The sequence below is a fragment of the Abrus precatorius genome, unplaced genomic scaffold (assembly GCF_003935025.1).
Source record: "Abrus precatorius isolate BTA unplaced genomic scaffold, Abrus_2018 Scaffold10, whole genome shotgun sequence".
Lineage (NCBI taxonomy): Eukaryota > Viridiplantae > Streptophyta > Magnoliopsida > Fabales > Fabaceae > Abrus > Abrus precatorius.
Window position 1 is genome coordinate 30,895,616 of NW_020874292.1, and position 141,174 is coordinate 31,036,789.

Below are 141,174 nucleotides of genomic sequence, written 5' to 3' on the forward strand. Positions count from 1 at the left end.
TTTTAGACTGATTGGGGAGAAGCTCAAGTAACAAGCTACATCATTAACTTAGGTGACGACATAGGTCAGCGGGAGCAAGGAATAAGCAGCTATTTAGGAAATACGTTATAATATAAGGTAATATGTATTGGTTACCCTTATCAATACTATCCTAGACTCTCTAGTTTAACCTTATTATTACTGACTAGTAAATTAATACTCATAGATTGATTCATATATTACTCGAACACACACTCTCAATTAAGAATTAACACATCCTTGAGAGGGAATTCCCTTGTTACAGTTCTAAACTTTTTCATTATCACTCCTATGTGACTTCAGCTTCCAACTATTTAAGGTAGTAGGATATAGAGGTGGAGCATTGTAGTAGGGGGAAAGAGCTATGACTCTTCTAACACATTTCATTAAATATATTAGCAGTTCTCTCAATAAATTAAAAGACTGAATTTTTACTTTAAATTAATTGTTCTTTATAGTTTATTATTTAAAACTCATGCAGTTAAAGTTTAAACCTTAATAACAAAAATTCAAATCATAGAAATAAAAAGATGAACAATTATTTTTTTACATAGAAAAAATAATTAAAAATTTTAATTCTGATGTAATTGTCAATGATGTTAAGCATTTCAAAGAACAAGAGTTATATCTTAGGTAAATATTATGTTTGTATTTAATTTTGTGTTACTGAACGTGTATAACTTTTTTTAACTATACTAATTAATTAATTATACTCTCTCAATATAATAAGTCAAACTGTGTTACTGATGAAATAGAAAGGTACACCTTACAGCATAAAAGAAAATAAAATGAGTTTCACAAGTCAAGGATGAAAATTTTATTTTACTGATTTGTGAAAAGTGGGACAACAACTTGCGATACAAGATGCATATGTGAAGCACCTTTCACCATTCAAAACAAAATTTTTATAATGTTAGCTAGCAGAACGCCATTATTTAGGGAAGCACTAAAAGAATGCTATGCTCAGCTCCATACACATTTCTCGCTTTTCTTTTCCCGTTGGACTCTCTTTCTCCTTTCATACCAAACCATCTATCATCAATGACAATGTCGTCTCTCATAAAGTCCATATAATCACCACATCAAACATCAACCTCATATGCCTAAGAGTTAAATTAACTTGAAACTTGGCACAAAATGGAACCTTACAGTTTGTGTTCTTCATTAGAAATGTTGACACAACACATCAACACCCTCATTGAGCTTATAATCTCACCTTACCATTGTTTGGCTATGTTTTTGGTTGCATGTCTATCAGTCCTTTACTTTGCATGCAGAAGAAAAGCACCCATTTATTTGATAGGCTTTACCTGCTACAGTCCACCCAGTTCTTATAGGCTACCAATGGCCATGTTTGAAGAGAATCAATTTTTTGATAACATGGATCCAGAAGCTGTTGCTTTCCAATGCAAGATCATGGCAAAATCTGGATTCAGTGATGAAACATCCATTTCTCCATCTCTTGCTCAGATGCCCAAAATAAAAGCTCTCTCCTTTGCACTTGAGGAGGCTGAAACAATAATGTGTTCAGTAATCACGGACCTGTTTCAGAAAAACAACATAAACCCAAAAGCCATTGACATACTCATAACTAATAGCAGTGTGTTCTGTCCCACCCCGTGTCTTAGTGCCATGGTGGTTAACAAATTCAGAATGAGGAGCAACATCATGAGCTTCAACCTATCAGGTATGGGATGCAGTGCTGGAATTATATCAATGAGTCTAGCTAAAGACTTGTTGAGGGTTCACAGGAACTCACTGGCTTTAATAGTAAGCACAGAGACACTGAGTCTAAATTGGTACACTGGAAAAGTACCATCTATGCTGCTATCTAATTGCCTATTCAGAATGGGTGGAGCAGCTATATTGATGTCTAGCAGGGCCCAAGATAAGCACAAGGCAAAGTATGAACTACAGCATATTGTTAGAACAATCACTGCACAGGATGATCAATCTCATGGTTGTGTCTACCAGGAGGTGGATCCAGAGAACAAAGAAGGTATATCAATATCAAAGAACATAGTTAATGTGTCTGGAGATGCACTGAAGAAAAATATAGCTTCACTGGGACCATTGGTTTTGCCATTAAGGGAGCAATTCCTGTATGTATTTTCCATTATTTGCCACAAACTGTGGAGTACAAGAAGAACAAGCATCTATACTCCAAATTTCAATAATGCTTTTGAGCATTTCTGCATACATTCAGGGGGAAGAGCCATTATACAAGCTGTTGAAAGAAATTTGAGGCTAAGGAAACAGGATGTGGAGCCATCAACCATGACTCTTTACAGATTTGGAAATACTTCATCTTCTTCAATTTGGTACGAGCTGAGCTACATAGAAGCAAAAGGGAGGATGAAATGTGGTGATAGGGTATGGCAAATTGCCTTTGGAAGTGGATTCAAGTGTAATAGTGCAGTGTGGAAATGTATATGCCACGTGAAGACAGACACTGCCACTGCATGGAGGGATACAATTCACTCATACCCTGTGGATATTGTCAGAACAAACTGAGGATACTCACTATTGTGTATTTGGGTCGTTGTACACATTCATCTTCGCCTGGCTTCAAATATCAACCTTCAACATCTTACATACCTTCTCAAAAGTGAAATTTAATTTGAAGAAAATGATTATATCCTTGCATTACGACAACCAATCTAGTCACTTTGTTAACCAATAACTAAGTCATCATAATGAATTGTTTTAAATGGTCTAAAATTGTGTGCATAGTCCTTTTCCCATCTACAGAAGCTATAAAATAGCACTAAAATTTAAGGGACAATGTATGCATAATGAATCGAGTGATAAGCTTAAAACTAATCAAGCATAAAATAAGATAAATTTAAAAACGGTTTCCCCTCACTTGGCAAAATAGATTCTCAATGAATATCATCTTCAGAGTGGAATATTGAATAAATTTCTCTAGTTTGAGATAATCAAAACTATTTAACACATTTGAAATGTTCAAAAATCATGAAAACTTAACAGATTAATAAGTTATATACATATGGTTAGCCAGGCAGTTTGAACTCATTTAAACACTTCAAACAGACAAATCTATTTTCATTAGTGTAATAAACATTTTATTAGTACAGAACTGGGAGATGTATTCTGGGAATAATGGTATACAGTTCCAAAACATATAAAACATTCTCCAACAACTACAATTTATTAATATTAATTAATATCCAGGTAAATCCACTGCCAAAAAAGCTCAAGTATAACCATTGGATTCACGCCCCATCTTGCTAAACTTTTAGTAATCGAGACGAAAAAAACACATAACATTAATGCTTGTTTTAGATGAATGACCAGAGTAAATACATAAATATGTCCGACAGATTTATTTTATTTTTTATTGAGTTGGTTTGCTTTAAAAAATAAAATATACAATTTAAATATAATATATATATATAATAAAATTTTATTATATTAAATATAATTACATTGAAAAAATTCATAAAATACTTTTTTATATATAATATTTTTTATAAATTCTATATTTTTTTTATTTTCTTCAAATTTGATGATCTCATATAACTATTCATCATTATAAATTAAAAAATAATTATAACAATAATTTATTAAATATAAAAAACAAAAACAGAATAAAACAATTTAAATCAATACTATTTAAATTTGAATAGAAATTGAAATAAAGATACAATTTTATTTTTAATTAAAAAATAACTCAAAAATTTCATTTGATTTTCGTAAAGATACTTTCTTACAATTTAATCAATATTCTTTTTTTCTATTTTTAATATTTGACAATAAATTTTTTATTATGTAAGTGTAATTTTTTAAAATTTAAAATACATTTTAGGGTTTAAAATATATATTTAAATATATAATATACTAAAATAATTAAAAAAATAATTTAAATTAATATCATTAAAATTTGAATATAATTTAAAATAAAAATATAATTTTATTTTCAATTAAAAAACAATTTAAAAAATTTATTAAATTTTCACAAAAATATTTTTGTATAATTTAATCAATATTTTTTTTTCTGTTTTCAACATTTGATAATGGTTTATTTTCAAATTTTTTCATATATAAAATTTTAATTATTATTTTTTATTAAATGTCATTTATAACAATTGTTATTATCATTTTTAACTTTGTATAACCATCAAATTCTAATAAACTTATTATAATAAATATAAATTATTTATAATTTTAATTTTTACATGAAAAATATTATAATTAATTTTAATTTAATACAATTTTTAATAAATGTGTTTATGTAATATATTTTATAGTAACTTTAAATATTATAAATTTTAATAATTATAGATTTTATTATAAATATATAAAATAATATATAAATTTATTATTTATATATAAAAATAATTCTAAATTCTGACTTTAAGAATAATAAATTTTTTTATAAATACATAGAACATGTACAACATATAAAAATATCTTTAAACTTTTCAAATTTTAGTAATTATAAATTTTATTAATATTAATATTCAGGTAAATCCACTAGCAAAGAAGCTCAAAGTACAACCAATGGATTCACGCCTGGTCTTGCTAACCTTTTAGTAATCAAGAAAAGAAAAAGTGATAACGTTAATGCTTGTTTTAGATGAATGACCAGAGCAGAATATTATGCATGTTCTGTCGCAGATGACAAACGTAAGAGGACCACACGTGGTTGGTAAGAAGCGGGTCTATTCAATCCAGAGAGGTCTTCATGAGTGCCTGCACGCAGCTGAATTGCACAGCTATTGAATGATACAAAAATGATGATAAATGAAATTATATTTGGCACAAACAACTCTGTTAGTGATTTTTTTTAAAATTTTATTTACAAAAAAATATCAATTTTAAATTATGTAGGATTTATAAATGTTAAAATTATAAAAGAGATGTACACAATTAATTTAATTCTATTATGTTTTAAGCAAATGTATTTATATGATGAGTAAATTTAAACGAGTATTTTTTTGTATTTTCTTTTTTGTCATATCATGTGTAATCTTTTATATTTAACATTTATATTTAGTAGTTAGGACATGTTTAGAATGATTGCTACCTATGATAAATATTCTGTTTTTTGGACTGATCTAAAGTATAACCTCATAAAGGTTTTAAAACTAATTTATTTATTAATTAAATAAATTCAGTTGATGTTTGTTCCATCTTAAATTGAATAAAAATTACAAAAAATATCTAAAAAATTACCAAAAACTATAATTATTTTTAAAAATGATGTTAAATTAAGTATGCATACGTCTATTTGAGCATTTGTTATTATATATAAAAACGTCTATCTATCTGGAATCCATTGTAAGTTATTTTACTTTATGAGAATAGCAATATGAGATATCTATAGCAGAAAATAGAAAATATAATATAAAAAATCCATACGCTTAATAAATATATTAAAACTAATTAATATAACATTTAATAATATTATTTAAATTAATTTCGTATTACATTTAATGAATATAACATTTAATACTAAAGGACAATAAATCTTACTTATATGGAACTTAATATATAATATTTTCTATGAATTTAGTATGAAAATCCATAAACTTAATATGTATTACCATTAATTATCATAATACTTAATAATAATTCATTCATATTAAATTTAATATCAAATACAGTCAATTTTACTTGAGCACATTTAGAATCGACGGATATCTTTAGGAGGCCTGAAGTTAAGGGGATTTGTTTCAGGAGTGGCAGTTTCATCTTCTTTCCACATTTTTATCGTCTTGTCAGCTTCACAGGTTATAAGCCTTGAACCAGTAACATCATAGGTTAAAGCATAAATACCAGCTTCACTGTCCAGTGAACCTGTAAGAGGGAGGTCGAGGGGAGAGGAAAGCAGATAGAGTAATTATACTCGTCAATCTTATATATAAGATAGAACAAACAAACATCATACTAAACATCCAACAGCAGCAAAACATGCGTACCAGGCTGTACAATTGTTTGCGCTTGCTGGAAATTGTGACCACTCTTCCAATCCCAGAACCACATACTGCCATTGTCACCTTCAACCAGGAAAAAAAAAAGGTGCTTAAATTAGAATGTGAAGGAAAATAGAAGTATATCCATGTCAATTCTTTTTCAGTAAAAATCAAAATTGGGGGACATCAACCCTAATCACATGATATGAAAAATTGGGCCATGGATTAATTCAATTTATTCCATCAAACTTTTTCCCTAGTAGTGTTTTACTTTGTTTCCATACCTCCAGTAACCATCACACCCTCCTCGTTGACAGCCATTGCGTTGATGATAGTTTTCTGTTGGGAGCTGGAGATAAAGAAGAATAATGAACAGACATCAATCATTAGCAAAATATCGTTCCCACATATCTTTCAAGTGTTATAATTTGAACTTGAATATTAAGTATATACAATTGATAAATAAACGATTCTTGTTTTTGTCTTTTATCCCACAGAAAACTATACTACTTTTCATTAATGATTCCCTATTCACATGATTTTGCAGACAAAAAAATTTTGAACTCACAGCATATTGTGCAAAAATTCTCCTTTTGGAAGGTTGAATTTTTTAATGTTGTCAGCTGATGCAGATGCAAAAGATTGCCTGGGGCCAACAAAAACCAGAGGGGGTGAGAGGCCAAAATGAAATATCAGATTTAACTAACAAACCATATTTTATCATTCCACAATAGTTAACTGATATAAAACACGTACTCTTTGGGATGTGGAGCCATTGCTCGAACAGATTTTTTATGGTTTGTAAGGGTTAACATTGTTTTACCTGAATGAATGAACCATGCGTCAGATTTATATAAAACACTCACAGGAATAAACTGAGTACATACAATCACAGCACAAACAGAGACAAATCATAAGATAAGAAAAGAAATAAAATCATAAATTACCACCATGTCTAAGGTCCCACATCTTGATGGTAGTGTCATGAGAACCAGTAACAACTTGGGGATCCTAAAAATTAAAAGAAATTAAAACATGTTTCAAAGCTGATATTAAATGATGAAGTCTGTTTTTGAATTTATCGTATCAAAGAACACAGGACTAAACCATTCTGATAATCTGCATACAAGTCTTACAGATATAGGTGTGTCAGAGGACAAAACTAGATATGCATGTATATTACTGACTATGCAATATTGTAAAACTACTGAATATCAAAAGCGAAAGTGATATAGACAACAGAAGAATGTGCATACCGTTGGCCGCGTAAACACGGAACAGACTGTATTCTCATGACCAGAAAGAGCATGAATTTGCATTTTACTACGTATATCCCAGACCTGAAAATTTGGTATCACCAAGGCATAAATATTTTAAAAATATACAAAACTGTTTACCAGAAAGGATTGCATCCATCTAGATATACCATAAAGTAACTGTATCAAAAGTCAATACCCGGCAGACAGAATCACGTCCTCCAGTTAGTAAAATGTCAATTGTGGGATGAAGAGCCAAGCAATAAACACCACTCAGATGACCATGATAAGACCTAATAACCTAAATACAATAACGTGTTTTAGTACCTTGTTATTCAAAAGAGTTCCAGTAATTGCTGAAATATTCAACCCAGAAAAATAAATATTGAAATGGGGATTTGACCTTATTCTGTTCAAGGTCCCAACATTTAACTTGTTTATCATCACCAGCAGAGAACATATAAGTATGTTTGTTGCTAATAGCAAGGCCTGTTTAAAAGCACACTGTTATAGTTAACCTGGTCAAATTGCTGCCACCACCAATAAATCCTTAGTATCTTACCTCTTATTTGCTCAATGTGGCCCGTTAATGTGAGCTTTAGTACTCCACTTGCCAAGTCCCATATCTGCCCAAATGAACATGGCAAAGAACCATCTAAAGTTTCAAATGGTGTAGAGAAAGATATATTATATGTTAGGCACAGGAAGTTCATACACTTCCAAAATTTTTAGCTTCAATTTGTAGAAAGTATGTGGTAATAACAAGTCACCACTCAACATTTATTAAACAGATAGATAATTAACACATTGTATAAAGATAACTCTAGGAAAAGAGCAACCTCACAAGATCAAAGTAATATTGCAAAGGCACTAAACATCCTATAATTACCAACAAATATGAAGCAGACAAAAAGTTGAATCTGGATTAAATACTTATAAAGGGGATATTTACAATAAATTATAAAGAAAAGTAACCCACAGAAGCAACAATCAACATGGACCACTATGTTTTCCTTCTTAACTACAAGCTTTTCACAAGAAGCAACTATGACAAGCATTTGGAGATCAAAATACCTTGATAGTTCGATCTGCAGAACCAGTACAAAACCATGTGTTACTGGGATCAACTGCGACAGATCTCACCCATCCCAAGTGACCACTGATGACCTACAGAAAATAACACAAGGTTGAAATGACTTAACTAAAACTATATCAAAAGGATTACAATTCAAAAGATTCTCTGTCAACTATGTAGGTCAGACCTGATTAGAACAAAAGAATCAAGACATTAACATATAACACAATATTAGATATTATGTCTGAGTTTGATTAGAAATACAAATTAAAATTGTATTCCTATTTACTAAAGATCTTTATTAGTTATGACTTAGGAGTTAATCAGGTAGACCAGAAAATGGCCTAACATGGAATCCTGCGCTTTAAATAGACTAAAGAAGTTATTTTTCTTTACTAAATAGTGCGTGCGAATCTGTATATGAACAATGAATCGCCTTAAGGGCAACCCACATTACAACAAATCACATCTCAATCTACAATGAATTGCAACGATAATTGGGTTAGGCACAACCCAAGCAAACTGAGCCTGGAGAATTCTCTCTCATCCCAAGCCACCATCAATGGATTTCACCTTGTGAATTCAGAGCAGTTAAGGAATATGCTTCAAACTCTAAAGAAAAATCGAGTGGTTCCTCCCCCTCCACACACAAAACAAAGTGATATATCTCTCATACAACTGATGAACTAATTACAATTCAGTCCCCAGATTCAACAGACCAGAAAGATATACACAAGGTAAGAAAGCAACCAAATCCAAAAAGTATACTCAGAAATCAAAAGTACTCCGAAAAATAGACTCTGCAAATTACTCTCATCCACAAGACTTAATACTTTTCTTAGAAAATGTTTTTTCAAATTTTAATTAAACTCAAGTGAGCACATTTATACCCATATTTCATTTACTAGGATAAGGACAATAAATAATCAAAGCACAGCAGCAGACAAGCTCTAAGATGCCTTCAAAATATTTGGTGCTATCCAACAGAACTTTTGTACAAACCAGAATTTTGTCCAAGGTATCCTTGCACTAGTTGTAAAAAAATTGGGGTAACATTATGATGGACAAAGCTAAGGTCCGCAGCTAAACTTACCAGCTAGTGCTCCAAACATGCCCAATTACATTTGTTTTGGTTCACAATTTGAGAATGAAAAATGACAAATACTAACGCAACTTATCCATCATCAACAACCAAGCCTTATCCACTTTTTCTTTACTTTTTTATCCATCATTAAATATAATTAAAAAGGAGGTAAAGTTCTCACCCTGTAGTTCTTCCATGGTGCATGCCATACAGGACGAGGCCATCTACTTGGCATTCTTTCCATCAAAGCAGATGTTGATAAGTTTCTGTAAAATAGAAATCATAAATCATAACAGTTTGTCAAAATGTTAATGCCAACATAATGTCAATCCTAAATATATAAATACAATCCCACATAGCCAAAATGCATTACAATATTGAGAAACAAGACAAAATAGTGTATAGAACCAACAAAATGGGCATCACACCTTTAGAAACATATAATGCAACAGTCACAGCTACAAATCACAAATCATCTTGGAAACACTTTAAACTATAAAAGGCATTGCTCGAACCTTTCAGATGAACCAGAGGCAGAAATAACTGCTGTACTTTTGCTCTGAAAGCCAATATCATTCCTGTAGAGTAACAAAAATATAAGAACCATCAGTCTTCAATAACTGGTATTCAAACAAAAGAACCAGAATGCTGTATCTGTCACAATTCATATTTCAATCTTGCAACCTATGGCTTCCCTTTCAACAATGGCAGGGAATTTAATGCACGAGATTTTAAGAAATTGGATTAAAATCTCTGATTACAAGCAAAAATCAGAACGCAAGACAAATGGAACAGTATATTTTCTAAGGCACAGAATCCATTTTTTCTTTTGAAAATAAAACGTTACAGATTAGCAAACTTCCATCATTTTTGACATTGTAAATAGTTTATTATATTGAAAAACAAATAGGATCTTCAAACATATTTTAAAATAGAAAATACTGAATGAATCATTACAAAATTTTGCAAGCAGTATATATGATTCAAATCTTAACTGTTATATAGGCTAATATGTCAGAGAATATAAGATCATAAATAGTAGGAAAAACCAAAAATAAACTGTTGAGCAAGAATCAAGCAGATTATTAGTGCGTAAAGAAATCTCATTATTGTAGATGCAAAAAATTTCAAGGAAAATGGAGGAAAATATACTTACGGAGCTGTGGATGGCATAGATGGACCAACAACCAAAGCATTTTGGGGTCCTCTTTGGGGATCCTTGGAATCTCCAGGACCTGTCATATGATAAGAAAAAATTCCAGATTCTCTTAATTTTTGTAGAATTATTACATGGAAAAAAAATGAGAAAAGATAGCACATTAAAATTCAAAAAGGGGGGGGGGGGGGGGCATTTTGGTTCAGGGCAGAGTTTTAAAGAGGACTAGGCAACCAAAAAATCTACAGGGAACAGCATAATAAGCAAGAGGGATATCAACTATTTACAGTTAAACACCTAACATGTATACATCATAAAATCAAAATACCACAGATGAGGAAAAGGAAAAGTGCATAGGTCCAAGATTCAAGAGTTATATAAAGGCATGTACAGCAAGAGTTGATATTCTGAAAATCTAAAGCTAAAAATTGTTTGTTGTCAGTAACAATTTCTAACAGTGAAGCCACGACATACAAATCATACAAGAAGGACATCAATTTCAAATCTGGAATATTATCTTCTACAGTTCTTGCCATGGAGGAATGAATTGTCATGACACGATACCTAAGCTCAGCATATGGCTATACATTTCACCCTCAAAAGCATACAGTAAAAGTTCAAAAAAGAGAAATATCAGGAACACACTCTCTAGAATACTCTTTCTAACACACTTTTAATTATTAGCTAAAATTTATTAAAAATTATAAAAACCAATTGAGTGTCAATCTTAATTTATTGATTTCCAATTTTGATTTAATTATTCTTTGTCATACTTTAAAAGTTTTTAATAAATTTTAACCAATAACTAAGCGTGTATTAAAAGGAGTAAGTCTCTGACACTCTTCTTTCGACCATATACATACATAAGTTACTCTTCTCTCCTAAAAAGCACGCAATGCAACAGCATTACAATCATACTGATACAATGAAGACAATGGCAATGAACAAGAAGCTATACGTTAACCACATAACATAGGACCAAGATAATAACTATAAGAGTCGTACCAGGAAGCGCAAGTGTGCTAGAGGGCCCTGCTTGTTGAGTGTGATCCTGTGTAGCAGAAACAACTTGACGAGGAGGTTGATTAGTGGTGCTTTTGATTCCACCATACTCCACGTTAACCTAATTTTCACTCCAGACCAAATAGCATAACTCAAAAAGAAACCTTGAATGTACTCGAAAAAAAATTCAAAGTACGTTTCAATCTTGTTGTTTGGGGTTTTAGTAGAAAAATTCAAAGGCAAAATGGTTACAAACCTCGTGATTAAGATTAATATGACTAAAGATTAACTAACCTTGTGGCTAATGCGTATTCTCTTGCTGCATTAGAAGAAGAAGAAGTAAGAGCCAAGTGATGCATGAATTAGAATGAGCTTTGGTATATGAGACGAAAAAAAAAGAGGGGGAAAAGAGGAACCTCTCAGCATCGGGAGGAGCGAGTTGTCGGTGAACGGGAGAGAAGAGATCGAGGGCACGCTTGATGGATTTGAAGCTTAGTTTCTTCAGGGACTGTGGCTCTGCGGGTTGAAGATCCATGTAGGGTTCGCTATCTTTGAACGAAATGGTAAATCAGGCAACAGAAAAAACCCCAACTGAAAAATACCAGAGTCACTCTTTCGAACATATAAAACACAAAGGTTGGACTTTTATTCGTAAACCAAAAAAAGAGTACCCTTTTTATAATAATTAATAAATATTATAATACATGTGTTTTATTTAATAATAAAATAATTTAAATTAATATTATTTAAATTTAAATAAAATATAAAATAAAAATATAAGTTTATTTTTAATTAAAAGATAATTTAGAATTTTTATTAGATTTTTATAAAAATACTTCTTTACACTTTAATTAATATATTTTTCTTATTTTTAACATTTGATAATAATTTTTTTTTATTTTTTATCATGTAAGTGTAGTTTTTTTAATTTAAAATACATTTTAAGATTTTAGATATATATTTAAATATATAATATATTAAAATAATTTAAATCAATATAATTTAAATTTAAAAAAATTAAACCAAAAATATAATTTTATTTTTAATTAAAAATAATTCAAGAATTTCATTAAATTTTTATAAAGATATTTTTTACAGTTTAATCAATATTTCTTTTTCTATTTACAATATTTGACAATGATTTTTTAAATTTTTTTATACATAAAATATTAATAATTTTTTTATTAAATATTATTTATAGTAATTTTGTTATTGTCATTTTTAATATTATTTAATCATCAAATTCTAATAAACTTACTTTAAATATATTTTAAAGATAATAAATATGAATCACTTATAATTTTAATTTTTATCTCATAAAAATTATTATAATTAATTCTAATTTAATACAATTTATAATAAATTTATTTATGTAATATATTTTATAGTGACTTTAAATATTTTAAATCTTAATAATTATAGATTTTGTTATAAATATATAAAATAATATATAAACTTATTATTTATATATAGAAGTGATTCTAAATTCTAACTTTTATACGTAGAAGTGATTATTAATCTTGACTTTTAAGAATAATAAATTTTGTTTTAAATATATAGAATATGTGCAAGTATAGAAATGAATTTAAACTTTCTAAATTTTAATAATTATAAATTTTGTTATAATTGTATGGAGTAATAAGTAGTTAATAATTATAAATTTTGTTATAGATACAAATAGGTGTAGTCAATTTTATATTATATACAAAATAAATATAAATAAATATAAAAAATAGATAGATATTCTATTTTTTAATAATATTACTCTTAGTTACTATATGCTTATCTTAAAGAAATGATAATTTGCTTTATATAATTTTGTATATATTTTTTTTACAATTATAGTTTTTTTTAAAATCCCAAACATACGTTTATTCTTTATTCTTAGCTAATAGCTACTAAGAGATATTTATTTGTAATTTATTAAATTATACATATTTTATTTTATATTTGATAAAACCTATGTAAGTGTGTTAAAAATTATTTTAAAAAAACTTTTCCATACTAAGTACATATATTAAGATTTAAAAATAAAAATATAAAATTACTTATTACATTTTTTTATTCTAAATTTTTAATTTAATGCATGGTAAAATAAAAAATATTATATTTCTTTATAATCTATATTCTTATTTTTAAAAATAATAGAGGACAAATTTTAAAATAAAAACAAGTTTTTAGATATATATTCAATAATTTTTTAAAAATTTATATTTCATTGTTAGATAGTAGGAGAGATTTAAACGCCGTCGTTGATTAATAATGATAAAAAAGTTAAAATTCATTTTTATAGACTTATAATACATGTATCTCATCTAAGAAATAAAATAATCTTATAGTTAAATTATATCATAATTTTTATTAAAATTTTAAATTGATTTGGTCTAATTTAACTCAAATCATGATTCAAGTAAGATGAGTAACTCAATCATAATGAATTATTATTTTCGAACTTAACACTGAATCATGTTGGCTTGTGAGTTATAGCTTTGTATATGTTTTATCTTTTCCATTTATAGTTTTTCCAATGTTCTTTTTACTTGCATAAACAAAAAAATAAAATAAAATAAAAACATGTAAATGCAATAGACTTACAAGGTCGTATATAATCTGTACATGATCAAATTTTTTTTATTTCTGATAATATATATTTGTGCAAAAAATATTGCTAGTCGTGTCCATATACCCCAAGTACCTGCATTATTGAAATGGATTTGTATTTTGTTATGTTGCGAAAATTGATTTCTGCTTCACCTAATTTTTTAGGTAAGGATCCATCTCACAACAGAGGAATGAGATTTGCTATATCCTTCTGGTTATGTTCTCGATAATCATTCAATTACTTTATAAAGTAACCATTAAATGAAATGTTCATGCATATATTATGTTAAAAACATAAAATATATTTTAATATCTTGCTATAAATTTGCAAAATCATGGTTGAAGGGAATAACACCTTGGTATTTGATATACAATATTTCCTGTACATTAAAGACAACGACTATTCACATTGGTTTTCACTCAAAATGTATATTTTTACATATGTACTATAGTAATTCTTGATGTAAAGTTTGTACTTAAGCCTTTGGCAGGTGAATTTATTGCAGCCTTTTGAGCCTTCACATTGAGGTTTGGCAATGGCATCACATGACTGCAAGACAGGCACTTTGTTGTACTAGTTGGCCAAAGTGTTGAACTTGAAAGGATATGTATGTACAAACAGCAAGTTGCTCTTCCTACAGAGGGATCCAACCCTGTTGATTATATAATTGAGAAATTAGGATGAGGTTAATGTCATAACTAGACATTGTTTTTATAGAAATAAATAAGTACAAAGAGATCAAATGAGTTGTGTTCACCTTGATTAGTCCCATTTCAGTACCACAAAAAATGATGTCATTGGCTGCGAGGATGCTTGTTATCTTGCTTCCAGCCGATATTCTTCCTAACTTTTTTGGTGCTCCTCTCAACCAGATCTGGTTTGGGAAGTTAGTTTCAAATTAAGCAGTTAATTTTCGTCCTTTTATTTAAAATTGGGTATGGGGTAAAGATTTTACTTTAATTTTGCAGCATAAAGATTCGCATGGGCTCAGTTTAGATATGGTATAAAAATGAAGGTGAAAAATTTAGGGATCAGTTTTGTTGGTAATATTGGATGAAAATTGATCCTGATTTTTTATCTCAATTTTTACCTGATACCAAATGACCCTTAATTGTCTGTCAGATTTTATTATTTTTTTCCATTTAATCATATTGGTGCAAATGGTTCAAAATAGTATATATTTGTGTACATGATTTGGTAATAGCAAATTTATCTTGTAGAGCCTGTCAGCTTTTTTGCACATCCATGATTTAAATTGATAGTTTTTCATGAAATCATTTAACTACCTGAATGTTATTCGGTGATGAGCTGGAGATTTGGTACAAGAAGTCTTCAACCACTTCCAAGGCCACCACGTTATCTCCTTTGTCAGTGAGGATTGAGACTTTGGGTTTCCTAGCTCTTTTCCACTCCTATATAATCCATCCATGTTAGGACAAAGGAAAGTTTTTTAAAGCTGAGTTATAATCCATCCATGTAATGACAAAGAAAGCTTTTTTAAGATGAGTTATAATTCTCACCTTGAATGTTGTGCCTTCAACATGCTTACTTGCACTATAGAGCCAGTCTCTATGTGCTACAACTGCATTGATGGGCTTACTTCGCTTCCTCCAACTCCTTGTAGGTGGTTTGATTTCTAGTTCACGGTTGTGTGTTGTGGAATACTCCTAAAACAAAGCATCATGTCATCCCCGCGTTTTACTGATACTAGAATATATGTCAAACAACAAAAAAACTAACCTGTATACTCGAATCTGTGCATCCAATATATAACTTTCCTTGAGCTATTGCCATGCACTTCACATGCTTACCTTTGAAGATATCTCTGATCACTCTCGATTCGTTAATTAGCTGCAAATGTTAAGGCCCCATTACCTTCTGTATAGCTGGTTTTAGAAAGGATTTGGTGGTGTAAGTGTGTGATTTTGTTTTTACAGTGCAACATGCAGAATTCATGGCAAGTTTTGAAGCATCACCTTTAGTCCCTGGCTTTCAGAAATTGCAAAAATTGTTTCACCATGTGCACGTAAATGATGAATTGGTTCCTTCAATACTATAACTTCAACACATTCCAGCTTTCTCTGGATCATTTTCCACACCTATTTTATGCATGTTATTGTAAGATAATCAGTTCATTTTTGTTACTAGAAATCTTGGTAGAGAATAGAAAGTAGTGGCCATGGAATAAGTTAAACCTTACCCTTATAGTTTTATCGGCGGATCCGCTTAAAAGGCTATCTGATGGTTCATTAAGTGAAAAGCATGTCACAGACTTCTTGTGCTCTTTAATGTCCCATACAAGACTGGCTGAGTGTCCCCTAATATCCCAAACCTTTTTGAATTCACCAACATACAGTAGTTTTACTTTTTCCAAACAGAAATTACACCTCAACTGACTAGTTAGTATTTCCAGCAAGACTTACTTTTTTTACGATTTAAAGCATGTATCAAGTATCAACATGATTTAGCCCCTAGTATATAGATTTTGAAAAAAAGTACATAACTACATCAATCAGCAATCATGTGTTCTTTACCTTTATTGATCCATCTGAATATCCACTGAACAGCAACCCCTTGAAGTATATGAGGGAGCAAACTGCTACGCTGAAGCTGCGACCTGCCTCAAGGATTTGTGTGTGAACACAAGAAATACGCTGCTCTTACCACCATGATGATTTGGGTGATGTCACAAAATAAATCAGTTAGTGCTAGTTATGCTAAATAAATAGGCAGCAAGATTGCAAGAACATCAAGAATAAGCTCCTAAGAGCAACATCATGAGTCATTTACTTATATGGTAGTCCTTTTCTAATCCTTGCTATGTTCATTTTGCCTCACAATAGCTATAATTTAACCTTCAGTCTATTCTCCATATCCACTGCCTGACCAATTTTTCTTAAATGCTGCATCCTTAAACTGTTCCCTTTATTGGCTTAAAAAGTCCTTATACTGCGAGTTAAAATTGAGCTGACCATGACAAATCCCCATGAAGTTGATCTTAGCCTGCTGGCATACATAGTTTTGACATCAAAGAAGTCCTAAAATTGTCTTGATATTCATGCAATGAATTAAAGCTCTTGGTTACTCATACTAGGATGGAGTTATGTAAAATTTACACAAGTTCTTAACTTATATAATATTGAAGCAAGTATCACAACTTAGTCATGAATGAGTACTCACTGATATGTTTGGCAGCAAGAAATCGGCTACTCTGTGTAATTCCTCAGCCATCCAAATTATACTTGAAAGGCGTCTCAATGATTCCTTTACTCCTTCTGAGAAATGCATTAGTTTTTGCTTTCCTGCATGAAAATTTTTTGTCTAACTTAGTTGATGAAATCGATATTCTTGATCATGAAGTACCCCATCATTCATTCATTCTTAAATTTCTTTGTTTTAAAACTATGGTGATCACAATACCTTTCCCAGAAGCATAATTAAACATGCACAGACATGCTAGAAGTCTTTCCTCCAACTCCACCCCAGGATGTAGAAATTGCTCAACTCCACTCAGTATACTCTCAGATGCAGAATAACTGAGGCTGTCAGGGTTTTTTGATACTTGACATCCAAGCCATGAAATGGTTACAAGACAGTCTCTAGAAACCATTTTCATCTTACTTCTTAGACCCCTCTCTAAAGCATGGAAGACAGAATCCCCAATGCTAATGATATATTTGGCAATTTTACTGCACCATAAATCTATGCTGGTATCCTGCATGTTATGAAATTTATTCATCTCCTTATGTGCATGCTGCACTGCTCATACATATACTTTGAACTTGCTGACATACAAACCTCTTTGGAAGCTTACCTGTAGACTCTGATCCAACCAGTTGAAGTTTCTTATCATATTCTGGTGGTAGTGTGAGGTCAAGCCTGTTTTTCTCAGCAACCATGCAGCTGTATATGGTTCCCCTGTCCAAGCATATGTACCAGCAAGATTTGATAGAATTGATGCAGATAATATCTGCTCTGAGCTTTCTTGAGATGCCATTGCCCTGAGAAGGATCTGCACTGCTTCTTCTCTGAACAAGCTTTTATCAGATGAGTTCTGCATGATAAATTTGTTTTGTTAGTATGTAATCATTTGGTCCAATTATATATATCCAAGTACAAGATTTTCATGACAAGAAAGTTTCTTAACTTTGAGTAGTTTCAATTTGAAGAACAAGATATTTTTTCGGCGGTGTTATGCCAAATGTATCAGTCAGTGACTTCATTTACAAAGTTTACAAACTTCTAATATGTTGGATTCACGTGATATCTTCTTTTGATAAATAATATTGTTGTTTATTATTAATAATGAACCTCATGTAAATTAACAAAATGGAATGGAATTTAGTATACTTACGTAATATCTTTGTTCTATTGGAGGTGTTTTATGATTGAAATTCATGACCTATATACTAATATTTTTCTGAATTTCAAAAATTACCATTGTGTCTAACTGAAGCAAAATGTTTACTGCTAAAAGCTGGTGATCAGGTTGTAATTGATAGGCACAATGCATTAGTATCTGCATAATATTTATGCTTTTTTCTTGCTGTATACGCTGCAGCAGATTAATAGCTGATGATCTGGAAAAAAAATGAAAAATGGTTACCCAACACTCCTTGGACAAGGATTACAACCAATATATGAACAAAGCATCAGATCCAATTTTTAAATACATATATACTAAAAATTCTACTCAATTATATTCAAATAAAATAAAAATAAAGATTTGGTTGCAGTGTTATATACCGTGGTATGCAAAGGATTTCATGAAAAAATTCAAGAGCCATGCATTTGGCACGGGTGTTTTCTGACTGCAGAAGGTGGATAAAGGGAGCAAGTGGAGTGAATTGTGACACATACTTTCTGCACTGTGCATCAAACTGTATGCATTTTATAAGAATGGTGGTCAAAGAGAAAAATTCGTCTAGATTATCATTTCTGGCAACTTCTAGAAGTCCACTGAGAACGTGAGGAGAACTGATTGTGGCCAAATGCATGTTATTTGTGGCATAGTCAAAAGAAGTTACTAGTTCTTCAATGATCATCAATGATGCGGCATGAGGTGTCAGAAGAAGTGACTCTGGCTTATTCTTGTAACTATTTGAAGTGCACACAATCTCCACTAATATTGGCAGAAGTTCCAATGTTTTTATATCTATAGGTGATGGATTTATTAAATATATTAGAATTGCAGCTTCATGGACATTTTGTTTAAGAGCACTTGCCAGATCACACAACCTCAAACCTTTCTTCTTGACATCTTCTATAATTGACTTGTTCCTTGAAATTATTGTAGTCAGAATAGATACTGAGGCCCTTATTTTTCTTTCCTCTTTAGAAGTAGAGATAACTATTAACAGTTCATCCAAAATCACATCCTTCAAGGAAGCATAAGTAGCACCTGATGAACTAATCAAACTCTCATAAATGGATGCAATGTCTACAGTATATTCTTCATCACATTTTCCTAATGCCTCTGAATATTGTAGTTCTTGAATTCTCCTTTCAGTCATTCCTGAACGGTCCTGCAGGGAATATCTTCTGGAATTTGAACAAACTTCATCAAAGTTTCCTAGGCTATACAATGATTTCATCTCAGAGCTTTCTTCATGATTTTTCTGGCTTGGTTTATGTTTGCAAGTAGATGTAAAGGTTACATGATCAAAGAGATGCAATTTTAGTGGCTGCCCTACTTCGTCAATGAATTCATCCTCTACATGACAATTTAAATAAGTATTTATTGTTTTATCTCTGTATTTTGAGATAGATAAAGTAACATCTTCTATGGACCTGTCAAATCTGCTAGAATCAATCTTAATTATGTTTCTCTTATCCAATGACTGTTCTTGCATTGGATAATGAGGAGCTTGAGTCAAACCAGAGTGTTGATGTAGTTTCCTGTGAAAGTCAGTAATATCAAGTTACCTAATGTAGGCTCATATTAGAGATAAAGCTGGAGAAAAACAAAGAAAATACGGGCATTAAGATTGTTAGGGGGACCAACCGGTCATATAATGGTGGTAAATCATCTGCTTTTGTTATTGTTGTTCTTATTGGAAAATTTCGGTCATCCACATTTTCCTAAATATGATCAGAAATGAGTTAGTAACATAGCATTCACTTTCAGAGTCCTATATAATATACTTGTCTTGCATATAAGAACAAATTTTGGCAACAAAATATTTTAAGTAGGTTATGTTAACAAGAAATATTTTGATAGTTTACCAGGTCCCTTTTGTCTCTAAAATCCTCATAGCATGCATCCAATAATGCTGGTGTTTTAGTGTGTGCTTCTTTCAACATATCCTCAAAGCATTTGATGCTTGAAATTGTTTGGTCCTCTATGCTACGATACTTAAATGAATTAAATTGTTTGAGGGCTTTCTTGTGATCATATTCAGCAACATCCATGAATTGTTTAGATTCTTGTTCCATTGTATGCCTCACATCTTGAGGATCAAGTGGATGAACCTTTTCATACTGCATCCTCATATCACAAAAATTTTAGGGAAAATAAAAGGGGAACAAAAAAGAGAAGTTGGTGATGCATCTATGATCTAACATTCTTAGTGACCAATAAATAATGTAAAAATTTGAAGTGTATAAATGAAATGAATTAGTTATGCCAGTAATAGAACATTATAAATAAAAATAAAGCTTACCATATTGCAAGTTGTTAATCTTGGTTCATGTTGAACTGAAGCTGAAGATACATAGCTGGTATTTGGTACATCCCTGTCCATATTGGTAAGTTGCTTTTAGATGATACAGTAATATTCCAAAATCTAATGTCTTGTCTTCAACAAATAATATCTTATATGTTTCTTGCCATTCATTTATCTTTATGTTCTTCTCTTATCAGTATTTTGTCATTACTTCTTAGAAAAACAACTATGGATTATGACTGAAATAATTTTATTATATTCACTAAATGTGCAACATATTTCAACATATTAAACCATTAAAATTTACTGCAATTTTTTTTCTCTTCAAACCTTACTATTTGTCTTTCGGGTAGTATTATTAGAACTTAGAAAGATGCTTTAGATGGAACTGTTTTATTAATTACCAAATGGCAAGTGGAATGAGATGGAATCGAATGAAGTGGTATAAAATTACCATTCAATTGTTTGGATATTTTTATGGTGGAATGGGAAAAATAAAAGGGTAGTTCCATTCATAACCTCCAAATAGTGGGGGAAGAAAAAGCAAGCTATTAGAATGGAACGGAATATGTTCTATTGTTCCATCATGTTCTACTCCATTTCATCTTGTTTTAAACAACTCAAACAATTGAACCTAATATCATTCCATTCCATCCTTTTCCATCAATCCAAGCATAACCCTCTGAGTATAGTTCTCAAAGTATTCAAGTCTTGGAACTTCATGTGGTTTACATTTTTACTGCATCCATTTTGAGAGTTTTAGTTGAGTTGAGGGTGAGAATCTATTTGTAGTTGGATGCCTGGACCCAAAATTCTTGTACTCATGATTGAGTTAACACAAGTCTTTGCCAGTATTACATAGTTTACAACCTTTGTCCATGTCAATAGAAACTGGAATTTTCCTAAATGTTCTAACAATTTTCTCTGTCACAGAAAATAACACTGCATTTTCAGGTTTTAGTTTCTAGTTTCTTCCTCAAACTAATGAACATCAGAACATCCTAGTTTCCCCTTATTGAGTATTGTTTCAATGTGAAGTTTTATGGAACAGAAAGGATTTAATCTTACATAGAACATTCTGATTGTTGTTTGCTGCAATAACTGCGCCACCATGGAGTCTCTCCATAAAGCATGACCTGGTAATAGACCAAACATTCCTTGTACCTCCTTGCCATCTCCCTAACTGCTTCATTGATTTCATCTTCAGAAGTCCTGGAAGAATCAAATTCCAAACTTCTATGGCCATTGTTTTCTTGCCTTTTGGGTATGTTTGATAGTGGGAAAAGACTCTCACAGAGTTCCGATGCAAATTCAGTCCAAACAAGTTTTGGAGAGACCAACACTGCTTGTAGAAAATGCAGTGCTGCTTGCCATTCATCACCCTGAAGTTTCCTCACCACTGAGAGATAAAAGTAGGAGCAGCACACCAAGTAACGGTTTGGAATTGTGGCTGTGACCTCTTCTTCATCAAGCATTGCTGGAACCTGAAGCATTTGTTCTGAATTCATTAGCCTAAAAGATCTTTCTTCCGGCTGTTGTGCTTGAATTGCAGCCTCAATGCTATCAACACCCCAGTAAAGATTAGACAACACTGATTGCTCAGAGAACTCAAAAAACTCCTGCTTTTGAATCCTTAACTTGGAGGTGCATCTCAATTTTAGAGCACTCCTTGTTTTTTCATTTTCCAAGGTGTCAAGAATGAACCTGTTGATTGAAACAAGCACCCACATGTATTTGAGGTCCATCATCTCATAGTCTTGAGATGATGTCAATTAGGAGGAAATGGGAGTCTTGTGATTATTATTGAGTTGAGTACTTTGGTGTTGAATAAGAGATAGGAGTTAATGCAAGTTCTCTATATGAGTAGAGGTTTTGCACCTTGTAGCTGTTTCCTCCCGTGACTGTTTTTCAGCAAGATTCCAAATTTAATTGGCCCCTTTAATCTTCTATTGCTTTCAGACAAAAAAGAGACCGTTGTCTTTCCTTGAGATGGAAAGGGTCTAATACACTAGCATTATAGTGCTCCACTTCACGTGTACCTTATCACTATGGCTTTTCTTTCTCTTTACGTTTCATTGCCGACCTCTCTTATAATGCTAAATGCTCATACATACTCTTGTTTATTAACGTAGTATATGTATAATCTATGATTAGCTTGTGTTTTATCATTTATGTGCTGTGCTGTGCTGTAGACAGACATCACAGGAAAGAAGTGAAATCTAGTACACGCCAAGAATATTGTATACAGAAAATTAGCTTTTCCTTTTAGGTATAATATTTGCTCCTCGCAGTGTTAATTATTTTGTTTAAATTATCAATATCTTCTAAATATTAAATAAAATTATTTATCAACAATGAAACTCTTTTTTAAAATATTTAATACTTATTAATATATGTATATTAAAGATTCAAACTTAAAATTACAAATTAAAAAAAATTAACATGAACATTGTGCGAGATAAAATGTTATACAAAATAAATTTTTATAAAAAATTATAACACTTAATATTATTAATATTTTATTTTATATTTTTTAATAAACATTTATCATATATAATTAAAAAATATAATTAAGTGGTAGACATTGGCTAGGTTTGGGGCGGTTGATTTGATTACCCACGTAACAAAACAAACTTGTGCTAGAAAAGTAAAATATTCAAATCACAATCAATGAACTTTGACATTGCTTGCAAAAGCGTAGATGGCACTGTTCTAAGATTGCCTTTGGACTTGTATAAATCACAGTATCTTTAGATAAAGTTTTCTGGAGTTTTATATGTGGACATTGAAATGTTAGGGAAAATCTGTAACAATGTCTATCTTAGAGGTAAATTAAGAGGGTCATGAGATTAATTTGGATCTAGGATTATGGTTAACAATTCAATATATTATTATACGAGAATTTATAATAAGAATTTGATTATAAAGTTTATCAAAAATAAAAAACTAAATAGATATTGACTCACTTTAAAATTGAGAATAAAGTGGAGGCACAGTAAACATTGAAACATTAGTAGTTGTTATGTCAATTTAGAAGTTGGAAGTATTGGAGTGAGTTCCCTCCCAAAGCTGGAACTGCCATAGACTTTGATTCTTTGACAACTGTGCGCTCGTGGCTCCACAGATACCACAATGTTGACCTGTCAGAACGAATTTCATCATTAGCTGAACAGTTGGACCATTTCCATCTCAATAATCATTCTTTGTTGCCATTCCTCTGCAACATTCTGCTTATTCACGAGTGAACATTTCTACAATACTCACACCTTTGTATTGTACCATTACAACTTGTAATTTTATTATTACATTAAATAAATAAACTTATATGATGTATTGTTAAAATGAAAAAGTATTTAGAACCTTTGTGTATATTTAAATTCATGTTTACAAAATTTTTAACATGTTTGTAAAAGCATACACTTTGTTTTCGGATAAGATTTTAGGATAATTAGCAGACATGGAGAGAAAGAATGTTGTGTATTCGTATTTTGTATTGTCTTGAAAAGGATATGACAGTTGGGAAGAGAAGAAAGGCATTCAATTGTTGGAATAACACTGTAAAGGAACTGTCTCTGTTTCACACCATTCATACTATTGGACCCCAAAACTTGGTTTCTTACCCATCTATATATCATGCTGCAAATTTAATTTATGTTTTAAAAACTACAAGTTTTTTTGCATTAAAGAAAATTCATTAATAATATTTTTTTCTTGGTAAAAAGAGTTGAGCAAGGCTAAAACAGGATTTAAAAATCTATTTTTGAATATTTAACAAAGTTATGTATACTATAATTTCAATTTAAGATGATAAATTATGCTCAAATAAATAATTGTTATATCTTTGCTGATAGTTTTCATAGTCGTTCACTTATGTTAATAAGTATTTAAAAATTATTCTTAAAAAATTATAATAACTTTATAAAGTAAGTATTAAGTAAAATATATATATTTATTATATTTGTTAATAATTTAAAGGATTTGTAGGTATAAAAGCAAAGATTTAAGATCTATTTAGAAGAGTTTCTAGATGATTTATATTTTTTGTAATTTATTTTTTTTATTTTAATAAAACTTTTAGTGTAACTTGTTAAAATAAGTTATTTTTAATTTAGCTTAACACGTACATTTAAGTCAATTAAATTAAAAAATTTAAACTTAATTTAACTTTAAAATTTTTAACTTTGATCTATAAAATTATTTTTTTATTAAGTTTGAATTAAGTAATTTTTTTAGAGAAAAATAAATAAATAAATAATAAAATTATAATTTTAAATATAAGACTCTCCTATAATGTGAAGAGGCTTAGATTTGTAAGAAGTGAAAATCAATGTTCGATATCACAGTAGGAAAAAAATTTCAATTTAATTAAAAATTTGCACATATTTTTACTTTCACACTAAGGTGTATTTGATATTAATTTGTCAGTTTTTTCTCAGTCATTTCTTTTATCTCAAATAAAATTAGTATATTTATAAAATAAATAAATAATTTTTATAACATTTGTTGCATTAGAATAACACAAAATGTCTTATATTTAAATTATAAATTATTTTTAACTTTATAACTATGAGTTTAACATAGGTATTGTTAGAAACATTGATAGATCCATAATTTTTTTCAAGTCAATTTTTATCATTATTTTTAATAAAAGTACTAAAATAAGTCCTTCTTAAACTCTTTTAAGCACTCCCGTCAAAATGTAAATGAATTGAGCAAAGTTTAAACCTATATTTTAAAGATTAAATAAAAATAGATACTCATAATAGAGTTCAAAATTTAATACAAATTTAATAATTCTTTTATCAACTTTAATAAAATAATTAATGCTTATCATTTTATGAATTTCAAGTCATTGGTGAAAATGTTTAAGGTTGAATAAGGTTGAATTAATGATTTAGTCATCAATTTTTTTATTTTAATTCAATTTAATTAATTAATTGTAATATGTTTTACCATCTCAATTAATAAATTATTAAATTAAATTCAGATAAAGAGATAAACAAATAAAATAAAAAATAGATGATTAAATCAAAATAAAAAATATAATTAAAATAGTAATTTGATCAATATTAAAATATTACTTTTATTATAACATCGAGGAAATTTTGGAGCTAGAGTTTGGACTTAGGTGTGGGATGTTTATCATAGAATAAATTAGGATCATTCTAAGATCAAGATGATTAAAAAATATATATGTCACTTCAACAAGCAGATGAGACAGATTTTAAGCTCAGAAGAAAACAAGCAGTAAAGAAAAAGAATATAAGTTGCAAAAGAAAACCTAAAAGTGTTAAACAATTTTTTAAAATATATTTCCAAATATCTGAACACGCCATGTACTTTTTCTGTCACACTGCCATATACTTTATTTTGTATTAATAAAAAAAATCATTTAAAATTCTTGAAGACTTTAATTAATATCCTAAAAACACCAATTAGCATTAATCAATCTTATTTTATTTATGATAAAGTTTAATGAGATATCAATGATTAATTTTCTCTAACTAGGAATATGATAGCAGAGAGTGGCAACTTACGTGTATGATTATACAACTCTTGGGTTGTTTTCATGAATATGGAAAATCATGATTAAATGAGACATTCTATATATTCACGAGCGTTCTTTCTATTACAATTCGCGATCCCATTAGTAATTATTGATTCAATTATTGGGTAAATCCAAAGTTCAATTTGGCATCACTCAAATAATCAAATTGGAACCTTAGCATAAATATTAAAGAACTGTTAGAAAATGCAATTTTATTTTATTTGGCTATTGAGCATTGAGAAGTTCCAACAGGAGAAATGTATACACGCTAGGCTAGGCAGTAGGGAGATAATTAATTAATCATAAATTGTAGTTAACTCAGCATAGACATAATTAAATGGTCTTAAAAGAAACATAATTAATTAAATCATATTTGACTTAATAGTAAGACATAAAATATTAATTTAAAAATAAAAAAAAGTAAAACTTACATCATTTTTATAATTTTTTATAAATTTTAATGAATAATATATTCTGTAGTACTTTTAAAAGTAAGAACTATGATATTGTGTTAGCATTTAATCAAGAGTAATATTAACAATATATTTTTTAATATTTTATCCTAATACATTATTGGTGTGTGTAGTAGTACTTTGAAATTTTTTTATGAATATCATATTAAAAAATTATATTAATAAAAAAGAAATATGTGATAAGATATAAAAAATATATATTATTATATTTATTATTTAAACATGTGTCTAAGTATTATTGATTGAAAATTTTTCCTATATAATATTCTAAAAAATTTTAAGAGTAGTAAAATAAATATGTCCCCTAACCTAAACCACGTAAACTATCTTAAAATGTAACTTGGACTAGAACTTACTTTGTTTATTTCTACGTATAAATGTGTGGTAAGATAATTTTTAACTACTACGAATTTTTTATTAAAAATTAATGTTCAAAACGGTCATCAATTTATTAGAATAAAGAAGTTATTACTTATATTAATTTCATTATTTTTTTCAAAAGTTATATTAGCTGAATAATTTTGAAAGAAGATTACCTTTTTACTGAAAAATAAAAATAAAAACAAAAACCATTTATTGCACTCTTTCCACATGTTTGTTTGTGACATGGTACAAAAATTCAAATGCTTAACTTAAAGAGTACTAATACATGTGACACAAATATAATATAATGGACATGAACATATAATAAATTTTAAAATTTATAGAAAATGACGCGACTATAATTAGTATATAAGATTAATTTAAGTTAATATAAGATTAAAAGTATTTTTTTAGTGAATAAGAATAAGTCACTATAAACATAATAAAATAGTTTATTTATTTAATTATTATGATATTCTGATTTATATTAGTATTCAAGTAAAAAAATTACAAAATTTAATTAAAAATATTTAAAATATGCATATAATACTCGACACGAAACATGTCTTAGTACATACTTACAATATGTCATAACTATATTTACAAGTATTGATCTTTTATTAATATATATATATATATATATATATATATATATATATATATATATATTCTAAATACTTATAGTATTTAAAGATATTTGTCTTCTAGTTGTGAATTGTGATAGAGAAAATTACTCAGTAAAAGAAAAGGTTTGGCTCAATGGTTGTTAACTGATAACTGTTAGCTGAAGATCAAGAATTTGGTAGCTGGTCACTTCAATCCTTCACTTGTATAAAAGGAAGAAAACAAGAGTCTAGTTAAAGGCCAAATGGATCTACCATTTGATTTTGTCATTAATTATAAATGTATATAATAACATTCACATGTATTAAAATGGACATGAATAATAAATACAGTATATATTTATTGATTGATTCAGTGATAAATATATATGCCATAACAGAAGTTAACAAAAAAACTCAAATAACTATGTTATCATACACTAAATGGTTCATCATATTTTTACAGTTGTATATATATTTTCAGTCTTAATTATCAAATAGTTTCTGTCAAATAAAGTGCATTGTTTGCATGTCTTCATTGACCAATGCACAGATCAACTACTTATTATTATTTCGACTGAAAAATATGATAAGATCGAGTGGGTATTAATGTAACCAGTAGTTAATTTTGACTCCAACATAATCAATTATGAAGAGAGATACTAGTACATGCATACACTTCTGCCTAGCAATATCAATCATTAATGCTTTAATTGTAATAATTAATCTATTATGGCTAAGCTTTAACAAATATTTATAAGAATAAAAAATTAAATAATAAATCATATTATATTTATAAATTAAAATTAACTTATATATATATTTTAAAAATGTTTCACTTTAAAATTTTAAAAATATATTTTTATATTAACTTTTCTTAAATACTCAGTTAAAAATTTATCCAAATCAAACTTATTTAACCTGTGTGTTGTGTGTCTGAATTTGAAGCCGCGGGAACCAAATTCTCGATATTGTTGCAGAGCCATGTTTCCTTCTGCACTCATTTTGAGGAGATTGAGAATTTGAGACCACGCCATAAAAGTGATTGAAATACAACTTTATTTTTTCTCCTATTTGTTTCTTTTTGTTTTTTATATTCCTTGTCACTTTACAGAACATAGAAATGCAATATAAGTCTATTCTATGATAAATTTAATATCGTAAACTCAATTAGAATTTTAAATGTGTAGATTAAGAAATTAGAATAAAAAATTATTGACATAATGTTATAATATTTTTTTATTTTTTAATTACTATAGTTAGACCTAATTACTATTTTCATTTTATTTTTTTTGTTTCAAATTAATTATCTAACAGTTTCTTGTTTCGTTATAATTTTTTAGTTTATTTTTTATTTTAATAAAAAATATAGATTAATAATTGAGATTACTGATTGCAATATAAAAAGATGTAGATCCGTTAATTATATTCGATCATCATTTTTTTATTTGACTGACGAAATTAGATATAATCAGTAAAAAGTATTTTTGATTAATATTTAAAAATTTAAATAAAATAAAAAGGTTAAAAGATCATATCAAAATAAAAAAGTTAAAAGAAAAAAATTAAAATTAAAGGAACAAAATATTTAGTTTATCATATTTTCATTCCACACAAATCACAGTTAAAAGAAAGATTGAAAGAGTTTTGTTATATATATTTTTTTATTTTATAAAGTAAATATTAAATAAAACATATTTCATTATTTTTAAACATAAAAAATAATAAATTTCATTAAATAATTAGAAAGACAGGCAAGAACAAAAAGTAAAGTTTAGAATTATTCCAATTAAAATATTCTTTAAATAACCAATTTTATTTATAAACATTCTAATATGATTATTTTCTAAAAATATTTATAATATACTTTTCATTTTTAGGTAAAAATTATTTATAATTATAAAATTATAATTGTAACTCACTAAATTAGAGTAAAATTTTCATAATTTTATATTTTTAATCAATTTTAACTAATGATAAACATTAAAAAAAGCATGTGACCTCTCATTTCATAGTTTTTATTTATTTATTTTATCACTTTACAATACTTGTAACATTTATCATTGATCTCCTCTTTTCTTTTTTTCTCTCTCTACGGCTGTGTGGGGTGGATATTGAACATTTTCCTTCCACGAGACAGTGATAGAGCACAAAATGGACACAACACAACACGTTCATTAGTGTACATGGTACAACCCAATTAAACCCTTGCTTACAAAATCACACACCAACACAATTCCATCTTCAACATCAATCTAATCCAAAGATGATAGAAGAAAGACAGCAACAGGGTGGTGGAGGTGCACCGCATGGGATCCTTGTAGCAATAGTGGTAAGCATAGTGGTAATAGGACCTTTCCTTGTTGGAGAAGCCATCACAGAAACAATCTCTGAGCTGCTGAGCCCAATGGGTCTCCTTCTTCTTCCCATTGCACTTCTTCTCACCATTCAGTTTCTCTCCTCAGAACGTGGTTCATTCGTCTCTGCCATGTTCTCTACCGGTGAACCCAACACCATCCACCGCCTCAGCGGGTCACCGGTGGGTGTGGCCCTCTTACTCATCATCATTTTGATCCTTTTGTACAACAGGGTTTCCATCTTCCACCACGTTGATTCCGCTGATTGAGTTCTCAACAACGTTCTTCGATCTCCCTACTTCACATGCAATGCCAATTAATGTCTTGATTTATTGTTGTTACATGTAACTTAATGTAATATATGTATGTGTTATTTCTTTGTTTTAAGAGTATATATATATATAGTTTGAGAGTACTTTGGAATGTTACACGGGTTTGAGTAGATAGTTGCTGGTTTGTAAAATTATTTACTTTAATTTTGACAAGTTTATCTCAGGAAAGCTGTGGATTTGGCAATGGATTTATACATCGATGAGTTAAAAAAAAATGAGAAGGTTTCAAAAGGGACAAATTGTAGAAAAAAAATGCTAATAAGATGATTTTAATACATTCTTCTTTTTACATTCTTTTAGATTTAAGTGAGATTTATGAAATCATAAATGAAATTCATTCAATAAAAATGTAACTCATACCTTTTCATCTTAATAACAAATAATGTGTTAAAAACATTCATCTTGTATATTTACTATTATTATAGTACTTGCTCGCACAAACCTCTTAGTTTTGAAATTCAATATATAGAAGAAATATATTATTTATATAACATTTTTATTATAATGTGATTTATTTTATTGTATAAAACATTGTACTGATATAATTTCTCCACCTAAAATATCTATCTGGCTATCGCCAGATGCTAGTTAGAGGCCATGGTGCCGGTTGAGAAAACGGAAAACTCTTTTTTTAATCAAGTTAGATCAAATTTAAAATAAAATACTAAAAAAGTATTACAAAAAGTATTTATGATGCATGTGACAAACCACCTTACTAGAGAGCTGAGATAAAATAGCTGAATTACCGTAATTAACGAGCGAAAAAATATTGTCTTACCATTTGAAAAACAAAAGTGAATTGGATATATCTTTCAACAGTGGAGAATGAAAGATGCGTTTGGGTGAATACATGGGAAAAAGTAAAGGGGGGGTGTTTAATATCTTGCCAGGCCTGAGTATGTGTCGGTGCATGGTGGTGCGGTGGCCGTGGCTTTCTCAAACTTTTTTGTTTGTTTTCTTTCTTTTATGACGCTTTGTTTGTTGTGTGCATTCCCTAGACTTACACTTTACAGTGGACCCTTCCTTCCTTTGCAAAATGAAACAAAGTCATTTAAAAACATGTATTTTTTTTTTTAATAAAAAGTGAAACTGGAAGCATAGAGCAAGCGTCAAATGGAAGGAAGATGACCTAACGAAGAAAGAAAACTTTTTTTTTTTCATACGTTGCATTGCGAAATTATTTTTGTACAATAAAGGTTGTGTAGTTTTACTTTCCAATTATGACAGATAATAAACAGGTAAAAATATGAAATAAGATAGATGATGCGATGAATGAAAAAGACAGAAAAAAAAATTATAAACAATATGGTATATATTTATTATAAAAATAAAATATCGCTGTTGCAGTTAATTTGATGATTGAAATTTTTTCGTATTTATTTATCTACATTCTTTGTCCGACTCTACCAAGACAAATTCTGACCTTCCCCATTATCAACCGAAAAATAAAATCCTACCGGTCCCTGAACTACAGCACAAATTTGACAAATGACGTTCGAGTTTGACTTTAAATACTCTCTAATTTCTCCTAGCTTATTACATATTAACTAGAATAGTATCTTGAAAATAAAACTCGACGGATAAAAAAAAATCATTCAGTTCACCAAAACTTATTTGCACATTTTTTGTTTATCTGGCAGCGAGAACATACCAGCAGGTATTACACCCTTCCTCTGGGTGTATCACTTTTAGATTGATTGCTGATTACTGCTATGGCATTACACATTATGGTATGCGACTCTGCGGTTGTGTTGCGCAATTCTCATCTGAAGTCACGCGTTATGCAAAATCATCCACTAGAGTTAATGAATCTTCTTCACACAAAAGACGTTGTACCAACAGACAGGCTCCCCCACCCCAACTCTTCCAAAGTTAGAAAAAAGAAAAAAAAGATGCAATTAGCCTATTATCTATTTATCTTGTGCTTTCCTCAAGCAAACACTACCCATGTGCTTCCCAATAACTTTTACTGGAGGATTCTAACAGAGACCAGGTAAAAGACGAAAGTCTACTCGTACTAAAAATTCCAAAAAACACGTCTACTGTTAACCTAGCCCTCAGGAAACAAACATCAAGAAACACCAGGTAAAAACGTTTTAATCCAACTAGAAACCAACCCCCCCCCCCCCCCCCCCCCCCACAAAAAAAAAAAAAAAGACTCCAATGTGTCATCTGTTCGAAATAATCCACATGTATGATTTGTACGGATGTACGTTAAGAAGGAATTAAGTAACTGTAAAATGTATTTGATCTCAACCCTCAACCCAAGTCCCACAAATCCCGCCTGATGAAAGCTAGAAGAATATATACAAGGATTCGAGTCCTAAATCTTAAAAATTCCCAAATCCCTTCCCCCTCCTCCAGTTCCCCTCCCCCAAAGGCCAAAAAAAAAAAAAAAGGGTTAAAGATCGAATGGGTTAAAAGGAGAGGGGAATAAAATCCAAAGCCATCCTATTTTTCATTTTTCACATCCCAAGCATTCAAGAGTTTCATATATTGAAAATTGATCCAGAAAAGGGCATCACAGATGATTGAAACTTTACCAGTGAGCAAGAATAGAATACCTAAACTCTCCCTTTTTGGCAATTTTTGACAGTGGAATGGTGTTTCCAGATGCCAAAATATGATCACCAATCACACGCAAAGTAATACTCCTACCAGACAGGAAAGGAAAACTCAAACCTACATCGAAAATCAAATTCTGTCGGATGATCACATGGCTTCCTTAACTGACGTAATAATATTCACTCACTAGAAATGAAGCGATAGTTTGTTTTCCTTTGTCAAGTAACATGCCTACTTCAACCGAATATAAGTTGCTACCCTCGAGTAATTTAGAAAACTCGGATCATGAGCTTGTATTCAAATGCCCCACTGCTGATACTTAGGACCTTTTGTGTAATTATTTGCTGCCACGTTCTGCATCATTAATGATTGTGCATAACATAATAGATAATCCCATCAAAATATACCTCCGACAATAATAATAAACACATTTCTAAGCATATTTATCAAAAACTTCTCACAGCAAGAGCACAGCACTAAACTGGCAGCTGCTCCCATGGATATATTAGATATCCTGAAGAATAAAACGTGCACAAAAGCTCAGCAACTGATGCAAGACTTCCTTAAGCCAAGTAAAAATTACTCCAGCTAGCCACTTTTGCTGCAAGGTAAGGACAGGACAGAAAAAGAACTGTGAAAAAGTACAGCATAAAGTGCTAAAAGAAATAAAAGTGATCCTGCACTATGCATCAAAAACTCTTATCTAATAATATATTGTTTTCTGAGGACTTTTATTCACTCTCTTTTACTTTTGATGAGAGGAGGCATGGTTGAGAATTTGCAATTGGCACGCCCTGTCAAGGAACCATAAACAGAAGTTCCAAAAATAAAAAACATAGGACAGGGACAAAGTAGATTTGGAATGACAAGTTGGCAACGTAACATAATCAGGGAGAAACTAAGAATTATAAAATATCCAATGGGTAACGGCAAATCAGGGACCATACAACTTACAAAAAAGGGAAAAGGGATGGGGTTTACAGAACATTTGACATCAGAGGTTAGAGAACAGAAGGGATGCAACCAATGAATCCGAAGAGAATGTCCCACAACAGCCCAACCCACACGAACTTGGATGGAATGATTTGCTTTCTAGTAGTGGGCACTTTCACTTCAGATTTACCCTTCAATGTTATCATAAATATATCACTATTTAAACATATATCGACATACTAACAAAAGAACCAAAATGTAAAGAAGAACCAAAGTCCAATCCAATTTTAGTTTGCTTACCACCAAACCAATCAATTCATAAGGAAGACCCACAAGCCTGGAAGAGCCAAAAATGTCATTTAGGAAAATGGGTTTTTCAGTTTCATCTAACCGGCCTAGTGAATTGCAAGATTTAGTGGATTTTAAGTGTAAATGTGACAATATTTTGCAATCTCACCGGATTGCATTCCAGAGCACGAGGCTATTAAAAATTGTAGAATAATTGATGTACATGCAAGATCGCAATTTTGACTATCATGGATCTTCAGTTCGTGCTATGATTCCAAAAATATACAATTTTAACTATTTCCTAATCCTAGGTAGAATTGTGATTTTAACTATCTTGATATCAAACAATTCGCTTCTTTCTCTTGTAATTTTTCCACTTAAGCAGCTCCTTTCTTTTTCCTTCTACTTGAAACCAAATAAAGCATTGCTAAATACAAAGGAAAACAAAAGGAAAGTGATGCGACAAAAACTTTTTGAGAAAAATTGTGTACTAGATCTATTTACATTATCAATCTATGTTAGTTGTCAAGTACTAGTTTTATTTATTACAGTTTGAAAAACCCAGTTCATTAAGACTATAAGCATTATAAGACTCTTGAAATGAGTAAATATTAATATAACATTGCCCCTTAATGATTTAACCTAAACATACTACATTTACAGCTAGTAACAGAAAAGCACCTTTTACTGTAAAGGGTGCAATAAACAACAAGGAAGAAGATAACTAAGAAAAATGAAGCTTTCTATACATTATACTACAGAGACAACACAGCAAAACGATGGCTACAATGATGCACAACCAGAGGAGTAATACATGGCTGAAATGATATTTAACCATATGAGTAGTAGACTGCTAGAATGATAAAAATCGAAGCTGGTTTAACTCATTAACTTTATCACAGCTTCTGGCTGGAAGAAAACACAGCAATCAAACAAGGTCACAAGCAGTGCCTGATGCAGAAATAGGAAAAACACAGCATTAACATAGGCACCCCGCAACCAAGGAGACACGAAGAGTTTAACAGAGATGACCAGAGAAACTCATGTAGGAGCAAGCCCAAACAAAAAAGGAACAAAGCCAAACAAGGGTTGTGGTGGAGAGACAGTCAAGCAGTTCCAAGGATGCCAGAGGAGTGGCTGAAACTGGAACTGAGGTCAGTACCTGACCAGAAACATCAGACATAAGGTGTCCCTGTTCATCACCCATGAAAAGAGAGGCCTTGCTCCTGCATCCTCCATGTGCCAGAGCATGGCCAAAGGCAACCAGACAAGGGAGATGGCTAAGATTTTCTGCTGAGACTTCTGTGCCAATAGGTCACTGCTCTCTGTTTCCATTGATAAGATTAATGTATCTTGTGGAGACCAACTGGGAAGGTGAAGAATCAAAGACAGAAACCACTAGCAAAGGAAAAACATGCTGGAGAAAAGCTAACAGTCACTACTGTTGGGCATAGCCAACAGGAAGGAGAGTCATGAATATTCTTTGCACCGTGTTGAAAGTTGAGACAATGTATTTGAGAGAAATTGTGCACAAAATGCATTAGATACAAACCACTAACACCTTTTGTATACTTATATTCCACCAGGTCATGTGTGAATGTAGGAAAATAGGATTGCTAACATTGTGAGAACCCTAAAACATAATGGTATGTTTGGATAGAAGAGATATAAGGGGAAATGTGGAGAGGGATAATTTTCATTTCTAAATTGAATGAATTTCAAAATGATTGTAGAAAATTAGAAATGAATATCGAATGATTGAAAGGTTATAGAATAATATTTTTATAATAAGATCTCATTTTTTCCCTCCCATTCAAAAAGAAAAAAGAAAAATCCTCGCATAAGGAGAATGTTTACTCAATTTAAAAAATGCCCTACACTGCCTCCACCTCCATTCAAACAATAGCCCCCGAGTTCCTAATATTTTAACAGAAAGCAAACTAAAGGCACAGGACATTGATCTTGTTATCTAATTTTAAAATAACCAAACTAGACCTGGTTGAAGAATACCATAATTGCAGACAATATGAAAAATCATTTGAATAATGCACCTAAACAAATCATGATTATCTAATGACTCCACACTTTACAGTAAATTTGATGACCATTTTCACCGGTATAAGCTAATTTGAAATTTTAAACATTTAGAGGGATAAAATAGTCATGTCAACAAGCAACAAAGCTCACCACATTCCAGAAAGTGTAAAATAATGCTGGAAGTCAGGGACAGCACGCATCGAAACTATTTCTCTTCTCTTATCCTCAGAAAACTTCCCTCATACAGCTAATTAAGTTATCAAGCAAGGATATAACATGTGGGAAAGTTTGTATTAAAACTGCATTTAGGTTCAAAGGTATAAGAGAAGAAAAATAGTTAACTTATCAAGCAATAGTATACATGGGGGGGAAGGTTGTATTAAAAATTTTATTGTGTTCAAAGGTATAAGAATCCAATAAAGAACAATTAAAAGAAAACTTATTTCAATCCATTAAAAAAACTAAATCAATTCTAGCAACATTTATACACATCCTAGACCAAAATAAAGAGAATAAATAAAAATACCTTCAGGCTACAACTGCAAAGTTTTGCAGCTTATCACAATGAGGAACAGGCAGATTCCTATTCCAACTCCGTCTCTGAATCTCCACCTGGCAATAACGCCGCAGCATATTTTTGTAATCCTTTATGACATTGTCCTCAATAGCCTCCCGATCAGGACTTCCCTTCGGATAGTTATCCTCAAACGCCTGCGATTTCACGAAAAACTGAACTCCATGCTGCTCAGTGGTCTTTGGAATCTGGTACGAGAAATTCTTCTGCAACGAATAATCCGGCTCCGAAAATGGTAAGTAGGCAAGCAGCAAAATGATCAAAAACGGCAAGAGCTGAATCAACAGCATAATATTATTATTCCCTCCTCCAGTTCCAGCCTGAAACTCATGCCTATGATGATTCCCCATCCCTCGAGTCCTATAAATATGAGTTCTCCCAAACACATCAGATTGTCCAAAGAATGCCCTAAATATCTCATCAGGATCAAATTCATCTTCGAAAATATCGTGCCCCATAGTACTCCTCCGCCTCCGGCGCCGGAAACTGTTCTGCTGGTTAAATTCATACTCATCAACCATTCCCGTTTGATCATACTGTCTCCTCGAACCATCATCACTCAAACACTTAAAAGCCTTTGAAACCTTCTTAAACGCATCTTCAGAACCCGGTGCCTTGTTCTTATCAGGATGAACTTTCAACGACAGTTTCCTATAAGCTCTTCTAATCTCTTCAACAGAACAACTCTTCTCTAATCCCAAGATGGCATAGTAATCGCTCTTATTCTTAATTTCCCTAACCAACTGAACATTCTCTTCCGTGTAATTCCTCTCTCCGTTAAAACGCTCGTCGTTTCGGGAAGTACGGTTCGCCGTTTTGCCTCTGGCGGAGGAAGAGGTTCCGTCGGAGGACGAGGCTGACGACTGAGAATCGAGGCGTTCGCACATGGCGAGCAAGGGTTCGAGGGGCAAATCGCGGTTGAGGCGTTGCGCGATTTTGATGAATTTGAGGGCACGGTCTTTGTTCCCTGACGCAATCGCGTCCTCGGCGATGCGAACGCAGCGCAACGCTTCGTCCTTGTTACCTTCCATGGCGCGAAAGAGAATCGCTCAATTAACTCAGAATATGAGTTATTGACTCGTGCAGTAACGCATTTGAGTGAGGTTCGAAACTCAGAAACCTAACGTGAGTTCAAACACACACGTTGACCTATAAACGTAGATTCAACTGCGAAGCTATAATTAATAACATCAAAGTAAACATAAATTCGTAAATAATTAAATGAGAATTAAGAATCCAAACAGGCTCTTCATTGGGAAAGTATTGCCAAGTGTTTTTTGGTGGAAGGAAATTAGGGATTGGAAGGAAGAAGGAAAGGGAGGGATTAATAGGAATATTTAGTAAGAGACACGAGGCAGTGACTAGTGAGCATTAAATAGGATTGGTGTGTGTGAGAGAGAGGGAACCAGCAACTTGTAGCAAATGCGCTTACACACTTCCAATCAATTTCAGAGCTCTCGTTGCCATTCTTGTATCGGAAGTATCAATTTAATTCAATGGTTTTTCTACGCACTGTTAATCTGGATTCGATGTAGGAAATAGGAATGCAAACATCTATCTAAAAGTATTAAATATTTTAAATTATTATTAAACTTAGGTCTAATGTTATTCGATGTTTTTGAGTTGAGAATATTCGTCAATTGGATGTTTAATGTTAACATTTTAAAATTAAAATTTTTATTTAATAATGTATATTAATCTTTATTGCTTGAATTACTAAACTAAAAGATCAATTTTAATTAAAAAAATCTTCAAAAATACTTATAATATATTATTCAAATAGAATGATAAGATATTACTATTAATCAAGTATTATTTGTGATTTAATTTTCGCAAAAAATTTAAAAAATATATAATAGTTGTCAATTTACTTTAGACAAAAAAAAAAATATTAACATTATGTGCCTCCCTAAAATTTCAGCGAAGTGCCCCACACTTGTCTGAAAAGACTAGTCTTTCATGCTCCAAGAGTGCATGGAACAAGGAAATCTAAAATTCAAAATACATTTTGGTGTTAATTTTCTTCATCAGAATCAAAAGACTGTCTTTTCCTTAAAGATTGTATGACATCCATGCACTTAACATCTCTGGAATTGGACACAACATTACGAGACTTGACCTTAGGAACACTCAAAGAACTAAGCAAAGGTGTCCCAGTCCCCTTGTTTATTTCCCTGAGCACAGAACGAGCTGTTGCTGCAGCTGCTGCATCTGCCAATGCTGAAGCGAATCTTGAGTCGCTTGGAAACTCGTTATTGTCACCTTGTCCTACCATTTGTCCTTGTGTCTTGGTCAAATTATTAGAAGCATCAAGTGATTGATTTGCATCTGATTTTGCCTTGGTGCCTACAGCCTCAGCAACTGCTGCTTTAGCTTTTGCTGCTTCATATTTATGAATATCATAAATAAGCTCTTTCTGTAGCTGCTTATCAGCAACCAATATGTCATCAATCTCATTCTTGTAATCCTTGAGAAGGATGCGGAGGCACTCCATGAGAGAACCTATGAGGGGACTATTCTTGGTTTCCAATAGTCGTTTCAACTCTATGAAGATGGGGACTGTATTTTGGATAAGGCCTTTCTTAACTGCCTGGGTTATAGCCTTTCCTCTAGCTGCAGATCCATTTTCTCCCCCTTCTTCCTCTCTGTCTGCTGACTCAGATGATGATGAACGAGCAGATGGGGCACGTATCTCTTTACAGCCAAGAATTTGAAATGCATCCTGATCACAACATTAATTTAACAATTTAAACATTAATTAAAAATGAAATAAGACGATAGCGAAGGCATTGCTGTCTCCATATTCAGATGCACTTGCATTATAAATTGCATATGTATGTATGCAGTATACTTGGAAGAATTAACGACAACCTGGTGAACATTGCTAGTACAGATTAATACCTGGAGAACAGACTGTCCAGTTGCATCTTCTATATTAAGCATACCATCAGAAGCAGCAGCTAGAATTTCTGCACATAACTTGGCAAAGATTGCTAGAAGATGCTCAGGAGCCATTTGTTTTAGTAAAGAAACATAAATGTGCATTCTTTTAGACCTTGACTTTTCATCACCACCCCTGCAAAGAACAATGCAGAGTTGCAGACTAGATGTAAGCACATCTCAAATAAATAACTGTCATACCAATTGCTAATATGGGCCCCTTTTACCTGATGGAAAAGGGTTGGTTTTCCATTTGTGAACCATGGGATTCACGATGTCCATTATGGGCATGACAACCATTCAGAACAAAAACAGCCTCAACAAAACTATTATATGCTAAAAGAGGAGACTTTACTGCTGACAAAAACACAATAGTTCAGTCCAACAACAAACATATTCAACTTATATAAATGTATGATTATCGAGGGAAAGCTTCAAACCTTTCAAAATATTTCCAAAGAGAAAATCAGCTAACTGCCTAATCTTTTCTGATTCATCAACAAGTGACAACAGAAACCGAAGAAAGAGCACTCCTCTCCATTTCACATAGTCCCTCTAGAAAAAAAAGTTATATTTTAGCAAATGATATCCCTCCTCTTTAACAGAAATAAATGAAAACAACCGTGAAATAGAAGGTAAGTCATCAAAGCAAAAGAAAAAAAAAATACCTGCAACAATCTGGAGAGCAATATGAATGTTTGCCTTCTCACAAGTTCACACGGATCTAAGAGACATCTCGTAATCTTTGTCATGTAACTAAAAACTTCCAGAAAAAGAAAGTTAGAACTTCAAATATCGATAAGAATATTTACTTAACGTTGTTCAAATGTATATTCTTCATTTTTGTGAAGATTGGACTTCTACCCTGGTGCAAAATAAAAGTTACTCCTCTGTTTATATTTTACAGCATGACATGCCCTTATCATGTAAAAGAGCACTATTACATTATTATACTTCTTTAAAACTCAAATGCATTTAAAAGTAGCATCAACAAGGCTTACCAATCAACAAGAGCAGTGTATGGAACACAAAAATCTGCCATCATAACCACAATGTTGTTGCGAAGAGCTGCATATTCGCTCTTTTCAAGCTCCTGAAAAAATATTTCGAAACAGAATATATCTTGAGTAGGAAGCGTGAAAACACGTAACAGTCCATGAGGCATGACATAAACAGTCAAAATCACAGGACCAACCTGGACAAACAGAGGAATATAATTCTTTGCCAGCTTCCCATCAGCAAGGCAAAGCTTGCCCATGGCTAGCCACCCTTGAATATAAAAAGAAGGAGCTTCTTGTTGTAGAGAGGTTGCAGGACCAGGTAGTTTATTTAATTTGGGACCAGAACTCCCGGAAGTGATGATAGTGTGCAATAGAGGAACTACAGTGCTCATATCAGCAGATGGGCAAACAATAACTAAAGACCCAATTGTATAAATTGCTGTAACTGCTTTTGACAATGATTTGGACATTGCTACTGAGTTCCTGCATTTGCTAATCCCACTTCTAGGTGGAGTGAAAAAGCTACTTTCAATATTTTGTACTGAATTTGCTGAAATGAATTTTTCTATTATTTTAGAAGCTTTGGAGAGAACTTGGTGGATCCATTTCAAGACTAATGCTTCTGCCTCCTTGAGATTTGAAGCCTTCCTTTTGCACAATGTTTTAAGAGCTTTTAAATGAGCATCAACCTACCAAGCACAATACACAATTCAATATAGTATAACTTTTAAGTCTATGAATGATCTCCTTGGCTATTATCATTCTATTATACCTCTATATTTCCCAGTTTAACTGGTCCATCTTGATTCTGTCATTCATTCATCTGGATTACCAACATTACCTTATGAGGACAATTGTTCCATTAGCTATTTAAGACAAATCTAGTAAGAAAGACCGTCTGATATATAGGTATAGAGTGCTTGCTGATTGCTTAAAAAACTAAGATGATTATCGATCTAATATTCTTTACAAAACAATGCTGAATAGAGTGTCCTCTCTAATACATTGTGAGGGCAGGAAAGTAAAAATAGTAAGTGCTTAAGATTCAGATGGTACAAAATTTCCAAGACCTGACATAGAACAACATAAAACTTGTGTTAAGCCTTTGGCAACTAACGGAAAATTTGTCAATACATTTACATGGATCACTCACAACAATGTTGGTGTTGACATAGAACAAGAAATAGAACTGAAAGGACTTATACAAAGCTTAAAAGACCATACAGACGTGTTAATTTTTAGGTAACCTTCTGCCTAGCCCATGAGAATTGGGGTCACAGACAGATTGGATACAGCAATATTTGATGTGTTAAGAAATTACAAAATGCAAAGGATGATAATCAAGAGAAAGATGCACCCCCAGGAAGTGCACTATAAACTTCTAAATCTGGTAGGAAGAGTAAAATCATGTTTAAGTTTAACAACAATATCTCATCTCACGTTCGCAATAACCCAATAGACATTGAAGAATGAAAAAGGCAGCACTAGTGTTAAGAGTCAGTGACAAATTCGATCAATAATACTGTGTAATGATTACCTCAGTTGAATGCATATTGAATTCTTCTACCCGTTTGAGCAAGCTATGAGCTAAATCAGCTGCGGGTTCAGGGGGTAGCTCCACAGAAACATTAGAAATTGTTTGTAAGAGGAAAACTCGGTCATTAGCCCAGGCAACGGCATTGCATCCTATGCTTTCTTCCTCTTCAAATTCATTTCGTTGTACAGATGGACTTTTGAACTCCCCTTCCACTTCATGTTTGTCAAGAAGCTGCCAATGATGATGAAGAAACTCCCAGTCCACTGTTTTTGAAAGGAATGCTGACACTTCTGACAAAAGAAACCAAGCACCAGGTGGGGCAGTCCACTTTTCTATTGGCATGGCATGGCTCAGCCAGATGGACTCGGATGCCCTGATTATATTTTGAAGTGCAGTAACAATTTTGTGATTGATGCGTTTCTTTTTGCCCAGATTCATGCAAATTTTCATCACCCAAGGGCTCACTTCTCCATTGCAAATCTTGCTCAGTAGGTACAGAATTCCGTTGGGAAAAAGCATCTCCATCTCTTTGTCTATACCTTTTCCTTTCATCTTTATATTAGACGTAGATTCACCAAACGAAGAAGTGGCAGATGCAGCTCTAGCTATCCGGTCCAAAACAAGTTCTTGAAACGTGTTCTCACATTCTTCTTGGATGCTAGATTCATTGTCAGTTATTAGACGTGGAACTGAATGTAACCACTCAGTTATTACTGTTTCAGCAGAGAATGTTCTGAAAGCCTACATTTTGTTGAAGTAAAAAGGAACCAAGTAAAAAGAGAAGACATCTTAGGGGACTAGTGAGAAACACGACTTCTAAGATTTAGAAATAATTTTTAAACACCAAATTCCTCAAATCATCTCAGGCAGAATCTGATAAACGCTGTACAATCTTAGCATCTATCTATAGCATACACCTAATGCAACAAGGCATTATTTAACAATAGCAACTTCATGCTGAAAAATATAGTCTGAGACTCGGTATTTTATGTTAATCAATGGAACAAATTTATCAGAGTGATTTGATATTATGTTATGTTCTCCCCATGAATTCAATATAACAACATAGCAACATTAAGAATGTAACTCATTTGTATCTACTCAGCCCAAAGGCAGAAATAGTTAGCTGAAAAAGCAACACAGTAAAGCTGCCTGACCGAAGAGCAAGGTGCAGATGAAAACTTCCTGCATTATAATCTTTCTATTCATATCCATTTATGGAAAAACTAGATGCCAACAATGACACAATAACCACAGATAACCCCAAAAGTTCTCATGACAAAAAATTCTTATGCAGCTATTCATTAAAAAAAAAAAGCCTTTGCATCATCATGTCCTAAATTTTAATTCCATGTCACCAAATATTGCAACATTCCTTGCTGTCCTTCCACAGGCACAGCATCCAACATAGTACACACACAGCAAAAAAAGTTACAACTTTTAAAACGTAAATGAACTACCTGGGAAAGAGCTGCAACTGCTGCTTTCCGCATGCTAATAAGCGGATCCGAACAAGCCATGCCCATTGTCTTGAGAACCACTTCATCAATTGCACCACCAAGAAGAGCAGTTAAGTTAGTAACCAGAAGAAATGCAGCCTTCCTCACCGCTGCTTTATCATCCATACACCTTCTCCTCAGCATATCATTCATTCTACCTTCAACATCTCCTTCACTAACCCTTCCAAACCCCATAAACTCTTTCAAAACCACACTAGTCCTACCATCCTTGGAGAGGAATCCCACCAGCTGCGCCAAGTTCGACAATGCCCGGGCTCGAATAGCTGCACTCACATCAGAACAACGCTTCACCAAAGCCTCCAAGCACCAAATTCCCCACTGCTCATTCCCCTCACTCTCCGAATCCACGCCCAACGGATCTTTCAAGCTCATCACCAGATTCAAAACAAGATCAACTGCCAAAAGCCTAAGGTTCGATTTCCCTTGCGCCATCTTCACCACGTATTTAACAAACGCAACTTGATCCTCCAACGCCATGACCTTCACAACCTCCATGATGGAATCCACAGCCAAGGCTCTAGGCTCGGACTTCTCCGGCGCCTTCTTCGCCAAATACCTCGGAAAATTAACCAGCGCTTTCTTCACACCATCACAGTCTCCACCAAGGCTCGTCACAAATCCAAGAGCGAAGGTCCTTGCTTGCGACTTAGGCATCAGAACGAGGGAAGACAACGACTTCAACACCTCAGAAGCAGTATTAGAAGGTTCTCCGTGCTCTGATTTTAGAACCTCCCTCAGAACCCGCGAGCACAGGTTAAGCAACTTGCTAAAATGCGCGGCGTTGGCGCACGATTCAAGCGCCATTACGGGGAGCTCAACCACGGTTTGAACCAGAGACTTGAGAATCTCGGGGAAACGATCCAGGTGAATCAAACCCATGACAAGCACAAGCTTCTCCAACACGCGAAGCAAAACCCTGACGTCGCTTTCAGTGTCTCCAAAATGGTCGTCGTTTTGGGAATTTTTGGCGGGACCGCGGGCTCTCCCAGTGCGCTTTCTTTTCCGGTTATGGGAGGCGTCGTGGGCCGGGCCTTGGGTTGGGCTTTGTTGGGGGCGGGTTTTGAAGGAGCGGCGAAGGGAGCGGAGAAAGGAGAGGAAGGAGATGGGAGTGAAGAGGGTGAAAACGGGTGCGTTTGGTGAGAGGAGGAGGGAGAGAAAGACGTTGGAAGCGAGGAGAGAGTGGTGGGAAGGGGAAGAGTCCATTGCGGAAGCAATGGGAGGGATAAGAGTGGAGGGAGAGAGGGACTTAGAAGAAAGCTCATCGTAGAGAGTGTCTAAGAGAGAGTGGTTGAGCAGAAGTTGAAGATCTGATAGAGTTTGTTCGGAGAGAGGTGGTGGTTGCGGGTTTCCACGGTGATCCTCAAGCTCAGACACTACGCGAGATACAGTTTCCTCCATCTCCATGGTGTGGTCTGTGTCACGTTCACACTCTCTTACAGTGTGCCCCCAATTGAATTTTTAGGTTCCCGCTCAAAACAACGTTGTGCAGTGTTAAATTTTGGGTTTTATGGGCCGAGTGAAAGCCCAGACAAAAAAAAAATGTGAAGTTGGAGTGAATGGATATTTCGGGGAAAGAGGAAGGGTGTGAGGGTAATTTCCGAGGGGCGAAACCCTTGGTTATAAATAGGAGTTGCACGCACAATATCAAACCCCCTTGTTCTCTCGTCGCTCCGCACCTGTTTCACCCCATCAACCCTGTTATTCGGAGCGATCTGAGAGAAACTCTGCGAACATGTTGGTTTACCAGGACCTCCTTACAGGTAAACTAACTACTCCTCGCCGATCTGTTGCTATCGCTTTTGATTTTGCTCACGCATCTGATTGTTAGGTGTTGAACTTTTTTTTTATTTGGATCTGGAACTCTTCTTTTTCGATTTAAATTTGTTGATGGTCGACATCAGTATGTTGCAGACATATCTGATTATTTGTTCTCGTTAATTATAGTTAAGTTATGTGAATGTATTTTTTCGTGTTATCACTAGTAGTTTCTTATTCTGTTTTCCCTGCTCACTAATTACAACGCTAAAAGATGCGCTGATTTTGTTATGCGGCATCTTGGTATCAGGTTGGATGATGCTGGTGCTTTATTGCGTTTTGATTATTGATTTTAATTATATTTTTTAAATGATTATCTCAGATTTAGTATAAAATTTTCTGATTTCTTTTTCCGGGTAAGGGTCTAGTCAATGCTATTTGCATGTTTATATGGCCTTTGAATGGTAGGTGATTACGATTCCAGTGAAACAAGGGGTAATTTACGGTTTGTGTTTTACATGTTGTTTTAAAAATCTTATCTAACATACCAGCTAGGTCGATTGTTTGGTTGATGTTTTTATGTATGATGTATAAATTATTATTTATTATTGATGAAGGTGTCTTATTTGTGCCATTTTTTATCCTTATATATATATATATATATATATATATATGTTGGTTTATGTTTGTCAAGTATGTAATAGTTAAATCCATGGAGTAACATTGGCGTATATGTGCTACCCTGTGCAGGTGATGAGCTTCTCTCTGACTCCTTTCCTTATAAGGAAATTGAGAATGGATTGTTGTGGGAAGTTGAGGGAAAGGTTAGTTGAATACTGTTCATTCATGTTCATTTAACATAATATCCCTAGCACATCATTTTAGTACTTCATTTTTTATAAGATGGTTTGAATTCATATTTTGAAGTGGTTTGGTTGCATGTGGCCAACAGGCTAAAAACTGTTTACTTTTGGTCTGCAGTGGGTCGTTCAAGGAGCTATTGAGGTAAACATTGGTGCAAACCCTTCTGCTGAAGGTGGAGAAGATGAGGGTGTTGATGACCAAGCTGTGAAGGTTGTTGACATTGTTGACACATTCAGACTTCAGGTTAGGGCAAACCATACACCTTTTTTCTTATCCTTGGTGTGGACATTTTCTTTATTTTTTTTTGTCTTAATTGAAGTTCAGAGAATAATTGTCTTGTTAATTTTTACAGGAACAACCTGCTTTTGACAAGAAGCAGTTTGTTACTTTCATGAAGAGGTTTATCAAGAATTTGACACCCAAACTTGAGGGAGAGAAACAAGAGTTGTTTAAAAAGCACATTGAGGGAGCAACAAAATTCCTGCTCTCCAAGATTAAGGATCTTCAGTTGTGAGTGCTACTTTTATTACACCTACTTTGATGGATTAAATGTTTTTCTGTAATTTTTTGCTTGTGTTATCTGTTAATATAATTTGTTTTTATGCTTAAGAAAATAAATGCACACTGAGTTGACCTCTTTTTTTATGCACAGCTTTGTTGGGGAGAGCATGCATGATGATGGTTGCTTGGTCTTAGCCTACTACAAGGACGGTGCTACTGATCCCACATTTCTGTACTTTGCACATGCTTTAAAGGAGGTGAAGTGCTAAGCGACGCACTTCACTACTTATCTACCCTCAATTTATCTAGTTTTGTTTTACAGTCTGTACGAAATTACTTCAGAATCTGACTTGGTATTTTGATTTAATGGCTAGACCCTTTGTGCTTCATCATAATTCCCATCAAATTTAATTATCGATGGGTTGGAATTCATTATTTATGATTTTTGTCGTGCTTGTGAAGGGTTTTCCATTGGTCTCTTATGAGGACCTAGGTTTATGTACTAGTACTATTTTTTTGGTCCACACAGAACGTCATATTTTCCAATTCGCTTCAGAATTTTAATTTAGAGAATGGTTTGACTAAATCACAGTATTATGGGGATTGGGTTTTAGAAGCAAAAGAACCTTCGTGCTGATACATGGAGAGCCCTACATGATACGGTTGCTTACGTTGTCATAATGTATGGTTGCTTGTGATGTCTGAGAGACCGAGACATGGTTGTGGATGAAACTGGGTTTATTCGGGGATGCAACTTTTGTCACCATCATAACTTGGCTAAAATTAATTAATTTTTATCAAGTGCGACATTACTGCTACAAGACGCTGAAGACAAAATGTTGAGTAACACAGGCATTTATTCAAGCTTATGTAATTTTCCAAGTGGACTTATCGTTACTCTTCTGCTTCCAAATAATTAACATCGTTGTACTGGGGGTACTGGGGATTTAAGAACGGTAAAGGAATTATAACCTTTTAATAAAGATTTACCTTATCATTTTAGAACTAGCTAGAAAAGGGGTTTTAGAATTTTCAAAGAATTGCCATGTTTTTTACGATGTCTTTTTTTTCTGAATTTCTAATAAATTGGAGAGGTTTGAAGAAAAAAAAAGCATGAGTTGAGGAGAGGGAATGGCAGAAAAAAACTTATAAATTTTCTTTCTTTATTTAAAAAAAAGGATAACTATTTATAACTTTTTTGAAAAATTTAACTACCAAATAGAACTTTAGATATCGCAATCAAATAAAGTTTTAGAAGATATTGCATGATTATGGACTCTGAAAAGGACCAAAGAGAGGGCTCACTGTTTTTTAAAGAAATTACTAAAAATAATTTTATAATAATCTAAAATGAAGTCTAAATAAAAGATATTTTTCAAGGGTAATTTTATAATAATCTAAAATGAAGTCTAAATAAAAGATATTTTTCAAGGGTAATGTTATCTTACCATTCATTCTTCTTTAATTTGTCCTTTCCTTTTCTTGCTAATTTTAAATCCAATTTAAATCCAACAATAAAAAAAATTATTAGGTAAAATTTATTATATAAATCACATGCTATCCTTAAAATTATTAGAAAATAATTTTGAAGAGATATTAGTTATTCTAAATTTATTTTTAATAATTTATTAAAAAAATCATCTAGGACTCTCTTTATTTCTTTTCATAAAATTAATAGCCATATTTTGATTAAAAATAATAATAATAACTATGCAATGTATTTTTCTGATAATAATTTTAGTGATATTCTTGTAGTTTGTATTTATTTAATATATCTTTACTCATATTTGATTTATGTTAATCATTTGTTTTCAGTTTTATTTTGTGTTATTAATTTAAAGATCAATAATAATTATTATTATTATTATTCTAATTACACGAATCAGCGCCACGTATAATGTCTGCTATGAAAGAATATTTTTAGTATTTATTCCTTCACTAATTCTATTGGTTACATCTTATAATAGTAAATTTTAACTACTCAAGTTGTATTTTACATGTAATATTTTTTGTCAATTTCAAATTCAGTATATGAAATTTTCTTAAAAATAATATATTCAAATGTGTCAAAGATATTATAAAAAATCAAATTATTAGTTGAAACGGGTAAAATAGACCTTTATTAAGGTAGAAATATTCTTTAACTAAGTATACATGTCTTATTGATTTGAAAGTTGTTACAAACAAACACTGTCTTTGAATTTATGAATAATGTTATCTACGCATATTACACTGATAACACTTATTACCTTATATTTGTATAATATTTGTTTTGGATTGTTGTGAGAGAATTGACTTAGATTATCCACAAGTCAAGATTATAAGATTGTGAGTTTCTCATTGAATGACAACTTTAGAAGAAAAGGAACTATGTTCTTCTAGTAATAGCTTAATGATAAGAACTTGCAAAACATATGCATCATGAAAAAGGTTCAAATTTTGTCTTAGTAGATTCTCATATCTCTCCCCCTCTTTAGGTATAATTTATTATTATTATTATTTTAAAATTTCTAACTTAATTTTTTTAATATTATATTTTTAACATATAAATGTCAACGTTTACATTATGCTAGGAGGCGCACTATTAATAAAAGAAGTAACTTGGTGTGACAATATTATGTTATATTATCAATGATACTGAGTAATTTTTTTTTATCTTGAGTATATATTTAAATAATTAATTCTCTTAATTTAATTCATAAAAGTAATGTAAATTTTTAGAGACTAATTTCAAATTTGATTATTTTTGTTAATTTAACTTTAAAATATCTAACTCTTTATAATTAATAGTTAATGTATCATGTTTTTCTTACAAATCTTAGAAAGTGGAGAGTTTTGTGACAGAATTTATAATTTAATAAAATAACTCTATTTAAGTTTGCTTTAATATTTTACTTTTGATTTTAGATAAACTATTGTAATTTATAATATTTTACTCTTCATTTTATACATAATATAAACATATAAAGGTTAAAAAAAATTTATATACAAAAATAGAGTAAAAAGTTTTTATGGTTAAATTATTATTATTATTTATACATTTTACTTATTTTTTTAACTCTTTTTTCACTTATCCAAACAAATAAAAAACTACCTTTTTCTCTTTTATTTTCATTCACGCATTCTTTTTTATCTTTTTCATTTCTTTATATTCTGATTCATCTCTCATTCAAATAAGGTTGATGTTTGATGCGTATTTGCAATTGCACCATATCTTCAAGAACTCTCTTTGGTAATTGAATCAAGGCCCTTATTAATCCATCTTTTTATATTTTTGGTCAAACCTTACTAATCCATCTAACTTTCAAAAAGTATAAATTGAGAATGAGTGCGTTTTGTAGGTACACTTAAGCCAACATTGAAATCTCATTACATTCATCCTAGTATTTCACTACTGATCAGTTTCATTATATGAATACATCTACTTTTACACCATTTTTTCAAACCTATATTCTTATTTTGTCATATTGGGCCAATTATTCTTCTTCATAGCTGAAACTGCCATCATACACATATTCAGGAAAATGTAACAATTGGACTTGAACTACTTTTCTAAGCATATTCCATGGCAAAAGACTAGTTGATGGCTGCACATGCTTAAGTTTATTTACAGTCATTCATTACAGGACAGTGCATATGGCCCAACAGCAATCACTCACACTATTAACAATCACCATAGAAGGTAAGGGATAATAATGTACCATGAACAAGTCTATGGTTGACCCAAAAAAAAGAAGAAAGAACAAGTCTGGCAAATTTATGGTGCCAGTAGCTTAGCTTCAATAGTTAGGAAAAAAATTGGTATAATAATAGCATTTTTTGTCTCAATAAATATGTTATCTTTCAATGTTTATCTTTATTGTGTAAGTTATTTAAGGTTTGTCTAATAATTTAAGAGAATCAAATTTTCATAACAATTCTATGATATTAAATTCAAATTATAATAACGACTTTAAATGTATAAAGAAAAGTGAAAAATGTATACCAAACCAAGTGTGTAACTCATACTATGTGAGCAATGCCTTTCACTACCTTGTACAATTTTATCATACCTTTAACCTTCAAACAAACACATGTACATGAGTGTTATTTGGATTAGCCTGTTTGTATATAGTTGATAATCACCATAAATTTGGTTTCTGTGGGTTAAAAATTGATTATAACATTAAAACTAAGAAAATTTCTACTCTGTACCAAAAACTAAAAAAGTGACGAAATAGTTATACACCCTTTGATTTCTGTCAAAATTTCTTTTATTTTTTATTTTATTATTTAAACCAAAATATTGAGACATGAAGCATTTCTTGAATTCGTGCAAGAAAAAAAATGGAACTATTTAGCAGTTCTCTAAAACAAATTACCACATAGTCACCTTGACGAACTAAAATGAATGAATTAAATTTGTTTTTTTTTTCTTCACATAATTGGATTTCTATTAGTTTGTTTCTTAGCTCACACAAACACAAGGGTGTTCATTAAATTAAAATAGTTCAAATTTTAAAACAAAATCGGGTCCAACGCCATGTTACCAACTTCAATGGTTGAAAAAGAGGTGTTGGTGTTCACTATGTACATTTAATTTGAAAGGATGGCACAGCTAATTTGGTCAAGAAAAATCAAAATAGTGACGGGTCTTTAATTCAAATTTGTGTTCCTACTTAATCGTTGGATCTTTATTCTCTCATGCTTTAAGCAAAAGCAAATACTTTTGTCAAACAAGAAGTGAACTGCAAGTATGACAACAAGTTAGGCATAATTGAAGAGGATTCCCCTTTTTATTTTCTTTTTCAATAAATGGGGAATTTAAAAACAAAACAAAAAAAGTTGTCACCCTTTGAAATTCATCTGCGTCATTCTCCTTCATTCATATGGGCCACGGGGTGACCAAAACAAGACACCCTTTTTTCTGTGTTCTTTCTTTATTTGTTTCTTTGAGAGTAATAATAATAATAATAATAAAAAACCCACATTTTATGCTGAAAGTGAAAAAACACATGCGTCGTCCAAGAAAACTTTCATGGGTATCTTATATGATCTTAGCTTTCTCTATGACCCCCCTCCAAATTAGTAAAAAGATTATCAAATTAGGAATCTTAATACCACACGAGGACCACCCACCAAAAAAAACACAGCATTAAGTATATTTATTAAGAATGTAGTGTTGTCATCATCATTTGTGGTACACTCTTATTTGAAATGCTTCAAGGGTTTGTCCATCGTACATTTGGTTAAAATGTCCAATTGGGTATTTGTGGTAACACCTACTTGTACCAAATGTTCATAAATGCTTGTAAGTAATTTGAGATAAAAATCTTGGTTTTTACATTACGATTACGCAGCCTCAACATATATGGCATAATGGCATTCATTGTGTTCTCTATTGAGGACCATTCAAGTGCATCTAGCACCCAAGTTAGATAGTGATGGGATCATGGAGGCATGGAACCTAAGGAACATAAGAAATTAACTACTAGCTACTAAATGAACTCAGTACCCTTTCCATTGGATTCCTGCTCCATACATTTTTGGAACAAAAAAAGTCCAAATGAAAACTTTTCCTTTTAACAAGTTAGTATACATTTCCCATTAGAATTAAATGCATACATTTTACAATATATCTACTCTCAAATCCATCAAAAGAGGAAAGTGAATAAAAGGAAAATGCATGTTCAATAGTTTGACGCTACTATCCTGTATTTATCCTTGGAGAGCTCTAACGGGTAAAGAATTATATATATATATATATATAGTATTTACAATATTTACAATTACACTTTTTTAAAACATGAACGGGAATGGAAAGCAAAAAATAATAGATTACATTTAGAAAGTATTTAAAATTATGATCAAAGTGTATTAATAATATTTTTATGTTTAATTTCTTAACTAAATACTCTGTGATAATTAATATTTGTATTATTAAAATTATATTAGAAATATTTATTTTTTGTGAAACTTATGATTAGGATATTTTGTTTGTGGGTACATCAAGGAAAGTGAGGAGTTTAAGTTATTATGTTAACCTCTTAACCATTCCAAAAGCTTAAACCTAATAAAACTTCTTATGAAAGAAGTCATGGGTGGAACAATCCCCTTCTCTGTGTATGTAGTTGATATCTCATAAATGTCTCAGCCGAAAAATTAAATAACCAGATTATAAAAACGACCTTATATTAACAACAATTTTTATTGATCTGCCATCCATATTAAATATAACTATTTTCACCTCTCTTTTTTGTTAAAATGTTATAAGAGGTGACGTAGAAAAAATAGTGGTCTCTCATTGATTAGATTATAATAAAAAATAAAATACTTCTAAAATTTTTCAGTGTTTTAAACTACAATTACGTAATTTATAAAATGAATCATCCAAACTGTTTTTGAGGAAATATTGATCTATTTGTTTGAATATTAACAGCAACTATGATAATCAAGAGGAAAAAAATCCAAAGCATTGTCGTGTTAAAATTGGCAATGGGACCAGTAGAGACTGATTTTTGCTCAATTTGACCTTGGGCAACACTACCATGATCAAATCAAAGTATTATTAATATTCACAACCTACTTGTCCTGTCACGTCCCGCAATTATGGTTATTTTGAATTAATACAACAATCAATCATAATCTTAAAGCTAATCCAACATCTCGTTTAAATTAAAAGACATAATCATAATAAGTGTAAAATCAGTAATAACAACTTATGTTTTACAAAAAGAGAAAGATTATTGTCATTTCTGTGTCTGTCACTATCAAAAGACATGTATTTAATAAACATTGTAGAAGCTTCAATATACTTTTCACCTCCATTTAGCTCACCCTTGAAATCCTATAAATTTAGAAACTTTGATACTTGATTTTGCAGCGGATGAAATAGTGTTTATTAGATTTTAAATGTAAAAAGGGGGAAATCGTGATACGTGATAGAGAAAAGGGAGAGGGGTACAACAGAACAGAGTTGTATCTTTTGCTTTAAGATTTAGGTTGAGTTTATTCCTCTCATAAAATTCATGTGACACTTATATGTACTTTTTACAGGCCATAACATTGTTGTTGTATCAAAAAATTACCATACGCTTCAAATTCTAATAGGACATGCAATAGTACAATTGTTATCAGCAAGACAGAAGACTGTCCAATGAGGATGAAATCACTCAAAACATAATTTACCTAATGTTGCTTCTACGAAGAAAACTAATCCCTGTATACCCACACAATTAGCAACACATGGTTAAATGTACACAACAATTGTCTCAAATACCTTAATAAGAGAGCATTAACAAAACACCCTTTTAATTAAAAATTATTAACAATTTTTAGAAAATATGAGAGAAAAATATTAATTTTAAAAAAAATTATATAATTTTTAATAAATTTTAATTAATAATTAAATATGTATTATAAAAAATACGTTAAAAATTGTGTTATTTGTATTATTTTATACAAAAAATGAACAAAAGAAAATAAATTAAAATGCATGGGAATATAGTTGTAGATTTGGTAAAGTATATGCTTGAGGTGCGTTTGTTTGATTCATAATGTCTAATTATGCATGTTGTTGGTGAATTAAAGAGAGGGCGTATTAGTCATTTACTAGCGTTTTAGCTGATAGCTGTTTATGAAAATTTATGATCATCATAAATTCTTTAAAATTATTTTAATAATATTTTTTTAAAATTATTTATTGTCACCCTTATTTTATTTATTTTTAGTTAAACTGTTTTGATTTGTTAATTAAATTAATAATAAAGATATTTAAAAAAAAATTATATAAGAGTTACGTTGAGTCACGACTTTCTTTATCTAAGATATTATTCTTTCCTTTTAAAAGCTTTGTAAAAAAACAATTCTTTAAAATAAATTATTTTTAATTTATTCAAATAAATTTATAATAGAAAAATATTTATTAAATAAACACTTGATTAAATTGAGAATCCATACTCGTACTTATTTCGACATAGCCGTTTTATAGTTTTGAAAATATGAGATGATGATAGTGATTATTATTACATTATTATGATATTTAAGGTTTAATTAATCTACAAAATTTGTATTCAGAGGGTTTCTTTTTCTCTCTCTCTTCTTCGTGAATTCTCGTTGTTCTGCCATAATCGTCATTTTGTATTGTGTGTGGTTACTCGTTGGAAGAACTCGGTTTCAGATCTGAATCGCTATCCTTTGGCAGATCTCGAGTCGTTGCATTCTCTGTTCAATTCCCACACTTTCAGGTTATTCTCGTGAGCTTCGTTGTGTTTTTTTTTTTTCTCCACATTTCATTTTTCATTTGTGATCCTAATTTTGATGATTTGTTTCGGTGCGAAGCGCGTGCGAACAGATCTTGAAAATTGGCGCCTCAACGACGTTCGCAGCGCCACGTCGGTGGCCAGATGCCGCAGGGCAATGCCGCCGCCGCCGCCGCCGCCGCTCTCTTGGACCACGCCGCCGATGCCGGCGACGCCGTCATGGCGCGGTGGTTGCAGTCTGCCGGCTTGCAGCATCTTGCCTCTCCCCTCGCTTCCACCGCCATCGATCATCGACTCCTCCCCAACCTTCTCATGCAGGTATCCTATTATGATAACGGCAACCTCTTCGATTTTCATTTTCTCTAATTTTCCTTTAATTTCTCTGCTAGTTGAAATGATTCCATGCATAACAGTAACACTTAGCTTTTCATTTCCTTCTTTTGCTTAGACTTTGAAACCTAAAAGGTGTTGACTAGCATATCAGACTATTGCTGCTTGAACGATTTATTATTATTATTATTATTATTATTTGTTTGTTTGTTTTCTGTTTGGTGTTTGCTTGACAAAGGGAAAGGGGAGTTTGGTTGACTATGCGTGTCGTGAGGTCTTTCCTGTTTTGGATGAAGGTTTTGAGTAGGTTGGAATTTTGTAGTATTTGCTTGTAAGTTATATAAATACTCTCTGGATTTTGAGCTGTTCTTCATTTTGAGGGGTGGTCATGTGTATCGTTTTATTTTTGCTAGAAGCTTGAATTGAGTGTAGTATGGGTCAAATTTGCCAGATATTGTTGGTTTTTCTTTGTGTGGTGGTTTATGAGGTGACTTGGATGATTGTGATGTTGTGGTAGGGTTATGGAGCTCAGTCTGCTGAAGAGAAGCAGAGGCTTTTAAAGTTGATGAGAAACCTCAATTTTAATGGGGAATCTGGTTCAGAGCCATATACTCCCACTGCCCAAACTTTAGGTGGAGTGGCTGCGTCCGATGGGTTTTATTCTCCTGATTTCAGGGGTGATTTTGGAGCCGGGCTTTTGGATCTTCATGCTATGGATGATACAGAGCTTTTGTCTGAGGTATGAAGATGATTCGTTAGTTTTGTACCATAGTGGCCTGATCATTCACATGAGACAATAGACTTAGTTTACCACAGTTTGTAGAGAAAATATGTTCAACATGTAATTTTGTCATCTATGTATCAGATAAAGTTGACCAAGTACAATTTAGCAGTTCATGAAAAGTTTTGCAACTGTTCTTATCATCTTATGCAGCAATCTGTGTGGGTGATGATGAAAATCCTAGGTTATATAAGTATAACCCTCAATGTAGACAGTAACTTGATTCTAAATGTCTGAACCTTTACCTTTAGCACTTTTATTTCAGTTATTATTTTAATTGTGCATGTTTATTCTCTGTGGTCCCTTGTAGTCCTGCATTTTATTCAACTTTCTTGCAATAGTAGTGTGTAAGGATTTGGGTTTGCATGTGTTTGTTAGCCTTAACTCTTTTTCCCTTTTATCAGCATGTGATTTCAGAACCTTTTGAGCCATCACCCTTCATGCCTGGTGATACTAGAGTATTTGAAGACGATTTCAATCCAATAAACAGCAAGGAAAGTGGGGAAGCAGATCCTGATGCATCAATTTCCTTACCCATGAATGAAAAAGAGAATAGCACCAGGGAAAATAATGTTGCTAAGATTAAAGTTGTGGTATGTCAAAATTTTATAGACTCAAGTAACCTATCTTCTACATGCACAACTTCATCTTTTATGCATTGAAAACAAGTAGAAAGTACATATTGGGAGTTTGACTTCTCTCCTTTGTTTTTTTTAATATTTTAGCTACTGATACTTTCATATTAATTACTTTCAAATCCACTTTTATATATTAAATTAGGGCATACTCTCTTGAGAGTGATTTAATTTCCCTAAAGAATGACACATTAACTTTTTTTTTTCTTTTAATTTAAATGCTTTTTAATTAATACTACATACTGTATGTATAAACTATCTTTTAATATATATTTTTAAGATTCTATGTAAATTATGCATACTTGTTTAATGTTTCAAACAATTTATTGGTTAAATATTTTTCTTTTAATTTATAACTTCTTACATTTAGTTAATTTTAAAAAAATGCTGTGCATGAGATCCTTGATAGTTAAAATGCAATTTTGATTCATTAAGATTTGAGGGAGATTTGTAATTATTTTTAGTTCAATAATTTTTTGAAAAATTTCCTTTTTAATGGACGTCTTAGGTACGCAAAAGACCTTTAAACAAGAAAGAGCTTGCTAAGAAGGAGGATGACATTGTAACTGTATCTGACAATGCATATTTGACAGTCCATGAACCCAAACTAAAGGTTTGTTTAGATATTGGATTTCAGCACAATATTCCATTTTTAACTATATTCAGTTCAAAGGTTGAATTAATGCTGTCTCATTGAATTATCTATATATTAATGTTCTCATTTTATTTACTGCTCAACAATCTGATTGCTTGTTCTACCATGAAAAGGTTGATTTGACGGCTTATGTGGAGAAGCATGAGTTTTGTTTTGATGCTGTGCTTGATGAACATGTTACCAACGATGAAGTAAGGCCTCTCTTATCTAAGATTAAATTATATTGTTAATATTAATTCCTAGTAGGATATTTGCTAATTGTCTTGATATTATCATCTATTGGTTTCTTTGTTATTTCTGGTATTTGAGGTATATGGAAGTGAATGTTTGTCTCTGTCTTGGTCTTGGTTTGCTTTATTTAAGGTGTGATGGCTTTTATAATAACAGGTATACGGAACTACAGTTGAGCCAATCATTCCTACAATTTTTCAGCGAACCAAAGCTACCTGTTTTGCTTATGGTCAGACAGGTGAGAATTTTTTTTGTATGTTATCAATATCGTACTAGTACCAAACTATCAGTACCCAGTATCACATTTCAAATCTTTTAGTTTTTCATATTATCTATTTATGTGTTTTTTTTCTTGTATAACTTTAGGAGTTTGTTTATACTTTATAGCCTTCATCACTGGTTCCATACAACATCAGTGTTAGAGCCTGTTGAAGAAAAGAAAAGAATGCAGTTCTTTGTCTTTTTTCTGGGTGTGTAATGTTGGTCCTGGCTGGTGGCATGTATGATATAGGCCTATATATTTAACATCTCAAAAATTTTCATGATATGTAAAATATTCATTTGCTATTTAAATTATGAGGTTTTAGGTATATAGGGAGGAAATTGAGAGAAAGGAAACCTTGAATAATTACAATATGACCTGATGTGTTTATAATATCTAAAGCACTAAGCCTTATTTATACTAATCATCCTAGCTAAATAGGAAGACAAATCATGAAATATATGGAAATATGGAAAACCAAGGAAATAGGAAACTGATGTAAAAGGATATTATAAGATACTTTAAGATATAATCAATATTTTTATATATTCTAGCATTTGAGAGAGTGGGAAGATATTGATAGCTTTGGTCTAGATAGCGATGATATTTTGCACTTGATGGTAGATGCAATTAGTTTAAAATTGAAGATTTTAAATGTATCCTTGAAAATTTTCCTTGTCAACAAAGCTGACTTCGTTATTGTTTGCATCATCGTTCATTCATTTCCCATTCAGATACCCACTCCATCACTTGCATTCATTGTTTTGATGCTAATAATGCTTTGCTTTCAGGAAGTGGCAAAACATACACTATGCAACCTTTACCACTCAGAGCTGCGGAAGACCTTGTTCGGCAGTTGCATCAGCCAGTTTATCGGAATCAGAGATTTAAATTGTGGCTTAGCTACTTTGAGATATACGGGGGAAAGCTTTTTGATCTTCTTAGTGACAGAAAGTGGGTATTCGATTTTTATATGAATACTCTGGGGTATTGTTTAAATGCATTTGATGAAAGTGTAGCTATATGGTTTGTCCTTAAGCCATTGTGTTTGCTTTGTTAGAAGTGCTTTATAAATGGATATTGATCTTAATTAGGAGACAACATTTTTAATGCTTGTGTCAAGGATTCAACTACTTTAATAAACACTTGCTCTAATAACAAGGGTCACACCACAACTTAATCATACATCAAGCATTCGTTTTTCTTTATTTGGGCTTGTATAGGGATGTAAATATTACTGAATGGCTGTATGTATTACTCTGAATAGGAAACTGTGTATGAGGGAGGATGGACGGCAGCAAGTTTGCATTGTAGGACTGCAAGAATTTGAAGTTTCTGATGTACAAATTGTCAAAGAATTCATTGAAAAGGGAAATGCTGCAAGAAGTACAGGATCCACTGGTGCTAATGAGGAGTCTTCCAGGTCACATGCTATCTTACAACTGGCTGTAAAGAAGCACAATGAAGTGAAAGAGAACAAGCGGAACAATGATGGGAATGAGGCAAGAAATGGGAAGGTTGTGGGGAAAATTTCTTTTATTGATCTTGCTGGAAGCGAACGAGGTGCTGACACTACTGATAATGATCGACAGACACGGTACTTCTACATTTAAATTATTCGCTGAATTTTTCAAACTCTTGACCAATCAACTGCTTGATAGTGGTTTCTTGAATTGTCTGTCCTCTGTGCTTGAAGAGTTTTGAACACCTCATTACAATGCATTTAGACAATTTGGTGCATAATCTGAATTTGCGGGTGCATATATTAAGCTGTATTGAAAATCTCTGTAGAGCTGATAAAAGCTCTGTTTTCCTTTTTACTGACTTTCGTACTCAACTTTGTCATGATTATCTTAAATATGAGTACAGTAGTAAGAAACTTCAACCCTTTTAATTAAAGAATGTGTATGATACTGTCTATTTGTTCTGATTCCATTTGATAATATTTCTGGCTGAAAGCAAACTTCTTTTAAGCCTTTCTTTATAGCTACTGATTTTATATCTGATATTATAGTGTACATATAAAATGTACACTTCAAAGTAAATTATGTATGTATTTTTTTCTTTTCAGTTCTTATAATTTTAGTTATTACTTTGATGTTTTTGAATTTCAAACTACCTTTAATATAGTAAATTGAGCACTACCCAATAGCACAATGAAGGATTACTTTATAAATCAAATGGACAAACATTGAGACTTGTTATCTCAATTTTAGTATGTTGTTTTGATGTAACTGCTGAAAACAAGATTTGGTGGCCTCCCATTCCTTCATATCAATCACTTTTTATTTTATTAACAAATCAATTCACTCTGTAATTTTTACGCATCTCTGCTATAGGATTGAAGGAGCAGAAATTAATAAGAGCCTTCTGGCATTGAAGGAGTGCATTCGTGCTTTAGATAATGACCAGATCCATATTCCATTTCGGGGAAGCAAACTTACAGAAGTGCTTCGTGACTCCTTTGTGGGTAATTCAAAGACTGTTATGATCTCTTGTATATCTCCAGGTGCTGGGTCTTGTGAACACACACTTAATACCTTGAGATACGCAGATCGGTATGTGTCGCCCTGTTATGTGCTCTGACATTAGTTTCACTTTCTTTTTATCCATGTTTGCAAATATTAACTGTTCCGTCATAATGTGGACAGGGTTAAAAGTCTATCCAAAAGTGGTAATCCTAGAAAGGATCAGGTCCCAAATCCTGTACCACAAACTAACAAGGAGGTTTCATCTGCATCATCCCTTCCAGCTAGTTCTGGTGCAGAAGACTTTAATGATCAACGTCTAGAGAAAGCAATGGATATGGGCAGGAAATTTGTTGAAAAGGAAAATTCTTTGTACAGCTCTACTGCTTCTGTTGACAAACAGCCATTGAATTTTTCTTCAAATTACCCATTAAATGGGCGAGAGGAAAAAGGTTTGGCTTCTGGTTCAATGGACAGGGAGAGGTTCGAACTGAAGAGCTCTCACAATGACTCTACCAGTCAAAAGATGAACTCCTATTCACAAAGTGATACAGATGAGAAAGTGCAAAAAGTGTCTCCCCCACGCAGAAAAGGGTCCAAGGATGAAAGGTCTGAAAGGCCTGCAAACTGGATGAAAAGGGATGCCAACGGTTCTGATCTCTTCACTACAAGCTCCAAGCAGCAGAGCACAGGGACTTATAACACTCTGTCTAAGGATGAAAAGTCTGAAAGGCCTACAAACTGGATGAAAAAAGATTCCAATGGTTCTGATCTCCTCAGTACAAGCTCCAAGCAGCAGAGCACAGGGAATTATAGCACTGTGTCTAAGGATGAAAAGTCTGAAAGGGCTACAAACTGGTTGAAAAGGGATGCCAATGGTTCTGATCTCTTCACTACAAGCTCCAAGCAGCAGAGCACAGGGAGTTACAGCACTGCATCAAAGGATGAAATCTCTGAAAGACCTGCAAACTGGATGAAAAGGGAAGCCAACGGCTCTGATCACTTCACTACAAGCTTGAAGCAGCGGAGCGCAGGGAATTATAACACTGTTACCACAGGATCCAGGCTTTATGAAGCAGAATCTTCTCCTGATGGGAATATAAGTGCAGTTCTTGAGGTTTGTCAAATATGTGGAACTACCTGTTCTTCACCAATATAAACTTGTTTATGCCATCTGTTTAAATTACTCTTGTATTTTTGCAGGAGGAAGAAGCACTAATTGCTGCTCATCGGAAAGAAATTGAGGATACAATGGAGATTGTTCGTGAAGTGAGTAATTACATGCTCTTGTTTAAGTTACATTTAATTGTGAAACTCAATTTCTAATTGCTTTTATCCGTTTACGACTTGAGTTTTGTACTGCTGTGGTATCCATATTTTTTGTGCCCCATAGTAGAAACTAGAAATTAGCGCCTTGACATGAACTAGTGTGTTTTGTACTTTTATTTTTGTTTCCTTAAATTTTTAAAATTTATGAAATAGAAAAAGATATTAGAATTTTTAAATTTCAGATAACTTGTAGACATTTTTGGTGCTCATCTTGTATTGCTCTTGGTTTTCAGGAAATGAAACTTTTGGCAGAAGTTGACCAACCGGGAAGCCTTATTGATAACTATGTAACCCAATTAAGCTTTGTACTTTCGCGCAAAGCGGCTAGTCTAGTGGGTCTTCAAGCTCGCCTTGCAAGATTTCAACATCGACTAAAAGAACAAGAAATTCTAAGTGGGAAAAGAGTTCCCCGTTAATAACAGACTACTTTTCTTATTGAATGTGATCTGTAATGTATTATCTTGTTTTTTAGCAATATAGTTGAAAGGTTTTGTTTGATATAAATAAATATTTTGTTGGATGTATTCTAATTGAATTTACTTACATGTCATGTATATGCCCTTGTGTGACATTTTGGGGCCCCCTCATGCCTTTGCAAATTTGGATGTAATCTATGTAGGTTATCTACCCCGTTGTTAAAAAAAGAAAAGCTGCCCCAAAATTTTTAGGTTGAGGCTAAAATAAATAAAATGATGCGGATACAAAAAATAAAATCCCCTCCCAACTTATGTTTTTTTTTTTTTCTTTCTTTCTATCATCTGGAGAATTTCTCAAGAGGGGGGTTGTGCATTTATACATACTGCGAGACACGAAAACGTGGTTAAATTTGAACTCTTTCCATTAATCGTAATATGAGCTCGTTTAAGTTGCTTCAGAAAGAGCACAGTAGCTAAAACGAATTAGAATCCATTCCCTTTAGTGAAAACAGGTGTAATTGTTAAATTTGGAAGTACATGTCAATTTATATTAATAAATTTGCTTATATAACTCAGTAATGGCAAATAGTCACTTGAGAAAGATCTATTACATTGGGTTACAATTTTTTTTTTTTGTTAAACCTCTGATTTAGTCCTCGAAAATTTGAATGCTATTTACTTTAATCTCAAACTTCACAAATTTAAAAATTTTGTAAAATCAAATACTTCAGTAATACTTATAATTTCAGAACCAAACCAAAAGTTTACTCCTTATTGCGTATATTTTTGGATGTACAAATGGACTTGGCAAGTTTTATACTAATGGAGATAAATCTAAAACCATAAACTGGACAGCCATATCACGTAAACCTTGACATAATCACAACCAATGAAATTATCACTCTTTTCTTTCCTCTTAATTCCCATGGCATCAGGAACAAACAATAACATTGAGCAAACCAGAATAGAAAGAGGAGGGGGGTATTAACATTACAAAAATAACACCTCAACCGTAAAACTATGCCTCGTCTAATAAATAAATCACTCTTGTATACCAATATACAGCCTACTGCATTCTACACTACCCACAAGCTGTACCCAAACACCATGATCATATCTAAAGTCTGTTCAGTATTCAACCTAACAAGTGCTGCAACTCTACAATGGCTATTGTTAAGAGTTAAAACATTGCCAAATGTGAAGGATATCCTTCATCAACAAATGCTGCCAATTAGACTTTAATGACTTTTCAAATCTCTTATACCAAAAACCCTAGATCCATGACAAAGTATTGGAATGCTGATGGACAATCACTTCTTTACTCATTCAGCTTTCAATCTCAAGATCTCCTTAGCCGTCCTACGCCGGAAGTAAGGCATGTGTTCCTACAAATGGAATGAGAAATTCAATTCTAAATGATGTAAACATTTCTAACAAAAAAGAGGGGCTTTCTCTGCTGTCCTTATTTTAAAGAAAAAATTGTAACTTTCCGAGAGGCATTTGAAAAATAAGCAATTATTTTCCCAAATTTAAGCTGAATCAAACGTGCTAAAGAAAGTTCTGAAAGAGAAACATTGGTATTAGATTAATTTTGTCATACCATGTACAATGTACAATGATTACCAATTTTAAAGAATTTAAGATATTTCAAGCAATTAAAGAACACGGATGTATGGCTATGGAGTTTTGAACACAAGAATGACTAGTTATAGACTTGACAAAAAGGAAAATATTTCAGAAAATATATAGAAAATAAAGGCATAATTTTTCCTGCTACAAATGAAACACTTCATATCCTACCTGGTTAAAACACAGCCCCAGGCCCCTGCTATAGAAGTCAGCATATTTGATCATGAACACTCCACAATCAAACCTGTTCAAATATAAGAAACTTTGTTTAGAAAATAATTGACAAAACTGCTGCTAAATTGTTTAGAGTTGCAACCAATCCTAACAACTTGGGACGTGCAAAGGATGAGAGAAGAAGTAAGGAATAAAAATAGAGCAGGTACTCAGGTACTAGAAATGTAGAAATTATTGATGTCAAAATATTTCATTTTCATCTCTTCCAAGTTCCAAGCTCAAATTAGAGAAGCTCTTCCACAAAAATGCAGATAAAAAAGGTTACAATATCTCTTTTCAATGCAGAAAGCTTTTGTCCAACAAATCCATTTCATGATCAAGTTTCAGTTTCCTAAATTAATCAATTACTCCACTGAAAAAACTCTCTAGAGCATTTCCATACTATCAAGTTTTGGTGAACAAGAGCTATGCACATTAATACCAGTAATTATTATCAATTGATTGACATTGTATTAACTTTAGAGGAACAGAAATATTCAAACTTCCATGAAGTAAGGCCCTAGGAATAGCTCTCTAAAACAATATATCAATGATATCTCATAAAGTGATTTGCGGATCAGAATACAAACCCATTTTCCTGCACAGGAAGGTCTTCAACAAATTCTTTTTCCCAAGTTTGTACATCAATGTCTTTTCCAGTCTTGTCCTTTACTTCATCCACAAAATATCTAGCCTGGAGACATCAATGGCAAACATTAGATAAACCTAACAATAGCCAAATGTAATACATGAATATCTTACGTCAGTATGCTTGCCACAATGGCTACCTCTGGTGTTTTACAAAGTGTAAAGCACACTTAGGCACCAAAGGCAAGACAAAGGCCTGCACCTGACCAAAGCAAATTATAATTATTTGGTGTGTTAAAATTTAAAAAACAAGATCAATTCACAACACCCATAAAGCAACACACAGTTTTCATCACATAATCAAATTTTGTTGCTATAAAAAGTAGCTTGAAATTGAAGATAATTCAAATTTAAAATTAGCAGGAATAAATCCGCTGCATGCTAAAGGAACAGATTTATATCTACATTGTATATAATTATAAATCAATTATCTAAATGTTAAATGTTTAAATTCATATACCACAGACAAACTTCCAAAGTATAGAAGTTTAAGCAATAATTACAGTTTAATTGTTAATTTGGTAGTTCTCTTATTTTATATTCATTTCCCAGTTTACCTATTAATTTAATTTGGATTTCTCTTTAAGTTGATTTCATGCCAAACCTCCACTGCAATTGTTTTTCTAACATATAATTTTTCTATTCCTTATTTTTCATTGTTGTTCGCTTAATCTACCAAGTGTATTCAATCATTTTTATCTGTTAGATGTTTAAACTTATACCACAGACAAACTTCCAAAGTGCAGAAGTTTAAGCAATAATCATAGTTTATTTGCTAATTAGATTAACTCTCTTATTTTATTTTATTTCCAATTTATCAGTTAATTTAATTTCTATTTCTCTTTAAGTTGATCTTATGTGAAACCTTGACTGAAATTGCTTCTCTAATATTATAAATTTTTTATTTTATCTCCAACTTTATTCATTTCAATCATTTTATATGCTACCTGTCAACAAATGTAACAGCTTGTTTTCTTTTGGAATCCATGTATTTTATTGTTAATTACTTGACCAAGGTATTAAAGATGCATTTTTTTATCGTTGATCTACATAAGTTGTCAATAACTGGGACATTAAATAGACAAAAAAGATCTTAAACCCATCAAACACATCACAATTATGTTTGACTCAACAACCAAGTTGACAAAGCAACTAGTGCTTGGTGTGTTTTAAAATTCAACAGAAATTTAATCCACAAGCAACATTTGAGATATAAATAATATCTACCTCTAAGATTTATTCTTTTTTTTTAATAACATTTTTCTTATTATCCAAATTTATATTATTCATATATATTATTCAAATACATATATTTATATATAGAAATATATAGAATATGATTTGATTTATATAATTTTTATTTTTAGAAAAAGATTTTATAACCAATAACCATCTTTCGGTTAACTTAGCCTCCTTCGTCCCTCGGGACCAACAAAGGGTAGTACAGGAATATTCACCTGTTGTCCATGGACTACGCCTTTTGGCGTGATCTTAGGCCCAAAAACTTCCCACATTGCAAGAGATATAATAAAGGGAAAAAAAAAAGAAGCAAACCAAACTACAAATTTATGTTGTATAAAAACATTAATGAATGAAACCAAAAAAAAAAAAGAAAGTTCCAACTTTCATTACTTCTAATATCCTTTAATTATTATACATCTTGGAATATGGAATTTACAGCTAAACTACATTGACCAAAAACTTTACCAGCACTGTTAGCGCATAACTATCCCTTCCTTTCAGCGAGTCAAGATACTGGAATTTCTTTTCTTTCTTATTGATAACTGCCAGGCACCAATGTATCTCTTGATGGATAGGTACAAATATCTGGTATTAACAATAAATCAGGTAAAAGATCAGTATGAAAAGTGAAAATCAATTCAATTGGCTACAAGAAAAATGAAAAATTAGTTCCAACACAATTACTCTATCACATTCAAGTAGACCATATCCCAATTTCCGTTGGCTCGTCCATCTTCTGACAGACTTGAACTCATAACCATTATTACCACTAGTTAACTGCAATAACATTCAAAATAAAAAGAATAAATTTCTGACCAATATCACAATTACAAATATAGATAAAATCCATATCATATGTATGACATCCCATACTTACCATTTATGTCCTGGAGGAGGTGTCACATTCATTACATTAATGAGTGTCAAACTTAAAGAAATTGCCATCAAAAGCAATAGAGTAACAGATAAATTTTGGACAATTATAGATTAAAGTAGAGAAGCACTAGGCTGAAGCACAGTGCTATTTCTAAACCGTGCTAGTGAAACTGAAACAGAACAGGGGAAAGGGGAAAGATTAAGGTAAATTCTCTAGTGCTCTGAGAAATGAAAAAGTATTCTATGCTCTTTTATATATAGAACAATCATAACCGTTGATTTTAGTAAGAGTTAGTGGTATATTTAGAAAAGACATAAATATCTTTTAATATATTAGTATAATCTAGAGAGAGTATTTAATATTCCCTCAAGTTTAGGAGTACTGTAGCAAGCACTAAAGATTAATCCAAATATTAAGGGTCCACGTCATTGGGGTTCCATTTATTTCATGAAATACATAAATGACTTAGGATTTGTTGACATAAATATAACAATGGCACTGACATCCAGTAGAGGAATTAAAATATAAATTCTGGGGGTACAAAATAACATTTTAAAGGGTTAGGTCTATAATTTTTATTAAAAGAATGGCAGAGGCATGATAGCCCTAAGGAATGAATATGACATGATTACACCAATAACTAAATCATCTAATACTCCTTATAGAATAGGCTTTTTAATAAATCTAATCACTTAATTATGCATAATTTCCATGCCAATCATGCATATTAAGGTTCCAAAAAGCTAAATTAGAAGTGATAAAACAGGGTATAGTTTCAACTTTTAGATGCTTATGCCATAAAAAGCAATTTCATTTTAAAGCAATGTTTCATGAGCATTGTATACATGCAATTTGAGTACAATACAATAGTTGAGATTGTAAAATATTAAAAAGGAGTTAAATATACCACCGTGGTATAAAATGGGTAAACAAGGTAGTTCTAATTTTTTTACTTAGTCATTATAGTATGCTATTGCTCAGGAAATGATCATTTTGGAAAAATAATAGCTTTTTTCTTTCCAAAAGTTCTCACAGGAAGTGGGCAAAAATAAGTGGCTATTTCTTCAAAATTTGCAGAACCAAATATGCATTTAATGAAGTTCAACAATTTTTAATATGGTAAATTCCAGATTTTTATTAATGCCAGGTTTACTGCAGTATTATTGAATGGGAAGCCTCCATCAAGACTCAGTTTTAGGTGCATAGTGTCAAAACGACAGACCTCAAAGTCAGGATTTAAAAAAAAAAAAAACTGGGTGAATGAAGAAATCTTTTGTTCTTCCTTGTGCCTCACAAGGAAATGTGACAAAGTTAGCATCAGAGATGCATATTTAAATCTTAGAAAAAGGATAAAATATGAAGTCTATTTTCAGGCATTTGATAATGAAAAGGTGCTAGTTTTTTCATTATAGAGGAGTTTGCAATTGCAGGAGATATAGGAAATAGAGAATTATCAGGAAATAAATGTAACTTGAAATAGACTAAAATACTCACTACTATGAGTATGGAGTCCAAAACCTTGAACAGATTTTTTTGGTCCAACTAAATAAGGAGAATGCTAAACTACACACGATCACAGAGGTTTGGAGCTTAGCATTCTCCACATCTATGCACATACACATACAGGGTTTTGGAGCATCAATCGATGAACAGTTTCCTGTTTGAAACAAAATTCAAATGTCTTTTATTGGTCAACAATATAGACTGCTTCAAGAGAAGGAAAATGGCTTCCTCTCCTTAACAACGGTAGTCATCTGAAGGAGGAAATTGTTTTTCTAAGTCAACACTAAATCATGTGAAGGGTATTCTACCTTTTTGTAGAAAAAGGTATTGAAAAAATGACATTTCAGAAATTTCCGTGGTTCTCTTTGCTCCCTCTCTTTCAGCAACTCAAGGTATAAATTTATCACCTGCACAATAAAGGTAAATCCATCACTGAATTTCAATGGTACAACAATGTCAAAACATGGAACAGTAGGTACCAAATTCTTCTCTTATTCAGTAACTCAACAAAAGGATTAAAAAATAATAAGCAAACAAGCCCACCTCATCATTTAACCATGCAGTTGGCCTAAGACACTGAAACTTTTCTCCTGTGATCTCAATATTAGAACTCTCATGGGTAACCAAAATCTTCTTCCTGCAGAAGCAAGCCCTCAATAAGCTACAATACAGATTAAACTCTTCTCACTGACATAAAGCAAAATCATCAAAGTATACCAGTTGGCAGAAAAGGCGCGTTTAACCTCATCTTCTTCCTCAGTTGTAAGTGAGACAAAAGGCTCATGTGGCACTTCCTGAAAGCCATAGTTTCACATGGGTAAATTACTCTAACATTTAGCCTGTTTCTCATTCCTAAACCAACCACCCCAAGCCACTGCTAAGCATTAGTAATAAAAATTGAACGTTTCCATTTTGTTTCATTAATAATTTCATCAACACCACATCATTTCACTTTATTTCCCGTTTTAAAAAATCCATAATACAATTGGAGAAAAAAAACTTCAAAAACTATATATAAATAAAATGAAAACAAAATGAACTTTCTTATAACAAAAATATAACATTTCCATAAATAAATGCATGCCCCCCAAAAAGATAGAAATAAAATGAAAACAAAATGAACATTTTATAAAAAAAAAAACATTTCCATAAATAAAAAATGGCCCAAAAAAGAACAAACCACTACAATATCACTCACTCAGTAACAAAAACAAGGCCTAAACAACCAAACAATGAAAAACAAGATTTGTAAGTGTTAAACAACGCACCATGATTACCTCCACTGATTCCTTCTTGGGACGCAACAAATTATAAGTGTCTCTGCGCTTCTCATTCAGTTTAATTTCAAAATCCAACCTCTTAATGGAGTCACTTCTCCTCCCAACAGCCTCAAGCAACTTCTTATACACATGAACACTCGAAAGATCATGAATCTCAGAACCCCACACCTTTCCACCACTCACAACCTTCAAGTTCCCATTGGTCAACTCTGAATCCAACGAAGACGTTGACTGCTGCTGAACCCTAACCTTGTCACCCAAATCGTCATCATCATCATCACTCACCGCAACCACCTCTTCCACACTCGAATCTCCCGAAACCTCGTATGACCGGAATCGAGGTTCTTCACTCTCTGCGTCCACATCTATCACCTCCTTCCCTTTATGCGACAAAAACTTGCATTTCGACAATGCCGAAAACTTCGCCTTCTCGTAATTTCCGAATAGAGCGTTGCCCATGTCGTCACCGGCACTAGCCCTAGCCCTAAACCTCCAAAGTTCGAATTTTCGGGGCCTGCACGGCGCGTGAACCTCCCTCGCCAACGGTAACTTGGTCTCCGGGTACCGGGAAATTCGGGAAACGACGTTGTTCGAGGAAGAAACGGGTCGGGTCGATAATTTGGGTTTTTTCCTGTGGGAATCAGAATTGGTGTGATTAACGTTCATGCATTCTTCGGGACGCTTACGGTTACTAGTCATGACACCCATTTACGGTTCGAATTCCAAATTCTAAGGGATTTTGAAGAAGAAGAACAATCATGTCCAGCACGTGAATTTGGGGAATTAGGGTTTTTTTTCTGAGGGGTGGAAAAACCCTAAACGAAACGCGCGACTTCGATTGGATGTACGATTCGACATGCAGTGCAGTAACGCACGGAAATTGGTGGCCTGCGTGTATTATGTTCACTCTCAGCCTTTCTGCTGCAGTGACTGAATATATTTTTGGCTTCTGACACAGAAGAAGTAAATTTATTAATTAAACAAATCTATGTTTTTTTGGCTCTTTCTGGAATTGTAGAAATCCAACACAAAATTCAAAATTTGGCCTTTTCTTTCTTCTAAACTTTAAGTTTGTTAAGTTAGAAAAAAAAAAAAAACGAAAGAAAAAAGAGTAAGGAAGTAAAAAAGAAAGGGTGTGGAGTATTTTTGTCTTAATTTTCATTAAAATTTAAATTTTATCTTATTAAAATTTTGGGTTTTCAATTATAAAAAAGAAGAATGAAGGCTATATTTGATAGGATAGAATGATAGAGTATGTTAAGAATACAATATACTTTTATTTGTTATATTTGTGCGTATTAGTATAATAAAATATATAATCTTATAGTTATCTTATCTAATGTTTGAAACAAAACTAACAAAAAAAAATGATAGAACAATTCATAATTATTTATATTTTTATTTGAATGAATCATGTATAATTATTAAAAAAATTTTAAATGTGCAATTTGTATTGTTATAAAAATATTTAAATTAAAATTATCTATACAGTACTTAAAATACTCTATTGTATTAAAAAAAATAATTGTTTTTGAAGGTCAATATTCATGCTTGAATTGCTTTGAAATAGCTTCTCGTAGAGGTAGGGAGAGAGAATAGTCACGTCAAGATAATATATATATTTTAAAAATAATTGCAGGCAAACTAGATTTCAATATCCAAGTAATTTAAATTCTCTTACATTTAATCCTAGACAAATTAAAGCATCAAAAAATTGATCTACAACACAACAATAACTGGAGCTGTAGACATGTGCCTTCGTCTTTGTTGTCGCATGTTGGAAATTTAGTACATTATTTGTGTCATCGGTTAGAATCCAAGCAATAGCAAACAGCCGTAGTTAAGCTGATCTATTGGAGTATTCCTTAACCAATGCCCCAAAAAGTGAAGGCTTTTCTAGCAAACGTGATGGCTTGTCAAATTCCTTTGCAAAACCTGTCAAAAACATCAAATACCCCACAACTCATTATTGAAGGGAAAATCCCTTGAACTATTTCTTTGAATTTTGGAAAAATATTTTTTTTTATCTGTCTATTTTAAAATGAATTTTGTATTTAATAATTTATTTAAAAGTTTAAGATAATATTAATTGATATTTATTTTTTTGTTTTTACCTAATTCTTAAATATTTTGTACACTTAGTATACATAAGAAAGTAATAATGATGGAAGTTATATAAGAAATTAAAGATAATTTTAATATAATTAAGCATATTAATATATTTTAAAATGTGTATTATCTTTTTAAGTGGCCAAATATAGACACACAAAAGAAGCAATATATAGAGAAACCATAATAACATCTTTTTTAACACACTTTTAATTATTATTAGCTGAAAATTTATAAAAAATCATTTGTTTTACTCTTAATTCAATAATTTTTACTTATAATTTTAATAAATTTTAACTAGTAATTGAGAAGGTAACTTTACGTGACTTTGATTATTATTCTTAAGTAAGTTCCTTATGCAGAAGCTAGTAAGCATGAATAACAAAATCATACCTCCATCAATGACCAAAACCCTGTCACAATCCATGACTGTTGGTATTCTATGAGCAATGCTGATAATTGTACGCTCTGCAAAGTCCTCACGAATGATCTTTTGTATCAAAGCATCAGTTTGTGAATCAACGGATGCTGTAGCTTCATCCATGAATAGTATTTTGCTGCGTTTTAGCATGATCCTTCCCAAGCATAGCAATTGCCTTTGCCCCACACTCCAATTGTCTCCACCATCAACCACTAAGGAATAGTAAAGTAAATTATGTCAACCCATATTGTCACCAACTCAAGGTAAAACATCATAAAGCAATAAAAATACCTTAGCAATCCTTTTTAGCCACATTGGACTAATCTATTAATAGTTTTTCGAACATGTATACAAGAACACGACAAGAAATAAATAAATAGTAATTTTATACTGAATATTATATCAATTGATATTGTCAATGCATTGAATCTTGTGATATCATATGACTTCCAATAAAAGCTTATTATATATAGATTTTTAATGTGTCCTTGACACATGTCAAGAAAACTAAACTATTAAAGAGAGATTTATGAGAGGAGTTAATACCTGAAGCCTCAAGTTTCTCAGGCTTTGAAGCCACAACTTCTTTCAGTTGGCAGCGTTCAAGGCTCTGCAGCAACAAAATTAAACAGCGAGATTATTATTAGTTATGAGAAGCTGAAATCATTAACTCAAGTCTAGATAAAAAAAACCATACCAAAATAACATGTATTTTCTTTTACTCTAGTTTTCCCTTTTTTAGTGCACACATACATTATCATAAAATCAAAGAGGATTGTGAACTTAAAGAAAAAACATACTTAAATTATGTACCTTCCAAATTTCTTCTTCTGAATACAGTCCAAGAGGGTCAATGTTGCTTCTTACTGTTCCTTGAAAGAGGACAGGCTCTTGAGGAATAATTCCAAGTCGAGACCTAAGATCATGAAGGCCCACAGTGCAAATATTGATCCCATCAACAATTATCTTCCCAGCTGAAGGCTCAATCAACCTAAATAACACCTGGATAAGGGTTGATTTCCCACTTCCTGTACGCCCAACAACACCAATCTTTTCTCCTCCTTCAATGTTGAGAGATATTCCCTTCAGAATTAGAGGAGTATTTGGTCGATACCGTACCTGCTCACCACCATCAAAACATTATTAATTTTTGTAATAATTATTTTAAAAGTCATATCTATGATGATTTTTAATTGCTAGATAGTTAAAATTTATATACTGACAGGTAACCTCTCTGAGAAGTTCATCAGTTCCATTACTTTAAAAAAAAAAAATCAAGTTTAAATTGCACTACATGTCTACATTTTTATGCATAAAAAATTGATCAAATCTCCTTTCAATTCAAATATTTTCTTATGTATGCAAATTCTATGTACCATCTGTACATATCTTAATTTCAACCTTTCATGCTGCTTAGCATCTTTAATTTTGAAACAAACATTTTGCCCCAAGATTAATTTTCTTGAAAACAGTGTATTTAGCTGTTTGTGACTATTATATATATACCTGCAAATTATTCAACTCAATACTGCCTTGACTGGGCCAATTCTCAGGAGGAGTCCTATCAGCAATTTTCCATGGAGCTTCTGGCGTAAGGTTGGTGAACTGTTTTATTCTCTCAACAGAAACCATTTTGTTCTCAACAGAGCAAGTCATAGATATGGTAAATGACAAGAGACTACTGAGAGCCAGGCCATAGGACAAAGACAAACCAACATATTCTGCAACAAGTGGAATAATTCTTGATCAGTAATATTTATCTCTAAATGTTAAGTATGCATGAGATCTCATTTATAAATAATTCTTTCATCTTATAAAATAAAAGGTAAATTATGCTTTACCCTATGTAGTCTCATGCTTTTTTAATACATCTCATATGCAATATTTCTTTTTGTCAATATATAAAGTGATATGTAGCATTATAGGAGTTAAGTGACAAAAAAATATAGAAGGGATAAAACTAAGTGAGAATATTAGTGTATTTTATCCAAAATAAAATTTATGAAAAAAGTGGATTGATTATCGATTATGATGTCCCGTTTTAGCATTATAGTTGGTATAAGCCAAAACATGAAGTGGAGTATACCTGGCTTCACGATAGCACTTGGCAAAAAGATCATAAAAATAGTGGATATGCAAAGGAAAATAACTCCCATATAGTCCAAGCGAAAACCAAGCCATTCATTAGCACCATTGTTGTGGAAATCCATCCGTAGACTTGCATTGACTCTGTCAATATTTTCCTGAGAAAATGCGCTCTGCTTTCTGAAGCCACGGATTGTCATAACACCAGCAAGGGTTTCTGAAAAGTGATGTATCACAGGAGCTTTTGTGATAGAATCAAGTCGAGTCAGTTCCCTAGAAGATGCAAGGAAGTATTTCTGCAAACCAGGACAAAGTATGTGTCAAAATGCACTAGCACCAGAAATTTTGTTCAATAAGGCCTCTGCACCAACTGTGCACAAAGATCATGTGATACAATATGACTAAATATATTACTGATTCTTCTAAACAATATAAATCTTTGATTTGGTTCTCTATTTTAAAAATAATAATATTTATGAGACTAAATAAAAAAAGACTCTTAATATTTAGATGAAATAAGCAAACTGGTACTTAATAGACACAAAATTTGGAGAATAACATAAAGACTACTATGGAAAGGGAAAACATTTTATAAAGACTAGACTGTGACTTCTTAGAATTAGGAAATACATGATATTCGAAAGGATTAAAAATAGACAAGTCTCTGCATTATTTACCAAAATTCAAATATAAATCATAATTAGTTAATCAAATAAGGGTAAGTAGACATATCATACCCGATAAAAGTTATTCAGCCAAAACAGTGGAATTAAGAGGAAGACAGTCTCCCAAGCAGTTTGGCATGTGACAAAGAGGATGCTGATTAATGAGAAGTAAGCGACCATTACGAAGTTTGTTAACATTGGAATTGATATATCAAGCCAAAGTATATCTGTCGATACCTAAACATTCATGAAGAAAAATGATAGTAAGTCCCAACACTACTATTTAAAGAATATGCTAGTAAATATTGTCAATTTTTTTAACTTATGCAGAATTGTAGATAATAAAAAATTAATAAATAGTAAGTTTTTATTAAAAATTATATAATTTAATAGTATCAGTTAATGGAATCGTATTAAATTCTGTATTTTCAATAAAAGCTTACTGTATATAAGTTATAGTTCTTATTATGTATTGCTGTGTAGGTTAGAAAAACTAGTATGCTATTTACTAACATAAATTAACACTAAAAAGGATGTTTAAACTCACTCGACTCAAAATTCTGCCAGAAGGAGTGGTGTCAAAGAATGACATTGGTGCATGCAAGATGCTTTGAAGCATTCCAGTGAAGAAGCTTTGAGATGTCTTCAGACCCCAATATGTAAATAGGAGTGATCTGCACATGACCACAATACAAACAACAACTGCTATCACAGCATAGACAATAATGAATGTAGGAGGAGAAACGCCAGAATCTTCTGCAGTTCCAATTGCTAGCCAGTAATCACCAATCAAAAAAGATATAATCCAAGTTAGAGACATTCCCAGCATGAGTGCAACACCCCACCACCCAAATGCTTCAGTGAAATAATGTTTATACACTTGAAGGTTCACACGGCCTGTTTCTCTTTCCTCTTCTTCAATGAGATTTGCTTTAGTCTTATCAGACTTAGATTCATCTTGAGCCTGCATTTCGCCATTGCTTTCCTTTTCTTTTGAAGGAATACGAGCCAATTTTGGAGACTGAGCAGAAGAAACACCAACTTCATCACTTGTTTCTGCAATATCAATTGAGGATTCATGTGCAGCCACAAGTGCACCAAAATCCAGACCAGCCTTGAGAAGTTCATCATACTTTCCATTTTGCACTATTCTTCCATCTCGCATCACCTACATGTTGGCATAAAAAACAAGCAAATGTGCTCAGTTGAAAGACTAGCTAAGGTTATTTTAGCAGAACATGTAATCAGGAGCTTTGAAGCGGAAGTTATGCTTAATTCAATAAAATAAATCTTATAATAACAGGGTAGAATAATAGGATTCAAGAATGCGTAATGCATGATGGAATATATATACCAACTAATTAATGAGTACTGTCACTGAGTAAGATAACTTAACTTACATGAAATTGAATTGAACCATCATTAACAGACAAACACTTTCGTGTGAGAGACTTGTGAGTATATGTATACGTACCATTATAGAGTCAACGTTATGCAAGAAGTCAACTTGGTGGGTAACAAGTAAAATTGTCTTATTTTTGAGAGCTCCCATGATACATTCCTGCAACAAGGTAAAGAAATCAGGAACCTAATTATTTGTAATTGTATTATAGCAGGCAATTAATTTATAATGGAAGGCAACGTCATGCCGATTGATCCAATGGTTATGGCAAAATATTTCCTGGTTTTGATGTGATTATAGGTTTCCTCTTTCTACGTATATTCTCTATAGCAACAAGTTGGGATACTCTGTCTACATTAGTAGGTTAGCAACAAGATGAGTACATGAATACGAGGGTCATTAGTCTAAATTGTTAAGACTTTCTAGACAAGGACAAAACTTAGGTGCAGTTATTTAAGTATTGTTAGTGTTGTTACTTGTTTGTCAATCAAAATTAGGTAATTTAACCTCAATAATTTGCGATAACATATAATATAAATATTTTATTGAAACAAAACTCTAATTTTAGGTGATAAATAGGACGAATAGCACCAATAGAACAACATCTTAAGTTTTTTCTCCTTTAGACAAATGGATGGATCAAGTTTAAGCCCATTCTCTCACACACTCTTGGATTGAGCCTGCACTTAAATTTTACGAGAAATATTATATCACTCAAAACTAAAAAATGTTGAAGTAACTCAAGCTATTCTGCGGCAATGTTTGTAGTTTTTTTCTTACCTTAAAAATATATGATCCTGTTTGTGCATCAACAGCACTGAATACATCATCAAGGAGATAAATGTCACAGTCATGGTACACAGCTCTAGCAAGTTGTACACGTTGCTTCTGGCCACCACTGAGGTTAATACCCCGTTCTCCAATCTCAGTCTGGTCTCCATAGTCCATCATTTCAAGATCTTTTTCCAGGCAGCATGCTTTAATAACTTCCCTGTACTTCTCTCTGTTCATTGGTAAACCAAACAATATGTTATCTTGGATGGTTGCATTCTGAATCCATGATGTCTGTGCTACATAGGCAATTTTCCCACAAACTCTGACCTATAAGATTTAAGAGATTAGAATAAAAAAGAAAGTAATGATCATATAAAATGACAAAATTCTTTTAAATGTGCTGTTGAAGAGCCTCTGCAACCAATTTCACTGTTTAAAAGAGATTCAGATATGCATCGACAACCAATAAAGCTTCTGCTAATTCTGATGAATAACTAAAACCATATTATGGTTATAAAAAATGTATGCAATAGCATAATCATGTGAAAAAATTGTGTCTCTCTCTCTTCATATCATTAAATGCTTGAGGCCTTGTCAAAATTTGTGAATATGTATGAAGAGAGAGATAAATAAAAAATCTATGAACACAATAATGCACCAGCAACTATGCTTCAATGCAACAAGAGACACCTAACTTGGTAGTGGACAAAAATGCAAGTCCAAAGTAAGAGTATACCTTTCCTGAGATCTTGAACATTTCCCCTAACACAGAAGCCAACAAAGAAGACTTGCCTGACCCAACAGTTCCTACAATTGCAGCATGGTCCCCTTTCTTAAGTACCAACTCATCAACACTAAGAGCCACGTTCCCATCCTTATCATCCCACGAGAACTTGCCATCTTTTATCTCCAAAGCTATGTCACCATTACAACTATCCTCTCTCTTCACTGCATTGTCATCCATTTCCTTACTCATCATGAACTCATCCAACCTCCCAAGAGAGATCAATGCTTGAGAAATCAACATAAGAGCCTGAGGGAAAGTCCTCACAGGCTCTTGCAGAATCTTGATCACTGAAGTTATTGTGAACACAGTGCCAGGATTCAAACGAATCCCCATCAAAGTTGCACTTCCAAATGTAAGAACAGTTATCGTCAAGGGAGCAGTGGACAAAATCCCCATGTTAATTGCAAAATAGTACAAGAACTTGCCAATCCAACCATGCTCGGCTTTGCGAAACTCCGCAATTTTGTTGCCAAAATACTCCTCCCATGCTTGAAACTTAATCACACGCATGTTGTTAAGCAACTCATTTGTTGCCTTCATCCTCAAGTCACGGCTCTTCATAATCCTGAACTGGAAGGTATTGGTCTTCTTGGTGCGAAATAGAGTGAAGAGAAAAACCACGGTAGTTCCAAGAAGTGCTGCAAGCACAGACAAGCCAACACAGCTATAGATAAGGGCCAAAGCTGCACCAACTTGCAATGGCATCATCCATATGGGGTGAAACTGCATCATCAAATCTGAGAGTTGCTGTGCATCAACAGCCATGTGGTTCACAATCTGGCCAGTTCCATGAGCTTGTCTTGAAGAACTTGACAACCTCAAAGCCTTTTTGTAGACTGATGTTATGATGCTGGAACGAATGAGCATGCCTAGTTTCTGCGAGTGGAAATTGAATTGGTGTACACTTAGGACTTCAACTGATTTTGCCAAAAACAGGATAGCTATCAGATAAACACCTTCACTGGGAGTGCTGTTTTTCATCGAGGTGTAGTCAACAAAACTCTGAATAAGCGTTGGACCAACGTACATAACTGCAAGCTTCATAGATGCAAGCAAGCCTGTGAAGACTATGTGTTTCCAGAAGCACCTAAACAATGCGAGTCCAACTGGGTGCTTGCTGTTTTCCTCTGGCTTTGGCCAATTGCCTTGGAAGATTTCGGACATCTTCTCAGCTCGAAACCCTGGAGGAAGTGTAGGAACATCGTCAAGCTTGAGGGGTGATTTGTACCCTTTACTCAGCAAAGGGTTCATCCAAAACCACACTACTTTGGAGAAAAACGGGGCATAGGCATAAGGACTCAAATTTCTATCGCTGGAAAGCCACTGATTTGTCCTTCCTACTACATCAGATATTCTGATTACTTGAATCCCTGATGACCCTGTAATGGATACTATGAAAAGGAACAAAGATAATGGAAGATTAATCAATGAGAATATGTCATCCACTCTCAAACTAAGCTCCAATCTTGTTTCATCAACAGTTACCATTCGAACAATGGCTGAAGCAGCAAACAAGCAAGCAATCGCCAAGTTTGCTGTCCAATAGATTCTTAATGATAAAGGGTGCTTTGAAGCTTTGAACTTCTTCTCGTGAACCAATAGAATCACTATCACTATGTAGGCTACGGCTTGGAAGAACCGAAACTGTGCCTCTATCAGTTTCCATGAAGCAAGGTTGCTTTGTGTGAGAGCCAAGATGCCTAGAACCGTGTAAGCTACGGCCAAAAGGGTGGTCACCAAGAAGGATAGTTTGAACCACAAGGTAACTTTGTAGTCAGAATCCTTTTCTTGCAAAAGGGGTTTGGTGACGGTGGAGGTAGAGTTCACATTGGAAGTGAACCGAGAATAGAGTTTTTGAGCTGCAAAGGCTAATAGGAAGACCAAAAAGATAAAATCAATAGCAGAAAGAATAAGTCTCTGAGGACATGGAGATAGGAAGATAAACCTTAACCACTGAGCTAAGAGTTGTGAAGAAGAAGAAGAAGATGAATCTATGGCCAAAGGGGAACATGAGGGTGAGGTGAGCCAGGAAAGAGAAGAAGACATGTTCAAGTTCAAATGATATGATATGGGGTATGATGTTACACTCATGAAACTTAAGATTACTTTATGATGAATTGGTGCAAGTGTAACCTGCTAACTAGAGCTCATACATGATGATGATGATGCACGAAGAAGCATGTCGATGATGCTTCAGTGATTGAACAAAACTGGGTTATTGGTGGGTACGATGTGGGAACACAAGAAAGGTGGAATGAAATATGAAAATGGGAGAGTGGGGTCTTGACATTTAGTGTGGTGTGAAAGGAATTGTATTATTTTTTAAATTCGGCTTGCTTGTGGGGTGGATCATTAATGCTAATAAAATAAGGTCCATGCGAACCACGCTTCTAGAACTACAAGTAGTTGTTCTTTTGCCTTGTGCTATTTTCCAGTGTCATGTTTCTAGTTGTGCGCCTACCTTATCAAAACACTTATTTTAAGATATTTTATATAATTACTCAATTTTTTTAAAAAAATTAAAATAAGTTTTCTTAACTTTGAAATTAAAAATGTGTCACTGTAAGTAAAGTGAAATGTAGGCATCACCAGGGATAAAAGTTGCTTTTAGCTAGTAATCATTAGTCTAAACATTTAGAATCAGATCTTGACTTTTATTTATCATTGTGGATGTTTGAAATTTCAAAGAATAACGGTTTGTCTTTTTGTTCAATAATAATAACTCAATCCTCAATGGTAAATAATAATAACGATGGATGGCAGTACGTGTTCTGGTTGCTTTTAAGATTGCTGCAGATATTTATGAATCGGCAAAATTATGAGTGAGTAACTATTTGACTTTAATTAAGGATCAAATATATAATAGGGTTCAATTTTAGTGTATGGAAAGGCATTGTAGATATAAATTTCAACTATTATTATTATAAAGTTGTTCAAATGATAATGTAAAAAAATTTAATTATTAATGAAAAAGAAAGAATATATATATATGTGCCTGTTTATTTGGATAACACTAAAAGTGTCAGCATCTCAACGGGGAAAAGAAAAACAGATTGGCATTAGGCTACATTTTGACTAAATGGTATTAATTTTTCAACACAAAATCAGATGAACTGAAATCATTGTCCTAAATATTGCCTTGCTGCTTGTCCACAGAATCTATCGAAACACGAATCTGCATCTGCTCAGATTAAAATAACTAGCGAGCACCACATGTCCTATATTTTGTGCCATTATATTGCTTTCGCTTTACTGGGATACTGTCATGTGCCACGGCCTTTTCACCAAAATTTTATTCTGTAATAATTTATGGAGCTTGCTGTGATTATACCATTAATTCTATTATCTATCATATAGAATTAACAGTTTAAATTATTTTACATGTAAGAGGTTTATTTATGATAAATTTTGCTGTATTTTTTAAAATTAAGAATATTCTACTTTTTTTATTAAATAGATTAATAATTTATTTTAAAATAAATAATTTTTTATTTTTAAAATATTAAAAAATCATCTTTTATTTAAGAAAATTATATAATATTTTTTAATTTTAAGAGCACCATAACAAATATTTTATTTATAATCAAAATTTAAATGTAAAATATTAATTTTAATTAATAAATAATACTATTCACATTCAACATGCAATTTTTGTACTTTATTTATTTTGTGAATAAACTTTATTAGGACATATATCTATTTGTCTTTATTAAAACACTTTACTCTGACAATTCTTTTTTCTTTTTTGGTAAAATTTATTCTAATAACCAAATATTTTCATGACAATAATATGATGATATGATTTATAAACTCTAATTTAAAAAAAAAAAATTCATAAGCCGACATAAAGGTTATTTTAGCAGCATAAAAGGATTGTGGGGTTGTCCCATCGTTTACACTTCACCACTCGTTCCGACAAGCCCTGTAAGTGTAAATGTTCGAAGTAATATATGTGAACGCTTGGAGAAATTCATAGGAACGCAGTTTATGCAATTTGGTTGGTTCTAATTGTACATTATGTGTAAGTAACACACTTTTTTAAACTATATTTTTTTTTATTTAATTTTATTAGAAATATAAGAATATAAAACAAAATTTACATAATTTTTTATTTAAAAAAAGTAATCAATAATTTAAACTGTGTCAAAATATATTATTAATATTTTTTTAAAACAAGACAGCACAAGTTATCGTTTTAATTTGCGGTTCCTAATTTAAAAGAATCTGTTACATAATAAAATACATTTTTTAATTAATATATATATATAAGAAATAATTTAGAATTTAAAAATAAAAATGAATAAGCTTGAATTATTTGGTATTAACAAAGTATGAAAAAGTGAAAAAAATAATTTTTTTATAAATAGAGGATTATATGACTAAAATAAATACGTTGAATAATATAATAATATTAAATAGAGTGAAATAGTATAAAAACTTGTCTTGTTTTCTACTTTTTCGGCTGAATGGGAAGAAGACGTTGTTTTCCCATTTCTTTCTTCTACGTTTCTATGAATATCAAATACAGAAATAGTGACAAGATAACAGTTTTTTGGGGGTTAATTTCTTGCTGTTCAGTTATAGTCGGAGTTCTGTAGAAAAGCTTGATTTTGATAACTTCATCAGAATATGACAACTTTAGGCTAATGATTATCTCTGTCTCTTTGCATTCATTTGTATATACAGAGACATCAAACTGTTCTAAACCAAACTATAATAAGTAAAGGATTTTTTTTTAATAAATAAGTATTAATAATAATTTTTAATTTAACTTCAACTTTTTTAATATTATTTTTTTATTATATACATAATATTTAAATAAAAATATTTTTTTAATAAAAGAGAAAGCTTAAAACACATAATTTAGAGGGTGTTTAGTTTCACATTTAAATAGATATAAATTTACATTTATTTTAAAAAATTATAACATATTTTCCAACAGATACTTAGTGGCCTCCTTTTTGAACGGCTGTGAGTATATCTATAAAGATACTGCATGACAATACTTCCACGCAAGGTTAGAAGGTTTGCAATTAAAAGCTAACGAACGCAAGCAGTGATTTTGTTATCACAAAGTTCAATCAATTAGTACTAACAGTAATACTACAAACAATCAACAACCCATTTGAAGTAAAATGCGAGTGCTAAACAACTCTTCACAGAGAGGAATTTTTTATTTTATAAATTCTATGTATCTAAGTGAGATAATCCTGTGATAAAATTATTATAAATAATAAAATTATTTTTTTCAAATATTTAACATAATTAATTTTGTAGAATTCAAATTTAAAATCTTAAACTCAAACAATCCTATACCAGTTGATACTATGCCCCACGGTCTTTTGGATTTTGATTGATATAATAATTTGACTTTTTTTTTCCTAAGTCGCATTGACCCAACAAAACCATTGTACTAAGTATTAGCGAGTCCCACGTGCAATATATTTTTTTGTCATTGTGTCTTAGGAAATGCTTCGTTGTCTGTAGGGCTGGTTCTCTAACAACTGAAGCTCTACAGCACTCCTTGCTATTGAATTCGAGAAATAGTTTGATTCTAGGTTCCAGCTGATTCTCTAACAATTTAAGCTTTGCGTTTGAGACTAATAATGGCAATCAGGGTACATTCTTTTATGAGGACATTTCCAAATGATATAGGTTAGTTTGGAAGAACTATTAACAAAGTTTGAACCATTGTGTGGTCTTGCTCTCTTTGCAGCAGCAAGCTTCTGTTAAAGGCCAATTTTCCTCTTCCTCCTTTGCTTTGAGATTGAGATACACTCTAACATGATTGTAATGCAAAAATAAGAAAATGAGATGAACAATCAAGCATCCTGATGCGCAATGAAGGAGTTTAGAGAGCGTTTAGAACTGTTTTAAAATCTTGCGCTATCTTAAAACCGCTTTACAAAGTATAAATGTAGACCGCGAATCTAAAATTTAAAATTAGTTTCTTTTTGAGTTTTCTGCTGCAAAGCAAAATTAATTTATTATTACGTTTAAATCAAAATTTAAAATTGATTTCTTTGTAAGTTTTTTTCATTTTTATCACAAATCAAAATTGAATCTTGAGTTTATACATTTAGTATTAACCAAATAACTCACATCTGTATGAACCAAATAAAAAAAAGAATAAATTAGTAGGATAATTTTTAACGTTAATAAAGAGAAAAAAGAAAGAAAGAGAGAATGGATGATTCACCGTTAACAAAAGAGAAAAAGAAAGAAAGAAAGAAAGAGAGAAAGAAAGAGAGAATGAAGAAGTACCTACAAATGTGGAAAAAAAAACTCAATTTGTTAGCCCAAAAATATGAAGAGAGCAGGCTAACAAAGAATAAAGAGGTACCTACAAATATGAAAAAAAAAATTAATTGTTAGCGCAAAGAAGATAAAAAAAGCATGATAACAGAGAATGAAAAGGTATATACATATGTGAAAAAAAAATTAATTTGTTAGTGAGAAAAGACGAAAAGAGCAAGCTAACAGAAAAAGAGAAGAGAACATAAGAGAGTAAAGAAGATGAACATAACTTACAGTAAAATAGACCAATTTGTTAGCTAAGAAGAAGAAATGTGTTAAGCGTGTTTCATTTATAAACTTTAATGACTTTAGAAAGTGGTTCTTTATTAACTGCTCTCTAATGTGTGACTTTAAAGAGCGGTTAATAAAGAACCGCTATCAGAAGTATAGTTTTGAAAACGGTTAACAAAGAACCGCTCTCAAAAGTATAAATCTGAGAGCGATTAATAGAGAATTGTTCTTTAAATATATAGTTACAAAGTGATTTTTTACTAATCACTGTTTAAGTTAGCACTCCAAAAACTCATTTTTAGAGCTGATAGATAGGAAAGAGAAGAGCAAGGGTGCTCATTTGTTCAGCTTCGAAATAAAACCCACATCGAACAGTGTACTAAGTGAAAACAAGGTGCTGAACTACAAAATAACAAGTTTTTGCTAAAATCCAAAATAGATTAGTGATTTACTTTTCTTCCTAAGATATTTTTTAAAAGCTTCTAAAAATTTATAAATTATTTATTAAGATTGAATCATTAACGATGAAACAGAAAATTAAAAATTAAAGTTAAATTTATAAAAAGATAAATTGGTAATTTTATATATGTATTTGTGTGGTTTTTTTTATTTTCATCTCATTCATATAATATGAATTTGCTCACTCTCTATCTTTTCTACGTGAATATGCAACTAAACACTATCAAAAACTTCGAATGACATAGTTTTTTGACAAAAAACTATGTAAATGTTAGAATTTTAGAATTTAGTTTTTCTAAATTCCTTTGATTATTTTTATTGAACAAATCTTAAAAAGTTATATAAAATGAACATAGAATTTGCATAAATTTAAATTCTATATTAAAAGTTATGACTTTTTGAAGTTTATAACGTTAAAAATAATAACATTTAAATTTTTTTTCATTACTTTATACATTGATTATGTGGTAGAACAAACGTAGAAAGTAATATTTTTTACGTTACTACTTTTTATGTCTGAAATAAACAATGTATAAAGTTGCATTTCTTTTTTAATATACTTTTTATATCAATCCTATCAAAGAATTGATGTAGAAAGTAGCATTTTTTCCATTCTCTCCTAATCATGTTTCATGTTCTTTGATGGTTATAGGTGAAAATTGATGTATAAAGAGTCATTCATAATAATTCTAATAGTTGATGATTGGAAAGAGTCATTCATAATAATTTTAATAGTTGATGATTGGAGACAGAATAAAAATGACGTAGCAAGTTATGATGTGATACAAAGTAACATTTCTTCTTCAATTTTTATCTTCTCCAAACGACATTTCATCTTCTTAGAATTAATGACGCGGGACGTGAATTTTTAATCTTTTAAGTGCCATAATTAATAAAATAAAATTATATATTTATATAACATTCTAGGTACTCTATATTTATAATATAATACTAACAACGTTGAAATTTCTATATTTGGAAGGAAACATTAACTATAAAACCAAAAACTTGAATTATTTAGACTCAACAATATGAGAATAATTTACTTTTATACACTTTATAACTAACAACAAATAAAGATTACTCATCTAAATTTTTATTTTTTCTGTTTTAATTCTGACCATCAATTTAATATAGAATATAATTAACAGTTTTTGTTGATTTATAATTTGTTTATTCAATAATTTTACTTTTATAATTCTATTAGTTTTGATAGCAAAAGGAAAAGGAAGGACAGCAAAATCACCCTGATAATGATGTATTTAGTTTCTCGTTGGGAGTTGGGAGTATCCCTTTTAAATAAATAATTATAAACAGCTGGTAAGACGTTGTTTTCCCATTCTCTGGTGCAACGTCTGTGTTGTCGATAGTAAGTAATAAAAATATTTCATTGCATTAGGGAAGAGTTAGAATTGTATGGTACTGAGTTGGGATTATTTTTGCAACCAATGAGTGTATTAAATGTCTTGCCAGTTTAACCTATCAATAAAAATAAGAGCGAGCTCCACGTGCAGGACGACTTCGGTTCGTTTCCGAAAACTTGTTTGGAACACTCAATTCATAAAACTTGTTTTTATTAAAGATCTTTATTGTGATGACATTGGACGTACATATTGAATAGCTCATCAAACTACGCTAACCAACCAAACCTAATACGCACAATATTGTGGAACCATCACATATTTATTAATAATAATTAGGAATTATTTCATTAATTTGTATAATGAGCCCACATGTGATAAAGATTTCTTTTGAGAAAAAAAATAAAGAATTACAATTAAATGTGGTAAACAAGTCTATTATTAGAAATTTTTTACATACATAAAATTTCATACTCAAGACTTTGTTTAAACAATATCGAACCACTTGCCACTTAGACTAACCTCCGTCGGTGACAACAACATTTATATTATCAAAATAAAGTATTTCATATCTAAAAGCATAATATAATTTTGAATATTCTTTTCAAAACATAAAGAGTTAATCTACTTACACGCGTTGAGAAAATAACGGATCCGGATCGCCTGCAGTTCTGGCGAGAACTGCAGGCTGCAGTTTCCCGTTCACTTAAGTTAATTTTAGTAAAAAGTAATTTTGGCTTAAGCTAAAACAAATTTGCTTAAGCCAGAAAAATTCGCTTAAGCAAAAGTGAAAATACACTGCAACATCTTCTTTTTTCTGCTTATTTTTGCTTAAACGAATCTTCCTGCATTCCATTACTTCGGTTCCCTCTTTTCTCCTCTCCTTCCAATCCAGCCACCCTCTTCTTACCTCCCTCTCACTCAGTCTCTTCTTTCCTCCCCTTCTCATCTCTTATTCCTTCAACTCCACCCAATCTTCTTCTTCCTCTCTCCTCATCTAGCTCTCCTTCCCTCCCCTTCCCTTCACCCTCACTCATCCCCCTCCCCTTCTTTCCTCATCTAGCCCTTTTTCCTTTTCCATATTAGCTTTCTTCCACTCTCTTGTGCTCTTATCCCCATCTTTGATCTCCCTCTTAGCTTCACTTTCTCTCTCTTTTTTCTGATTTTTTTGCTACTCTTTCTAAATTTGCTGAAGCTAATTTTTCTGGCTTAAGCAAATTTGTTTTAACTTAAGTCAAAATCATTTTTTATCAAAATTTGCTTAAGCGAACGGGAAACTGCATCCTGCAGTTCCCGCCAGAACTGCAGACAATTCGGATCCGAAAATAACACTACACTAACTTTAAAAAGTAAGTTTCATGAGAATAGAGATTTTCTGCACTTTAATTTACAATTTCAAAGACTAGGATTTTGATACATAAAAACATTACCAAGTGTTAGCCTTTCCTAAGGGTCCTTATCATTAAAAGCCTGTACACACGAAGATTTAAACAGATTAATTCTATTCATAAATATACTGATTAATTGATGTCCATCTACCTTCCATTGACATCGTTGGGATTCTAATTCTCATTCTATTTCAACTTTATATTCTTTTGTCTCTAACACTGCATGCAAGCGACAACGATTTAACTCCATTTGTTCCAAGAGAATTTGATTCATATCATAAACTAATTAACTATTTTTTGCAAGTTTAGGCATCCTAGTTTGACTTAATAAAACCATTGTACTAAATATTAATTGTCTTACCCATAGAATCAATCAGATGCACGAATTTCCCACGTGTAAAATAAGATCAAGCACCATGTGTAATATATTTTGTGCGAATTTGCCTCAAGAAATGCTTACTCCTTGCCATTGAATTTTGTTGTTTTTATCCTACAATTTAGATGATTAAAATGTGCTCATTATTCAAAAAATTATTTGATTATAGTTTCCAGCTGATTCTCTAACAGTTGAAACTTTGCGTTTATGAATAATAATGGCAAGCAGGATACATTCTTTTCAACAACACTTGAAAGAAAATTTCATTGTTCTCCAGAATGTCTTCATAATGAGCTTAGGTGCCTCAAGAAGAATCCAAATCATATAGGAAACTTTGGATGCTACTATAAGCAAAGTCTTAAGCATATATTTTGTGGGGTTATTGCACTTTGTTAACCAGATAGCTACAGGTCTTCGTCTCCTCTTGCAGAAGCAAGCTTCTGCTAAGGTCAATTTGATTCTTCCTCATTTGCTATGAGATTGAGATATAACAAGACTACAGTACAAAAATATAAGAAAGTGAGATAAACAAGCAAGCATTCCTAGTGTGTGGATGAGGAGGGGTTGTGACAACAAATTCTAGATTGTGGGGGCACCGCAATTGACAGAACAGAAAGAGATGAACAAGTGTGCTCATGTGTCTCAATTTCTAACTAAGCCCACATCGATTAGTGTATTAATTGGAAGATACCCTGCTTGACTATAAATAGTAAAAGCTCTTTCCTCAACAACTCACGGAGCCGTGTGGTGAGCACAGAGCAAACTATTCATTCGCCTTTTACTAAAGAATACCGTGTGCTCGCCACTATAAGCGGCATACGCCAATTTTTTGAGGAGTTTTCTCCTTTTGAAGTCTCTGCAATACATTCCAAGTTTTATAATTTAGTGGGACTCTACTATATGCTGTACTATTTTGCATGTGCTACTAAGTTGTTTGGATTGCAATTTCAACTGAGGGTATTAATGTAGCTTTGGAGGTTAGCTTGGATCAATTACTAGATCCAAATGTGGTCCTTTCTGGACCCTTTTTGTACTATGAAGCTGGATAACCTACCTAAGTCTGATGATATCTAGGATAGGAAGCCACCTGAGTGAGCCTGCCAAGTTTACCACGGTAATGTTACAAGGTTAGGTTGTATTATCACAAAATGTTGTTTATTATCAATGGATGGATGGAAGGATGTACCCTGAGGGGAAAAAACTAATGGAAGAGAGCAGTGATACTATTGTCTCAAAATTTCAACAATAATGATAGAACTACCATAGCTTAGGGATTATTTCTATCTCATGCATCAAAACTTGTCATGCTCTAGGTCAGTTTAAAAAGCCCCTTAGTGAGTGCAGGTAGACTTGTCTCCCATACAAATCACAAAAAGAACGAGACAATAAACAAAAATGACATTGGTAAGTTCGCCACCGACATACATTTGTAGCTCAAAATACTATCTAAATATTAGATTGTCTATTGCACTCGTATTTTTTTTTTAAAATATGCGAACACTTTTATTATTAATATGATTATAAGGGAGAAAACATATATATTTTATACAAAAATTACTTAAATGGAGTAGTAGTAGACATACTGCTAGGTCAGGATAATTCTATAGAAGGTTTATAATTAACATTATGGGATACAAGCTCATGTGCCCATATGCTTGTCTGTTTATAAGTAATAATAACCACTAAAAAAGTTGCCATACTACCATTAAAAGCAATAAGCAATCCACTTGAGAAGTGAGTGCTATACAACCATTTATGTTACCAAAAGAAAGTATTTAAATTTTAAAGGCAGAATATGATTCCAAACTTTCTTTTAATCCCAAAAGAATCATGCTAACCCTTCTGTGTATACAAGTTAATCCCTACCTTCTAACTGTGAAGAAACATCAATGCAGTAACATTATAAATAAGAACCCGGATAAAATAGAGATCCTGTGCTTAATCAGTAACAAGGTGAGGACTATGATGCATCAAAACATTATCAAGGTCTTGGAAATGAGTATGAAAAATATTTTGTTAAAAGAAATTTTACCCACTTTGATAATCCCTTGTCTTAAGAAAAGGACTACTCTCTGGCTATAAGCAAGGACACCCTTTTGGTGCACGTCAAATTAAGCATTACCAATGGTACACCTTTCCTGAGGGTCCTCATTATTAAGAGCCTGTATAGCTGAAAAGGTTCAAACTCATAATTTCTATTCATCCCACGACATGTAAACTCATCCAAGATGAATATGGTGATTCATTGATGTCCTTGTACCTTCCATAAGGAGATCAACAAACTTGTGCACATCCTCGGATTACACTCTTTAAACCCAGTTGGGAATTCACCGAGCATAAGGGGAAAATAGCAGTAGCAGCAGCAATAGGTAGTAACAGTAGTACGAAAGGCTAAATTCGAGGAAATGGTGTAAAGTTGTTTTCAAATCCAGTGAAAGAGAAAAGATCTTATTCAATACCAGAATGCCACTAGTGTTGGGGCTTGGGGAATGAAGTTCAAGAATTTTGAGAAAAGGCTTTAAATTGGAAAGCAGAAACTCGCAAATTTAATGGACACTAACATTCTTTAAAATATAAGAAATTTGCAGCTGAAAATCATTAATTCCACCTATTAATTCAAAAAATCAATGACAAATATAGTTACCCATAAACATGCAACAATTCATAGTTCCTACACTTTTAATATTAAATAAAAGTAAAAATTCCAAATTATAGAAAAAAAAAACTCAAATAACACATACTGAGACACTAAATTTAACCTTTTTATTATAATAATTATGAAGGTAATAAGGATTCAACACTAGGTTATTTGGTCCAAGAGATATGACATCGTGAACCAATCATCTAATTGCTTGTTTATGTATCGTCTATAACTTAACATTTGATATTCGTATAAGTAATCGTGTATCCTCGGTTCACAAAAGTAAACAAACAGGCCAGAAATTTAAGTTATTAGATAAAATTACATGAATGATAAGGTACTGGCATATTTAAAATTGTTTTAATTATTAATAATGTTTTATTTGGTTTCCTAATGTATGATATGTGAAAGAATGTTATGAGTTCCATATTTTTCAATTTCATTTGTAAGTGATCATTAATTTTTTTTAAAAATTGAGAGAAATTTTTCTTCATCATCTAAAAAAAATAAGGTAATAAATATTAAAGTATTTAAAGACAATTTTTTCACTTAAATTGAGGGCTAAAAGGTGCTTTTGAAAATCAAATATATTTTTTAAACATTTTTAGCATTAATATTTGATTTTTGTTTTTAAGCTTTGGCTTCACATTTTCATGAAGTTTCTCTTGCGGTCTTCCATTTTTGTGAAGCATTGATATGGATTTTCATTCTAAACTAAGATTTATGTTTGATTATTAAAATGAGGTTTCATATTATTATGCTATATGAGTTTCATTATTTATAAAAAAAATTATAGCATATTATATATTACTAACACACACACACACATATATATATATATATAGAAGTTTCTTTACTAAGAATACAAAAAACATTACTCTTATGCACATGTATCAAACTATATATAAGTTCTCGTTAACCAAAAAAAAATAAAGTTGTCTAATCAAACATAATTTAAATCTCATCATCAGTATTGAGAGAATATTAATCAAAAGTTCAGTTTAAAAATTAAAAAATATTTGTTTATTAAAAAAAACTTCTATAAATCTTAATATAACTTTTAATAGAAGTCATGATTTATTAAATCTTTAATCAATATTATTAGAGTTTTGTTAACTAGGGTTTTAAAAATATTTTTTAAAGAATTAATAAATAAATAAAATGTTAAAATGTATTAAAAATTGTATTATTCTCCTAAAAAAATTCGAAGGGGAAGGCAACGTTTCACTTTCAACCTATAAATGTTACCGTTACACGGCAATGCCCAACGTCTCTTTCCACTCTGATTCATTCAAAATTTGTGTTTAAAACTTGAAGCTATTAAAGTTACGATTTTTATACATTGAACATCTCTTTCTGTAACACTCATCATGGCTCTCAGACCCATCGATAACGCTCTTCCAACAACCCCAGAGAGACCCAGAAAACAACCCAAGATCGCCGTTGCAACCCAAAAACCACAAGACCGTGCTCTGAATGATGAAAACAAAGTTCCATTGCCCTCTTCTAGTGATACCGCCATTGATTATATCTCCTCCGACAACCTTAAACCCATGTCGGACCCTGAAGTTAAGATTCAGGTAAGTTTTGGCAAATCCCCACCATAAATAATTCATTTTTTTCCTTTCCCTTCAATCATTGACATCTAAAAATCTTGGGAAATGCAGAGCTTGATTGAAGATTTGGATTCAAAAAATTGGACCAAGGTCTGTGAGTCACTGAATGATGCTAGGCGTTTCGCATTGTACCACTCTTCTCTTCTATTCCCCATCTTGTAAGGGATATTTTTTGTTTTCTCTTTCTGAAAAAAAATGTCTATATTTTTCACAAGTTTTGAATTTTAGTCATGGGTGGTATTGAAATTTATGGTGTAAAATTGTGACCAGGGGAAAAATTGTGCTGGTGGTGGCAAAGACAATGAAGAACCCTCGGAGTGCTCTGTGCAAAACTTCTATCATGGCTGCTTCTGATATTTTCAATGCCTTTGGTGACAAGTTGCTTGACCCCTCCACCTCTGATGCATTTGATGGCTTGGTACTTGGACTCAATTTCCTTTTGTGTTATCTAGTAAAATACATCATGTTTTTGGTTTTATTCTATTGATTAATGGGTTGGATTGTGTTGTTTGGTTGAATTTCAATAGCTGCTGCAGCTTCTGCTGAAAGCATCTCAAGATAAAAGGTTTGTGTGTGAAGAAGCTGATAGAGCTCTTGGCTCAATGGTGGGTTCCATGACCCCCCTTCCACTGCTTCAGAAACTAAGGCTCTATGTGAGTCACACTAACCTAAGAGTCAGGGCTAAGGCTGCAATTTCTCTCTCCAACTGTGTCTCCAAGATGGTGAGTATACATTGCAAGTCTTTTGAACTGTGATGTCTTTCTTTTGTGTTGATGGTGTTTAATTGTTTATGTTTATGCACTGTTATAAGATGTGAGTCATGTATATTAATGTTATCAGGGGCTTAAAGAAATGGAGGAGTTTGGGTTGACTGAGCTGATAGAAGTGGCAGTGGATTTACTGAATGATAGACTTCCAGAGGCAAGAGATGCAGCTAGAAGTATTGCAACTTCCATGTATGAGGCACTCACTAAGGATGTGGAACAGAAGATGGAGTTTTGGCAGAGCTTCTGCCAATCCAAGTTACCACCAATTCATGCTATTTCAATTTTGAAGATAGTTAAGCCTTAGAATTGGAGTATTTCTGTTGTGTAGCTTTCTTTTCTCTAGTCATAGCTCAAGGCAGAGAGTTTAGAAATTTAACTTTATTTTGAGAAATGCTCATGGTTCTTCATGAGTAGCAATGTTGAAATCACATTTCATTGATTTTTGTTTGAGTATTATAATAATCCTTCTACGGTGCCGGCATAATTTGTTGCTTTATGATGTATATTCCTTTCATAAGAGCTGTAGGAATGTATGAATAATAAATAATGTGATTTTATTTTAATCTTGTTTATAAAAATTCAACCATAATTTTAATACAGATCAGTAAAAATACCTATGTTAAATATAAAAAATATAAAAATTAGAAAAAATAACTTAGTTGATAAAAAAATCATTTTACTTTTATTAAATATATAAAGGTTTAAAAAATGTGTAACTGTATTTTTGGAACAAATAAAAATTTCATTATAAATAAGAAAAATGATGATTCTTGATCTTTTTGAAAGAAAAGGTTAGAAAAGAAAGAGAGAGAAAAACTATAAATACAATAAAAAAAATGAAGAAAAATATAAGTGTAAGGAATAGAGTGAAAAATCAAGAAATTAGCCTTAAGGCTTAAGGAATAGAGTGAAAAATCAAGAAATTAGCCTTGAGGCTTTTGGCGTTAAAAATAATTTGTTTTGTGATATTGTGGTTAATTTATCTCATGATGGTACATGCCAATCTTCCAGATACATGTTTAGCTTTTGTTTTGGCATTTTATAATTGTATCCTGTGGATCTTGTTATGCACACAATATTTGAAAGTTCAGTTATCCCCATTATTTCAGCTGTTCTTGCATGTTTAATTATATACAGGCTGAGATTATTCCTTCATTGAACATTGAATATTGTAAATATATCATATAATGACGAATGCCTAATTCAAGGGAAGAGTGTGTGGATTGGCATATTCGTGCTAGCTAGGTTCATTTCCAGATCATCCTACCCTCCCTCTGCAGCTGCTCCTTTGTTGTTGCTGCTGTTCAGATGCCTCCTGAAGTAGCTGCAGTCAGTTAAGATTTAAGTAAAAGCAACTTTATTTGTATTCCAACTTCAATTTTTTTCGAAGTAGAAAGAGTTTAATTCTAATACACTCTCAGCATAATTTATACCGTCAACTAATTAAAAATTACAGTAAATATCATTTTTAAAATAATTATTTCAAAAATTAATGATTCTTAATGATATGATAATTCATAATTAGACGACAATGAAAAATAAATTAATATACTGATACATTCTAATTAAAATCTTAGAAATATAGCTTCTCTTTACACCATGTCAAACCTTTTGTACTATCATCTAGAAGTATGTTGCCACTGAGGATTTGGCTCTGTGGTATATAGAACTCTAGTGACCTTAAAAAAATGTTATCCCGTGTAAGAAAATAATTATGATAGAGATTCAATGATGTGGTGTTATATGGGTGGATAATAATATTAACAATGAAAAAAATTTGCAAAAAAAAAATTCACCATTTTAGCTAATTTGTGAATTGCCAATAACCATTCTGTGTGTAGTTCCTTTAGATCTCAACTAATGTGATGTGTTTGAACAAATTCGTGACCCACAAGATAATTTGAAATTATTGTAACTCCTTTATGATCGATCACACACTGAAGTTGAAATTATGTGCTCAGTTGCCCGACATTATTAACCCATAATGTAATCTGTGTGCTGCGAACTAATAACAAAGCATACTGGTGGTACTAATAACCTAGTTTTGCAACTATTCACCCTGGTGGTGCAATACTTATCTTGAAGACAAACAGTCATGTTCAGGACAAAGTGATTCCTATTCGATCACAACGAGCCACAGGCTAGATTCCACTCCATCCCTCCTGACTAATTTTATAACGATGCTCTTCCAACCTATCAGCCACTCAGAATGTTGAGCTGATAACACTGCCTCTCTAAATGACCAACTTACGAAGGTTAAACAGAATCTTGGATAGTAGTTTATACAATATCTTTCTTCTAGTGCATATTATACCCTGCTTAATTAAGGATACTTTCCTTAAAAAGAAAATATAATAAAATCATTGATTGGACAACAATTCAGACGCTAAAAATAGATGTTTCTGGACCTTCAAGAAGCTATTTTGACAGAGAAAGTGAGATATAAAATTTTCAAGCATTTCGTATTGGTGAATTTCCATTTGAAAACCATTTCAAGTTACATTTAAAAGCAACATGGCTTCAACTTAAATTAAGTTGGTATATTGATAAATTACGATGCAATTGAAATACAGGAACTGCAGCACAACCACACAATAAATAGATAGCAAAGCAATGTTGATTAATTTACAGGCAAGGGCTGTATGTCCAAATAAAGACGGACACATTACCCCAACTAGCTGATTCATGTTACAAATAGAAGCAAACGTTAGATTTCATCAAATTATGCATTCTGCATGAGGGAGTCAATCTGAGCACATGAATTAGGCGAAGGCTGTTGCATTATCTCAGTATCATCCAAATCCTGAGATTGAATGTGTATATCCTGTCAAAGAAAACTGACTGTCACAGAAAACACTAATGCAGCAAACGGGGAAAAAAATGCTATTTACACTCTTTCTGGAAATTAGATTGCATTATTTCTCTTAAATCTTAAAGAATTTCATTTTAGGAGTTTCTCCCAAACATATTTCCAATTAAGGAAAAAACTGGGAGTCAATATTTAAGAATAATAGAGTTAGTGTATTTTCGATCATTAAACCTTTTGAATATCCATAATGTCCCACTTTCTTTTTAATTCTTCATCCTAAATTGAAACTATATTCATCAGAATTTCCTAAAATTAACCTCCCCCCTCCCCCCTCCACACACACACACACAAACACGCCTCAAGACTCCAACTAACAGACTCTGCAAGTGTAAAACAATAAAATTTAAACTAAAAATGGAAAGAGAAACAGATGTCTGATTATTAATTTGATACCTGTGACTGTAAAAGTGGTTGAGGTTGCTGATCTTGGGCTAATGCATAAGCTTGCGGCTGAGACATTCTATAGTAAGGTTCTTTCAGATCAAGTTTACACGATGATGTTTGAAGAGTTCCTCCTTGTTCAGCACCAGGCCCCCACATTTTAGCTAAATGCAAGTTGAAATTTGTTCATCAACCGCATGGTGCAAGATGTAATATAGTAATAAGAAGGAAAAGAAAAAAACAATTACCAACCTGACAATGTTAAATATATTGTGTAACTCTGAGCATTGTGGGCAATCAGGTGCATCCTGCCAGTAATTTCTTGTCCTGCCATGACATAAATTGGCTGCGAGAGAACACATCGTAACTGATACCAGTGGGTTGTAGGTGAACCGGGGGCAGTGGTAAGCCACCTTCGCACAGTACTGTGGATTTGGAATAATTGTGACAAATTAAGGAACAACCACAACGAATTGATGAATTGCAAGACAGACAAGATCAAACGAGTAGAAGAGGATTGGTTACCTTCCATTGAACAGTACATCAAACCAACATGCCAATCCATGTACTCTGGCACCCACAGTGGCTGTGAATCTTAGAGGAATGTCAATTTCATACAGCTCTTCTTCCTATTTTGATAACATTGCGGGGCAATTTTATTCCACACATCAAAACAACATAACTCCAAAACGAAAACAGCCAACTTACTGACCAGAAATAGACCCATTACAAAACAGTCCCAAAACAAACATGACTTTGCAAATACAAGTTTCAAAGAATTCTTTTTTCAAATGACAACTCACGAATGCAAACAAGCAAATGACAAACTTCTATTTAAAATGTTTAATAGTGGAAATATGCTGTTATAGGAAATGCATTAGGTAAAATGCTAGGATGAAAATGATTTCAAAATAGATCACCTTGTTTCATGAAAAAGTGGAATTTGTCACCCAATATGATCTCCAGAAAATAAAACAACAAAACCACATTACCAAATAAAATGCATATCTCCAAAAATATAGTTAATGATTTAATGCGAACCTTTATTTTGGTGAAGTCTATCACATGGAACATAGGAGCAGCTATTAATAACCTTGGATCAAAGGCATCCACCACAGGCTGCATGGAGAAGAGGCAAAAAAACACAGAATACATCATAAATTTGTCCACCGTAACATAAATTTTAGTAACCACAAAGGTCTAGTTTTACTCCAGCAAATAAAGACTATCATAACGACACACACCCATAAGAAATCCAGAGGCAGAAAGCTATTAATAAAGGTTAACAAACATTTTTATTGTTTTTCGCAATTTTTGTTGTCTACAGGATTTTAAAAGGACTCAAAATACTAAATAGATGATATTGAAAGAATTGTAAGACTAAACTCACAAAGAAAAATGCCAAATCACGGTGAGAAGGCACCATAGTTGTTAGTCTAGGATGGCAGCAAATAGCAAAATAGCATGTAGCGAGATGCTCACTAGTTAAAAATTTATAATATGTTATGTACACAGAATTTTAGTATAAATGCTCACAATTTTCAAAATTAATCACATAATCATCATTCCAAATAAAAGTGCAAAACACTACAGCATGAGTGATCAGTGAACAAAGCTTGAACAGCAGAGCAGAGGATGAGCAGCAAAACAGAGCTCGAAGCAAGAGTAATCAATGAATTGAAAAACAGAGGAGATGCTAGAAAAGTTTATTTTTCCGGTGAACAGAAAAACAGAGACACCGGAAAAGTTAATTTCTCCTGTGAACAAAATACAAGAGAAGACACCGGAAAAGCTGATTCCTCCAGTGAAATGGAGCAGCTGAGCCTTCGGACAAGCTGATTTCTCCGGCGAAATAGAATAGGTGAGCAAGTGAGGGGAGAAACCGCTATGTTGATTGCTGCTCAGACTTTTGATGTAGAGAGAGAAAGTGGAGAAGATGAAATCAACATATATGTTTTATAAAGAGTAAATGACCTTTCTACCCTTAAAAATAATCAAAAGGGTGCATTTTACAAAAAAAAATAGAATAAGGTTTCCTCCTTTGCAACGCAAACTTATCCCTTTTCTTGCCACAAACTTCCTCAACCGCTACGACATGCCAAATGCCCCGCAAAGTGGCAGCAGTGGCGGCCAACGGCCACACCGCTATAGGGCGCTATTAACTATTCAAGGTGCCATGTATAACCAAGCCTTTTTCTACCAGGTAAAGTTGGTTACATGGATCAAATAGGGCGCTATTAACAACTATTCAAGGCGCCATGTATAACCAAGCCTTTTTCTACCAGGTACAGTTGGTTACATGGATCAAATAGGGCGCTATTAACAACTATTCAAGGCGCCATGTATAACCAAGCCTTTTTCTACCAGGTACAGTTGGTTACATGGATCAAATGACATTGTTCAACCGTAAATCATGTCTATAAACAAACCATTGACCTCTAAATCTTTCTAAATGGTTTCACCCGTAGCTTTTATCAGTCTCCCTCTACCTCTAGCTATGGAACTACACTGCGTTTGATCTACTCTCCTGGATGGGGCTTCTAACAGTATTCTCCACAAATATCTAAATCACCTAAGATGACATTCTACCATTTTTACTACAATAGGCACCATTAATTGCCATAACAAGTTTAGAAATCTATTTGGAACTACTGCAGCACATAGAACTCATGCAACAGGACCACAAAAACAACCACCAAGCCTTATCCCAATAAGTGAGGTCAGCTACTATGCAACAGGACCACAAACAACATAAAAAAAGGAAACGGCAGAGAACAAAGCACAAGTACTGTATCATAACTAGAGGGAATAAGGACTTCAAAGTTTGTTTACAGAGGCCCTAATGTGGCTGCTTGAAGACCAACTGAAAAGTGTACAATATAATCCTCCAGCTTACTATGAGAATTATAAATCCAAAGTTCCAACTTTTTGACAAAACCCCAATTATGTTACAACAAACAAATAGGTGCAATACAAAATGGAATGCTTACAGAAGTACAGGAAAAAAAACAAAACAAAACTGTAAGAAAATGAGAGGGGAGTATGTCATAACTAAAGGTGACAAGGGAAAAAATAAACAGTAGTCCAGCACGAAATGTAAAGATGCAAATAGACCAAGTGAAAAGCATATAAAATAGGTGAAGGGTCAATTCAAACATCACTATGCATTTCTATGTCCACACTAATGTCTAAATAAAGTATTAGCCTTATATCCTCCAGAAGCACGAAAACATTAATAAAATTTAAAACAAAAAAAAAAAAAGATTCCAAGCTTTAACTTATCGCATAATAGAGTGAAAGCAAATGTCAAATTAACCTGTTCCCAGTATAAAGGGGACCAAACAAACAATTTATGCTGGAAGCTCCAAATACATCTCACTCTTGTAGGAATGAACGAGTTAGAATACTTCATTTCATTTTTGGAGACCAGACTAGAAAGATACCTGAGAAAAATATCCTTGAAACGCAGTCCCATGCAAGGGCGTCAAATCAACACCATAATAGTTTTGTTGCTGCCAAAAGAGGGCCTGAACAGATACAACAATATCAATCACCAAATTCAAGGAGACAAAATAAGAAAAAAGAATAGTATAGCTCAAGAAGGATGGAGACCAAACAACAGTTAGGAATCAATGATGATTTCTCTTGTACATAAACAATGCTAGATAATGATACAATTCTATAACAAAAATATGAAACCAACAGTTAACCTTGGATTCTACAAAGCCAAAGGGAATTCTTTTCTTTATTTTTGTAAGGGAAGGTCTTTTGCATATTATAATCCAGATAGATCAAGGAAGTGCAAGATGCAGAAATAAACATGAATGGGCATGTGAGTGTAACCCCACACATAATTGCGCACCTTATTAGCAATTTCAACAAACAAATATTCATCACTGAAAGGTGCCATGTGAATCCTACAAAAGCAATAAATTCAAGTCAGAAATAGACAAAATTTCTTAGATAATTGTCAGCAGTTTGGGGGATGCAAACACTAAAATCCTAATCATTTGAGACTTGCAGTGGCTTTAACACCAAAAAATAAAAAAAGCACAAAAACTTAGCATTAGAACAAGAATCTGCATCTTGAAAAATCATATTGCAACAAGAATTCAAAAATCCAATGTAATATACATAACTTTTTGAAAGGGAAGATGATAATTATCCCAATAACTTGGCTCCATAGAATCATATCATCATAATCTCACTTAATAGTGCCCACACTGACACAATAAAATGCAGGGCAGGGGGGAGAGAAAGTTTGCTCCAAAGTACCTTCCCACTGTAGGAAACATTTTCCCATTAGAGGTGAGAAACCTATCTCTGGCAATGACATAAGACTCCAGCATTCTTTCATTAACTAACAGGGTGCCTGCACAACAATATATAGATTTCCCTGACTTATAAATTACAAACATGGTTATAAAATGCCAATTTCCATAAAACACTAGGACATTTTTTTCTCAAGACGACAAAGCAGCAGCAGAAAAATTTATGGACAAAAATGTAACATAACATATGCATGGAATATCAGCATCATTCTCTAAATTGACCAAAACAAGTAGAACAGAAGTTTACCCATGGGCTCAGAGATCAGAATATCTGCTTTCTCTGGCAATTCAACATCCTCAACTTTGCCTTTAATAACCTATATATATATATATAAATATTACATGACATAGTGCCCTGAATGATCAGATAAATAATGAACAACGACTAAAATGCAGAATACTAAGAAAAACATCTCACTGTAATTCGTTGACCCAGTATTGGGTTCCCAGCTATAAGTTTTTGTGCATATTCTGCCATTTCAGATGCTTCCACAGCATAAACATGCTTCGCACCAGCCTGCAAAGGAATGACATGGACTTCATACTAAGTTCAGGAAGTAGGTGGCAGGGGAGATACTTGGAATTTTCACTTAATAAGAAGAAATCATACTTAGTATATGATACTAAATTTACAAATAGACTTAGCTGACTGAAGTGTTGGGTTACCTGAGCAGCAAATAGTGACAAAATACCACTACCAGCTCCAACATCAACTACTACACGACCTATGAAATCAGCACGATTCTCAATAACTGCAGCATAATAGGTTCCTAAAACAAGAACATCAAGAATTCCTCAGCAAATATATATGTCAAAGTAAATTAATAAATAAACAAACACTAGGATACAATTAGGTGTAACCTGTCCTCACATAGTCCTGCAACATATTTTGCTGATGCAGAAGTTGTCCATAATAATGAAAATACATTTTTGCGGACGATGACTCTATTTTTTCATCAAATTTGCTTTTAGATGTTATTACATAAGTTCCATTTGGCAAGTTTCCGCCTGGATTAAAACAATCAAATATGTAATTAAATAAATATCCTATCTTACCAATATACAAATGTAATCATGCATGAAGTGAAAATACATTTGCAGCAGCAAGCAAAATAAACACTGAAAATTACAATTAACAAATGACTGTGGAGATGATGATCATGAATTCTGTTGAAAATGAAAAATCTTCAACAAATATAAATTATTTAATGGGAGAGTCTGTCTCCAAATAACAATTTAGGTGCTAGCTGCAAAAAGAAAAACGTAAAAGAAGGCTCTGTGACACAACCAATCCTACCTAGAGAATAATAACTACAATGAGATCCAATGCAACATCAGAATTACTATAATAAGAAACTATTTTTTAAGCAATTAATTATACAATATCATAAGCTCTTCTGTTACACATTGAATCTGTAAAGCAATGTTCTACCCGCACCAACTAGCATTACAAGTTCTTTAAATATCCATTAACTGTCCAGAAAATCTAAAAATAGGTTCAATGATAAAAATTTAAAATAATAATAAATTAATAATATGTGAGAGAAAAATAGCTACTTTCCTTCACCCTATGTTTCATGTATCCAAAACCAACACAACTGTTGAGCACCAAAAAAGAAACAATATTCAGTTTGTGAATAAATGCCATTCTGCAAACTAAAGATGACCTGAAGCATTCAAAATCAACAAAGTTTGCAAAATGTCATTATACAAGGTTAACAAATTTCCAAAGCAGCACCTTGAACATTGAATTCCTTCTTCCATTGTTGGAATACACAATGGAAGGCCTCACTCTCTTCCTCATTTCTAAATTGTATAGCGACTCCCCTGGAATATGATGTCTGGTTCAAAAATAGCACAGTTAAAAGACATCACTATTTGGCAGTACATCAACAAATTAAGCAAGGAAACAGAGCACCATGCACACCTCACTAGAGCACAAACATCAACATACAGAGCAAAGAATCAAAAGACAGAAAACAACATAGAATGCAGCAAGTCCATAAAACCAATTCTTTGAAGCTCAAATATTTTAAACACCAAATAATAATAATAATAATAATAATGACAATACCAATTGAGTTAGCAATAAATGATAAAGCATTTGTACCTGTTTGCCAGCATCAGTCCCTTCCACCAGGCAAACCCATTTGACAGGACTTAATCTGAATAGCTGTAAACCATAAATACACACTATATTTTAATATATAGTAATTAAAACAAGGACATCAAATTACCAACACATCATCTGCTACATATTTCATCATTGAATGAACTCATAAATACAAAAAAAATATATATATATATAATATAATCAATCTATTTACTTTTGTGTCTGTTTCTGGCGCAGTTGCTAAGCAAACAAAAAGAAGCAAACCTGAATAGGTGGAAGATCAGCATTTAGAGCAATCTCCTGAGATTCATCCTGAATTTGAAGACGTTCACCGGTGAAGAGCGCAACCCCCGGCGAAGCAGAAGAAGAAACCGAAGACACCTCACACACCGATGCCAAAGCGAACTCTCGCTGTTTACTCTTCTGCGCCACAGAATCCTCCATCACCATCGTTCCTTCCTCCAACCTCAACAACAATCTTTGTCTTGCTCTATTATTTATATATATATATATATGTATAGTTATTATATAAATTATAAATGAAAAAAACGGTGTGACTGTGTATGTATGGATATTAATAATATTGTGAATGATAAACTCAAGATAAGTGTATGCAGTGTATATGATTTTGAATTTTTTTTTTTTTTAAATGGAACTAGGGTTTGAGTTTTGTAGGAATTGAGAGCCGCCAAAGAGAGAGAGAAGGTTGATGAATGTGGAAGCAGTTTCACTTTGCCTCAGGTTTGGGGTTTTATAGTGTGTGTGCGAGTGTGTGTTGGTTTCAGGGTACGGTTGTGTGCGTTGGAGGGATGAGTGAGGAGGGTGCGGAGTTACTGTGTGTCGTACACTACTCTACTCCATACTCTAGACGGAGTCAATGAATGAACGGTGGTCGTTTCTGGTGCAACGCAAGGTAGTGGAATTGGATTTTCGTCGTATACGCACTCTCCTTTTCCACTCTTGTGGGCCCCTTTGCTCTTCCAAAATCTACTATGCTGTTCATATCTGATCTTACTTCAACCAGTTACACTTAAATTACTCCTACGCTACATTATTCATTAATCAATTATATAATTTTTACTTAATTCAAGTGCCTTAAATCATGTAACCATTTCTCATACTTTGTTAACATGACTTTCGAATTTATTTTTACTCTAAACCCATTAAATGTTTAAGCTAGGGCTGTCCATTATTTTAGATCAATCTAAAATAAAATTATTAAATTGAACGTCTTGTTGACTAATATTTTAAGGATATTAATTAAAAGAATAATGTAACTGCTACAAATCTAATGTTTCATTTATTAACTTTCTGGAGGTCATAAAATGTTTGAAATCCTAAAATTGATGAGCATAAGAATGTGATGTTTTATCAAATTGATCAAATCTATTCAACTAAATCGACTATCTAAGTGAAAGGGCGACAGTTGTTTGAATTTGAATTGTCCAATTATTTGGATCCTCTTCAATCTCTCCAACATCTTTTTACAGCAAAGATTTCAGCCATCCATTACATGCCCTTCCTTTTGTGTTTTTGTACAAAAGATGAATTCAATGGTTGAGATCTTGTGGGAGATTGACTTGACAAAATTAATGATAAAGATTATCTGAAGACATTGCCTAAGTATCTTCTCTGAGGATATACAAAGTAGCTTTAAAAAAATCGATGTTTTACTTGAATCGGTTGAGTATCTTTTCAAATCAATGTGTACTTAAATTGGTCAAATATCTTCTTAGAGAATGCATAATCCTCAACAATGAACTTACAAGCAAAATTAGTGATTTACTTGAGTATGTTGAGCATTTTGTCAAATTAATGAGTATTCAGATTGGTCAAAAATCCTTAGAAAGAGATACAACTGGTAACACTAGAATATATGATCAATTGTCTATTCAAACTGTTATGTTGTTTTCAAAATTTTCCAAGTAATATATTTGGTTCTTATTTATAAAAAAAATAAAAATTAACCAAGATCATAAGAAATTAATTAAAAATTTAATAAATAATGATTTTATATTAAAAAAACAAATTAAAATACATTAAAGAATATAATAATAAGTGTATTTTTATGCTTCTTTAATAACTTTTTTTACTTTTTTATTTCTTAACCAAAGCTTTAAAAACACGTTAGCATTTTTCTTTATGAAATCCTTTCACAAAATAAGAAAAGTTGTCAAAATTAGTTAATATATTAATTTTTGCAAATTTAATTGTACATTTAAGTTAACTACTATTTAAAGTCAAACTCAATATTGTACATATTGTTGAGAAATTAGCAAGGTTCAATGTTTGAGTAGAGTAAGTATATAAAAAATAATAATAAATATTTTAATAATAAATATTTTTAAAAATTGTAAAGAGTCTTGTATTGAATATAACAAAAAGTCTTTAAAGGGTCTAATAAAAAAAAAAAAAAACAGACTGAGTAGTCGGCATGTTATATTGCAAGATGTGTGGCAACCACTTGTGCATGCCTGTGCACCAAACTCGAAAATATAATTAATGGAATAGAACTATAGAAAAGTTTATGCTTGAGAAGTACACATTCGGATTCAATGTCTCCTTGGTAAGCTTTCTCCAAAGCAACACTGTTGGTTCCCACGTAACTGGCAAGTTAACTTGTCAATATCGGTAATGTTAAGAATAATATAATCTTGAAAACTATTAGAGGGTGCATCGACATGATGATCTTTAACTGGTACTTCGTCCATCTCCATAACATACGAAAAGCTTCAAGTTTTCATTCTAATTAACCATATTTATAGCGAAATCCCATTACAAGACGGGTCCAAACTATCAAACAGATTCCATATGTCACAAGCAGATGAAGTTGTTACTAACAAGAGATTCCTTCCACGACCCTTTAACCACATAAGCAAAGACATAGCAAGTACATCAAAATTAGATAACAATAAAGAAGGGAATTATTGTCAATTTCTCATTAATCAATTTATCCACAAAATGGACCATCGGAAGAGTCCAGCAAAAGACACAAACGAGGAGGGTATTTGTTCTTTCCAAAGAGATCAATATAACTCAATAATACTAAAACAATGATAACTGATACATATCCAAATAAATTAAAGATTACAATTTTCAGCACTATAGTGACGTGATGAATGAATATCTAGCAGTAGTAGTAGGAATCTCGAACTAGGAACCAATATCAACATCATCAAGAAGAAGATGAAAGCTTGATAGCTTTGAAAGCTGGATGAAGCAATCCAAGTTCATCCTTGACATCAATTGGATTGCTTGTATCATTCCTCACTCTCTTCACCTTGCGACTAGCAAGTGTCCTGTGAGTGAACCCATACATCTGTAAAATCTGGTTATCCCCAAAATTATAAGCCCTATCCATCTGTTTCAAGCACCTCTGAACCGGGTAATCCCCAAACTTCCCACAAGGCTTACACCCCACAAAGTGAGTAACCAAAGGCCACCTATGATCCCCAAGTCCAGGGTGGTAATTATCGATCATTTCCTCATAACGGTCCACCAAAATCCCCCAATACCCATGCAAGTAATAGGCATTCTCAAGGTAAACCTTTTCACCCCATTTCTCCCTCCCAGTAGCCAACAAATAAACCATAGCAGATTGATCATCAGCTTCAAAAACAGGCCTATTCTTAAGCTCCCTAGTGAGCAATTTCCCTGCTTCATCCCTTATCTTCCCCTTTGGACCCATTGGAGCCCAAGCATCAAGAATATCCAAAGACCATTGACAATTCCTCAAAAGAAAACTCCCAGTGTTCAAACCAATCCAATTCTTCTCATCATACACCATCTCATTCCACCCATGCATCACAAAATTGTAATCCTTGTACCTTTCCCAAGGCACTTCAAAAGCCATGTCGGTGAACATTGCATCACTATCCATCCACCAGAGAAACTCAACCTCAGGATGAGACAGTAACAGTTTACGAATCAAAGGAAGCTTAGCCCAAAACCCTGCCATCTCAGCATCTAAAAGAGCCATGTTGTAGAATATCTCAATCCCGTGAACCCTACAATAATCAATCTTGTTCTTAATCGATTTCACAAGATAATGGTCCCCAACCGGGTTTTCACACGGTTTGGGCGATGAACCGGTTACTAACAGAACCCGTGGTTTGTTGGATCCGATGAAATTCGGGTAATCAGGGTTATCTCGGAGCCATTGTTGGCGCTGTTGGTCCCAATCCGAGATTTTGGGGCCGAGAGTGTAGGGCGCGTTAGGGTCACGCTTATGCTCGTCGCCGGTGTCTTCGTCGACGAGGATCTTGGAGAGATCGAAGGTGGCGTAGTTGGTGGAGGTGGTGTCGGAGGCAGTGTCAGGTTTGGATTCTTCAAGGACGCGGCGGGCACGGGCGGCAGAGATGTGCTGGCGGATCTCGTTGAAGTCTTGCTCCGGCGTGCCGAATTTTCCGGCACCGATGGTGCCACGGAGGACGATGACGGTGAGGAAGAGACAGAGGAAGGTGACGGTGCTGTGACGGCACGCTCTATGGATCTGACGGACCCGCCGAGTTCCCAGGCAACGCTCCAGCATTGTGGCTCGCTGAGTTGACTCGGGCTACAAGCGGACTCAGGTGATTACTCAGACGCCGATTGGCTCAGCTGCGATGTAATAACGAAAGTGAGTGAGTGAGTGAGGGAACGCGTAATCGCGTGGTTAAGTCCTAAAATGTGTCCCAGGACGCCTTGTCGGTGGAGGACAACCTTCTGTTTTCCAAAATATTCTATTTTCAAATGTATTTTTTATATGGGTATATATAAAATAATTAAGAAAATAAGGATCCATGGAATTTCTGTGACTTTGGATGCCTTTTAACTTTTTACGCTCAAAGGATTAGTCAAAATTAATGAATACATATTTATTTTAATTCTAATTTTTAGAATTATAAGCACTAATTATTTTTATTTTTTTCATAAAAATATAAATTTATTTAATATTCACATATTTACTCCAAAATTAATTCTGTGTATCAATCTTTTAAAAAATTTAGAATAGAAACTAAAAAAAATAAATTTAAAAAAACTAATAACTTACCTTTTCATAATTTTCAACGTAATATCATCATGATTTTGATAAAAATATGTATTAATTAGTAGTTAGTTTCCGATCTTTAAACGTGTAATCTAGCTAAATAATTTGACATTAATTGACATAGCGCGTGACATGTATGAAAAATACAGCTAAGAATAGCCTGGGCCTTGTGGGGACATTGCATTCCAAGTTGGCATTTGGCTCCTGAGCTTCGTCATTGTAATTTGTCGTTATCGTTTTCGAAACCTGTGGTATGGCTCATAAATGCCTATGGTTTCAAAAATGAAGAGAGGATTTGGTTTCTAAATCAGGGGTTTCAATTTTCAAGCATCAAATCAACAAGGGTGGAAGCTGTGATCGATGGACTCCACCACAGGGAAATCCATGCCTATGAGGTGTCAAATAGCTACTACGACGAAATTTTTTGTTTTATTCGCTAAAATTTATTATATTTCCTATAATATATTTTTAATAATTTAAGTATTATTTATTTTTATAAGGTCAAACAGACCAGCTTACAAATTCAAATAATTTTTCTCTAACATCGGCAGCAATCATGGGCTAAAAAGTTTTCAAACAAGTTAAGTATTATTGACCGGGAACGTTGTTGTCTTAGATCTTCATTAGTTGTTTGATAAACCTTTTCGAGTTTCTAAGGAATTTGTGATCCTTGTTTAACTCAGCTTGTCTATCTCACATGTCAACATTTGTAAGATTTGGTACTACAACTTAATTTAAAGGAAATTTTTTAAATAACTAAATTTTGCCAAAATAAAAATTATGTAAATATTTTTCAATATAATTTAGATATTAATATATTTTCATGATGATGCAATTTTTGTTCTTTTATTTTAAATAATAAAACATTTTTACGTAAAAGAAATTTACTTTACGTGTCTATGTTAATGAATACCAACTTTATAAAGAAGTATGCTGAGGAATATCTGTAACAAATTCCTTTTTTTTTTCATTTATGATGATAGCTTTGATAAAATACTACTAGTAAATATATTTTAATAATTGAACAGAAAGTGTATAAGATGACCACACTTATTATAAAATAAAAAATATAAAGCTAACTTTATATATTATATTAAAATTATGCCTTGAATACATAACTTTTTTATAATCTTAGATAAATAATCAATTTAATTGATATTAAGATATATAAAATTTAAATATTGAAGCGTTTATAGTGTATTACTCGATTTACTTAATTAATACGAATCGCATGTATTAATCAGCTTATGATTAATCTCTTTTTTTTTTCTTTTTTTCATAAATAGTGAATTGATTCCATGAAATCATTTTAAATATTACTATTAAAATAACATAATTTTATAAGTAAAAGTGTAAATGGGTTAAATTTTATATAAGTAAATTCAATTTATTTAGTAATTTTAAAGTATAAATCAGATCTATTATATTATATGTCATAAATTTTTTATTAAATATAATATAATATTTTTAAAAATATTATTTGATCTATTAAACTTTTTAATAACGTATATAACATAAATAGAAAATATTATGGCATTAATATTAATCTAATGATGTATTTATTAGATTAAAAAAATTAATAAAATTGTCTTATATTTTTAAACATGTAATTTGTTATTTGATGAACACATAAATATAACATCTCTTATATCCATTTTTGTTAGATTGACAAATAAAAAAGAAGAAATTCAATCAGAAATTCCTAAAAAAATTTATATTTATATATAAAATAAAGAATGAGTATCATTATTATTACTAATCAATCAAAATATCTATTAAAAGTGACAGAATGAGGAAAGTTTTAATTTTTTTATGGTAAATAATTTTATTAATATTTTTAATTGATTATTAAATATTTGTGTAAATAAATTATCAAATTATTTAAATAAATATATTTCATAACACTTACATCTAAATAAATTATAAAAAAATAGTTTAACATATTAAATATTTATAATAAAATTATTTATTTTTACTTATCACTATTGAATCACATATTTGATTTAAATAAAAAATCATTAATAATGTAACAAATACAAATGTAATTCAATGTTATGTATACAAGATAAATTAAATAATAAAAATATAAAGACTTCAATAAATAGTACTCTCCTCTTTCGAAGATATGTAGTAGAGTAACTCTTAAACCTTACAAAAAGTAATTAAAATTTTATTTATTTTAAAATTTATTATATTATATTTGTATATGTAATTATTTAATATATTATTATAAATATTAAATAGGTTATTATGTGAAATATAATATACTTATTTTTAACTTAAATATGACCTATTCAATTAATTAAATTTAAAAAAAAATTATACTAAACTTTGAAGAGTTTAAGCATTAAACTTTTAGTCTACATCTAACCTATTTTCATCTTTATTTATAAAATAAAATTTAAATGTAACAAACATCAACAATAATGTTATTTTTCAACCAAGGTTGAAATTGAAATATGCATTATAAAAATAAACACACTTAACATATATTATCGACACTTACCTAATATTTGGGGAATATTATTTTCAAACCCATTCATGTTTTGGTAAGTTTTATGATAACTTGTTTGTTTGAAAACATATGTATACCCATATTTGTCCATCTTGACCGACATTTTGGGACATTGCTGTTGTCTCGCTTCCACTTGCCAGATGCGATTCAAGTGCTTGATTCAAAATTGAAAAATATAATTAGATCTATTTGACTCTTGTATAAATACGTTGGGTATGAATTCCTCGTGATAATTATTAATCTTCTCATTTGAGAGGAGGAAGAAAGCTTATCCTTTGGCGTATTTATCAATCTATTTAGCAATGGACTAAAAGGAACTTCTATGCAACATGCCCATCACGATTTTAATTTCACTGTAGGCATGTTATTTCATTACTATTCAAATGCAGCAAGATTCTATGTTTTACATGAAAGAAATTATGTACATTTCTTATTACAATTCAAACAACATTTACGCTCATTAGATCTCATATGTTACACAAGATAGTAATATGTAGACACTTGGAAGAATGAACCCCAAGGGAAACTATTCAAACTCACATGAGAAATACAAAATCCCTGAAAACAACCCGTAAAAACATGTTTAAATTATAAAAATAGTCTATCGATGAAAACTCTACATTTTCTCTCTTCCTTAAAAATATCAGCATTGGTTTGGGTCTCCTAATTCGTGATATATGCAGAGATAATTCATACTTTTCGTGCTGTAAATTTTTTGTGTTCTTTAGCGTCATTGCTAGAAAAATTAAAGACAAACAAAAGATTAAGAGATTAAAATTAAAATATTTAAAAAAAGATAGACCTAAAACATATATAAACAGAGTAATGAATCAATGATTCTCTTATTTTAGCTGAATCATTTAGAGAATTAACCTTTTTGTCATGTGTAACTCATGAATGTAACAAACTGGCTAATACTCTAGCTATACTAGCAGCTTCCTTTCACGATTCCGTATGATAGGAAAGCGTCCCTAACAATCTTCAAAATCTATGTAATTTGGATATTTTCCTTTAATGACACTATTTACAATCCCAACTCCAAAAAAGAAAAAAGAGAGACCGCGTTGGTAATCTAAGTGGGTATTGATTCCAATAAAGTAATTAAGAACTACAAAAATGTAATCAAAGAAACATTAGCTTGACGCTAATTAGGGTGAGATATGCAGCCCACATTAGGCAAGGTTTGGCTAGATCTTTAGCAAATGGGTTCACCTTTCTAAACCTCAAGTAACACAAAAAAAGGGTCACAAAGTTGACAAGGCAAGAAATTGAGGCAAGCCAATATGCACTCATGACAAGCACAATGGGGTGCCACACCATGCTTAAAGAGATATGAGCTATGTAGAGGGACATTGCATCTGATTCCCCTTGAAACCCACCATCGGCCCACACAAGCCAAGCCGCAAGACCTATGAACAAAGATGAACCCAACGTGGCTAAGTGAATGAACCAAAGTGGTGCGAACCAAAAGGGCTTGGCGAAGCGGTGGTACTTGCGGCCTGAACCAAAGAGGATGATTATGGTCAATGTAAGGGTGAAAGGGACAGCAATGCCTATTGCAAGGGAACGTATTGCTCTCTTTGCTTGGGCTTTCTTTGTTTCATGCAAGGTTTGAGAAGCCATGGAGACTTTTTTTGGGATCAAAGTACAGAAGAGTTCTAACAATTGTAATCATAGAGATTAAATTGGTAAACGGGTGCTTTAGAGCAAAATTAGGAAACTGTTTAAATTAAGAATTTGGCTTGGGAGTAATAATGGGGCATGATTTAAAATATCAATCACTAATATTAATGGTAAATTATTCACTGCATAGTACTTTTTCATGTTTCAAGTCAACGGTTTTAAAAGGAAAGAGACATTTTAGTAACTTACATTAATGTGTCAAATCATTATAGTTTTAAAACCAAAAAGAAAAAAACCTGAATGTGGTACAAATGAATGTGAGCCAGTACATAACGTGGAAACATATTCCTTATTTGGAAATTGTTACTAAAGTTTGTAAAGTATCAACTTATTTCAACTAAACTATTGACGAATACCTTTCTCATTATGCAAACCTGTTTTGTGAAACATAATATAATTTTAACTATAAATGATGTAAATTTTTTACATTTTATTATTATATTAATATATTTTCTGTACTTTTATAATTTTTAATAAATTTTAACTAATAAATAATGTGATGTACTTTTTATAAAATTACAATAAAATTCTTGATGGGTGAGGGTAAAATATTATAACTTTAAATTTAATGATTTAACTTCTCAAAATTAACAAATATATTTAATGAGTAAAATCATTCCATGATTCTACTTTTAGAGTGAGGGTGTCCGTTTTATAAGATAAAATGATATTTAATGCTTTAATGAAATTAAGCTATTCACATCATTATATTTTGGAGGAAAATTTTTTCTATCCTCCTGTACTTTTAGTCTCATATACCTTAGACTCTCAATGTTTACAATGCAATCTCTTATAATTACTAAAGTGTGCAAATAAACTATTTGATATACTAGAATCATGAGTTAATATAAAATCAAATATTAGTGAATGAACTTTATTTTATAATGTTGGCTTTGGATTCTCATAAATAAGAAAATTTAAAAAATAAAATGTTATTCAGTGTTGGAAAAGATATCAAATATAATAATAACATGCGAAAGCAAATTTAATCTCTCTTTTTTCATTATGCAATTAAAATTAGCTCAACACAGTTTTCAAGCAATTGATAATAAACACACAATAGAGAAAATAAACAAGAAGACTAAAATTATTCATGTGAAAAAACTCTAAATGAAAGGTAAAAATTCACGGGATCTAGTCCAGCAAAATTCTCCACTAATAGATTTAATGGGTACATCACAAGTCTTCTAGAACCACCAGAGATCAACACAAAATACAAACTTCACCGGTAAAATGAATAACAACACAATAAATCTTCAACAGGTATTCAGCTATAGTAACAAGAAAAGAAATTACTGCAATACCAAGATCTCAATGCACATATTATGCAAACCAATCAATCAATACTATAACTTTTCTTCACTACTATCTTTCGTCTTTTTCTTAAGACGACTTCTTTTCTCTCTCGTACTCTCTCTTGAGACAGTTTCTCTTTTTCTCTTGTACTATCGAGATAACTTCTATTTTTCTCGTCTCTGTAACTTGCATAACACACATTTTTTTACTTTTTTACTTTTTACTAAATCAGTGTGAGCCCACTTGATGGTGACACAAATCTCCCCCTCAACAATCAAGTGGAGCAACAGTTAACAAGACCCACTTTCCAATTTCTCAGCAGGCAGAGTCTTTGTCATCATATTTGAACAATTCTCATCAGTGTGGATTTTCTCCAATGATAATTGCTTCATCGCTAGTGCATCCCTTATCCAATGATAACGAACCTAAATGTGCTTAGACCTTGAATGTTCACGATAGGCAATCCGACATTTACCGAGAATTCTATCGCTATTTCATCAATGAGGAGTATAGGCGTTCTATTCTATAGGGCTACCTCTCCCCTAAGCTATTGCCTGGAATTCGTGTAGATTGACTTTCTTTTGATTTTTTCTGATGCATGTATTTTTTTATTATGTATAAATAAAGCACCCTATGCGGGGGCAGCTGACCGAAAGGAAAGCGCGTAAGCTGGCTTTTGTTTTGGCTTGAGATGGTCCAAAGTAGCACAGTGAAAGAGACATGAAATCTTTCGCCATTTAATTGAGCGGTGAAAGGAAGGCCTTTCTCATAGCAAGTAACCTTTACTTTGGTTGCTTCTGTGAGAAAGGGGTAGGGAGAGGTGAGGAGGGCCCCATCGCTTGAATCCCGCTTTTTCTTTCTGAGTGCCACCTGGAAAGCGGCGCCATATTGAAAGATTTTGAGGGACCGACACCGGACGGGCATACCTCTAATCGTTGGTTGGATCCGGTAAACAGGGTAGCTCCAGGTACGCTTGGGGCTGGATTGAATCCTAAACATATTAAAGAGATATATGCGTCAACCAACTAAGACAGATTGAAGTCAGTTACAGGTTGGAAGTGGGACATCCTTTACGCTCAAGAAAAGGAGAACGATCCTTTGGTCCAGCCCAGCCTACAGAAGCCTTCAACTAACTAAAGCAAGAGACATGTAGCCTATTGAAAGCACAATAAAATTCCTACTCCTAGACATTAATATAATAGACAAAGGAGAGAACTATAGACAGAGAGGGCTCGTCCCTGGTCAATATTGGATCAAACAATAAAGGGTCGTAGGTAGCACTGACCTATTTTTTTTTTTTTTATTCAATACAATAGGGGAAAAGATCGTAAAGTTCCCTACCGAGACAACAGACACTCTCAACGGATCCTCCGCGCGCTGGGCATACCTCTTCTGTGCGTCTTTCTCGTGGCGGGAACAGAACAACAGGGAAAGACCCGGCCGACCTGCCCATCAAAGAGGCTCGAGGGCGAGCTTTATTTAAGAGAGAATGGGGAGTGAATCGAATTCCGTTTTCGTTCTTGGTTTTTTGGGGCTTTCGGGCTCCTCTCGATCTTATTCGTAGTTGGGAAGGGGGAAGGAGTCTAAATCAATGGACATTAATGAACCATCATTGATGGACGTTGCACATGACACGATCAATTCGACTCAAGGTCCGGCGCTAATAGAAGTAGCTTACTCTCCTAGTAGCGAAGGAAAAAGGCAGGGCTTTTTTCGTAGTAATAGTGGGCGGGTCTCATGAGATCTATGCCGGCCGTCGGAATCAAATGAAGGGGTCGAAGGACCATTCGATTCATTAAGGGGCATAGATATAGGCCTCTTTGTTTGCTCAATCACCAAAGGCGGAGGGGAACCACTATGGGCGACAAAGTCGAGCTCTTGCTGAGATGGATTGCACTCTGACTATCACAATACAAGACATACTTCTCTTGAGAAAGACTTAGCTCCTGTAGAAATTTTTGCATTCATAAGAGTTCTTTTGCAGCCTCTGTAATAGCAATATACTCTGCCTCTGTAGAAGATAAAGCAACACACTTTTGTAACCTTGATTGACACGACACTGCTCCACCTACAAGAATATCATATAACCAGAAGTAGATTTTCTAGAGTCCACATCATTAGCCATATTTGCATCAGTGTACCCATCTAACACAAGTTCATCACTCCCAAAGCATAAACATACTCTAGAAGTACCTCTAAGATATATGAGAATCCACTTCACAGTTTGTCAATGCTCCTTACCAGGATTAGAGAGAAACCTACTAACAACACCAACAACATGAGCAATATCAAGCCTTGTACAAACCATGGCATACATTAAGCTACCAACGACAGATGCATAATGAATCTTCAACATTTCTTCTTTTTCTTTTTCGCTTGTAGGACACTGCAAGGAGCTTAACTTGAAGTGACTTGCAAGTGGAGTACAAATTAATTTGAAATTGCTCATATGAAACGTCTCCAACACCTTCTGAATATATTTCTGCTGCGATACCCATAATTTACCATTCTTTCTATCTCGAATAATTCTCATTCCGAGAATTTGTTTTGTGGGGCCCAAATCCTTCATTACAAAGGACTTGTTCATTTGTCTTTTGAGTTTCTCAATCCCATTCATGTCATGACCAACAATTAACATGTCATCCACGTAAAGCAAGAGAATAATAAAATTTCTATTATGAAACTTCTTCATAAATACACAATAATCAGAAGAAGTCTTAGCATACCCGTAATCTACCATAAAGGATTCAAACTTCTTGTACCATTGCCTTGGGACTTGTTTCAACCCATATAAGCTTTTCTTCAACCTACAGACAAACTTTTCTTTGCCTTTGACTATGAAACCTTTAGAATGCTCCATGTACATTTCTTCCTCCAAATCTCCATGAGGAAATATTGTCTTCACATCAAGCTACTCAATCTCTAAATTCAAGCTGGCTACCAAACCAAGCACCACTCGGATTGAAGACATCTTGACCACAGGTGAAAATATTTCTTCAAAATCAATGCCTTTCTTTTGACTGAAACCTTTCACAACCAACCTTGCCTTGTACCTTGCTTATGAGCAATTCTCCTCTGCTTTTAACTTGAACACCTATTTATTCTTGAGTGTTTTCTTTCTAGGAGGCAACTCTACTAACTCAAATGTGTGGTTCTCATGTAAGGATTTCATCTCATTTTGCATGGCACTATTCCATTTATCCTTCTGTTCATGTGACATAGCTTCTTTATAACTTTCTAACTCTTCCCCATCAGTGAGCAACAGATATTCATATGGAGGGTATCTTTGTGAAGGATGACAGTCTCTAGTAGATCTTCTCAGTTGAACCTCTACAGGTAGTATTGGTTGATCTGACTTAACTGGTTGAGATTCAAGTTCATTTCCTCCATTATCAACACCAGCATTCTCATCTCCCCCGTTATTGGTGGCTCTGGTAGGAGGATTTGGTACAGCATCATACCCATGAATAACTTGTTTTTGTTTCTTATTCTTATCAATATCTTCAATGGTTTGATCTTCAATAAAAGCAACATCTCGGTTTTTAATAACTTTCTTGTCAACTAGATCCCATAATCTGTAACCAAACTCTTCACGACCATAACCTAGGAAGATGCACTGTTTAGACTTTTCATCAAGCTTGGACCTCTAATCTCTTGGAGTGTGAACAAACACCTTGCAGCCATACACTCTTAAGTGACTGTAAGAGACATCTTTCCCTTTCCACACTCTACCAGGAACATCACCGTTAAGAGGAACTGAAAGAGAAAGAATGATTAAGTCAACTGAAGTTCTCATTGCTTCACCCAAAAGGCTTTAGGCAATTTGGCATGAGAGAGCATACATCTGATCCTCTCATTAATTGTGCGGTTCATTCTCTTTACAACTCCATTATGTTGTGGAGTCTTTGGAACTGTCTTCTCAAGCTTAATATAATGATCCTTGCAGTAATCCTTAAATGGACCCTTGTATTCACCACCATTATCTGCTCTAACAGATTTTAACAATCTCTCTTTCTCTTTCAACACTTCCATGAAAATATTTAAAGACTGTAAGTACTTGATCCTTAGATTTCAAAGCAAAAGCCCACACTTTTCTCGAGTAGTCATCAATAAAAGTCACAAAATAAGAACAACCACTAAGGGATCTAGCATCCATAGTGCAAACATCAGTGTGAACTAAATCTAAGATATGTGACCTTTTATGTGGAGGGTAAGTGCAAAAAGAAACTCTATGTTGTTTACCAACAAGATAATGAGAGCAAGTTTTAAGAGAAGTACCTTTAGGAAGGAGCAAATTCTGTCTCGCAAGAGTGTCAAGTCCCTTTTCGCTCAAGTGACCCATGCATTTGCGCATTCACCTCAGTTGTAGACAACTTTGTTGAGGTCCAATAAAGTGTATTTTGTTTCACTCCTCTTTTCACCACTAAGGTCCCCTTGGTGCACTTTCATTTACCATCACCAAAGACACTATGGTAATTATCTTCATCAAGTACTTGCACTGAGATCAAGTTAAGACGCGTATCTGGAATATGCCTAACATTCTTCAAGTGCAACTTGCATTTGGTATTACTTTCCAACCAAATATCTCCCATGCCAACAACCTTGCTTACCCCTTGATTCCCCATCTTCACATGCCCAAAATTTCCAGCAAAGTAAGATATGAAATACTTACGGTGAGGCAGCAAAATCAATAACTCATCCATATTCTTGACATGTACAATTAACAGAATTATCATCATAAACAACAACAATATCACCATCCATCTTCATCAAGTACTTGCACTAAGATCAACTTAAGACGCGTATCTGGAATACGCCTAACATTCTTCAAGTGCAACTTACATCTGGTATTACTCTCCAACCAAATATCTCCCATGGCAACAACCTTGCTTACCCCTTGATTCCCCATTTTCACATGCCTAAAATTTTCAGCAATATAAGATATGAAATACTTACGGTGAGGCAGCAGGATCAATAACTCATTCGTATTCTTGACATGTAAAGTTAATAGAATTATCATCATAAACAATAACAATATCACCATCAGATACAATTGCAGTAGTGTCATCTTCATCTCTATTATCAACATATTTTTCTTTTGATCTCATCTCTCGCTTAAGCACTCTACATTCTCTTTGCATGTGTCCCATCTGATTGCAATGATAGCACTTGATGTCTTTTCTAGTTCTTGACTTCCTTCTTGACTTACTACGACCCCTAGACTTGTGAAACTTTCTATTCTGATTTCTTCCCCGTGACTCTACACCAATGCTTCATTATGAGTAGATGAACTAGCCTTTCCTCTTTTTTTCTTCATTCAGCAGGTTATCTTTCACTACTTTAGATGTCAACTTCCCATTAGGAGCTGAGTTGCTTAAGGACACAACAAGTGTTTCCCAACTGTCTGGCAAGGCAAAGAGCTAAGTAACAACAAGGCAAGCAACTCATCATCTAATTTAATTTCCATAGTATTCAACTGATTCATAACATCTTGGAAACTACTCATGTGCTCAACCACCAAGGAGTCATTCCTATATTTCATGTTTACTAACTTCCTAATTAGGAATGTCTTGTTTTGTGCATTATTAGACTCAAACATGTCTTACAACTTCTTCCACAAGTTGTGGGCATTAGTTTCACTAGACACATGATGATAAATACTCTTGTCAATCCATTGCCTGATAATACCAACTGTCTTCCGATTAATCTTCTTCTATTCCTCTTCAGTCTTATCCACTAGTTTAGTGTCATCACCCTCAATAGGATCATACAATTCTTTATAAATAACAGATCTTCCGTTCTGGACTTCCATATAGAGTAATTGATAGAATCCAATTTGACCATTGACCTTCACCCATTATAAAAGCAAAACAGAACTCCAACCAAAGAGCTCTAATACTAGTTGTTGGGAAAGATATCAAATATAATAGTAACACGCGGAAGCAAATTGGATCTCTCTTTTTCCACTGTGCAATTAAAATTGGCTCAACACAGTTTTCAAGTAATTGATAATAAACACATAATAGAGAAAGTAAACAAGAAGACCAAAATTATTAACATGAAAAAATCCTGAATGAAAGGTAAAAACTCACGGGACCTAGTCCAGCAAAATTCTCCACTAACAGATTTAATAGGTACATCACAAGTCTTTCTGGAACCACCAGAGATCAACACAATACAAACTTCACCGGTAAAGTGGATAACAACATAATAAACACTCAACGAGTATTCAACTATAGCAACAAGAAAAGAAATTACAACAATATCAAGATTCAATGCACACATTATACAAACCAATCAATCAATACTGTAACTTTTCTTCGTTGCTATCTTTTGTCTTTTTCTTAAGACGGTTTCTTTTCTCTCTCGTACTCTCTCTTGAGATGACTTCTCTTTTTTTGTACTCTCGAGACGACTTCTATTTTTTTCGTTTTATAACTTTCACAACACACTTTTTTTTTTACCACAGCAGCATGGGCCCATTTTTTTCTTTTTACCAAATCAGCGTGGGCCCACTTAATGGTAACCCATCTGACATTCAATAACTTGTAATATCTTACTCTTAAGATATTTTAATTTATTAATTACACAACCTTTAATTTTAGCAACTAATATTTAGTTATCACAAAAATAAAAATAAAAAACAACATATGAATGATAATCTATTTACACATTCTCTTCCTATCATAGTGTCTTTTTATTCTTACTGTCACGTCTCATTATTTCTCTTTTACTAATGCACAAAATACTTCATAATCAAATAATCATAGTTGAAAGAAATATAAATTATTTAACATAAAATTGTAACAATATCTAAATGGATAAATATTTATAACACGGAAGGATGAAAAATTTAGATAAATAAAAATCTATAAATAATATAATTATATTAAAAAATGTTTACTTCAGACAAAGCTAAAATTTTTTAGATAAAAGTATATTAATATTTATTTTAAGAAAAAATATATCCATATTACCGTAAAGTCATGAATATTGTGAATTCATATTTAAACCACACAAATAGCATATAAATAATTTTTTTCATAAAATTGTGTTGATAAATGAATCATAGGATACATGTTTACTTTGCAAGATTTGGTAAAGTTATAAACGTATTAATATCTTTATATAAAAATAAATATTTATGTTATATATATATATATATATGGTAAAATATTTTTTATATAATGAGAATTTAATTCAGCAACATGCTTCAATTCCTAAATTTGTTAAGTTATCATCATAATTATTTTAATATTTTATTATTTTTATAATTAGTTTATTAATTTTTTAATTCTATAAATACAGTTTAAAATATTTTATGCATTCGTTCGATGATTTTAAACTTTTCAATCGTAGGTGGAAGATAATTTGAGATGTTCTTGTGGTGGTTTTTTTATTTTTTTTGTCGGTCACATTTAGTTTCTGTTATTGTTTACTTGGGCCATATATCAAGAGTTGGGCTTGAGAAAAGTAAATTTGAAACCTAGCCCAACTTCAGAATGAAACTAGGGTTTTGGGGATTTATAATAATCGTCTTACCCTAAGTTTCACCTCTGCGTCTCTCAACTTCGATCGATCTTCGTCTTCTCTGGTGCGCCTTCTCTCTCAACCCTTCGTTTCTTGTTGTTTTCTTCCTCTTAGGGTTTCATACAGCGTTTATAGTTACCTCATCGTAATCCGTTTCAGGTTTATAGAACTTTGTGAAGGAGTAAAGATGCAGAACGAGGAAGGACAGATCACTGAGCTTTACATTCCTAGGAAGTGGTATACACTTTAATCCTTCTATCCCTTTTTTTCTGTATTTAATTTTCGAAAATTTGTGGTTTAATTGCTGAGTTTTGGAATTTGAACTGATTTGAATATACGGTGCAGTTCTGCTACAAACAGATTGATAACTGCTAAGGACCATGCCTCGGTTCAGATTAACATTGGGCATTTGGATGAGAATGGTGTTTACAATGGCCACTTCTCCACTTTTGCTCTCTGTGGCTTCATTCGTGCTCAGGTCCTTTTTTCAATTATCATTTAGGGGTTTTTTGTTGTCTATTGTTCTCGAATTTTGCCTTACTTCACTAGTAATGATATGAAGTATGCCTCTTTTTTTGTATTTGTTTTTGTAATGTTGATCTAGGCTTAATTGTGGTTTTTGCTTCGCATTCCCAACTTGTTTGATTTTGTGGTTAATGAACTATATATATTTCAATTGGATTGCATGATCTTTTGATTAAAATTCAAATTAGAATTAGCATCAACTTGAACGGATTTGACCGTGTGTTTGTCCTTTCTCTTTTCTTTTTGGGGTGGGGTCTGTGAATTTTGGAAGAACAATCGGTTTCTTAGTATTTCTAGTTATTTAACAAAAATTTTGGTTTTGTGGTAATTCCTCAATCAAACCATTTTTTTTATCATTTTGTAGTAAAGAAAACTGAATCGGATTAACCACGGAATAGATTGCATGATTCTGGGAGTTTGTTTGCGTTTTATATGACCATTGGAAATTATGTTTTGGTATTATTTTCAGGTCCCTCACAGTCTGTAACATTACCTAGATGTTGTGTTGATGCATCCTGATTAAAAATTACATTTCTTAGCTCTTGATTTGTGTTCTCTCTTTTGGTTTCCAGGGCGATGCTGACAGTGCACTAGATCGCTTGTGGCTAAAGAAGAAGGTTGAAGTGAAGCAACAGTAGATGCTTATGATAGTTTGCTTCTCTATTATGTATTAAGTTCTACTATTGCTAGAGATATTTGAGTACTATGATCTAAATTTTGATCAATACTTTTTCTGAATTTCTGTTCGTACCTTCAACTAAAATTGCTCTTTGACTGTTTTTTGACAATGCCTTGATGAATTTTCGGTTTTTTCATATTCCGTTCATAGATTTTATGTTATAGTGGTTTTGTGTAAGATTTTCTTTGACGACAAAGCATAATGTTTTAGTCGAAAGGTCATTCTGCTGTTGGCTATATGACCTTTGGTCCTGATGATTGGTGCATAATTGCATTGGTGGCGGCCCTTGATATCCTAAATATTTGAATTCCAATATAAACAGAATGTTCTGCTCCGAGGTATTGTTGTTGTTAAAACCATGTGGCATAGTGATCCTGGTGAATGGTTCGTCCTTGGGCAACTTAAATCTTTGAATTCCAAAGAAAATCAGTGATGAATGATAATTTCTTTGTTCTTTGACAAGGCATTTTGCTTTGACGCATGTAACTACTGGGCATCTACAAAACTCGTGTATCATGCTTGGATGCTAAATAGTGGAGTATAAAAGTTCAATTTGCATTTTAGCAATATTTTTCAGCCCAAAATAGTATTTAGTATACTATCTTTGAAGGAATTTTCGAAATTACTTGTATTATATGCTCCACTGGTCTTCGACGCATGGTACTCTTTTTTCTAAATGGTCCTCTGGCTTCCCCATTTGCGTGAGCAAGCGTTGCTTTCGATTCTACATAACCGGATTTTCTCAAAGATCAAGTTCATGGAATTAAGAGACACTTTCCCAGGGAATTGGGTGCAACTTTCCATCACAACATTTTCACTTATACACTATGCACCCGCTTGATGGCGAGTCATGCTTTGGTTTGGTGTGGACGGTGAACTGCTGGCGCAGTCCGTCGAGTGCTGTTAGATTCCTAGTGGGCAAATTCTTAGAATTTGCTTACTTCAAGAAATTAGTTTATGACAATTGCTAACCACTGCATTTAAAACATTAACAGAAAAGAAGTATTTAAGAGAGTGCTATTAATATACCTTTTGTAGCTTTTAACTACAAATAATTTTGAATTCTTAATCTGTATTTTAAAGATATGGGTTTGAAGAAAGACTCGGTTTATCACTAGTAGCAAGATATTGAGTGATTCGAATTTTTTAAAATAATTGTTTTTTTTTTAACTTTATAAGAAAATTATAAATATAAGATTTTTCTTTGGCCAAAAAATATAAGCGGTGATTTTTCTTTAAAAAAATTCATCAAACATGGGCTTGATTGAAGCCCAATTCAAGGCTCTGAATTGCACACAGTTAAATTAATTTATCAATTTCTAAATTTTTAAAAGGTTTTTGTCCTTTAATTATGTCCATAAACTTAAATTATTTTACATTGGATCTATAATTATATTTTTTTCTGTCCATATTTTTTAATTATATTATGACAGGTTATAGAGACTATTTTTTAAATTTAGACTATAATTAGCCTAATCAAAGTCTGTTTGTTAAAAAAATAAATAAATATTAATTAAGTGAGCAAAAGTGTAAAAGAACGATGAATTTGTTTATCGGAAAAAGAAAAAAAGGATGCTTAAGTGAGAGAAGTGAAAAAGTAAAGTAAAAGAATATGTATACCCTACATTTATACAGTATTATGATAAAATTTAAAAATAATTTTTATAAAAAATTTAATAAAAAAAAATATAAATTTATTATAGATGCAATATCGTTTAGTTCAAAATTAACAGAAATAAAAAAATTAAATCAAACTATAATGCAAAATATATTTATTAATTTTTTAGTTAAGTAGTTTTCAATTTTTTCATTTCAATTTAACAATTTGAAAATAGTTTGAAACTCCTATTAATCAATGATAGCAAGACTATGATGATCAAATAATTAAAGATGATATAATATTTTTATAACCTCAGTTGCGTTTTCATTTTGTCAATTGCTCTTTGTTGCCTAGTTATGACATTTCTTGAACACTCATTTACTAGAGGATCCATCTATATAGACAAGACTAAAATTCCAATCTAAATAGACATAAATTAATAAATTTAGACAAAACATTTTATCATCACACACAAAATTAATTACATTACTCTTAACTTTGGACACCTCAAAAATCCTCTTCCTAAATTTGTATCAACGTTAGAAGCGTAAATCCTTATCAACCCTTCAGGAACATAATATTTTAGGTGGGTTAAATGACTTCCACTACTATTGTTGTTATTCGTGCGATTCTACTTATAATTCCAAATTCTACCTTTTACAACAGAGCATGGGTGTTGTGCAAATAGAGCTCAAATGCATGGATGAATGTGAAGGATTACACGAGTATTCAAATTGGAGATGCAGAGGTAGTTGATGTAAGCAAATAAAGTATGTGTTTATTTCGGTGTTCAAATGAATCAAATGTGCATAAATTTCAACACAGCCGAGAGTAGTTTTCTACGTTAATAATGTGCTTATATATATGGTTAGGTGACATTGAAATGGTATATGTAGGCCTTTTAGTCGATTGTGTACCTAATAATTGTGCATTTCATGCTAGCAAAGTGAATGCCGTATCTTGTCATATTAACAAGTTTGAAAAGGACAATAATGTCTAATTGTGCCATGTTTTTTAATGAATCTATATTAATTGAGGATGATTAAACCTAAGTGTTTGATGGTAATGATTGTGCTCCAAACCTTTACCTACCAAAAATATTTAGGTCACTTTGATCAATGTAAACCAGCATGCCTAATTTGGAGATTTTATTTTATTCTATTCTATTTAATTATTTTTATTAAGTTACTGTTTTTTACTTTTTACTTATTATTATTTTTATTCATTCTAAATCAATATTTGACTTAATCCATTAAAACGCTATTAAATTTTAAGTTTTAATTGAATCGGTTTACCAAAAAAAGTATTTTCTAACAAAATATTTTATAAATACTATATTAAATTATTAATATAACTTTTTTAAATGCCATTGATGTGTGCTTTTTTCTTTATTTTTGCTAATGTCTTTCTGGGTCAAGTAACATTGTGCACCACATCTTAGCTTGGTGGACTCTGTCTTGTTTTCTGACACATTTTGATTGGTAGGGAAGACACCCACCACAACTTTTCAAAGATATTTTTGACGTTATTGATGATTCGGTTGATTTATGCTGTCTGGTTTCCTCGAAACTTTGTTCTATCACCATGGATAAATAATTTTCATTTTCCGAATGAAATGAGAATTCAGCTTAACTTGAAAATATTCTGGATCAACATAATATACATAAAATTTTTCTGCTCTTAATTTCCTCTTAGTTGTAAATCATCGAAGTCAATAAACAGTGACAGAACTAAATGATTTAAATGGTGAGATTAATATAGACACACGAATACAAATTTGTTAAGTATTTATATTTACATATGCTAATACAAAAATAAACTTCATTCTAATTCATTGTTAATAAGAAAATAATTTATATTGAAAAATCTAATTTGGATTTGAATATTTAACATAGCAACATCACTGGGTCAAAAGAAACTCTTGAGGAAACAAATGGGCACAAAAAAAGTTTAAACTCCAAAATTGTAAAAAGGGTATCAAAATGTGGAGCCATATTCAATTCACCAGCAGCTACACATGTTGAGCCAACAGCTTTCTATTCCACTACTTTGATTGTTCAATAAACTTTTACAATATTAATAAATTAAATAAAAGAAGTGAAAGAGATTTCTGATACCTACTTTTATTTAACAAGTTATGATGTCAGCTATTATTTAATAGATTATTAAGAGTTTGTTTGTTTTGATTTTTTAAAAATTATATTTAAAATTATTTTAAAAAATGGTGTTAGAAAAAAAATGAAAATAAAGTATGTTTGGTAGTTTAATTTTTAAATTTTTTAAGACAAAATAATAAAAAAAATCAAAACATCTTACTGTTATTCTTGTTTTTTAGTTTCAAATTTTGAAAATAAAAAAATTATTTTTAAAAACTCATTTTAACGCACAAGTTTTATTTTTTAATTTAACAAAATATTTTGAAAAACAAAAAATAAACGAGTCCTAAGTATTTTGTAAAATTTTATTTTAAATTACATCTATTTTTAAATAGTTATGTCTTTTTATGCAGTTTTTAAATAATTTTTTTTTCACCTATTGATGTTTATAATTTAAAGAGAAACTTATCAAAATAAAAAGTAATTATACTAAATAGGATACTATTTGGTCATCACCATATAAAAAAATTTGAATACTCTTTTAGCTTAACTTCAGAATAAAGATTACCTATTCTCTTTAACCTAAAAATCAGGATGAAGGGTACTCATACCCCTCGCCCTAATTTCAAGACAAAGGGTACTTACATTCTTTTGGCCTAACTTCAAGATGAACACCTTTCTAATTATATTAAAATAAATTAATAAGCAAGTTAAAGATTAATAGTCGATAATCAATAAAGAAATGACTAATTATCTAATTTATTAAGAAGGATAAAACAATGTTGAAAAATGAAGCCCAATAGTCTAATATCATGTCAATAAAAGGAATGTAAAAAGCATAGGTAAATGGGTTTTGACTTCAAAATATTAAATAACATTTATTGTTCTATACTTAACACTGACTTCACTATAGTGTCTTTGCAGGTATTCTTTCTCACATCACAGCAGAGAAGAATTTGAAATATTCTACAAAAATGTCACATCAAAAGACAAGAATGGAGATTATAGAAAACGAGTGTATCTTTAACAAGAACAATAATAATATTAAATACGATTATAATGGTATAAAATAAATAGTATTTCAATGAATATTTCAACAATTATACAAAAAAGTTTTAAAAATAATATTTGAATATTAATTTTATGTACAATACTGTTTATGTAAAAAAGTTACGTCATATGTTATATTAAGAGTATTTAAAAAAAAATAAATCTTTGGTTTAATCCAACATTATTTATGTTAACCATTGATTTTATAAAATATTTATTTTAATTAATAATTTAGAATATAAATATATTTTCTATATTTTTTAATTATTTTATACTTAAAAATTTAAAAGTAACTTTTTGTTGAGAATAAATGTGTATGTTCAAGCCTCAAAATTATCATGTACTCTATTTTAATTATAATAATAAAGTATTATTTTATTTCTTTATCTTATATTTACGATTTTGACATAATAATTTATTTGATAAAGATTTTTTATTAAATTAAAGACTTGTTATCGTAATAAATATTATAAAAATGAAAAACATGTCTCTCATAATTTAATCGAAACTGTTGTTTATCATAGAATTATTATAAATAAAACATTAATAATGTGATAGTATTCATTAAATGAATATTAATAGATTTCATTATTAATATATATATATATATATATATATATATATATATATATATATGTGTGTGTGTGTGTGTGTCGTGTGTTTGGCCATTAATCTTCATAGTAACCAAAAAATTATTTGTTATATTTTAATTATAAACATCTAGTTATAGAACAATAGTTGAATATATATTGGATATAATTAAATACTTGTTGGATTAATGATAATTTAAAGAGTTAATCAACTATAAGTAATAAGTTTGAACTCTATTAAAATTAAGATTTAGAGTAACTGAATGAAAGAATAAATGAATTTTCTTTAAATCATTCATAATAAATTGATATTGATAGATTATACCATACTATATAGTTAATTGAGAGCTAGAAGATAGAAGGAAATGTTATATTATTATTTTTTAATTATTATTGAAAGTAAAATAATTACTTCATGCTATTTAAAGATAGTGAAGAGTTTTGCTAAATGTCAACTTTGATTAATAAATTAATAGTTATTAATTTGTTACCAGCTTAATATTAAATCTACGAGTCACACACTAATGAGTGTTTTAAGAATAATTTATTATTTGATAATTAAGATTGTAGAATTTATTTTATCACATAAATAATATTTTTTTAAAATGAAATACTATTATATTATTTACTAGCACTAAAAATATTAATAATAAGGCAGCAACATAACATGATTCATTGTTAATCATATTTGATAACCGATTAAAATTTAATTGTTGGAAGTATAATTGTCATAATCAATGAGCTATTGATGGAGTTATAAGATAATAGAGAAAAAAATATTAGAATTGGTAAAACTATAGCCTTGGTCGAGTTATAAAATAGTAGAATAAATTTATTAGAGCTGGTAAAACTATAGCTTTTGTCTAGAAGGATTGATAACTAATAGTTGTTAAGTATTAGTAACCATTGCAAATATATTATTATATATTTTAATTAAACACGCTACATGAATATGATTTACAAGACAAAGGGAATTAATAGAATTCCTCTCCCCTCTCGTATTATATTTGTGATTATTTCATAATTAAATAGATATGTCAGTGTAAACGTAAATACACATAACTCGTTATTGAATAAATTTTACAAATAAAGAAATTATTTTATAGTTAAATAGTTGCGTTAAGATTAGTGTAAACGTTGATACACATGATTCTTCACGTTATTAAATAGATTTTACGAATAAAAAAATCATTAACAAGTACACATTTTAAAGTTTTTTTTTATATTTTAATACAAAATAAATCATATTTTCTTATTTAATATTATGAACACCATTTTATACTACACTTTTAATATAATTTTCAATAAAATATTATATATTATTAATTTCTTAATTATTACCTTTAAAATAATTGTTCGTAAGACATTATATAATTACACTATAATTAACACCTCTATCTTAACATCTGTGTTTTATATATTTGTCTTTGATGTGTTTATTTATAAATATTTATGTTAATTTTAAAATTTCAAATAATTTCTTATCATATATTATTTTTAAAATGATTTTTTTATTTTGTTAAAACTACGAAAATATAGACAATATCTAATTTTTATGATATTCTCTAGTTGCTAATAAAAATTTATTATTTAATAGTTTTTAAAAAATATTTATTTTTATTTTCATGTATTTATTTTCACTCTTATTTAAGTAATTGTTATTAAAAAATACTCCTATTATTAATATAATTATGGAAAAGAAAAAATATATTTTAGACAATGAGCTCTTAAATAATATAATAATAAATATTTAAGAGTGACAATAAATACATTCAAATTTTTATAATGCACCTTTAAACACATAAATTTTAATCATTTAAATAAGGAACTTTAAAAGTAATTATTATAACTTAAATTTTGTCTTCTGTATCTACAATGCATTCATTCAATGTGGATTGTAGAATGTGTTTAAAGTGATATTTTTTTAATAAAATTATAGCATTTGACATTATAATATATTGTTTTTATAATATTTTATAATTTTTAATAAAAATATTATACATCTTAATATGCGTGTTTAAACAAGCATTTATTATCTATTTAAAATGTTGTTATTTGTTTAAATTTTGGGACTAGCAATTGACAATTATGAAGTGCAAGTAAGATTTGACTATAAACCCGAAACTGCAGGCATATTCTGTTACACTGGACAAAAAATCATGCATTAATAAAACAGATTTATAAATTTTGGAAATGGAAAGAAGCGAAAATTGGAAAAAAAGAAAAGAAGAGAGAGAAAAAGAAGAGGAAGGGCGTACGTAGGTTTAATTAAAGAGGAACGAGAAGAGTTAGCTTTTGATAAACCGAAATGTGAGCCATGTAAACATTTGCACACAGAAACACACTCTTCTCTTCTCTACCATCCGAATTTCCAACAACCTCGCTCTTTCTATCTCTTTTCAACACTCATTCTTCGCCATTTTCCTTTCATATCTATTTTGCAATGCTTCCTCACCTCTCTCTTTGACCCTCTTCTCTTCTCTCTATATTCCATATATTACCTTTCATTACATGTCTCTGTTTATACTTACATTCTGAGCTTCTTCACTTTCTGTTTCCTCCTCCCAACTGTATCTAGTCGTAAGCGCCTTTTCCTTTTCTTCTTCTCTCTCTTCATAACTTGTGCTGGTGGAGTTCTTGTGCCTTGTGTTTCTTTTGTCATGTGTGTGTCTTTCTCTCTTGTGGGTTTTACGAAAATAATTTTAAAATGTTGCTTTTATGCTCTTGTGTCCGTACTTAAAGTGCCCAATTGAAAATCCGAGTTAAAGTTTTGATTTTGTTTAATTTTTAATTAGGTGGAAGAATGACTGAGTTGGAACTGATGCAAAATGCGCGCGTTCTGAGTGTTAGTTTTGTTTAATTAGACTCTCACGTTAGTATCAGTGGTTTAAGTGTCATGATAATTTTCAATGTCCATGAAGCTCCATTGTGATTTGTGAAGTGTAAAAGAGAGAGATTTGAAGCAGGGAAACAAGATCATTGTTTCAAGAATTTTGCCTCTCCTCTTTTATTTTTGTTGTTTACTTTACAAAGGGAACTTTTTGGTTGATTTATGATGATCAATTGATGTCTTTTCTTTCGTTTTGGGGAGCTTGGTAAGAAGTGCTGGCTTGAAGAAGCCCCTGGAATCTTTACCTTCAAAAGATTTTGCTCTTCTTTTTGTCATTTTTATTTGAGCCATCTATTCCAAGATTGAAAATTTCCCTTCAAATTGGGTATATTGTTTGAATGCTATTTGTTTTTGTTCTAGTTAATTTGTTTTAACCTTGTCATTTATTTGTTTGCTGAGCTGATTGCTGCTAGTTCTATATTTGGTGCAGGCTGTAAAGTTTTTTGAATGAACACTGTTTTTGTTGCATTATTAAGTACATGATTTGAGCCCTCTTTCCACAACCTGGAAAATCTTTTGTATGCGCTTTCAATATGATAAAATTACTTTTATCTTGACCATAGAATCTTACATGAATGGTCTGGATTAAATTTAATTAAAACCAAATTTGATCGTCTGTGTATGTGTGTGTGTATTGATCCCATTCAATTACGTTTCATATGCTGCTGAAAGTTATCTTTTAGAATTAAATACCTGTGAATTGTGATCTTGATAATGTGTTTGTTAAACCAGGGGATAAGCATGCTTAGTCCGGAAGCTGAACTTAAAATAAGTTTTGGCTATCAATGCAATAGCAGTAGAGGTATACCTTGCAAGGCTTCCAATGGCTGCAAAATCCTTCCTGAAATCCGTAGAGCAAGCAGTTTCACTTGCTTATCCGGTGCTGGCTTAAGCGCAAATGCTACACTAGCCAACACGAACATCTGCAATGGTGTGATAGGAGAAGAAATCCTTCCATGTTTGGACTCTCCTAAGTCATTTCGTAAGGTACCCTCCTCGCCAAGTCTTCCAAAGTTGGAAATATTATCATCTTCTATCCATAGTATCTTGTCAAACCTAAGTTGCAGCCCATCCACCCCAAGTAATATGCTTGAATATGACCCTTGTGCATTACAATCCATGAGTCCACCTTCCAGAAGTGACGGTTTTCTTAATGCCGTGGAAGTTCAAGTTGCTGGAGGAGCTGCAGGTGAAGATAGAGTTCAAGCAGTTTGTTCTGAAGAAAATGGATGGCTCTTCTGTGGAATTTATGATGGCTTTAATGGGAGAGATGCAGCCGACTTTCTTGCTGGTACCCTTTATGACACTATCGCGTCTTATTTTAATATGTTACACTGGGATTCGGAACCTGATTCCATTAATGCTTCTAACAATGTGGGTATGGGTGGATCCTTTCAATATAATTTGGATGATAGTCTTATTCTTCAGGAACATCAATCTCCATCAATGTTTAATGGAAACGACAATTCTAGTATTGGTTGTTATGCAAACGGTACTCCACCTGCCAAGTCCAAAGCATCACATAAATCATTTTCTCATACTGTCCTTGATGGCCTCCAACATGTTCTTAATCAGGTTGAGAATGATTTCTTGTACATGGTTGAGCAGGAAATGGAGGAGCGCCCTGATTTAGTTTCTGTTGGATCTTGTGTTCTACTTGTGCTTCTTCATGGTGATGATTTGTATACACTTAATCTAGGCGACAGCAGAGCAGTGTTGGCAACACGCAACACAGACGGAAGAATGAATGAGAATGAGATATTGAAGGCTATTCAGCTTACAGATAATCATACTGTAGACAATGAAGCGGAAAGAGCTCGGCTTCTTGCCAGTCATCCTGATGATCCTAAAACCATTGTAGCAGGGAAAGTGAAAGGAAAATTGAAGGTTACCCGTGCTTTTGGAGTTGGCTACCTGAAAAAGGTTGGTATTCTTTTTTATATTTTAGCCAATAAATTTCCAAAAAATTTTGTTTAGTTTTATTTTTGAAAAAGCAAAAACAAAGATACTTAATATACTTATACATTATTATCCAAGCTAAGGTGAGTGGATGAAGTGTTACGCATTTTCTGAGTTTGCTGGTTCATGAAACCAATAATTGCAAAGAATAAAATATTTGTCCTACCAAAGAACAGACTTTATTTTCTTCTTTTTTTGGTCCACAGAAAAATCTGAATGATGCACTGATGGGAATTCTTCGAGTTCGTGATCTTAAAAGCCCGCCATATATTTATACTGATCCATCGCTGAATGTGCATAAAATCTCAAACTCTGATCAATTTGTTATAGTTGCGAGTGATGGTTTATTTGACTTCTTCTGCAATGATGAAGCAGTAAAGCTTGTGGGGTCTTATATCTTGAACAATCCTTCGGGTGATCCAGCAAAATTTCTTATTGAGCAACTAGTGGCAAGAGCAGCTGATTCTGCAGGTCATTTTTCAAGACCTCATGCTAAATTTAAATTTATTTGCATGAATATACATTTATTATGAGCCGATTTAAAAGAACTTATGGATAACTAGCAAAAATAGCTTATAATTCCTATAAACTCTTTTTAACTTATTTTTAATACATTGTACCAAAAAGCTTATTAAAATAACTTATCAAGAATTTTTAGTTTATCTTAATAAGTTTTATAATTAAATTTATGGCATAAATCATCATGTAAAAAGAGCATATTGAATAAATATTTAATTAATCTGGTATCTAAACACACCCTATATTGTTTTAATATTGGTTACGTAAGTGATTCTCTTGCAGGTTTCAGCATGGAAGAGTTGATTAATGTTCCAGATGGGAGAAGGAGGAAGTACCATGATGATGTGACTGTAATTGTGATAATCCTTGGGATGAATCACCGGACTTCAAAGGCATCAACTTGCATCTAGAGACTGACCAAAGAAAATTTGCATCTGAAGCTTTTCAGTGGAGACTTTGGTCAAGTAGTATTTACTAGGAAATTTTGATATTCACTGTACATATGACATTTTAGAACTTAGAATCATTAGTTTCTCTGATTTGATGTTTAAAAGTTTTAAAGTACTAATGTAGCTTCACCATTTTGTTTGAACACAAGAATTGGAGAAATGCATTTGTTATATGGTCTTGGCGTTCTAAGCCAAATCAACGTCAGATGTCTCTTAGTATTATGTGATGTATATCAGTGAAATTTAGCATTTATTTGAAAAACATACATAAAATAATTTATATTTAATTAAAATTGAAAATAAAATACATAAGAAAAGAAGTCAAAATATTTAAATTAAGAGTTCGTTTGTCACTTCTAATACTTCTATTACGAGTTTATTTACTTTATATTTGAGTTGAGTCGAGAAACATGCTTAAGTATATGAAAAGATGTAAAAGAATCTAATTTTAGGCATGCATAAAATAAAGTGCTTCACTTTTTGCCTTTGGGATTTACCCGCGCAGTGTATGTATAGTCTAACATTATTTTTAGTCGTTATTATTGATAGAAAATGATGAAACATTTCTTAAGGTAACTTTTTTACTTCGAAAGTTATGATCGACCTCTCTTTAGGCACTTAAAAATCTTAGAATATCAATTTAAAATTTATATTTAACTAATTAATATCGTTAAGTAGCCCCAGCCTCTTAAACATTGTGAATTATTATAAAATTCTTTAATAAGAAAGAGTATATGAGTTTGCAACTTTGGATGCTTTTTATTTAGTTTCCTAAAAGTATCATCCTTAATGGAATTTGTCCAATTGAGCTGTTTTTTTTTTCACTTCGATGCATGCATGCGTGTTTATTAAGCATAACCTTTTCTTTTTTGTCCACTATGCATAACATGAAAAAGGAAAATTAGAAAAAGAAAAAACCAAAGAAACTTCTTGGCCTTCAGGCTTCTGACAATGAACTAAAAAAGATACATTGCTCCTTCCTTTTGATGATTTTGTACTTTTTTTCATTGATATTCGCAATGGTTTTTTAGTTGCGTGTTTGATTTTAGGTCTCTGAATCATAGATTTACATTAATCTTAATGGACACAGTATAGCGTTTTTGAATTAACTAGACACATGCTAAGTCAACAAGCAAATTAAGATTAAGGGTTGATTGTTTTATAGATGAATAGACTTCATTTTGATAGAATACATTTTAAATAATTGATTTTAAATGAAATATGCATTAAAATGAATTTTAGCTACAAGTTTTTATTAAAAGTATGTGATAATTGAATTTTTTAACGATATATCCAAAAGACATAAAAGTGTGGCCTACTACAGCTTGTTTGTAATTTTCACTCAATTTAGATGTTACTCAATGATAAGGGTAGTAATTTTCGTGAAAAGATTGTATAATTACAGGCTTGTTTGTTCTCAGTTATAAAATCGATTTTAGTATTTTTTTTAAATATAAAATATGTATTTCAATAAAAATACATAATTTAAATTAATTTGACTTTTTTTGCTAAAATATATGTTTTAAAATTATTTATCAAAAATATAAAATAAAATAATTTATCTTTTTGGAATAATTTTCTGTCACACAAAACATGTATATCATTTATGTTGGAAATAATACTAACTAAAAAAATTTAAGTATCACATATATAGTTAATGATATTCTCTCATATTTTCATTACTCACATGTCCTATAAATGTCATCTAACCAAAATGGGAGACTCACACTTAAAATTTAAAAAAAAGAAGAAGAAGAAGAAAGTCTCACCCATATTAGGAGTAAGACTTTTTTTTTCTTCTTTTAAGACATCTCCTTGTGCATTAAAGAGTGAGCAATTTTTCTTGCTGGATGGATTAAATGTTATTAATAAGACATGTACTTTGACTTGAATTAGAGGAAATAAAACAATTTGTTGAGAATATAATTTACTTAATGAGTTTAGTTGTTTAACTCAAATTTATTTAAAAATTTTAATACGCATTTTAAATTTAAAATATATTATTATATATGCTAATTGGAGATGCTCTTGTTAAAATGAGTTTGAGTGGTGACTTGGACTTGTTTATATCTATTTTGGTTTTTATTTTTTAAAATTATATTTAAGAAAAAAATAAAACTCATGTTAATAAATAAAATTTAATTTAATTTTTATTTTTAAAAAAAACTTTTTTATTTTTAAAAAACAACTTCTTTTTTTCCTTAAACGAAGCTCTTACAAGGATACTTATGTAATTGATAAATTTTTTTTCATTCACAAAGAATAAGACAACATTTATAGTGTACACGATAAAGGTAAAAAAAGAAGAAAAAAAGTAAGGGTATACCCTACTTTGTATATGATATTGAATTTATTTTTTAAAAATATTTTTAATTAGTCTCAATCTTGACGCAAAAAAAATCATCCCAAACAAATAAATTATTATATTTTGAATAATTTTAAAAATATATTTTAAACAAAATACCAATTAATTCATACACATTTTAGTTTTATTTGATAATTTAAAATTAATTTTATTCAACTTTAAATCAAACTAACACTGCATTGCAATAATTGCGATAATTAAAGTACGAAATCAATTACTATTATACTAACTTTAGGGTATATCTTTCAATTCCATAATCCTAATGTGTAGCTTAGGCACGTGTATTGAATTAGGATTATTTTGTAGCGACGATAATGAATCCAAGTTTTAAACCATGTAAAAAGGCGCTAGATTAAGAATCATTTGCAGTTATAAAATAATTATAAAAGATTGTTCATTACACTTTCTACAATTCAAATCAAGAGAAAAGCTCTTCTAACTGGAAAGACATCGATTCATCGATCACTGGTTTTTTAACAATCATTATTTATGAGTTTAGAAGATGAGATTATCTCAATTATATGTTGATCTAGCCCCCAACATAAAGTGTTATCAACAAATTTAAACTTCTGTTCCACCCACATTAACAAGTCTCAAAAACAATGCATCCAAACTTAGCATCAATCATGGAACTTCTATTGATCAAAATTCTGCACTCCTAACTCCCAAGTGTGAGTAGAATTTGTTATGTGATGTTGCTATTGCCTTTTGTAGTCTTTCATATATAAATTTGATATTTCCTTCCTCAGAAAGTGTGCTACAAATTCTACCCACATGAAATTTGGTGTCCCCCACCATACTTTTTAGTTTTTCCTTTTTATCTGCTTTATTCAAAATGCATTACTTAAATCATCACCAGCAAATGACAACCTCTAATTTATCACATTTACAATCCATTTGTTGCCTGAATTTAAATAAAAAAAACTCTTCTAAAAAAATAAAATTAACTTTTGAAAAAGTTAAAATGATAGAACTTGTATACAAGATGAAATATATAAATTAATTATAACTTAACAAAAGTTTAATTTATTAGTTTTAATATTCTTTAATAAGTACTAATTTGGTACACTTGTCCAAAGCCATTGCATCTTTCTACTGCTTCAACTTTGCTGGAACAACTTTCCTAAAAAATATGTGCTTTGCACATGGTAATCTTCCAACTGGGCTTTACCCTTTTGCAAATGAGCATAGATTTTGATGATACGAGATCCCTATCCCTCCACAATGCAGTCAAACCTTGAAGGGAATATGAGCCCATTAATAACAGTTAATGGTGATATATTGATATGCACTTTTTCATGTTACCATCAGAGAATCTCCTTGTAAAACTGAAAGCAAAATACATATAACTATCCAAGGTGCCATATTAGGCCATGATTTACAATTTGGTCCATAACCAAAGCAAGATAACACCGGACATTTCAACTTTAGGGATACCTGAAGTGCAAACCCCTACATTCCCTCTCACAAAATTATCATTGCAAAATTACCAAGCTAGGCAGAAAAAAACAAAAACAAAGTACTTCCAAGTCCTTACATAATGGAACACCCATTTGCATTCTCATCACTGAAGATCTCAAAGGAAACCAACGGTGCAGATTGAAAATAATTATTATCTTGGTCTAGGCCTGCACACGTGTAGGGTGAAGATGGAACATAGTAAGAAGGACCACCAATTCTTGCCATGGGATATAACCTGTTATAAGTGGCAACATAAAACATTGGAGGATAATAACCAGATTCTGGGTACGAGAATGATTGCTGACGTGTAGGGCTGAGATTCACTTGGCCCATTTGCTGGCCCACAAGATTCTGAAACTGGAATCCAGTGTGTGCAGGTGCACCACTAGCTGCTGAACCCACACCCCTGCTTCCATTGCCATCACCTGGCCCTTTCTTTTTCTTATTCTTACTAGAACCCCCTCCTCCACCTTCTCCCTGACCACCCTCCGGCGAAACCTGGTCAACGGCCGGAGACTTTCCCGGCGAGTTGTCGCCGGTCTTTGAGTCGCTGCTTTCACACTTAGCATCACTATTTTCAGTTCCCTTGTTTTCCAAGCTCTTTGATTCTCTTTGTTCATTCTTCTTGTTCTTCTCACCTTTGCCGGTGATTTTCCCCTTGCCGTCGAGATTCTCCGGCCATATCTCGGCATGCTTTCCGGCTCTGACCAGTTTTCGGAGAAGGGTCTCAACACCTACACTTCCAGTGACTGTTACTTTCTGCTGATGTGGGTCTATTGTTGCTGTGAAAACACCTGCAAAGTGCAACATTCTCTTCTCAACAACCCAAAGCACTGTTTGCAGGCTCAGAAAAAAAAGGAAAAGGAGATAATAATAATGATAATAATAATAATAACAGTGCAATCTACTCATGCATGAGAAAAAAAAAGTGTGCAGAAAGAGTTGATATTGGAAGCCATTTTTTCCTTCTACTGTTGAAGCGTTGTAGTACCATCAATGCTCTTCAGAACTTTCTTCACTTTCCTCCTGCAACCTTCACAGTGGATAGAAACTTTCAAGAACCATGTCTGAAAAGAACATAAGTGAGTTTGAGTTGATTTAAAAAAGATAAATTTGAATACTTTATAGATATTTTTTTTAATGAAGGAAAATTGGGTAGTACCTGATACGTCAAAGGTTGTGAAACAAGTTGAGAAGGTTTTGCATCCATTGGAGAGAGTGAAGTGAAAGTGGTAGCGAGGAATTGAATTGAAGGGAATGGGAAGTTGAAAGAAGAAGGGAGTGTGGGGTAAGTAAAAAAAAAGAGAAAAAAGGAAAATGCCAAGAATGTACTTGAGGGGTATGCACTCTGTTGGGGAGCAAAGTGTACAGGCAAGGATGGATGGCTATCAAAGTATAATGTGACAATGACAGAAGGACACTCTGGTGCTAATGCATTATTTTGCCATTCAGCATCATTCTACCTTCCTTCTTACATTTTTATTTACTCACTCTTAGGTTGTGTAAACAGGTCATGGTGTTGGTGACTACTATTTTAAAAGTGGGATGCTTGGGAAAAATAGTGATCCTTGCTTTACTTTCATGGTTTTGCTGTAACTGGTCAAGAAATTCAAAGTACAATTTTTTATTAAAAATTATGAAAAAAGTATATTAATAATATTTTAAGGTAATTTTTTAAAAAACTTTTTTAATCAGTATATTAGTTAGTATTTGCGTTATTTTTATAGACACTCGTGTAGTTTGATTTTGTATTTTTCATTTCTTTATCTATCCTCTCAATGTTTTCTTGTCCCTTATAGATGTACTAGGCTTTTGTTTCTTCTGCTAAATATTTGTTGTTGTAGGAAGCTATTTGTTATTCATGTAGATAAGATTCTTTATTGCAACTTTGTTAACTACGTTAATTGACACTTGATAATATTTATAATGGATGATGGTACCATTGTTCAAGATTCTATAATTTACAGTGTAGACTATTCTCAGTTATTGACCTAAGTTGGATTAGGACTGGCTTATCTTCACAGTATGCCTTGAGAAAGCACCTATCAAATCCCTTGCACGAACAAACGCATGGGAACAAAATTTCAGGCCTTTATGACTGTTTGAGTCTGACCTCCCCCCCCCCACCCATTTTCTTTTATGTTATTATGTATATAAAAGGAGTTCAAATTTAATTTACACCCAGCAAACAAAATTATATTATTAACTAATTAAAAATCACAATAAATATAAAAACACCCTCTATTTTTGGGTGTCACTAAACTAATTTGTATAGTTTGATGTTTTAAATTAGTTGGTGTGGTATTAGTAGGAATTAGCCTTTATCCACCCCCCCCCCCCCCTCCTATTTTTTTTCTGGGACAAGTTAAAAGAGCCAAAACTGTCGTTAAAGAGGAAGTGAAGAATATATATGCCCTACGTAGCAATTAAGGAGAACTAAAGGGGCCCCTTGATTGCTTCTGGTTTGAACAAAAATCACTTTATTTCACCCAACTTGACCCAATTTACTGCTAAGAAAAGACAAGACTAGTCTCTTCGGAAAGAAAAATGTTCTATAAACAACTAAATGACTAAAATGAGACACTTAAAAATGTTTTTTATACCGTATAATGTATTTTTAAGATGTGTGTATATATAAAAAAGCAAAAGAGTTATATATAATATTAATTTTTAATAATTTAAATAAGAAAATTGATGGAAGTGATTGCAGCAAAATATAGGGGAGAAAATGACTAATCTGAACTCTCTCTGTTGTTGCCACTGCCAGATGACCAAATTATAACATAACCCCTTGAACACTGGTTACAGTGTTCTTCCATCTCCTGTGTCTGTGTGCCACATCAAAAGCTTCCCACGAGGAAAATCAGCATGTCATGTATTTTCACCTGAGAATGACATTGGGACCAAACCCTCAAGTAATGCTCACGACGACACCATTTGGAGAAAAGTTGACAATCTCCGAACCCGGATCGTCTGCAGTTTTTGCAGAAAGCTTTAGTTATTTTCTTCGTTTAAGCGAAATTTTTTTAAGTAAATTTTGATTAAAAGTAATTTTATCTTAAGTTAAAAAAAATTTGCTTTTCACACTCTCTAGCTATATTATTAAAAGATAATTTGAAAAAGAAAAATCTTACTCTCAATATATTTTAAATTATAGATTAAAGTTTAGTAAAAACTATATAGAATTATTCTCAATTTAATAATTTTTTACTAATAAAAATATATACTAAAGAACACATTTCTAGTCTTTCTCTTTAAAAAATAAAAACAAAACCTCAAAATATATAGTTATTTACCAAAACAGAGATATTTGTGATTGATATTGCTGTTTAAGAAGATTTCTCTACTGTTGAGGTTTTGAATTGGGGGGATTCAGGATTGTGTATATTTTTGAAAGCCTAAATTATTGAATGAAATGACATTATTACATCTTTTAACATGTTCTTTTCTACAAGGGACTTTAAATTAGAAACATATTAATACATTAATTCTTTTTATAATGAGTTAACATTCAAATTTTATTTAAAAAACGAGGCAGTGAAAATCAAGATCCTAATAACTTCATAAAAGTTTAATATCGTAGATATTTTAATAGCATATTATAATAAAAAAAACTTAAACAGAGAAACGAAAAGTCCAAATATGAGGTGGTACAATGGCATCGATTCATTTCTCATTGAAATTGCTCTTTTCCGAAGCATGAGGAAAGCTTGTTAATGATCTTACAATGGTAATATGCTAAGTAAACTGAATAACAAACCAGTCATCAAAATAACGATGAAAACAAGATAGATAAATCTGATTTAGTGCACGTCAAAAATTGTAACTGTTTATTAAATAAAGTTTAGTTATAAGTTCGTAGAATCGTTTAAATCTAATAGATAAATCTGTTTAAATAAATATAAACAATGTATTACTTACAATAACAATAATAATCAATTTTTATTATAATATTTTTCAGATTATATAACTGTTAATCTATTTAAAAGTTTAAATAGTTTAGTCTACATGACTTTATTAGTCTATTTAAATCCAAGTTTAAATGTTAATTAGTGTCTCTTAAGATACTAGTTAATACATTACAAAAATTTATTAAAACGTATTGTTAATGTACTTTTATCTTTTTTATTGTACTTTTA

The 141,174-nt window shown here is 31.9% G+C and overlaps 17 protein-coding genes and 1 non-coding gene across 29 annotated transcripts; 8 read left to right on the forward strand and 10 right to left on the reverse strand.

Moving 5' to 3' along the window:
* The first annotated feature begins 1,155 nt into the window (after positions 1–1,155).
* Positions 1,156–2,560, forward strand: LOC113852264 (probable 3-ketoacyl-CoA synthase 21). Its single transcript, XM_027482501.1, has one exon. It carries the CDS (start codon positions 1,156–1,158, stop codon positions 2,530–2,532), a length of 1,377 nt encoding a protein of 458 aa, XP_027338302.1. The 3' UTR covers positions 2,533–2,560.
* Positions 2,561–5,531: 2,971 nt separating this feature from the next.
* Positions 5,532–12,179, reverse strand: LOC113852394 (protein pleiotropic regulatory locus 1). 2 transcript variants are annotated; one of them, XM_027482617.1, is made up of 17 exons: positions 11,947–12,146; positions 11,825–11,849; positions 11,534–11,651; positions 10,529–10,607; positions 9,888–9,950; positions 9,554–9,638; positions 8,288–8,380; positions 7,776–7,839; positions 7,617–7,702; positions 7,413–7,514; positions 7,214–7,297; positions 6,905–6,968; positions 6,714–6,780; positions 6,526–6,603; positions 6,242–6,306; positions 5,964–6,041; positions 5,532–5,841 (listed from the first exon to the last, which is right to left on the reverse strand). In XM_027482617.1, the coding sequence occupies exons 1-17, from the start codon at positions 12,063–12,065 to the stop codon at positions 5,669–5,671; spliced, it is 1,443 nt and encodes a 480-aa protein (XP_027338418.1). In that variant the 5' UTR covers positions 12,066–12,146; the 3' UTR covers positions 5,532–5,668. The 2 variants fall into 2 exon arrangements, with proteins under 2 accessions (XP_027338418.1, XP_027338419.1); XM_027482618.1 differs by having other exon boundaries at positions 5,563–5,841; positions 6,908–6,968; positions 11,947–12,179.
* Positions 12,180–14,440: 2,261 nt separating this feature from the next.
* On the reverse strand, positions 14,441–22,757 carry LOC113868484 (putative E3 ubiquitin-protein ligase LIN-1). Of its 2 annotated transcripts, none has more exons than XM_027504105.1 (17): positions 21,866–22,757; positions 20,795–20,867; positions 20,358–20,612; positions 20,137–20,213; positions 18,879–20,030; positions 18,571–18,712; positions 17,947–18,186; positions 17,553–17,847; positions 17,313–17,434; positions 16,667–16,786; positions 16,333–16,464; positions 16,109–16,231; positions 15,873–15,983; positions 15,653–15,799; positions 15,419–15,544; positions 14,890–15,006; positions 14,441–14,784 (listed from the first exon to the last, which is right to left on the reverse strand). In XM_027504105.1, exons 1-17 carry the CDS (start codon positions 22,543–22,545, stop codon positions 14,767–14,769), a joined length of 3,930 nt encoding a protein of 1,309 aa, XP_027359906.1. In that variant the 5' UTR covers positions 22,546–22,757; the 3' UTR covers positions 14,441–14,766. The 2 variants fall into 2 exon arrangements, with proteins under 2 accessions (XP_027359906.1, XP_027359915.1); XM_027504114.1 differs by having other exon boundaries at positions 14,493–14,784; positions 17,313–17,429; positions 17,548–17,847.
* A 7,292-nt stretch (positions 22,758–30,049) lies between these two features.
* On the forward strand, positions 30,050–30,409 carry LOC113852265. Its single transcript, XM_027482502.1, has one exon. It carries the CDS (start codon positions 30,050–30,052, stop codon positions 30,407–30,409), a length of 360 nt encoding a protein of 119 aa, XP_027338303.1.
* A 2,498-nt stretch (positions 30,410–32,907) lies between these two features.
* Positions 32,908–38,378, reverse strand: LOC113873821 (chaperone protein dnaJ 49). Of its 3 annotated transcripts, none has more exons than XM_027512157.1 (2): positions 36,822–38,378; positions 32,908–33,638 (listed from the first exon to the last, which is right to left on the reverse strand). In XM_027512157.1, the coding sequence occupies exon 1, from the start codon at positions 37,898–37,900 to the stop codon at positions 36,824–36,826; it is 1,077 nt and encodes a 358-aa protein (XP_027367958.1). In that variant the 5' UTR covers positions 37,901–38,378; the 3' UTR covers positions 32,908–33,638; positions 36,822–36,823. The 3 variants fall into 3 exon arrangements, with proteins under 3 accessions (XP_027367958.1, XP_027367976.1, XP_027367966.1); XM_027512175.1 differs by having other exon boundaries at positions 32,939–33,831; positions 36,822–38,347; XM_027512165.1 differs by lacking the exon at positions 32,908–33,638 and adding an exon at positions 35,133–35,167 and having other exon boundaries at positions 36,822–38,183.
* Positions 38,379–38,883: 505 nt separating this feature from the next.
* LOC113852267 (condensin-2 complex subunit D3) lies at positions 38,884–45,271 on the reverse strand. Its single transcript, XM_027482503.1, has 9 exons — positions 43,808–45,271; positions 42,348–43,088; positions 41,005–41,499; positions 40,811–40,902; positions 40,478–40,565; positions 40,250–40,364; positions 40,037–40,163; positions 39,771–39,945; positions 38,884–39,591 (listed from the first exon to the last, which is right to left on the reverse strand). The coding sequence occupies exons 1-9, from the start codon at positions 45,269–45,271 to the stop codon at positions 38,884–38,886; spliced, it is 4,005 nt and encodes a 1,334-aa protein (XP_027338304.1).
* Positions 45,272–45,521: 250 nt separating this feature from the next.
* LOC113849155 (translationally-controlled tumor protein homolog) lies at positions 45,522–47,549 on the forward strand. The gene is made up of 5 exons (XM_027478844.1): positions 45,522–45,627; positions 46,373–46,446; positions 46,604–46,729; positions 46,839–46,996; positions 47,139–47,549. Exons 1-5 carry the CDS (start codon positions 45,600–45,602, stop codon positions 47,254–47,256), a joined length of 504 nt encoding a protein of 167 aa, XP_027334645.1. The 5' UTR covers positions 45,522–45,599; the 3' UTR covers positions 47,257–47,549.
* Positions 47,550–54,937: 7,388 nt separating this feature from the next.
* Positions 54,938–62,618, forward strand: LOC113864684 (kinesin-like protein KIN-13A). Of its 4 annotated transcripts, XM_027498718.1 has the most exons (14): positions 55,066–55,221; positions 55,307–55,545; positions 56,075–56,296; positions 56,743–56,931; positions 57,482–57,586; positions 57,742–57,819; positions 58,016–58,097; positions 58,913–59,075; positions 59,389–59,718; positions 60,461–60,679; positions 60,773–61,207; positions 61,550–61,706; positions 61,793–61,858; positions 62,152–62,495. In XM_027498718.1, the coding sequence occupies exons 2-14, from the start codon at positions 55,372–55,374 to the stop codon at positions 62,332–62,334; spliced, it is 2,403 nt and encodes an 800-aa protein (XP_027354519.1). In that variant the 5' UTR covers positions 55,066–55,221; positions 55,307–55,371; the 3' UTR covers positions 62,335–62,495. The 4 variants fall into 4 exon arrangements, with proteins under 4 accessions (XP_027354491.1, XP_027354510.1, XP_027354519.1 ...); XM_027498690.1 differs by having other exon boundaries at positions 54,938–55,212; positions 60,773–61,706; positions 62,152–62,618; XM_027498699.1 differs by having other exon boundaries at positions 60,773–61,706.
* Positions 62,619–63,083: 465 nt separating this feature from the next.
* On the reverse strand, positions 63,084–70,677 carry LOC113871401 (ubiquitin-like-specific protease ESD4). Of its 3 annotated transcripts, none has more exons than XM_027508499.1 (9): positions 69,715–70,677; positions 69,164–69,240; positions 68,990–69,083; positions 68,755–68,853; positions 66,751–66,843; positions 66,532–66,651; positions 64,767–64,870; positions 64,135–64,207; positions 63,084–63,719 (listed from the first exon to the last, which is right to left on the reverse strand). In XM_027508499.1, the coding sequence occupies exons 1-9, from the start codon at positions 70,432–70,434 to the stop codon at positions 63,657–63,659; spliced, it is 1,443 nt and encodes a 480-aa protein (XP_027364300.1). In that variant the 5' UTR covers positions 70,435–70,677; the 3' UTR covers positions 63,084–63,656. The 3 variants fall into 3 exon arrangements, with proteins under 3 accessions (XP_027364300.1, XP_027364315.1, XP_027364307.1); XM_027508514.1 differs by having other exon boundaries at positions 63,199–63,693; positions 69,715–70,631; XM_027508506.1 differs by having other exon boundaries at positions 63,216–63,719; positions 69,724–70,673.
* A 639-nt stretch (positions 70,678–71,316) lies between these two features.
* Positions 71,317–80,205, reverse strand: LOC113862830 (ABC transporter C family member 14-like). Of its 2 annotated transcripts, XM_027496073.1 has the most exons (12): positions 77,919–80,205; positions 77,189–77,509; positions 76,481–76,567; positions 75,554–76,174; positions 75,079–75,243; positions 74,343–74,637; positions 73,763–73,977; positions 73,070–73,375; positions 72,803–72,866; positions 72,229–72,468; positions 71,558–71,661; positions 71,462–71,506 (listed from the first exon to the last, which is right to left on the reverse strand). In XM_027496073.1, the coding sequence occupies exons 1-11, from the start codon at positions 80,058–80,060 to the stop codon at positions 71,567–71,569; spliced, it is 4,551 nt and encodes a 1,516-aa protein (XP_027351874.1). In that variant the 5' UTR covers positions 80,061–80,205; the 3' UTR covers positions 71,462–71,506; positions 71,558–71,566. The 2 variants fall into 2 exon arrangements, with proteins under 2 accessions (XP_027351866.1, XP_027351874.1); XM_027496065.1 differs by having other exon boundaries at positions 71,317–71,661.
* Positions 80,206–88,819: 8,614 nt separating this feature from the next.
* On the forward strand, positions 88,820–88,937 carry LOC113853410. The gene has a single exon (XR_003502582.1). It is a non-coding gene; the product is annotated as a U5 spliceosomal RNA (small nuclear RNA).
* A 3,155-nt stretch (positions 88,938–92,092) lies between these two features.
* On the forward strand, positions 92,093–93,409 carry LOC113853156 (TOG array regulator of axonemal microtubules protein 1-like). Its single transcript, XM_027483634.1, has 5 exons — positions 92,093–92,302; positions 92,390–92,496; positions 92,609–92,756; positions 92,866–93,060; positions 93,179–93,409. Exons 1-5 carry the CDS (start codon positions 92,093–92,095, stop codon positions 93,407–93,409), a joined length of 891 nt encoding a protein of 296 aa, XP_027339435.1.
* Positions 93,410–95,605: 2,196 nt separating this feature from the next.
* Positions 95,606–103,634, reverse strand: LOC113846031 (probable histone-arginine methyltransferase 1.4). The gene is made up of 15 exons (XM_027473842.1): positions 103,064–103,634; positions 102,797–102,859; positions 102,425–102,527; positions 101,548–101,694; positions 101,353–101,456; positions 101,105–101,203; positions 100,934–101,003; positions 100,631–100,727; positions 100,218–100,272; positions 99,799–99,882; positions 97,397–97,474; positions 96,881–96,984; positions 96,608–96,780; positions 96,368–96,519; positions 95,606–95,929 (listed from the first exon to the last, which is right to left on the reverse strand). The coding sequence occupies exons 1-15, from the start codon at positions 103,247–103,249 to the stop codon at positions 95,828–95,830; spliced, it is 1,617 nt and encodes a 538-aa protein (XP_027329643.1). The 5' UTR covers positions 103,250–103,634; the 3' UTR covers positions 95,606–95,827.
* A 1,765-nt stretch (positions 103,635–105,399) lies between these two features.
* On the reverse strand, positions 105,400–107,514 carry LOC113848058 (xyloglucan 6-xylosyltransferase 2-like). Its single transcript, XM_027477429.1, has one exon. It carries the CDS (start codon positions 107,328–107,330, stop codon positions 105,975–105,977), a length of 1,356 nt encoding a protein of 451 aa, XP_027333230.1. The 5' UTR covers positions 107,331–107,514; the 3' UTR covers positions 105,400–105,974.
* Positions 107,515–111,465: 3,951 nt separating this feature from the next.
* LOC113852268 (translocator protein homolog) lies at positions 111,466–111,966 on the reverse strand. Its single transcript, XM_027482504.1, has one exon. The coding sequence runs from the start codon at positions 111,964–111,966 to the stop codon at positions 111,466–111,468; it is 501 nt and encodes a 166-aa protein (XP_027338305.1).
* An 8,854-nt stretch (positions 111,967–120,820) lies between these two features.
* LOC113852881 (40S ribosomal protein S21) lies at positions 120,821–122,196 on the forward strand. The gene is made up of 4 exons (XM_027483276.1): positions 120,821–120,916; positions 121,012–121,089; positions 121,198–121,330; positions 121,950–122,196. Exons 2-4 carry the CDS (start codon positions 121,040–121,042, stop codon positions 122,013–122,015), a joined length of 249 nt encoding a protein of 82 aa, XP_027339077.1. The 5' UTR covers positions 120,821–120,916; positions 121,012–121,039; the 3' UTR covers positions 122,016–122,196.
* A 7,511-nt stretch (positions 122,197–129,707) lies between these two features.
* Positions 129,708–133,411, forward strand: LOC113849740 (probable protein phosphatase 2C 40). 2 transcript variants are annotated; one of them, XM_027479869.1, is made up of 4 exons: positions 129,708–129,972; positions 131,015–132,205; positions 132,448–132,712; positions 133,043–133,411. In XM_027479869.1, exons 2-4 carry the CDS (start codon positions 131,024–131,026, stop codon positions 133,168–133,170), a joined length of 1,575 nt encoding a protein of 524 aa, XP_027335670.1. In that variant the 5' UTR covers positions 129,708–129,972; positions 131,015–131,023; the 3' UTR covers positions 133,171–133,411. The 2 variants fall into 2 exon arrangements, with proteins under 2 accessions (XP_027335670.1, XP_027335679.1); XM_027479878.1 differs by lacking the exon at positions 132,448–132,712 and having other exon boundaries at positions 133,043–133,177.
* A 3,696-nt stretch (positions 133,412–137,107) lies between these two features.
* On the reverse strand, positions 137,108–138,245 carry LOC113852269 (heavy metal-associated isoprenylated plant protein 35-like). Its single transcript, XM_027482506.1, has 3 exons — positions 138,198–138,245; positions 138,027–138,102; positions 137,108–137,868 (listed from the first exon to the last, which is right to left on the reverse strand). Exons 1-3 carry the CDS (start codon positions 138,243–138,245, stop codon positions 137,108–137,110), a joined length of 885 nt encoding a protein of 294 aa, XP_027338307.1.
* Positions 138,246–141,174: the final 2,929 nt, after the last annotated feature.

Bases quoted from the DNA above. Each gene is read 5' to 3' on its own strand.
- LOC113852264 (XM_027482501.1), top strand. From the start codon at position 1,156: ATGGAACCTTACAGTTTGTGTTCTTCATTAGAAATGTTGACACAACAC.
- LOC113852394 (XM_027482617.1), bottom strand. From the start codon at position 12,065: ATGGATCTTCAACCCGCAGAGCCACAGTCCCTGAAGAAACTAAGCTTC. The intron at 11,652-11,824 runs GTTAGTTAATCT...AGTGAAAATTAG, and splicing joins GAATACGCATTAGCCACAAG to GTTAACGTGGAGTATGGTGG. The intron at 7,298-7,412 runs GTATTGACTTTT...CCAAATTTTCAG, and splicing joins GACGTGATTCTGTCTGCCGG to GTCTGGGATATACGTAGTAA.
- LOC113868484 (XM_027504105.1), bottom strand. From the start codon at position 22,545: ATGATGGACCTCAAATACATGTGGGTGCTTGTTTCAATCAACAGGTTC. The intron at 20,214-20,357 runs GTAAACTATCAA...GATCATATTTAG, and splicing joins TTAGAGACAAAAGGGACCTG to GAAAATGTGGATGACCGAAA. The intron at 15,007-15,418 runs GTAGTTAAATGA...TTCCCAAACCAG, and splicing joins CATCACCGAATAACATTCAG to ATCTGGTTGAGAGGAGCACC.
- LOC113852265 (XM_027482502.1), top strand. From the start codon at position 30,050: ATGATAGAAGAAAGACAGCAACAGGGTGGTGGAGGTGCACCGCATGGG.
- LOC113873821 (XM_027512157.1), bottom strand. From the start codon at position 37,900: ATGGAAGGTAACAAGGACGAAGCGTTGCGCTGCGTTCGCATCGCCGAG.
- LOC113852267 (XM_027482503.1), bottom strand. From the start codon at position 45,271: ATGGAGATGGAGGAAACTGTATCTCGCGTAGTGTCTGAGCTTGAGGAT. The intron at 39,946-40,036 runs GTAAAAGGGGCC...TGTTCTTTGCAG, and splicing joins AACCAACCCTTTTCCATCAG to GGGTGGTGATGAAAAGTCAA. The intron at 39,592-39,770 runs GTATTAATCTGT...TGTTGTGATCAG, and splicing joins CTGGACAGTCTGTTCTCCAG to GATGCATTTCAAATTCTTGG.
- LOC113849155 (XM_027478844.1), top strand. From the start codon at position 45,600: ATGTTGGTTTACCAGGACCTCCTTACAG. The intron at 46,730-46,838 runs GTTAGGGCAAAC...TAATTTTTACAG, and splicing joins TTGACACATTCAGACTTCAG to GAACAACCTGCTTTTGACAA. The intron at 46,997-47,138 runs GTGAGTGCTACT...TTTTATGCACAG, and splicing joins AAGATTAAGGATCTTCAGTT to CTTTGTTGGGGAGAGCATGC.
- LOC113864684 (XM_027498690.1), top strand. From the start codon at position 55,372: ATGCCGCAGGGCAATGCCGCCGCCGCCGCCGCCGCCGCTCTCTTGGAC. The intron at 56,932-57,481 runs GTATGTCAAAAT...TGGACGTCTTAG, and splicing joins TTGCTAAGATTAAAGTTGTG to GTACGCAAAAGACCTTTAAA. The intron at 58,098-58,912 runs GTGAGAATTTTT...CTTTGCTTTCAG, and splicing joins TTTTGCTTATGGTCAGACAG to GAAGTGGCAAAACATACACT.
- LOC113871401 (XM_027508499.1), bottom strand. From the start codon at position 70,434: ATGGGTGTCATGACTAGTAACCGTAAGCGTCCCGAAGAATGCATGAAC. The intron at 68,854-68,989 runs GTGGGCTTGTTT...TTTATTGTGCAG, and splicing joins CTGCATGGTTAAATGATGAG to GTGATAAATTTATACCTTGA. The intron at 63,720-64,134 runs GTAGGATATGAA...TTCCATTTGTAG, and splicing joins TGGGGCTGTGTTTTAACCAG to GAACACATGCCTTACTTCCG.
- LOC113862830 (XM_027496065.1), bottom strand. From the start codon at position 80,060: ATGAGTGTAACATCATACCCCATATCATATCATTTGAACTTGAACATG. The intron at 77,510-77,918 runs GTATACTCTTAC...TAAATCTTATAG, and splicing joins TGTTCAAGATCTCAGGAAAG to GTCAGAGTTTGTGGGAAAAT. The intron at 76,175-76,480 runs GTACGTATACAT...GCCAACATGTAG, and splicing joins ATAACGTTGACTCTATAATG to GTGATGCGAGATGGAAGAAT.
- LOC113853156 (XM_027483634.1), top strand. From the start codon at position 92,093: ATGGCTCTCAGACCCATCGATAACGCTCTTCCAACAACCCCAGAGAGA. The intron at 92,303-92,389 runs GTAAGTTTTGGC...TGGGAAATGCAG, and splicing joins ACCCTGAAGTTAAGATTCAG to AGCTTGATTGAAGATTTGGA. The intron at 92,757-92,865 runs GTACTTGGACTC...GAATTTCAATAG, and splicing joins CTGATGCATTTGATGGCTTG to CTGCTGCAGCTTCTGCTGAA.
- LOC113846031 (XM_027473842.1), bottom strand. From the start codon at position 103,249: ATGGTGATGGAGGATTCTGTGGCGCAGAAGAGTAAACAGCGAGAGTTC. The intron at 101,457-101,547 runs GTTACACCTAAT...TTCTTGTTTTAG, and splicing joins GCAGGACTATGTGAGGACAG to GAACCTATTATGCTGCAGTT. The intron at 96,781-96,880 runs GTAACCAATCCT...CCAAATCCACAG, and splicing joins GATGTACTGTTCAATGGAAG to TACTGTGCGAAGGTGGCTTA.
- LOC113848058 (XM_027477429.1), bottom strand. From the start codon at position 107,330: ATGCTGGAGCGTTGCCTGGGAACTCGGCGGGTCCGTCAGATCCATAGA.
- LOC113852268 (XM_027482504.1), bottom strand. From the start codon at position 111,966: ATGGCTTCTCAAACCTTGCATGAAACAAAGAAAGCCCAAGCAAAGAGA.
- LOC113852881 (XM_027483276.1), top strand. From the start codon at position 121,040: ATGCAGAACGAGGAAGGACAGATCACTGAGCTTTACATTCCTAGGAAG. The intron at 121,090-121,197 runs GTATACACTTTA...TATACGGTGCAG, and splicing joins CTTTACATTCCTAGGAAGTG to TTCTGCTACAAACAGATTGA. The intron at 121,331-121,949 runs GTCCTTTTTTCA...TTTGGTTTCCAG, and splicing joins GTGGCTTCATTCGTGCTCAG to GGCGATGCTGACAGTGCACT.
- LOC113849740 (XM_027479869.1), top strand. From the start codon at position 131,024: ATGCTTAGTCCGGAAGCTGAACTTAAAATAAGTTTTGGCTATCAATGC. The intron at 132,206-132,447 runs GTTGGTATTCTT...TTTGGTCCACAG, and splicing joins GAGTTGGCTACCTGAAAAAG to AAAAATCTGAATGATGCACT. The intron at 132,713-133,042 runs GTCATTTTTCAA...ATTCTCTTGCAG, and splicing joins AAGAGCAGCTGATTCTGCAG to GTTTCAGCATGGAAGAGTTG.
- LOC113852269 (XM_027482506.1), bottom strand. From the start codon at position 138,245: ATGGATGCAAAACCTTCTCAACTTGTTTCACAACCTTTGACGTATCAG. The intron at 138,103-138,197 runs GTACTACCCAAT...TGTTCTTTTCAG, and splicing joins CACAACCTTTGACGTATCAG to ACATGGTTCTTGAAAGTTTC. The intron at 137,869-138,026 runs GTACTACAACGC...GCCTGCAAACAG, and splicing joins AGTTCTGAAGAGCATTGATG to TGCTTTGGGTTGTTGAGAAG.